The 125,779-nt window shown below is 51.4% G+C and overlaps 50 protein-coding genes and 1 non-coding gene across 51 annotated transcripts in view; 31 read left to right on the forward strand and 20 right to left on the reverse strand.

Annotated features, from left to right (window-relative positions):
- Positions 1 to 98: 98 nt before the first annotated feature.
- tim9 (protein transporter TIM9) lies at positions 99 to 797 on the forward strand. The gene is made up of 3 exons (XM_073765561.1): positions 99 to 254; positions 340 to 409; positions 505 to 797. Exons 1-3 carry the CDS (start codon positions 247 to 249, stop codon positions 697 to 699), a joined length of 273 nt encoding a protein of 90 aa, XP_073625472.1. The 5' UTR covers positions 99 to 246; the 3' UTR covers positions 700 to 797.
- A 1,090-nt stretch (positions 798 to 1,887) lies between these two features.
- BDV14DRAFT_178124 (putative MFS transporter) lies at positions 1,888 to 3,973 on the forward strand. Its single transcript, XM_073769531.1, has 3 exons — positions 1,888 to 2,303; positions 2,352 to 2,414; positions 2,462 to 3,973. The coding sequence occupies exons 1-3, from the start codon at positions 2,096 to 2,098 to the stop codon at positions 3,718 to 3,720; spliced, it is 1,530 nt and encodes a 509-aa protein (XP_073625473.1). The 5' UTR covers positions 1,888 to 2,095; the 3' UTR covers positions 3,721 to 3,973.
- An 845-nt stretch (positions 3,974 to 4,818) lies between these two features.
- On the forward strand, positions 4,819 to 8,717 carry BDV14DRAFT_202665 (F-box protein; the record flags this gene model as incomplete). Its single annotated transcript, XM_073774088.1, has 5 exons — positions 4,819 to 5,360; positions 5,426 to 6,272; positions 6,810 to 7,266; positions 7,330 to 7,594; positions 7,694 to 8,717. 5 exons carry the CDS (start codon positions 4,819 to 4,821, stop codon positions 8,715 to 8,717), a joined length of 3,135 nt encoding a protein of 1,044 aa, XP_073625474.1.
- Positions 8,718 to 9,389: 672 nt separating this feature from the next.
- On the reverse strand, positions 9,390 to 10,140 carry BDV14DRAFT_178126 (uncharacterized protein). The gene has a single exon (XM_073769532.1). It carries the CDS (start codon positions 10,016 to 10,018, stop codon positions 9,434 to 9,436), a length of 585 nt encoding a protein of 194 aa, XP_073625475.1. The 5' UTR covers positions 10,019 to 10,140; the 3' UTR covers positions 9,390 to 9,433.
- Positions 10,141 to 11,110: 970 nt separating this feature from the next.
- On the forward strand, positions 11,111 to 11,796 carry BDV14DRAFT_104958 (uncharacterized protein). The gene has a single exon (XM_073765562.1). The coding sequence runs from the start codon at positions 11,268 to 11,270 to the stop codon at positions 11,643 to 11,645; it is 378 nt and encodes a 125-aa protein (XP_073625476.1). The 5' UTR covers positions 11,111 to 11,267; the 3' UTR covers positions 11,646 to 11,796.
- Positions 11,797 to 11,807: 11 nt separating this feature from the next.
- Positions 11,808 to 13,718, forward strand: BDV14DRAFT_104973 (uncharacterized protein). The gene is made up of 2 exons (XM_073765563.1): positions 11,808 to 13,260; positions 13,321 to 13,718. Exons 1-2 carry the CDS (start codon positions 11,947 to 11,949, stop codon positions 13,609 to 13,611), a joined length of 1,605 nt encoding a protein of 534 aa, XP_073625477.1. The 5' UTR covers positions 11,808 to 11,946; the 3' UTR covers positions 13,612 to 13,718.
- Positions 13,719 to 14,687: 969 nt separating this feature from the next.
- On the reverse strand, positions 14,688 to 16,074 carry BDV14DRAFT_105003 (pectate lyase family protein). The gene is made up of 3 exons (XM_073765564.1): positions 15,793 to 16,074; positions 15,431 to 15,743; positions 14,688 to 15,383 (listed from the first exon to the last, which is right to left on the reverse strand). Exons 1-3 carry the CDS (start codon positions 15,889 to 15,891, stop codon positions 14,833 to 14,835), a joined length of 963 nt encoding a protein of 320 aa, XP_073625478.1. The 5' UTR covers positions 15,892 to 16,074; the 3' UTR covers positions 14,688 to 14,832.
- Positions 16,075 to 18,513: 2,439 nt separating this feature from the next.
- Positions 18,514 to 19,305, reverse strand: BDV14DRAFT_191480 (uncharacterized protein; the record flags this gene model as incomplete). The annotated part of the gene is made up of 2 exons (XM_073771501.1): positions 18,514 to 18,576; positions 18,640 to 19,305. 2 exons carry the CDS (start codon positions 19,303 to 19,305, stop codon positions 18,514 to 18,516), a joined length of 729 nt encoding a protein of 242 aa, XP_073625479.1.
- Positions 19,306 to 19,367: 62 nt separating this feature from the next.
- BDV14DRAFT_105058 (SGNH/GDSL hydrolase family protein) lies at positions 19,368 to 21,107 on the reverse strand. The gene is made up of 3 exons (XM_073765565.1): positions 20,712 to 21,107; positions 20,021 to 20,656; positions 19,368 to 19,928 (listed from the first exon to the last, which is right to left on the reverse strand). The coding sequence occupies exons 1-3, from the start codon at positions 20,907 to 20,909 to the stop codon at positions 19,701 to 19,703; spliced, it is 1,062 nt and encodes a 353-aa protein (XP_073625480.1). The 5' UTR covers positions 20,910 to 21,107; the 3' UTR covers positions 19,368 to 19,700.
- Positions 21,108 to 21,805: 698 nt separating this feature from the next.
- BDV14DRAFT_178157 (peroxisomal copper amine oxidase) lies at positions 21,806 to 24,314 on the forward strand. The gene is made up of 3 exons (XM_073769533.1): positions 21,806 to 22,516; positions 22,563 to 23,813; positions 23,869 to 24,314. The coding sequence occupies exons 1-3, from the start codon at positions 22,063 to 22,065 to the stop codon at positions 24,225 to 24,227; spliced, it is 2,064 nt and encodes a 687-aa protein (XP_073625481.1). The 5' UTR covers positions 21,806 to 22,062; the 3' UTR covers positions 24,228 to 24,314.
- Positions 24,315 to 25,442: 1,128 nt separating this feature from the next.
- BDV14DRAFT_202672 (zinc-dependent alcohol dehydrogenase family protein) lies at positions 25,443 to 26,634 on the forward strand (the record flags this gene model as incomplete). The annotated part of the gene is made up of 3 exons (XM_073774089.1): positions 25,443 to 25,581; positions 25,650 to 26,099; positions 26,165 to 26,634. The coding sequence occupies 3 exons, from the start codon at positions 25,443 to 25,445 to the stop codon at positions 26,632 to 26,634; spliced, it is 1,059 nt and encodes a 352-aa protein (XP_073625482.1).
- A 28-nt stretch (positions 26,635 to 26,662) lies between these two features.
- Positions 26,663 to 27,523, reverse strand: BDV14DRAFT_105119 (cupin domain-containing protein). The gene has a single exon (XM_073765566.1). It carries the CDS (start codon positions 27,257 to 27,259, stop codon positions 26,690 to 26,692), a length of 570 nt encoding a protein of 189 aa, XP_073625483.1. The 5' UTR covers positions 27,260 to 27,523; the 3' UTR covers positions 26,663 to 26,689.
- An 842-nt stretch (positions 27,524 to 28,365) lies between these two features.
- On the reverse strand, positions 28,366 to 28,841 carry BDV14DRAFT_202674 (uncharacterized protein; the record flags this gene model as incomplete). Its single annotated transcript, XM_073774090.1, has 2 exons — positions 28,366 to 28,713; positions 28,785 to 28,841. The coding sequence occupies 2 exons, from the start codon at positions 28,839 to 28,841 to the stop codon at positions 28,366 to 28,368; spliced, it is 405 nt and encodes a 134-aa protein (XP_073625484.1).
- A 1,032-nt stretch (positions 28,842 to 29,873) lies between these two features.
- Positions 29,874 to 31,650, forward strand: BDV14DRAFT_178163 (DUF92 domain-containing protein). The gene is made up of 4 exons (XM_073769534.1): positions 29,874 to 30,165; positions 30,220 to 30,446; positions 30,507 to 30,873; positions 30,924 to 31,650. Exons 1-4 carry the CDS (start codon positions 29,980 to 29,982, stop codon positions 31,242 to 31,244), a joined length of 1,101 nt encoding a protein of 366 aa, XP_073625485.1. The 5' UTR covers positions 29,874 to 29,979; the 3' UTR covers positions 31,245 to 31,650.
- A 29-nt stretch (positions 31,651 to 31,679) lies between these two features.
- BDV14DRAFT_202676 (uncharacterized protein) lies at positions 31,680 to 32,616 on the forward strand (the record flags this gene model as incomplete). Its single annotated transcript, XM_073774091.1, has 3 exons — positions 31,680 to 31,753; positions 31,814 to 31,895; positions 31,930 to 32,616. The coding sequence occupies 3 exons, from the start codon at positions 31,680 to 31,682 to the stop codon at positions 32,614 to 32,616; spliced, it is 843 nt and encodes a 280-aa protein (XP_073625486.1).
- Positions 32,617 to 32,747: 131 nt separating this feature from the next.
- Positions 32,748 to 33,793, reverse strand: BDV14DRAFT_178166 (uncharacterized protein). Its single transcript, XM_073769535.1, has 3 exons — positions 33,542 to 33,793; positions 33,358 to 33,432; positions 32,748 to 33,267 (listed from the first exon to the last, which is right to left on the reverse strand). Exons 1-3 carry the CDS (start codon positions 33,548 to 33,550, stop codon positions 33,115 to 33,117), a joined length of 237 nt encoding a protein of 78 aa, XP_073625487.1. The 5' UTR covers positions 33,551 to 33,793; the 3' UTR covers positions 32,748 to 33,114.
- A 59-nt stretch (positions 33,794 to 33,852) lies between these two features.
- On the forward strand, positions 33,853 to 36,384 carry BDV14DRAFT_178167 (uncharacterized protein). The gene has a single exon (XM_073769536.1). It carries the CDS (start codon positions 34,221 to 34,223, stop codon positions 36,318 to 36,320), a length of 2,100 nt encoding a protein of 699 aa, XP_073625488.1. The 5' UTR covers positions 33,853 to 34,220; the 3' UTR covers positions 36,321 to 36,384.
- A 288-nt stretch (positions 36,385 to 36,672) lies between these two features.
- BDV14DRAFT_202679 (MIP/aquaporin family protein) lies at positions 36,673 to 38,535 on the reverse strand (the record flags this gene model as incomplete). Its single annotated transcript, XM_073774092.1, has 2 exons — positions 36,673 to 38,451; positions 38,500 to 38,535. The coding sequence occupies 2 exons, from the start codon at positions 38,533 to 38,535 to the stop codon at positions 36,673 to 36,675; spliced, it is 1,815 nt and encodes a 604-aa protein (XP_073625489.1).
- A 1,182-nt stretch (positions 38,536 to 39,717) lies between these two features.
- Positions 39,718 to 40,669, reverse strand: BDV14DRAFT_105183 (putative antigenic thaumatin domain protein). Its single transcript, XM_073765568.1, has one exon. The coding sequence runs from the start codon at positions 40,450 to 40,452 to the stop codon at positions 39,946 to 39,948; it is 507 nt and encodes a 168-aa protein (XP_073625490.1). The 5' UTR covers positions 40,453 to 40,669; the 3' UTR covers positions 39,718 to 39,945.
- Positions 40,670 to 43,432: 2,763 nt separating this feature from the next.
- On the forward strand, positions 43,433 to 46,846 carry BDV14DRAFT_178176 (DUF323 domain protein). The gene is made up of 6 exons (XM_073769537.1): positions 43,433 to 44,280; positions 44,339 to 45,018; positions 45,069 to 45,284; positions 45,341 to 46,477; positions 46,527 to 46,608; positions 46,667 to 46,846. The coding sequence occupies exons 1-6, from the start codon at positions 43,985 to 43,987 to the stop codon at positions 46,731 to 46,733; spliced, it is 2,478 nt and encodes an 825-aa protein (XP_073625491.1). The 5' UTR covers positions 43,433 to 43,984; the 3' UTR covers positions 46,734 to 46,846.
- A 1-nt stretch (position 46,847) lies between these two features.
- On the reverse strand, positions 46,848 to 48,923 carry BDV14DRAFT_178186 (D-arabinose 1-dehydrogenase (NAD(P)(+)) ARA2). Its single transcript, XM_073769538.1, has one exon. It carries the CDS (start codon positions 48,334 to 48,336, stop codon positions 46,951 to 46,953), a length of 1,386 nt encoding a protein of 461 aa, XP_073625492.1. The 5' UTR covers positions 48,337 to 48,923; the 3' UTR covers positions 46,848 to 46,950.
- A 239-nt stretch (positions 48,924 to 49,162) lies between these two features.
- Positions 49,163 to 50,941, forward strand: BDV14DRAFT_105312 (uncharacterized protein). The gene has a single exon (XM_073765569.1). The coding sequence runs from the start codon at positions 49,346 to 49,348 to the stop codon at positions 50,840 to 50,842; it is 1,497 nt and encodes a 498-aa protein (XP_073625493.1). The 5' UTR covers positions 49,163 to 49,345; the 3' UTR covers positions 50,843 to 50,941.
- A 602-nt stretch (positions 50,942 to 51,543) lies between these two features.
- On the forward strand, positions 51,544 to 52,792 carry BDV14DRAFT_105314 (uncharacterized protein). Its single transcript, XM_073765570.1, has 3 exons — positions 51,544 to 51,806; positions 51,870 to 52,207; positions 52,257 to 52,792. The coding sequence occupies exons 1-3, from the start codon at positions 51,657 to 51,659 to the stop codon at positions 52,672 to 52,674; spliced, it is 906 nt and encodes a 301-aa protein (XP_073625494.1). The 5' UTR covers positions 51,544 to 51,656; the 3' UTR covers positions 52,675 to 52,792.
- A 343-nt stretch (positions 52,793 to 53,135) lies between these two features.
- BDV14DRAFT_105334 (uncharacterized protein) lies at positions 53,136 to 54,309 on the forward strand. The gene is made up of 2 exons (XM_073765571.1): positions 53,136 to 53,259; positions 53,311 to 54,309. The coding sequence occupies exon 2, from the start codon at positions 53,417 to 53,419 to the stop codon at positions 54,056 to 54,058; it is 642 nt and encodes a 213-aa protein (XP_073625495.1). The 5' UTR covers positions 53,136 to 53,259; positions 53,311 to 53,416; the 3' UTR covers positions 54,059 to 54,309.
- Positions 54,310 to 55,050: 741 nt separating this feature from the next.
- On the reverse strand, positions 55,051 to 55,139 carry BDV14DRAFT_t116. Its single transcript has one exon. It is a non-coding gene; the product is annotated as a tRNA-Glu (tRNA).
- A 1,585-nt stretch (positions 55,140 to 56,724) lies between these two features.
- Positions 56,725 to 60,616, forward strand: BDV14DRAFT_210530 (uncharacterized protein; the record flags this gene model as incomplete). The annotated part of the gene is made up of 7 exons (XM_073775915.1): positions 56,725 to 57,000; positions 57,073 to 57,444; positions 57,494 to 57,766; positions 57,817 to 57,979; positions 58,029 to 58,351; positions 58,402 to 58,651; positions 59,070 to 60,616. The coding sequence occupies 7 exons, from the start codon at positions 56,725 to 56,727 to the stop codon at positions 60,614 to 60,616; spliced, it is 3,204 nt and encodes a 1,067-aa protein (XP_073625496.1).
- A 477-nt stretch (positions 60,617 to 61,093) lies between these two features.
- Positions 61,094 to 61,406, reverse strand: BDV14DRAFT_202688 (NADH dehydrogenase [ubiquinone] 1 beta subcomplex subunit 3; the record flags this gene model as incomplete). Its single annotated transcript, XM_073774093.1, has 2 exons — positions 61,094 to 61,250; positions 61,309 to 61,406. 2 exons carry the CDS (start codon positions 61,404 to 61,406, stop codon positions 61,094 to 61,096), a joined length of 255 nt encoding a protein of 84 aa, XP_073625497.1.
- Positions 61,407 to 61,695: 289 nt separating this feature from the next.
- BDV14DRAFT_178194 (CCR4-NOT core DEDD family RNase subunit POP2) lies at positions 61,696 to 63,799 on the forward strand. Its single transcript, XM_073769539.1, has 2 exons — positions 61,696 to 62,293; positions 62,350 to 63,799. The coding sequence occupies exons 1-2, from the start codon at positions 61,796 to 61,798 to the stop codon at positions 63,310 to 63,312; spliced, it is 1,461 nt and encodes a 486-aa protein (XP_073625498.1). The 5' UTR covers positions 61,696 to 61,795; the 3' UTR covers positions 63,313 to 63,799.
- BDV14DRAFT_105356 (uncharacterized protein) lies at positions 63,444 to 63,799 on the forward strand. Its single transcript, XM_073765572.1, has one exon. It carries the CDS (start codon positions 63,575 to 63,577, stop codon positions 63,761 to 63,763), a length of 189 nt encoding a protein of 62 aa, XP_073625499.1. The 5' UTR covers positions 63,444 to 63,574; the 3' UTR covers positions 63,764 to 63,799.
- Positions 63,800 to 64,536: 737 nt separating this feature from the next.
- BDV14DRAFT_178196 (uncharacterized protein) lies at positions 64,537 to 65,495 on the forward strand. Its single transcript, XM_073769540.1, has one exon. The coding sequence runs from the start codon at positions 64,842 to 64,844 to the stop codon at positions 65,343 to 65,345; it is 504 nt and encodes a 167-aa protein (XP_073625500.1). The 5' UTR covers positions 64,537 to 64,841; the 3' UTR covers positions 65,346 to 65,495.
- A 2,038-nt stretch (positions 65,496 to 67,533) lies between these two features.
- Positions 67,534 to 69,930, forward strand: BDV14DRAFT_210531 (transcription factor domain-containing protein; the record flags this gene model as incomplete). The annotated part of the gene is made up of 3 exons (XM_073775916.1): positions 67,534 to 67,729; positions 67,787 to 68,905; positions 68,962 to 69,930. Exons 1-3 carry the CDS (start codon positions 67,664 to 67,666, stop codon positions 69,928 to 69,930), a joined length of 2,154 nt encoding a protein of 717 aa, XP_073625501.1. The 5' UTR covers positions 67,534 to 67,663.
- A 305-nt stretch (positions 69,931 to 70,235) lies between these two features.
- On the forward strand, positions 70,236 to 71,502 carry BDV14DRAFT_210535 (Ldh family oxidoreductase). The gene has a single exon (XM_073775917.1). It carries the CDS (start codon positions 70,345 to 70,347, stop codon positions 71,422 to 71,424), a length of 1,080 nt encoding a protein of 359 aa, XP_073625502.1. The 5' UTR covers positions 70,236 to 70,344; the 3' UTR covers positions 71,425 to 71,502.
- Positions 71,503 to 72,014: 512 nt separating this feature from the next.
- On the forward strand, positions 72,015 to 73,902 carry BDV14DRAFT_178200 (bifunctional alcohol dehydrogenase/S-(hydroxymethyl)glutathione dehydrogenase). The gene is made up of 6 exons (XM_073769542.1): positions 72,015 to 72,300; positions 72,358 to 72,372; positions 72,443 to 72,557; positions 72,608 to 72,743; positions 72,794 to 73,431; positions 73,490 to 73,902. Exons 1-6 carry the CDS (start codon positions 72,280 to 72,282, stop codon positions 73,702 to 73,704), a joined length of 1,140 nt encoding a protein of 379 aa, XP_073625503.1. The 5' UTR covers positions 72,015 to 72,279; the 3' UTR covers positions 73,705 to 73,902.
- Positions 73,903 to 75,073: 1,171 nt separating this feature from the next.
- BDV14DRAFT_105433 (inositol-3-phosphate synthase INO1) lies at positions 75,074 to 76,934 on the reverse strand. The gene is made up of 2 exons (XM_073765573.1): positions 76,060 to 76,934; positions 75,074 to 76,014 (listed from the first exon to the last, which is right to left on the reverse strand). The coding sequence occupies exons 1-2, from the start codon at positions 76,764 to 76,766 to the stop codon at positions 75,117 to 75,119; spliced, it is 1,605 nt and encodes a 534-aa protein (XP_073625504.1). The 5' UTR covers positions 76,767 to 76,934; the 3' UTR covers positions 75,074 to 75,116.
- Positions 76,935 to 80,179: 3,245 nt separating this feature from the next.
- Positions 80,180 to 83,340, forward strand: BDV14DRAFT_105484 (LIM domain-containing protein). Its single transcript, XM_073765574.1, has 3 exons — positions 80,180 to 80,692; positions 80,751 to 80,888; positions 80,943 to 83,340. Exons 1-3 carry the CDS (start codon positions 80,578 to 80,580, stop codon positions 83,075 to 83,077), a joined length of 2,388 nt encoding a protein of 795 aa, XP_073625505.1. The 5' UTR covers positions 80,180 to 80,577; the 3' UTR covers positions 83,078 to 83,340.
- A 576-nt stretch (positions 83,341 to 83,916) lies between these two features.
- Positions 83,917 to 86,305, reverse strand: BDV14DRAFT_202695 (uncharacterized protein; the record flags this gene model as incomplete). The annotated part of the gene is made up of 4 exons (XM_073774094.1): positions 83,917 to 84,381; positions 84,442 to 84,597; positions 84,644 to 85,856; positions 85,932 to 86,305. 4 exons carry the CDS (start codon positions 86,303 to 86,305, stop codon positions 83,917 to 83,919), a joined length of 2,208 nt encoding a protein of 735 aa, XP_073625506.1.
- Positions 86,306 to 86,689: 384 nt separating this feature from the next.
- BDV14DRAFT_202696 (sulfatase family protein) lies at positions 86,690 to 88,793 on the reverse strand (the record flags this gene model as incomplete). The annotated part of the gene is made up of 6 exons (XM_073774095.1): positions 86,690 to 86,747; positions 86,814 to 87,217; positions 87,277 to 87,438; positions 87,492 to 87,703; positions 87,755 to 88,604; positions 88,653 to 88,793. The coding sequence occupies 6 exons, from the start codon at positions 88,791 to 88,793 to the stop codon at positions 86,690 to 86,692; spliced, it is 1,827 nt and encodes a 608-aa protein (XP_073625507.1).
- A 2,339-nt stretch (positions 88,794 to 91,132) lies between these two features.
- Positions 91,133 to 92,608, reverse strand: BDV14DRAFT_202697 (uncharacterized protein; the record flags this gene model as incomplete). Its single annotated transcript, XM_073774096.1, has 1 exon — positions 91,133 to 92,608. The coding sequence occupies one exon, from the start codon at positions 92,606 to 92,608 to the stop codon at positions 91,133 to 91,135; it is 1,476 nt and encodes a 491-aa protein (XP_073625508.1).
- A 1,200-nt stretch (positions 92,609 to 93,808) lies between these two features.
- Positions 93,809 to 95,485, reverse strand: BDV14DRAFT_202698 (TPR domain protein; the record flags this gene model as incomplete). The annotated part of the gene is made up of 1 exon (XM_073774097.1): positions 93,809 to 95,485. The coding sequence occupies one exon, from the start codon at positions 95,483 to 95,485 to the stop codon at positions 93,809 to 93,811; it is 1,677 nt and encodes a 558-aa protein (XP_073625509.1).
- A 593-nt stretch (positions 95,486 to 96,078) lies between these two features.
- On the reverse strand, positions 96,079 to 97,803 carry BDV14DRAFT_202699 (DUF866 domain protein; the record flags this gene model as incomplete). The annotated part of the gene is made up of 7 exons (XM_073774098.1): positions 96,079 to 96,145; positions 96,230 to 96,385; positions 96,990 to 97,111; positions 97,172 to 97,300; positions 97,385 to 97,450; positions 97,510 to 97,624; positions 97,769 to 97,803. The coding sequence occupies 7 exons, from the start codon at positions 97,801 to 97,803 to the stop codon at positions 96,079 to 96,081; spliced, it is 690 nt and encodes a 229-aa protein (XP_073625510.1).
- A 237-nt stretch (positions 97,804 to 98,040) lies between these two features.
- On the reverse strand, positions 98,041 to 100,532 carry BDV14DRAFT_178211 (putative FAD monooxygenase). The gene is made up of 4 exons (XM_073769543.1): positions 100,495 to 100,532; positions 99,498 to 100,430; positions 99,145 to 99,438; positions 98,041 to 99,091 (listed from the first exon to the last, which is right to left on the reverse strand). Exons 2-4 carry the CDS (start codon positions 100,152 to 100,154, stop codon positions 98,132 to 98,134), a joined length of 1,911 nt encoding a protein of 636 aa, XP_073625511.1. The 5' UTR covers positions 100,155 to 100,430; positions 100,495 to 100,532; the 3' UTR covers positions 98,041 to 98,131.
- Positions 100,533 to 103,099: 2,567 nt separating this feature from the next.
- Positions 103,100 to 103,549, forward strand: BDV14DRAFT_202702 (uncharacterized protein; the record flags this gene model as incomplete). Its single annotated transcript, XM_073774099.1, has 1 exon — positions 103,100 to 103,549. One exon carries the CDS (start codon positions 103,100 to 103,102, stop codon positions 103,547 to 103,549), a length of 450 nt encoding a protein of 149 aa, XP_073625512.1.
- A 347-nt stretch (positions 103,550 to 103,896) lies between these two features.
- Positions 103,897 to 107,419, forward strand: BDV14DRAFT_178216 (DDHD family phospholipase). Its single transcript, XM_073769544.1, has 4 exons — positions 103,897 to 105,188; positions 105,236 to 106,514; positions 106,570 to 106,707; positions 106,756 to 107,419. The coding sequence occupies exons 1-4, from the start codon at positions 104,208 to 104,210 to the stop codon at positions 107,211 to 107,213; spliced, it is 2,856 nt and encodes a 951-aa protein (XP_073625513.1). The 5' UTR covers positions 103,897 to 104,207; the 3' UTR covers positions 107,214 to 107,419.
- Positions 107,420 to 107,741: 322 nt separating this feature from the next.
- On the forward strand, positions 107,742 to 108,660 carry BDV14DRAFT_105589 (PaaI family thioesterase). Its single transcript, XM_073765576.1, has one exon. It carries the CDS (start codon positions 107,870 to 107,872, stop codon positions 108,503 to 108,505), a length of 636 nt encoding a protein of 211 aa, XP_073625514.1. The 5' UTR covers positions 107,742 to 107,869; the 3' UTR covers positions 108,506 to 108,660.
- BDV14DRAFT_105588 (H(+)-transporting V0 sector ATPase subunit c'') lies at positions 108,661 to 109,763 on the reverse strand. The gene is made up of 5 exons (XM_073765575.1): positions 109,575 to 109,763; positions 109,489 to 109,523; positions 109,346 to 109,437; positions 108,983 to 109,291; positions 108,661 to 108,930 (listed from the first exon to the last, which is right to left on the reverse strand). Exons 1-5 carry the CDS (start codon positions 109,630 to 109,632, stop codon positions 108,816 to 108,818), a joined length of 609 nt encoding a protein of 202 aa, XP_073625515.1. The 5' UTR covers positions 109,633 to 109,763; the 3' UTR covers positions 108,661 to 108,815.
- Positions 109,764 to 109,877: 114 nt separating this feature from the next.
- On the forward strand, positions 109,878 to 111,532 carry BDV14DRAFT_178225 (Rab family GTPase YPT6). The gene is made up of 5 exons (XM_073769545.1): positions 109,878 to 110,210; positions 110,266 to 110,291; positions 110,353 to 110,441; positions 110,530 to 110,932; positions 110,986 to 111,532. Exons 1-5 carry the CDS (start codon positions 110,158 to 110,160, stop codon positions 111,042 to 111,044), a joined length of 630 nt encoding a protein of 209 aa, XP_073625516.1. The 5' UTR covers positions 109,878 to 110,157; the 3' UTR covers positions 111,045 to 111,532.
- Positions 111,533 to 111,929: 397 nt separating this feature from the next.
- Positions 111,930 to 113,437, forward strand: BDV14DRAFT_105627 (inositol phosphorylceramide synthase regulatory subunit KEI1). The gene is made up of 2 exons (XM_073765577.1): positions 111,930 to 112,111; positions 112,211 to 113,437. Exons 1-2 carry the CDS (start codon positions 112,070 to 112,072, stop codon positions 113,207 to 113,209), a joined length of 1,041 nt encoding a protein of 346 aa, XP_073625517.1. The 5' UTR covers positions 111,930 to 112,069; the 3' UTR covers positions 113,210 to 113,437.
- Positions 113,438 to 114,146: 709 nt separating this feature from the next.
- On the forward strand, positions 114,147 to 119,136 carry BDV14DRAFT_105638 (sulfite reductase (NADPH) subunit beta). The gene is made up of 2 exons (XM_073765578.1): positions 114,147 to 114,271; positions 114,376 to 119,136. Exons 1-2 carry the CDS (start codon positions 114,241 to 114,243, stop codon positions 118,929 to 118,931), a joined length of 4,587 nt encoding a protein of 1,528 aa, XP_073625518.1. The 5' UTR covers positions 114,147 to 114,240; the 3' UTR covers positions 118,932 to 119,136.
- A 752-nt stretch (positions 119,137 to 119,888) lies between these two features.
- BDV14DRAFT_105695 (uncharacterized protein) lies at positions 119,889 to 121,987 on the forward strand. The gene is made up of 5 exons (XM_073765579.1): positions 119,889 to 120,247; positions 120,304 to 120,593; positions 120,676 to 120,960; positions 121,031 to 121,129; positions 121,229 to 121,987. The coding sequence occupies exons 1-5, from the start codon at positions 120,046 to 120,048 to the stop codon at positions 121,478 to 121,480; spliced, it is 1,128 nt and encodes a 375-aa protein (XP_073625519.1). The 5' UTR covers positions 119,889 to 120,045; the 3' UTR covers positions 121,481 to 121,987.
- Positions 121,988 to 122,465: 478 nt separating this feature from the next.
- On the forward strand, positions 122,466 to 123,633 carry BDV14DRAFT_202710 (uncharacterized protein; the record flags this gene model as incomplete). Its single annotated transcript, XM_073774100.1, has 3 exons — positions 122,466 to 123,042; positions 123,099 to 123,361; positions 123,412 to 123,633. 3 exons carry the CDS (start codon positions 122,466 to 122,468, stop codon positions 123,631 to 123,633), a joined length of 1,062 nt encoding a protein of 353 aa, XP_073625520.1.
- A 234-nt stretch (positions 123,634 to 123,867) lies between these two features.
- BDV14DRAFT_178232 (DNA-directed RNA polymerase) overlaps positions 123,868 to 125,779 on the forward strand; it is a 4,785-nt gene continuing 2,873 nt past the window's right edge. Inside the window, exons 1-2 of the mRNA XM_073769546.1 lie at positions 123,868 to 124,966; positions 125,023 to 125,779. The exon at positions 125,023 to 125,779 is cut by the window's right edge and continues 2,873 nt beyond it. Coding sequence (XP_073625521.1) covers positions 124,148 to 124,966; positions 125,023 to 125,779 — 1,576 coding nt within the window. The 5' untranslated portion in view covers positions 123,868 to 124,147. The remainder of the gene's footprint in view (positions 124,967 to 125,022) is intronic.

The raw sequence follows: 125,779 nt of genomic DNA on the forward strand, positions 1-125,779 counted from the left end.
TCGACCTCGCTTAGTCATACATTAGTCAGGTAGAGTTATCTTAGCTAGGCGGCCGTACCAGCCACCCAATGGAAGATCATCCATCACTTCCCACATCATGTGTAAGTAGCTTGGTCACGTGTATTTCTGAAGAGCTTGCGGCTTGAGCTTCGGAGCTCGATCTGGATAGTGCCAGAATAATATTATCCGCAACTACTCACTCCTCTACCATTTCATCTCCCATTACTTAATCCAAATATAATCATAATGGAACCGTCAGTACTCTTCTTCATTACTATTGCCCTTTTGCGAATTGCAAACGGTATCCCTGCATCCTCGAATTGATGCTAACTTGTCCAGACTTACGGCCGCTGAGCAGCGCACGTTTGAGTCTCGCATGGAGGCCAAGCAGATGAAGGGCTTCATGACCGTACGTTGTCTATCATACCCGATCGCCATCTCTGACCCTAAACTCGCCCCAATCATCAATCCTCACCTAGATGCTAACACATGTCCTTCCACCAGATGTACTCCAAGCTCGTCCAACAGTGCTTCGACGACTGCGTCAACGACTTCACCACCAAGTCGCTCATCAACCGCGAAGAGGGCTGCGTCATGCGCTGCATCGACAAGCACCTCAAGGGATCCGCCCGCATGAACGAACGCTTCCAGGAACAGAACGCTGCCATGATGCAGAGCCAACAGTTGCCCGGACGGTAATCGCGTTTCGTCTTTTCGGTTTGGCTTGTTATATCTGCTCGGCAGTCTCCGTGTATATTAAAACTTGAATGATACTCTCGCCTTGTTACGGCTGAATATGTTTTTCTTGAGGCTAGGATGGCTTCCCCGGGGCTAGGCCAGATAATCGCTTTTGGGTGTCAAGGGCTTTGACATATTGACTGACATCCAGACAATTTCCATCGAAAGTCTATCGTTTACCGCCTGCGACGACTAACTTCCATACCGTTGTTGTCTCACCGCGGAGGGCAAGAACCGGCACTTTTTTGGTCGGTTGATGCAAGGTGGTGTCAATTCTTTGCGAGCGGTTCCACTTTATCCAATCCGAGAACCATTATACACTTGGCAATGCATGGATCCAATAGCGAAGTAATCCTGAGGCTCAGCGAGCCAAGCACTGGATTGCTGGCCGGTGGTGGAGTATCACTCAGGAGCGTCGTGTCTTCTTCCGCCATCTGAGCCGGTCGCAGAGCAATATGCTTGTGCAGCCTGGCCCAGGACGTCTCATACCCTACAAGCAGTGAGCGTGCGACTTGGAGAGTGTCACTGCTACATACAACAAAGTCACAATTCGCGCCGGGGTTCGAGATTAACACATCATCAAAGACGTCCCACGACAATGCCCGATCACAACCGATGCCCTCTTTGAGCTTAGCATCTTGTGATACATCGGTCTACTTTTGAAAAGTAAGAGCTCAGGAAGCTGATGAGACAAGAAACCCAAGCTTTCATCCAAGCGCACCTCCGTCGCCGCATATACATTCTATTCTTCACAGTAATCGGAGACAATCTATACTCGGCACTTCACGATCCCTATCTGCTCCTCGTGAAGATAACATGTTGAGCGATAGATTGACATAATGCTGCCTATCTGAGTGAACAATGACCTCTCGTGAGGGCACCAATCAGGGGACTCTGGCTATCTATGTTTAGGGCCTCCAAATCTCGCCATGGTGGCTAGGATCTCCGCTCTTCTTTCAAAGAAGATATACTACCCCCAGTATATATAGGTTCTCCAACAGCGCTATCAATCCATTCCCGATCGAGCGGCTCCCCGCATCGACCGCGGGAACCCTGGCCACGGGTCTTTCTTGACGTCGCATCAACCGTCCATGATAAGCTGCATCCGGCCAGCCAATGTAACCTCCAAGTCTTGTCGTTCTTGACTCTCCCAGGTAGAGGTGGGGTTGAAATTCTTGGTATGGCCGATAATACGATAAGCTATCTTTCGTTCCAAGATACCGTTGTAGATTATCCCTCGCTATGACGAGCAGTTATCTATCCCTTGCATCGGCCAATTCCTGGCCCTCTTTCATTCTCTATCGCTCGTCCACGATCTGTCCGACAACAATAGTACTGGCAGAGCGACATCAAGGTCATGGACACCAAGGCGTCTCCCTCGTTGACTGCAGTGGGATCACCTGCGTCTGTTGGAAGAGGCTCTCTACCAGATGAAGACCCCAACAAGTACGGCCAGTACGCTCCTGGCGTGGTTGAGAATGTCGCTCATGTGGTCGACCACAAGGCCGAGCGGGCGCTCTGCCGGCGGTTTGATCTGCGGTTGATGCCCGTGTTGGCTGTCATGTGTAGGTTGTACAAGCTTTCGGAGGAATTCCAGCTAACCACGACGATAGATCTATTCAACGCCCTGGATAAAGGAAATCTAGGTAATGCAGAGACTGATGGGATGAGTGATGGTAAGTCTATCCAGGTTCCCAAATAGCTTCAATTACTGACTGAACAGACCTCAACTTCAAGCCCGGCCAATACAACTTGCTACTCTCCATCTTCTTCGTCCCATATGTCATCTTCGCGCCGCCTATCGCCATGCTGGGCAAACGCTTCAGCCCTGCCAAGGTGCTGCCAATCTTGATGTTCAGCTTCGGTTCCTTTACGCTCATTGCATCGTCTGCACATAACTTTGGCAGCATGTTCGCTCTACGTTGGTTCCTCGGCATGTCAGAAGCTGCCTTCTTCCCGCTCGTCATCTACTACCTGACGACGTTCTACCGCCGCGCTGAGCTGGCTCGCCGGCTAGCCCTCTTCTACGCAGCCTCAAACATCGCCAACGCTTTCGCAGGTCTAATCGCCTTTGGCGTCTTCCAGATCAAAAACACACCAATGTCCCAATGGCGATACCTATTCATCATCGAAGGCAGCGCAACAGTCACATTCTCCCTTTTCGCCTTCTGGTACCTGCCTCGCAGCGCCGCAGAAGCCAAATTCCTCTCAGCCGAGGAGAAAGCACTCGCCTTTCACAGAATCCAAGTCGACTCGAGCGCCGTCGTCAACGAGAAATTCAATTTCCGCGAAGCTCTCGGTATCTTCCGGCACCCGTCAACCTACGGCTTCCTAGCGATCGAAATCTGCCTCGGTGTCCCCCTGCAAGGCGTATCCCTCTTCATGCCGCAGATTGTCCAGAGATTGGGCTACTCAACCGTCAAGACAAACCTGTACACTGTTGCGCCGAACATCACTGGCGCCGTAATGCTTCTAATCCTAGCATTCAGCTCTGACGCCGTCCGCCTCCGATCCCCCTTTATCGTGCTCGGCTTCCTATTCACATTCACGGGTTTCATGATCTACGCATCCATCAACGACATCGAGTCCCAAATCCAAGTAGCCTACTTCGCAACATTCATGATGACATGGGGAACATCCGCGCCCTCAGTCCTGCTAAGTACATGGTACAACAACAACATCGCGCACGAAGGCCGGCGCGTGCTACTAACGAGTATCGGTGTCCCACTTGCGAACCTGATGGGTCTCGTCGCGAGTAATGTCTTTCGCGAGCAGGATAAGCCCAAATATATGCCTGCGCTCATTACGGTGGGTGCGTTTGGAGCGACGGGTGCGGCTATCGCTGGGTGTTTGGGGCTGTATATGCTGTTTGATAATAGGAGGAGGGATAGGAGGGATGGGGTCAAGGTTAAGGCTACGGATGTGCCGACTGAGCGGTTGAGGGACGGGCCGAGGGCGCCTGAGTTTCGGTGGTTTTTGTGAGTTTAAATCGGTTTGGGGGGTACTACGGATGATTGCCACTGTCACAGCGTTATAGTTATAGAAACGAGGCAGGTAGAAACGAGACAGACATGAACCTTGGTTTTTGGATTCAAGGTGAAAGGGATGTTTTGCATAGCCACGGGGATAAGTTTTATATACAATGACTCTTTAGCGCTCTATATTCACAGAACAAAAAATACCTATTTACCTACCTACTTAGAATCGCTGGACAGGTACTGATCATTAAGCGCACAGTGCTGTTTGAAGATCAAAGCAATAAGTTTAAAGAACTGCGTGCAAACTTCTGGGTTTCTGAGGCGATAATATACCATGCTGGAACCACATACGGTAAAAGGCGTTGAAACAGAGCAACGGCCAACAATATGGCGTCTAGATGTCATTTTCACGGTAAAACCATGTAGTTCCAACAAGAAACCCTTTTAATTCCACGACCTAATTTTCAGCGTCAATAGTCATACACCAACGTTGATTCCAAATCTATGTAAAATAGTGTTGGAAACCTGATGATGATTCAATCAACAAAGATTCGTTGAAGTGTCATTGAACTGGCGTATGTGAGACCCCCCCCCTTCTCCATGGTATAGTATGGCGAATGACTTTCTTTATCTTCCATAGCCAGATGCTCCAGGTCCCTCTACTTGATCTTCTTCGAGGATATTCACTATGAGCAGCCTTTCACTTCTTGGCTCACGACCTTTTCATAGTTATCTTTCATAGCGGAAAGAGAAACGACCCCCGCACAAAGCAATGTAAGAGACCTTTAGATACTTCCTGAAAACGATAATGGTCAAAGACTCAGATGCGTCGCAGAAGCAGAAGCAAGGGTTTCATATTGTGCTGTCAATAGAGGCTAGAGGCCGGGGCCGATTGTAGATGCGAGAAGAATAGTCCGAAAAACGCATAAAAGGGGGCCGATGCACCTAGATGGATCTCCTTGATAAGAGTGTAATAAAAAACATATGAGCTGACCAAGTCTACCTAGAGTTTGCACGTTATAATCGCCATCTCAAGCCAGATTCCGCCTTTGTCCCATCAAAGTTCTCTCCTGTCGCTGCTAGCCGCCTTATTGTATGCAACATGGGTGGCTTCGGCGAGCTATCCTACGACATCGCGTGTCGGGTTTTCCCTTACCTCCTGCCGGCGCAGATTTTTCGCTGTGAAGGAGTCAACAGAGGCTGGCGAGGCCTTGTCCGAGAGTGGACAACGACCCACGGATACGAGATCATGGTACAATCTGATTGCAAAGCATTGGCGCCGACGAAATCCGAAGATCGCATGCCTTATAAAAGGCTGAAGAACCATGTAAAACAGACGCACTGCGTGGAGACGGGGAGACTATTGTCGGTAACGGTGATAGATGGAATCAAAGCCTGCACCCTTGGCCAGGGAGAAGTCGCTTGGTTTGCGCAAACGAAAGGGGAAACCGCCAGGTGGCCGGAGCCACCTGGCGGCCTATTCTGGCGCTTTCAGGACGAGCTTGAAGACGGATGTATACAAGCAAAAGAGCTATTCAGCCCTGAAAGCCCAAATACAGTGGGATTCACACAGCTTACTGCCAATAGAAAGCGCACCGTCCTGGTGCATCTGGAGACCGACACTTTGTCGCATCGGGTTGTTAGGTAGGTAACCAAGCTTACAGCGCAAGCGGGATTTTGGCTACTTATTGCTAATTTTGTCCATGCAGAGCCGCTGTTGTGTCGTTGCAGACTAAGTCAATAATCTTCAAGCGAGACTACGCCTTTACCCTTCCCCTAGACTATTGTGAAAGCTATGAACGGGTGAATGCTACCATCCCTTATCTCCTGGGCGACTCGCGGGTCTATGCGGGAAGCTGGGACCCCCAAAAGCAGAAATACCTGTTGGAAGCGTACGATCTCTGCACGCAACAAAGGCTGTATAGGAGTGATGTGCTAGATCCGCACTGGCTTTGGTTCAATAAGGAAGTCGTACTCTACTCGGAAGCAACCATAGGCGCCAGATTCAACAAGCTCGCTCGAACCGCAAATGGCACCGAGCTGATCCTGCAGCTCTCCGGTGCCAAACGTGGGATTCCTTACGCAGGGACTGGAATCAAGATCATAGCAGGAGACAACGGGCAATGTATCCAGATCATACCCGCCCCGGATGGAACAACAGTCGACCAAGTCTTCACTCATCCGTCATCGAAGCAGATTGTTATAGTCAACATGACTGGATCTGCCCAAATATGGGACGTGATGAGAACCTACTGGCCCTATACAATCCACCGATTCGTCCGAACCGCAGGAGGTGACTTTGCCTACTTTCCTGCTGAGGTGGTATTTGGCCCAGATAAGGGGTCAGTCGGAGAGGACTATGGGAGCGTAATTGCGATCAATCCGTTCACTATGACAGTCGTTACACTTAAATACATAAGGCAGGGCTTCTACCGGAAACACGAAGAGCTCTTCGGATGCTGCTTGATACCTACCAATGAACCAATCATTCAAAAATCAGCCAAGGAAGTCATGGGCTGCAAGTTCCAAGAGGTGGTGTGTGATACCTTGACAACGGTTCGTCAATGCTATATACCCGGAGGGCCAGAGACTGCTACTTTGCCCCGCAATGCGAGAAGCCATCATAAGGGACGCCAAGCATCTGGCTTGCCTAGCTTGGATCATATTGCTTTCTGGTGTGAAGATGAAAGTCTGTTGTGCAAAGCTCGGAGCGGCTGGTGTTTGCTACGTTACGGTTAGGCAATAGGAATACTCTTCGCAAAAGGCAATGATTTTCACAAAGTGAACTCGAAAAATCTTTATTGAAGTACCTACAATTTCAAGCCGAAGCAAGCTTCTTTGGGAAAGGTAATTGTGGCCCATCATCCAAATGCTTCTTTCCGTAGCGGCTTTGTGGCTGAAGCAGCTCAAACAGGCAGTTATTCAGCTGTTTGCTCCAGGGTTCATCCTCTTTGTACTCTACATATCGATCACACAGAATATAGTAACGCTTGAACATGAGTAGCAACAAAGCAACTGAACAGCAGCCATCCATAAGAACTCTCCTCTTCTCCCCGTTCTCTCCGATTTGTCTAACTTCTCTCATGACTGCAGTGCCGCGAACACTTCGCTATACAGCCTACCAGTATTCCCTATTGTTTACATACTGTTCGACCTGCTCAGTACACTACCCCCTCACGGCTTACCCCTCTGCTACTATCTCAACCCCTCTTTCCCACTATCCTTGCTCTGGGGTGCTTGAGACCAAGCGATATTGCGCCAGACACAATGGAAACACCCAGAGAGGACGGAATCGACAGGAACAACGCGGTGCCCAGCGGCGAGCAAATTAATCAATGCGATAGACTCCCAGACGAACTGCTTCTGAAAGCAATTGGCTATTTGCCGCTACAAGACATCATCACCTGCGAGCGAGTCAATGAGAGATGGCGACAAGCATCGAAACAATGCATGGAGGACGATATCCGGGCCTTCAAGAACGACGATCCCCTCTATGCACCAGGCGGCGTTCTCCAGACCGAGATACAACAACAGGATCAGGAAATCCACTGTGAGTTGAGGAGTTCCTAGAATCTCGGCACCTACCATTCCCACTGTGCTAACCTCTTTTCAGTCACCAGACGGCATTTGATGCGAACCGGAAACGCGCGTAACTTTCTCGAGCTCTCTTCAGCTTTACTCGCATTGTCCGGAGACTTCATTTCCTGGGTCGAAAAACCTAAAGACTCCAATGGTCCAAGCGACACGTTGCACTGGACGGGCAGGCCAAAACAAGACACGAGTGTCAGGGACCAGACGGGTTCGGTCTCAGCGGACTGCCTATGGCCAGGCGGCCCTAGACCATTATCTATCTACGATGTAATGTGCAACGACAATGGGTTGGTGGTGGCTCGTTTAAAAGGTTGTTGTTATGGAGAGATATTGCGCAGGTCTGACGGTTCTTCCCAACTCTGATTATTAGCTCTAACACAAATTAGGGACGTTGCCTACATGGCTCTCAACAATATGAAAGGGGAGAAGTTCAAGTTGCATATCCCCCATGAGATGAAATATTGGACAGGCGGTGAAATGGCCGCATGTCTCTTAGGACAATCTTCGATTTATGTCGCTCAACCGCCAGACGGGGACGGGAGGTGTTACCTAGGAGCTTACGACATTGAGTCGGGGTGTAAAATTTGGAGATCCACGAAGTTTTACAGCTGGAAACAGAATGATCGAAGTCTTTTTAATGTTTGGAGACGGGGGCCCGACAAGACCCGTCCCCGGGTTATTGAAACCGGTCATGGCAAGGAACCTAAGGACCTCATTCTCTGCCCCAAAGAGGAGCATGACCAGATCGATATCATTCAAGGGTCATCAGGACACCATCTTCAGAGTATCGAGCACCCAGGGCGAGGGATAGGCGCCGTTCTTACCCACCCGATTAGCAAGAAAGTGGCTATCGTTGAGGAATTGCGGTCGAACCAGTTCTCTCCACCACATGCAGCTATGACGACTGTTCTCGATGAGCACAGGGTATTGGCAATTCGACACTTCGACAACGAACCAGAAACCGGACTCTCACCTTACCATACCGATATACTCATCATGCCCCGGGTGCATTCCTCCTGGGGTCAAGTCTCTAGCGATAACCCCCTACCCATCGCAATCGATCCGTTCTATATGACGGCTGTCGGACCCGACCCGACCCAACCACCCAACAGCGGCGACTGGGTGGTTCAAGCATTTCAAATTGTAAAGGCACAGGATTCGAAACTTCGCACCCAGTGTGACGGCATTCTATCCGCCTATTTACCCGGAGCCAAATACACGGAGACACCACATGAGTACTTCGTCCCTGCAAACTCCTCGCCCGTGCATGCTTCCAGACCGGATCACAGGATACAGAGCCAGGTCAAGCTGGAACCGGCCCAGCTGGTTGCAATGATTGCCCAGGCAGATGGAAACGGCAAAATTGTCTTTAATGGGCCAGAGAACTCTTATCTCCTAAGTTTAATCTAGCATCTTGTTTCAGGCGCTGTTTGAGTATTCTGTCTGCGCGCTTTTGGAGGCGGATTTTCTTTGCATAGTCATGATGATAGACGATAGACCTTTTTTGGTTAGATTCTTATTTGATGGTTTTTGTTTTGTTGTTTCCTCTTTTTTTTTCATAGCAGTAGCAATGTCCTACTTAGACTGGATGGGCGTTGCGTAGATAAGACGCTCCCAGCCGTAGTTTACAAGACCATTCACGCTCAAAGAGTAACAGCAGTGACGGATGTACCTATTTCTGGACAGGATGTCGCGGCGTTGCTGCGTTCCCTCACTCCTCGTCCTCTGCTTCATAGAACTAGCAATGGTGATTTTCGCCTATATCGTAATACTTCATCTCTTGGCACTGTAGCTGAGGGATTGGGCTCTTCTAAGAGATATGCTTCTCCTCTACAACTACAAGAGAGGCTCCCCGTGCCGGTGACCACAGATAGAAATTCATATTCTTCCTTCATTTCCTCTCAGTCTCTCGCAGTACTTGCCGGAGGAGCGACCAGAAGAAACATCACTTTTACTTCTGGGTGCTAACTGCACACGCGCGAAATACGACGACCGATTCCTCTATAGAGCAACAACGCTCAACTCCATAAACACCCAATAAGAACCCAAGAACCCAAGAACACAGACACAAAAAAAAAAGAAAAAAAGAAGAAGAAGAAGAAGAAGAAGAAGAAGAAGAAGAAGAATCAGATAAACGCCCCCGCCCGATTCGTAAAATCAAGCACACTCCCCAACCCCCTCTGCTCAGCAATACACTTATCCGCAAACCTCAGCGCAACATCCATACAGTTCTCAATCTCAAAGCCCTCCTCTAGCACCCCCATTTCAACAAGCACACCAAGCGCCTCCCTCGTCCAAGAAACACAATTATGACCCTGTTCCCTATCCGGCAACGCAATATCCCCCAGTTCCTCCCTTAACACCCTAAGATTCACACCCTCATATTTCCTTGGAACCTTCCCCACAAAAACCCTAGACAGAATCTGGAACTCAATGCAGGGATCTGAGCTCTTGCGCACGCGGAACCGCCATTTATCGCGCTCGGTTTCTTGCGTGGAGGGGTTGGTGTACATCGCGTCGCTTACGTCGAAGTGCACGTGTGTGCTTGATTTCGGGGTTGAGATGCTTGAGAGCGGGTGGCAGGTGTGTTTTGGGCTGATGAGGATGCCCCAGTGGAAGGCGGAATGGCGGAGTTTTTGGCGCGCTTCGCCGAGGGAGTTTTTGCCGCGGGGGTGGAGGGTTAGGAAGATGCGGGGTTTGTTGCGGGTCATGATGTTGTTGTTTGGTGTCTTTGAAATGTGGTTTAAAAATGTAGTATTGGGTTTGGTTGGGAAGCTGAGCAGAGATCCGGTCTAAGATAGTACTGTGCTTGTGGAGGGCCAGGATATGGAACTTCATCGGACCTTAAATCTAAGGGCTCACTACTTAGTTAGGCGGGGCGCTTATTAAATGGCACATAAGCTGGATAATACGTGGTGTGCTAGCTGCTTGCCAACATACATGATTATGGAGTCGTGAGCCCTGCGATGCCTTTGCAATGCCGCGAATAGTTGGAGCTGCCGCGAGCTGCTGTCCAATTGGCGGTGGCCAGAGCTGGAAAACGTACCCGCTCGACATGTATAAATCCCACGTTCTTGCAGTCTGCGGTGAGTGAGGTATAGCTATCAAGGTAGGTGATTTGTAGAGTTGATTAGGGGCCGAGGAGACATGGCTTTGAGTCGCTGAGTGTAGAGGCCGATCTGCAATTCCTTGTCAGTTCTGGGTGAAGAGAGCTCGTTTTGAGGTGTAAGCTTGGATGCCTTCATGCTGGTATGGTTTGAATAAACTATGTACATGCTGAGTAATATCCCACGTGAGTTGTGTCTAACAGCCGTGACAAGATCCGATGATTCCAGTCAGGGTTGTTGTGACAGTTCCATGGTTGAAAGCATGCGCACTTGGCACAGGCACATGGACCAACTCTACCTCGTCGGGAAAAAGCCCAGGCACACATTCCTAGACGTATAGTCCTTCCCCCCGCAAAGATCTGGAATGGGGATGATCAAAGAGGTTAATCGCCGGGGAGTTTACTTTCAAGCGTCCGCAGTGGACTGCCATCTGAGTCTACGGGGCATTTCAACGCAGACAAGAGAGTCCCAAGCCCGGTGAGATGGACACGTGCAGGCGATGAGATCACCGATGGGCGCGATGCAGCAAGGATGCAAGATGCAGCAGGATAATCTGCCTATGATAATACACTGTCCCAGTCAAATGAATAATAATAGCAGGGAAGACGTCAGACTCTGGCGTGAATGGCTTGTTGATCAGCGCCGTTTGTGATGTCATTGCCGTTGGTGCTTAAATACAGACTCCATACCGGACGCCGACCACTCTTCAGATCTGATCAAATAACTGCTATTCTATCTTCTACCGCTGCTATCACCTAGACTCGAGACCTTGACTATAATTCCGAAGCAAAACACACTCTCGACTACCTACGCACCTACTTTCTGTACTCAACATCACGTGATATCCGCCAAAATGCCCGCCATCTATGACCGCATCGAAGAGGACCTCATCGTCCACGAACGCACCCTCTGGGCCGCCCTAACCTCCGCCAGTCCTGCTGGCGAACTCGAGCGACTGTCCCACCCAGACTGCGTCTACATGTTCCCCAAGAAAGACCTCATCCCCGTGGAAAAGCTAGAAGAGGCGTTCAGGGACCCGTTCCACAAGTTCGACGAATACGACCTGCAGGACGTTCGGCCGGTAGTGATTGACCTGATGGCGGGCACCATTACGTACCGCATTCACGCACGGCGCGACGAAAGACACTATGTGGCGACGGGGTCGTCCACTTGGGGACAGGGATCGGACGGCGAGTGGAAGTTGATTCACCACCAGGAGACGCTGCAATAGATCAGATTCGACGGGCCAATTAATCCATGGTTCTGGGCCGCCTTCTCTTTCCTGTATCGGTTATGATTGATGTGATATGAGCGTTATATGTGATGGGTCACTTTATCTTTGACAGCGGTTTACTCTTAGTTGTCTGTAGTACGGCCGCTAATCTTGACACCGAGAATGCTCCACAACTGCCGACGCTATTGTTTTTAGTTCTTTTAATCAACCCTGCGCATCAGCAATTTCTGCATGCATAATCTGATCGGATTCTGCAAATTCTTCACACTTCTTCAGCTATTCTGTATCATGGTAGACCATGCAATCTAACAAGACCAGCAAGCCCTGGACCGGCTATGTGGTGCCGGTGTCAGTGCCGGATCCCTCGCCGCGCACCCGCAAGATCCTGATTGTGGGCGCGGGTATTGCCGGCATCGCAAGCGCCCTCGCTCTCCAGCATGAGCTAAAACCCCACGAGCCCAATCTTCAGATCACCCTGTTCGAGCGTCACGATGTCCTGTCCACCTCTGGCGGTGCCATCAATCTCACCCCGGTCGCCCAACGACATCTCGACCGACTCGGCGTTCTCTCGGAGCTTGATCGTCAAGGTGCAGACGGCGGTGCAGATGTTGATGCTATCGAGCTCTTCTCCAGCCGATCTGGCCGATCTCTCGGATCGATCGATTTCATCGATGGAAATGGCGATGGGATAGAGGGGTACAAGGGGAGACGAGTGCTGAGGATTGTGCTTTCTCTGGCCATGTTGACCGTAGTCGAGCGGCAGCCCAACATCCGCATTGTATACGGGAAAAAACTTACCAAGGTGTCTGAACACAACGATCAAACCGTCCTCCACTTCGAAGACAACACCTCTGCGGCGGGTGATCTTGTTCTCGGCTGCGACGGCGTCCACTCTGCACTCCGAACGCAATATGTTGAACCTCGTCGACCGTCCGAATATACCGGCCTCGCCTTCATCCAAACAACCATAGATACACCACCACCACCGACCCCTCCAACCCCATCAACAAGAACAAGCTTCAGTCGACCCAGCAGCAGCACCAGCGCAACGGGGAGCACGCAAACATATAATTCTCATCATTCACACAAAAGTCGAAGCACAGCCCGCTCTCTCGGCTCGCACTCCTACCCATCAACACCAACCGTCTCCTCGGCCGACGATGCCCAAACGTATAGCGACTCCGGAATCCCATCACAACCACTTACACCCCGCCAGCAAACCATGCACCCGCCCCCCTTTAAGACGACCGGTCTCGCCATCTCCCGCCACGGTGACCTGCTCGGCAGCTTCTGCGACCGTAACCATGCCAACCTCTTCCTCGCTGCTATAGTACAGATCAATGAGGCCGTCCTGCCGCGGTATCGCCTTGACGCACCTAACTCAGGAACATCTGCCTCGAACCCAGAGTTCATTGACAATCGTGCCCGCCTTGCAATCCACTCTGCTCTCCAATCCGAAATCCACTTCCGCTTCTCGGGCTCCGCAGACCCCTGGGTTCGAGACATTGCTCGTCTCAAGGCGAACTGGATGCTATACCCCGTCTACCAAGTCCGTCCCGGCGGTCGATGGTGGAGAGGGAAAGTCATTCTACTCGGTGATGCAGCGCACGCGGTACGCCCTATCCTCTTTCCCCACCGTCAATCCAAAGACAACCCACTAATAAAGTTATAGATGCCTCCGCGAGACGAATCAGCCGCATACGCCCTCGACGACGCCATAATGTTCGCCCGCACACTTGCGCACCACCGCGACGACCCCCTCCCCCGCATCTTCATGAAATACGAGAACCTCCGCCGTGGACCCGTCGAAGAGGCCTTTTCCGCTGCAGGAAGGATGTGGGCTACGCATCGCGATATGGGATCCCTCGAGGGAAGATGGAAGGAGTGGACTATGCCTTGGGTTCTGTGGAAGTCTAGGGCGAGACGGAGTGAGGCTTGGCGGTTCGATGCTTATGATTCCTAACTTGGAGCAAGGTGTCTCCGGGATACTTTTAAGGACTGTGCATTGCATTGCATTTGCTTGGTTTGATCTGATCTGGTTTGACTTGATATGGGAGTTTGGTTGACTTTCTTTTTATTTTTGGTTCTGTTTCGAGCACACTCGTTTGCATAGTTGGGTTGGATTGGATTGGGACTGTAACATAGAAGGATTGCATTGGGCACATACTTATAGACAGATGGATAGATTGTTGTCATTGCATTGCAGGGCTGGTAATTTGTTTGCTGGATTTTCTACTTTATTATTGTTGTTGTCACTCGCTTTGGCTATATACGAACCAAGATATCGAATATATATATATTTGCATCTTGAACGACTTATCCCAACACGCCTGCCTACCTACCTACACAATCACTTCCTCGGCACAAGCGAATAGCACTATATGACAATGACAAATCACGCCATCCTACTAGAAATAGGTATAGCCGCATATGCTAGGTATTCGAGCGCCGTTCGAGTTCGTGACCACAACTCCCTCTCACCGTATCTGCATCTATATTTGCAATTGCAACCACTCCTACCGCCTCGCAAACCCAATAAATGAACCGCTCACCAACTCAAAGACACTATGAGTAGAGTACATACCTACTACCTACCATCTGTAGTCCTACTCCAGCTTCGCACCTCCTCACCCATCCCATCCCATCCCGGCCCAATACCAACCCTCCCGAATCCCGAATCCCGAATCTTGTTACGGAAGGAACGACCCCAACCTAAGTTCCTGCATCGCTCTTTCCCTCCATGAAGGATATCACTGCTTATAAATCAAGATATGAAAATGGAAGGTGCGATCCTTCGTACCTTCCTTCCTTTTATAGTATGCGGGTATCGGGAAGGTACGTCTAGAAGCTGGAGGAAGGTGCGACTGGGATCCGAATGTAGGGGTCACGGACTTAATTGTCGCGAGCACCGGACTTTGGTACAGGGGTTGGGTTCAGCGGAGGGGGATGAAAGGCGACGAGTCTTCTGCCCAGTATGTAAGTGTTAGAATGCGAATCAATTGCAATTCTTTCCTCGTGCGGACAGCAAGGTAATGTTAAGCTCGGGCGAGAAAAAGTAATAGTACAGGTGTTAATTGTGATGAACTAGTTCTAATTACAGATACAAGTCGTCACTCCGTACTACCCTCTAGCAAAGAGATAAGGAAGTATTTTAGACAGGAGTGTAAGGGTAGGAGTAAAGTGTTTAGAAAGTAAGAGTCTGTCCAGCAGTTCCAACAACAGCAGCCTTGACGGCGTCGGGGCCAAGGGTGGTGTACTCGTACTCGACGGAAGTAAGGGTACCCTCCTCAGCGTCAGCAGTAGCATCACCGAAGTCGTTGTCGCGCTCAACGGCGTAGCCGTCGTCAGTGGAGTAGAGGGCCTTCTTGCCGTCAACGAAGACGTTGGACTCAACAAGGAGCTGGGCACCAATGCGGGTGTTAATGCCGTCGGAGACGCTCTCGTAGTAGTTGTTGTAGATGTGGCCGGTACCGAAGCGGAAGGAGGGACCACGAGAGTTCAAATTGTACCAGTAGTTGTTGGCGTAGGTGACGTGGAGGTGGCCAGAGTCTTCGTCCTCGTTGCTGTTGGAGTGGCCGACGAGAGAGGCCTTCCAGTGGTCGTGGATGAAGGAGTTGGAGACGGTGACGTAGTCAGAGCCGCGCTTGAAGTCAAGAAGACCATCGTAGTAGTCCTTGTCGTGGTCACGGTCAGAGGAGACGTCGACGTGGTCGACCCAGATGTTGTTGGAGTATTCTATTCCAGTCAGTATATTGATGATTTGTTGCAGATGGAATGCGTACCGGCACCGATGGCATCACCGTTGTCGGCGAGAACGTTCTTGATACCAAGGTTACGGATGATGACGTTCTCAACCTCCTTCAGACGAAGACCGAAGCCGTCGAAGACAGCGCTAGAGTCAGCACCGAGGATGCTGGTGTTGCTACCAACGTCGACCTGATCGGCGGTCTCGGTGATGGGACCGCTGACAATGACGACCTTGGGCTCATCGCCAGAAACAGCCGCAGTAAACTCGGCAAAAGAGGCAACAGTGGTGGTGGTACCGCCGGCACCACCAGTGGTGCCACCGTTCAGGCTGGCGTAACCGAAAGCAGACTTTGCAAATCAGTAACAAATTCCAACATGCAAAATGATCTCAACATACGTCGTCAGCACGCTTCTGGAAGCTGCTGGCCGGAGTCGGAGCTGCAAGGGCCGGCCCGAGGCAGCTGACAACGGCGAGGAGGAACTTGAGGTTGGACATTGTGAAGTGAATGTGTGGTTGAAAGAGAGTAAAGGGTTCAAGAAGCAGAAAAAGAGAGTGTATGTGCAATGATTGACAGGCTAGCTGTTAAAGAACGAACGGTTCAACGTCCAAACGGCTCTTTATATAGTTCTCCAAGCTCTGTGATGCTCCACTTGCGCCATCGCGTGTAAAGTAATCGAAACCACCATTCCGGAACGAAATTCTCCTGGGTATGGACTAGAAAGCCAGTCATGATGCTCTCGGCGAGCTGGGACCTTGGTTGGTTCCATAATGCGTTTGAGTTAGAGGGCCGGCGGTTCGTTGACACTGGGGTAGGCGAACGCCAAGGGTCCATAAACGAAGCTCGAATCTCTTGATACGAAGTTATGAATGTCGATCTCTTAGAACAAGCGCCAAGTTCCGTAATGGTGGTGATCTAAGTGAGACCGGAGAACTTCCGTATATGATTATAGCCGGTTTCAGAATGACGTGCCAAGAACCCAAGCTGAGGGCCGAGCGGAGATTCCTCATACCTGACGAGGCTTGGCGTTTGAGACGATCCTGTATGTTGACCATCGGCATGGTCTCGCTGTTGCACAAGAAAGCTTCGCCTCGCCTCGTGCCCGTGGGTGTGATCGGCTGGTGTTCCTTGCAGGGCACACGAAGCTGATCGTCCATCAGCCCTACAGCCCTGCCCAGAAACATCATGTTGACGAGAATGGGCGTGTCTCAAGCTTAAGAGACCTCGCCTCGAAAGTGATGCTATTTTGGACACATAGTTCGGTTTCGATGTACTTCGTACTTCGTTCTCGTATCCCTCATTTATGGGGCCGTATCGGGCATTGCCTCAGTGCCTGTCTAGGTAGCGTGTGGAGCCGATGGATATTGAAGGAAAGCACAACCGCGACCGGAGCAAAGGGGCCCACGGAATAGTTACAAAAGTGTTGAAAAATGGTGCGATATTGTCTCACTAACGACTCATTCACACAGAGGATTGTGGCTCTAGGAAGTCATGCGGAGCCCACTCTTTGGACACGGGCAGTATCCCACGTTAGCCCGGCGGCGCCGGCAACCCATTGCATCACTTTCAAATTTCGAAACCAATATAGACAATGCTCCAACAGCGGATTGATCCTTGTAGGACTTTATGGCGGAATTTGATGTCATTCTTGCCGCACTTGAGAAATATCTGGCGTCATCTCTGGTGCCGTAGTGTCAAACACCAGGAGTAAGGAGTAGGGCCGCTTGGCGCTCGCCACTGGGGTAATAATCCGCCAGCTGATTTAGAGTGTCAACGGCGTAGAGGCTGACAGTGACAGGGGCACGCTACCGACGCCATTTCAGCCTGGACTCGGTTCTCCCTTTCCACTCCTTGCTGCCAAGTACCAACGTTCCCCACTGCCAACATTGAGAGCCTTGTTGGGCAAGAGAGCTCAAGTGAGCATCTTTAGCACTCACCTTCCGGAGACTACCGCCAAGGAAGCAATTAATATCGCCAGAGGATTGGTGTTTGCGACCGTCAGGCGTCAGGCGACAAAGACCCCGGAACCGACTGTAGGGCGAATCGGCCAAGAAAACGACATTGCTGCTGCCTGATACTGCTTTATTTCCGCTTGGCAGAAGAGGGAAAAGGTACCTGGCCAGCTTGTTGTGTTGAAGGTGAGGAGCTCAGCGAGGGAGTGGGTGGAGTGATAAGGTTGCGAAGGTTGAGGTGAGGAAGCCACAGCACCTGACTTTGTGATCCAGTGACATCCTTCTCTCTCCATTCCGCTCGCCATCGTCTGCCAGTCATCTGCCAGTCGTCAACTCATACACTTCATCTATCACGATATCAAAGCATTGGCCTCCGCTAATACAACAGTATCGAGCTCACTGACGCTGAAGGCATTGTGACGCCAACAGGAGCCCCTCTCTCCAAGCACACGGCGACTCGTTCTACCGCAGAAACGTCGATAGTGAAATGCAGAGTACAAGTGGACGGAGAGCATAAGTTTTGGAAGAACTAGATTGGTGAGAAAATGAAAAGCTTCTGGTATTAAGCTTTGACATAGACTAAGGCAGCTTCTTTTGAACGCAAGCATCCTCGATTGTCTGGCAAATGCTGCAGACATCAAATCAACCGCATTTCCAATGAGTGAACACGACTTCGGTCGATAATACCCTTTGCTCGCGAGGCTCGCTACTCCATCATCGTTGAGAGCTCGTCTTTGGCTTCTTGCTGCAGAAGCTGACCGGACCAGGTGATGGTTGGGTGAGTAGACATCAACGAAACGCAAAGGGAGAGCGATATCACCCCACCCATATCTTGTACTGTTCTCAGACGGGTGCTCAAAGATGATTGATTAATTCAGAAGTCGGTAACGACTCGCATCGTACCGCCTTTGAGGAAGAATCCGAGATCATGTTCAAGGTCGCGACAATACCCGCCTTTTGCTCGAACCAAGCTGCAGATGCTTCCTTTGACCGTCCGTTGTCATAGTCCCTGTACGCCCCGAAGCGAAGTGTGTCGTCGGTCCTTGTGTTATACCCGGTGCCCTGACCATGAATATCCTGTGTCCCAAAGAAGTGGCTGATACAGTAGCCTGCCGGAGTTTAAACCCCGACCAACATTTCGAAGCGTTGCAAACTCAGCAACCCTGGTCACCGGCCTGCAAGTCCAATAGCAGTTACTTGTTGACTGATAATAACAACTGCAACAGCGACCTATAAGAACGCTCCACATCAGAGTCAAATCCTTTGACCATGTCACTCGAAAAACCAACTTACAAGAGCCAAGTCAACACCCCGTGCAACTCTGACCTTCCACATTGGTCTGAATTTGTATGGTGGCTTCTGGCCTTGTGCCAAAACGCCGGGATCAGTAACCCGCTCAATGAACGCCACTCTCTGATCCCCAACAACAGCCACTTGCACCAGGTTATCCACATCCATCGCATATATCTCCATGACAGTATCAGCCTCGAGACTATAAGACCGTGGCCTCGAATGCGGAAGCGACATCTTATGCTTGTGTCCTTTTTCAACTGAAGGTCTCGCCGTCATCGGTACGCAAGCATTGGGGAACTGCAGAACTGCCCTAGGTGCTTGGACCGCCACACGACACTTCGCGGAGAGCAAGGGTTCGTTGTCCGTTCTGGCCCCGAGTCGCTTCAGTTCGACGGTGGACGAATCGTACCATCGATTCCGCAGCTCAAACAGCGCAAACCCCGAAGCATCGCGGAAGACGCGGCGCTGTGCGAGACTCCATGGATGGCCATGGACCGTGAATAGCGTGGTCCCGTTCTCGTGGGCGATGGTGTAGTCCAGCGGGTGCCATGGCTCGGGCCTATTGCGGACGGTGATGATCGTTTCTGGCTCGACGGTAGCGACGGTCTCAGGTCGGATCGCTAAGGGCCATTGAGGTCTCGCCGGGGGTGGTGATGTGAACGCCATACATGATCTGCTGGGTTTGGCATCAGAACTGGAACAATGAAATTGAGGGAAAGGTAAAAGAGTTTTAACTACTCCTTTCTTCGACAATACTCATAGTATTAGGGTTTCATCGGAGCATACGGAGTTTCACTTGAAATTGGAGCTTCCATGCCAGGCAGCCGTCAATTCTGCCTTGCAGTCGCCGAGGTTGGGATGGAAATTTTGTTGATTGGATCGGCTGGCTGCTTCGCCCCCAAACCGTTCGGCGGAACGCTACCCTGAAACTAATAAGGCTGTTCGAATATCCAAGAGTGGATTCAATATTGACTATTAGTTACGTACTGCATCTTGCGAGCATGATACCATTTCTCCATCTCCTATTCTATGGTTGCGTGCGATATTGGCCCTGGTACCCATTACCAGTATGTTGCCCAACGGCTATTGTTTCCCGTGACCAGATTGACAAACTCCCGACCGATTATCTCGTCGGTACGCTCGGAAGGATGCAGCTCATCAAACCACAGGTAGGAATGCTCATTGGGAAGGCTCTCACAGTCTCCAGAGTCATCGCAATGTCTCACGTACCCAGTGACATTGGCCGGCGCGTTCAGGTACTCGTCAGGATGGTGGTAAACGTCGGAAATCTAGATACAGCGTCAGCAAAGACATGAAACCGACTAGGATTGACAGAAGGTGGGGTAGATAGAAGGGGGAAGAAGCCGAAAAGAAGCCATACCAAGCCATACGTGTCCATGATCGCCAGCTGCGCCCCGGGGTATCGACGCGCTATCACTGTCTCGTATGCTGTCTTATAATGGAAGACATCATTAATCGTGACCACGGACTCCCACATCCGATAGCTAATTTCGGTAATATTGGCCCCTTTATCGGGATATCCACTGGTGGAAGCCAGTCCGCCGTTCTCAGGAGTCGCGTATTGAGGAGCAAGTTGCAGGGGCGCCAAGTTCATAATCACGAAGTACCGACCCCCATTGGCGTAGATGCCGTCAAGGGCCTGGAACACACATTCGATATAGTCCGGAATTGTTTTCCCTCCGACCTGCGAGTCGGTGAGGAAGGCATTATTGCCGATATCATTTGTGCCAATCCAGATGGCATAGACCGTCTCGTCCTGTTTGATGTCCATGAACTTCTTCCCACTCTTTGGGTCGATGTACTTGCTATCCGCAATGTATGCCGGGATCTCATATTCCAGAACAGATGGCCACGGCTCGCCTACAGGTCCGTATATGCGCGGTGTGATATGATTCGAACACACAGCCCCAGAGACCGCGTAATTGAACTTGGTCAGGTTCGCAAGTTCTGCTGCAAAATGTCCCCAGTTATACCCTCCAGAAGCCGACTCATTGTTCTAATCGTGGGTTAGAGCCTGACCAGCTGGTGGGTTGTTCAATTGCGAAACTTACGGCTGGCTGTTCCCATGCTACCGGAGGTAAAGTTCCATTATGGTCAGCCCAGTACTGGAATCGCGAATCGTCGGTGTACGAGTTCCCAAACAAAACAGTCGCTTTCCATTCGTCCGGACCCCAATGGTACGGCCGCTGCGCAAGTGCTGTGCCCAGTGAAAGAAGCAGGGCCGTCGGTATACTAGGGACGGCGCGCATTGTGCCAAAATTGAATTCTTCAATTTCTCAAACGCGGAAAATGACGCGCTGCAGGCGAAGGGCCCTAATTTATTTGCCTTTTCCCCCGCTTTTCCGGGTGTTCGTCGAACTTCTCGGTCACACATCCCGTGCGGTAACTCGCAACTTCGCAAGGGAGCTGCGCCGAAAATGGAAGGGCTGAACGCATATCCTTGATTGCTGATACGCTGGAGCTTCGCAAAGTTGGGGAACATTGGTGCAGATCTTGGTTCAGATCGCTGGAATATTGATGCTAGTGCGCTGATCCGATTCCCTATTGGTCGACTCGAAGTTGGTCTTCGCAAGGTGAGAGGTCTTGCGGAGAATCTTAATCCGCCCAGTGAGGAGAACATTGATGATTCGGTGAGTCTTATGATATATGATGCAAGTGCACAAGTTACAATTTCAACTTGCGAGGGATATTGAGTTTGATCCTCCTTTGTCTCTCCGCATTCCGCTAGGAACCAAGCTTTCTGTTCCTGCTTCTAGATCCTGCCGCACCCATTGCTCATCGCTGGCGAGGACAAGCTTCGTCGTTAGCTGTCAAATCCATCAACAAATGTTGACCGTACTCCTGTGCTGCAAGCTGGTTCAAGGCTCGAAATAGACCGTTAGCCTTTCAGGAAGCTGAGGGCTTTCCGGAACTGCTAGACTGTCCCTAACGATATGAACAAGTTCCGAGGTGTGCATGAAGATTACCAACTCATCAAAAACCTGAGACGAGTGCCGCAGATCATTCCTTGTGATCGCAAGGAGAAGCATTCCAATCAGTGCATCTCGTAAGTGTAGATGAAGCTGGCCGGGTTGAACTGCTGCTTGAGGCATGCGACCACGAGAAGGCACACTAGTCCCAAAGAAGGTAAGGAATCCGGGCGACACTTGAGTATCTTATCGGGCTCGCTTCTTATCGCTCTCTACGCTCTGGTCTGTCGCGAAAGGATGCTCAGTTGCTTCCTTTATAACCCATCTTCTTTCCATCATTGAGAATCCTTACTTTTTCCATCATCATCTACATCTCTTCTTCTTGGTGGTGCCCTAGAATTGGCGTCTCGACTTAATCTTGTCGACTGCTGTCCCACCACTCCTCTCTTATACCTCTCCACCCCCGCATTCTATACACAGATAACACAGCAAGATGGTTCTCGAAAGACTACAGCAACTGACCCATCAGGTCACTGCTTCAGCACCCCCTCCTCATCCTCTGGACCCTCTTACAACAACCGAGATTGACACTGCCGTCTCCGTCATCCGCGAAGAACATGGCAAGGTCAACTTCAACGCAGTTACGCTCTACGAGCCCCGCAAGGAAGAGATGATGGCCTGGCTCGCAAACCCCGACAAAATTCCTCGCCCGACTCGTGCTGCCGATGTCGTTGTCATTGCTCCGGGTGGCAAGATCTACGATGGAGTTGTTGACCTCAACGCAAAGAAGATCCTCGAGTGGAAGCACACTCCTGGCGTCCAGCCTCTGATTACGATGGAGGATCTGCAAGATGTCGAATTTGTTGTTCGCAAGGACCCTAAGGTCATTGAACAGTGCGGGATCTTGGGTATTCCCCCGGAGGATATGGACAAGGTTTACTGTGATCGTAAGTTATCCGCATCTCTATTCAAAAGCACATCTAACAGCCCTAGCTTGGACAATTGGATACGATGAGCGTTTCGGCACGGATGTGCGTCTGCAGCAAGCTCTCATGTACTACCGCCCTCACGTTGACGATTCGCAATACACATACCCTCTCGACTTCTGTCCCATCTATAATGCAGAGACAAAGTCAATCATTCACATTGACATCCCGCCTGTGCGACGACCTCTCAGCAAAGCCGCGCCCAACAACTACCACGTCGAGTCGGTTGAGAAGGAGGGCGGGTACAGAACTGACATCAAGCCAATTCACATCACCCAGCCAGAGGGCGTCTCCTTCGCGGTCAAGGGCCGCACTATCGAATGGCAAAACTGGAGCATTCATGTTGGCTTCAACTACCGCGAGGGTATCGTCCTCAACAACATCACATACAACGACAAGGGCAATGTCCGAGATGTCTTCTACCGTATGTCTCTCGCTGAGATGGTCGTTCCCTACGGAAACCCTGAGCACCCCCACCAGCGCAAGCATGCTTTTGACCTGGGTGAGTACGGTGGTGGCTACATGACCAACAGTCTGTCCCTCGGCTGCGATTGCAAGGGTGCGATTCACTACATGGACGCAGCTTTCGTCAACCGCGCCGGTGCCAGCACGATCGTGAAGAATGCCATCTGCATCCACGAAGAAGACGCCGGTATCCTCTACAAGCACACTGATTTCCGCGACGAATCCATGATCGTCACCCGTGGCCGCAAGCTCGTCATCTCTCACATCTTCACGGCCGCCAACTACGAGTACTGCGTCTACTGGATCTTCCACCAAGACGGCACCGTCCAGCTGGACATCAAGCTGACTGGTATCCTGAACACTTACTCCTTGAACCCTGGCGAGGAGACCAACGGCTGGGGAACAGAAGTCTACCCCGGCGTCAACGCCCACAACCACCAGCACCTCTTCTGTCTCCGTGTCGACGCCAACGTCGATGGACCCGCCAACACCGTCTTCCAGGTCGATGCTGTCCGTGGATCCGGAGAAGTTGGATCCGCCGAGAACAAGTACGGCAACGCCTTCTACGCAAAGAAGACCAAGTTCAACACTCCCCGTGAGGCGATGTCCGACTACGACGGCTCGACCAGCCGAACCTGGGAAATCCAAAACACCAACAAGCTCAACCCCTACAGTAAGAAGCCCGTCTCGTACAAACTCGTCAGCCGCGAGGTTCCTCCTCTCCTCCCCAAGGAAGGCAGTCTCGTCTGGAAGAGAGCTGGTTTCGCCCGCCACGCCGTGCACGTCACGAAGTGTAAGTCACACCCCCAATCTCCTTAGCCACTCCGAATCAAGCTAACATCCCGCAGACTCCGATGACCAAATTCACCCAGCAGGCCGCCACGTCCCCCAAACCTCCGGCGAACCATCCCAAGGTCTCCCCGCCTGGATCGAAGCCGCCGGACCGCAAGCATCCATCGACAACACCGACGTTGTCCTGTGGCACACTTTCGGCCTCACACACTTCCCCAGCCCCGAGGACTTCCCCATTATGCCCGCTGAGCCGATGACTGTGCTGCTGAGACCACGAAACTTCTTCACCCGCAACCCAGTGCTCGATGTACCGCCTAGCTTTGCGCGCACGCCAAGCCAGGTTGCTGCGGGTAAGGGTGCTTGCGGGTGCTCTGGGAAGAAGTCTTCGCCTGATGGGTCGAGTGTTTATGTTTGATGGGGGCACGTGAAATGGGAGGCTGAGTAATGAGTCATGTCTGCATGGATTGCAATTCTATTCATATTCTCTACTTGTATATAGGCGTTGTTAAATTGGATACTCTTTCTCTTCTCTTCATAATGATCCTGCTTTTATTGTTCTTTCTTTGTCGTCGTTGAGCGTTGTAGACATCTACCACCACCCGGACGTACCCTAGCTGCGCCGCAACCTTCCGGCTTCCGCCGCGGGCAACGATCGTTCCTTCCGAATAAGGGAGAATCAGTCACCACAGTCGTGCCTTCCTTGAGATTTCACAGCCTACACAGCTTTGGGAAAGTGCGATCTTGGGTTGGATCGCTCCTTCCGCATAAGTATCTAGCACTACAATGCACCTTCCGCACGTCTAGTCAATTTCTTGAGCAGGGATAGATCAACGCAAGGAATCGAAGTATACCAACAACCTTATCAGCAATACGGTTCTGACACTCCATCTCCGCCTCCATCTCCAACGGTCCAACCTGAATCATGCTCGGCCGCTGTGGGGCGGACCACCTCTCGAGAGATCAGGTCGGCTGAGGTCGTTATTTTGGTCCGTTGTGCCAAAGTGGAGCATTTAGCGTCTTGGCAATCACGTGACCCTCAACTCAGGTTGTAATATTTTACAACCCAACTGAGAAGTTTCAAGCACTTACCAACCACTAATCTCTATAAGACAGCTGCCCTGTTGAAAATTACATGTCTAATTAAAACTAAACCACTTCTAAAGTGACTATATAAGTAGTTAGTAGTTCTTAGTTGCTTGTTATTACATTATAATCGCTGCTAGCTTGTTTTAAAATGGTATTATTAGACTTGCCAGTGGCGAAGGGAGTATTACCACCATACGTTCGGAATGTGGTATAAAAAATATATGGACTCAATACAATACCGGACGTAATAGCTCGCTTGGGTGGTTCCTGCTTAATAAGTGGTCTTGGCATCACGTGTTAGGGGTGTACCTCGCGTGGGTTGTTCGCGGAGCTCGTGTGGGCTATGTCCACCCAGCTCTCGGCTCAGCGTCGGCAGTTACGATTATTAATGGTTTCGGAGACTTAAGAAGTTAAGTTTAAGCTGTTAAAGGTGAGGTCATTCCCGTTGATAAGATCTGCATTAGCTCTCAATTAACCTTCTTCACCCCTCGCAGTACTCCGTACCTTACTAAGATTCTGCCCAAGGAACAAGGAAACAAGCACAATGTCTATCCAACAATGGACTACCTCGCTCGAAGGCATCGACAGCCTGAAACTCACTGAGGCGCCTAAGCCCACGGCCGGCGAGGGCGAAGTCCTCGTTGAGATTCGTGCTGTGTCGTTGAATTATCGTGATTTTGAAGGTAGGTACCTTTCTCATGATATGTGGACAAATTATATGGGACAGATTAGATACTTACAACCAATGAAGTGTCATCCGGCGAATACAACCACCACAAATCCGTCTCCAATGAAAAAACCTCCCTGGTCCCCTGCAGCGACATGTGCGGTGTCGTAACAGAGGTCGGATCCGGCGTCTCCAAGTGGAAAAAGGGCGACCGCGTCCTCTCCACTTTCCTGCCTGACCACCAGACGGGACAGGTCGTCGAGAGCATGATGGCCTCGGGCATGGGATTGCCGCAGCAGGGTGTACTTGCGCAGTACCGCTCCTTCAAGGAGCATGCGCTCGTCAAGGCACCTAGCTACATGAGCGATGAGGAAGCCAGCACATTGCCCATCGCGGCCGTTACTGCTTGGATGGCGATTAACGGGTTCAGGCCCTTGGGGAACCCAGGTGGTGAGGGCGAGTGGATTCTCCTGCAAGGAACGGGTGGTGTCGCTGTCGCGGGCTTGCAGATTGGAAACGCTATTGGCGCGAAGGGTAAATGATCCCCCCCTCCCCCTCTTAACCATCCCAACTTGAAACAGGTACTAATGAGGATCTAGTCATCATCACTTCCTCCTCCGACTCCAAACTCGACCAAGCCAAATCCCTCGGCGCAACACACACAATCAACTACCGCAGCACACCAAACTGGGAAGAGCAAGTCATGGAACTCACAAACAACCACGGCGCAGACATAATCCTCGAAACGGGCGGCGCGCAAACGCTCAAGAAGTCCTTTGACTGCGTTGCCTGGGGCGGACTCATCGATTGCATCGGGTATCTCTCTGGTAAAGTTGATGCCGCGGACGATAGGACGAACGTTAACCTCCTTGCGCTGCGCCGCAATGTCACGCTCAAGGGTCTGATCAATGGGCCGAGGGATCGATTCGAGGAGATGATTGAGTTCTATGAGAAGCATGGGATTAAGCCTGTTGTTAACAAGACGTTTGAGTTTAAGGATGCGCCGGAGGCGTTCAAGTTTTTGGCAAGTGGGAGCCATTTTGGGAAGGTTGTTATCAAGGTTGTCTAAGCCTTATACCTATATAACCATTTAACTATATCAATAGAGAAACAGCAGACATCAATCATTTCGAGGGCTTAATATCATCCGAAACAGTCTCACTCAAATCCTCACCTAGCGTCTTCCCACCGACAGTAACCTCCTTACACTCCTGCAAAACAAAGACCATCCTTGCCCACTCCGTCTCATTCTTATTAAACCAAGCGTGCATAGTCCCGCGCTGCACAGCGATATCCCCGCGCTTAAGAACCCTCTTCTCACCACTATCAAGCGCCATCTCAATCTCGCCCTCCAGCACAATCCCATAATCGAGGCTCTGGGTGCGATGCATAACTGGCCTGCCGCGCGGCGCAAAGTCCACTATGCGGCAGACTGTTCCGCCGGGGTTAACGAGGCCCAGTTGGCCGTTTGAGATGAGGTTTTCGTGTGTGGATAGGTCGGTGTCGCTGTTCAGGTCTGGCGGGAAGGACGAGGTCGTGTATGCGACTGTGAATGCCATACTGGCGTTTTCGAAGGAGGACCAATGTGCTGGGTCTTCTTTTTGGACGATGGCTTTGCCGGAGGAGTTGTGGCCTGTTATGAGGCGGGTTACGGGGCGGAGGGGGGAGAGTTGGCCGGGGTTCTGGTCGGACATTGTGAGTTTGATTTGGAGTTTGATGCAGGATACTGGCTGTCGTTGAACGGAGAGTTGAATTAATATACGTTTATCGGGCACAAAGCTTGAGTTTTAGAAAGATAGGCCGATGGATTTTAGAAAATAAGAGAGCAGGACTCCGGAGGATCTTATAACGACGTAAGATCGATATGCGGAGAACTGCCCCTCACCACATAAGCAGTTCAAACAAGGTATAATATTACCAGGCTCGGGATCAGCAAGACCACCTCAGCTGGCTCGAAGCCTGCAGAATGCTGCATGCAGCACAGCGCAAAGCCCGTGATACATGCATCTCATTCGAAGGGGGCCGGAGTAGGAAATACTCCGATCAAGTATTGTTGAATGTAGATCGCCGCCACGGTCCTTTAACAAGATGTCTCGGTAAGCGAGGATACATGCCGATTTGTGGGTGTCCCTTGTGTCAATCCTTGAGTTGAATAATACCGTTCTACTGGGTTTCGAGCTTAGCTGCCTATGTTGTATGGACCCAAGTACATGCTAGCTCGGAGTCTTACGGGTTTTGGTGGAGAAAGACGGTATAGGAGAGCTCAGCTTCTCGGCGTTGGGGTAAACTCCGAGAATTATGAAACCATGGAATATTTTAAGGATAGCTTCGATTCTGAGGATGAAGTGTTTAATAAATGACAGAGTATCCGGAAAGTGCGGCGTAGTGTTGTATACTTAGAAGGAACAACCCGACCCATTGTACCTTCTCAAAGCTATGTATAGCTTCTGCATTTCTGAGGAAGGAGCGATCGTGGTGGCTGGTTCATCCTTATTTGGAAGTAACAACCGTTGAGCAGCAGCAGTTAGGGCTTGGTGCTTCCAACATCCAACAACCTGGTGAAAGAAAAGGAACTTACAAAGCTCGTAATCGTTCATTTTATCATACCTGTGGCTGTTGGACCCAACCCATTATACCTACAATAGTGCCCTTACTTAGATTCTGTGTAGAGAAGTAAATATTAACGCAATATCAATACTTCACTACCTAATTGATACTCCTAGAAAAAAAAATGCATCACCAGAACAACATCAAAACTGCCCCCCCCCCCCCCCTGGGCCCCTCTTACACTGGACATCATTCAGCACTTATCAACAGTCTGAACAACAACATTCCACTGATCATCATGGAAAACCACACCTCCCGCAACATGCCTCCCCCTATACTTAGTAGCACAATCATTAAAAATCACAGCAACACTATCACGGATATTCTGAAGGCGCATAGTCTTAGGCTGGTCGTCCTCATTGCAGAACCTCACCTGCGTCTTGTCCTGGCAGTACTGAGTGACGCAGGAATTCGCCTTGGCGCGGACGGCGAAGGGCTTGGAGTCGGGTGCGCTGGTGATCTGGTCGTCGAGCTCGGAGATGGCTTTTTGCACGTTTGATTCGGTGGGGTGGCTGGCTTTGCCCCAGCAGCTGACTTCGTGCTATTTGGTGTGAGGGTTAGTGTGGGCTAGACAGGGTTGGCTATGAGGGTAGGAAACTTGGAAGTACGTACTGCTGTGACCATGGTGGCTAGGGGGGCCATGAAGGCAATAAGTGTGGAAAGACGCATTTTGGATGTTGTGGTGAAGAGGTTGTGCTGGGTATGGTGGTTTGGTAGTTGGAGGAATGCTCGAAGAGTCGAGATTGGAGGCTGGAGGCTGGAGAAAGATTCAGGTGATGGATTGCGAGACTGGGGATTAAGTAGGGGATAAAGGGATCTATTTATACTCGTTCGTGCTTTGCCTTCCCCAGCTCTATGATATATTTAGAGTATAGACTTGAGTCAAGTGATGTGCTGTACATGAACTTGAAGACATTCAAATGCTAGAACTATCCAATTATTCTCCTGAGACGGTACTATACTATGTATTAGGCCTGGTGGATTACTTGCAGGTAGTTGTAGGATGCAACTGTGAGCTACTACTCTATATCACAATACAGCAATGACACTGGAGGCAGATAAATTGATAATCCATTATTCATGAATCATGTACACAAACATGCCCAAGCATCACTATCAAACCCGAAACATACTTCGTCTATGAATTCATACTAAGGGTGCATTCATAACAGACGCGAATCAGTCATGAATAATCTAGGTGCTTCAGGTATGTAGCATATTCCCGAGTCTCAGGGCTTATTTACGGCCGTAGAGCCGTCAGTCTGGCAATTGGGCTCATATCTGCCCTAGAGTAGTTCCGATGAACTTTATAGATGATATTACTGCAAATGAACTAAATGCGGCGGTTTAGGCACCTACTACGTAGGTGCTGAGAGGGGAGATGGTCACGACACAGCAAGCAAATTGCTCTCTGAGTACGGTTGGCCTTGTGGTGATAGAGAAGCTAGTTCTCCAAGATTCAGCACAGGTGCTGTGGTTGAGCATCGCCCTCGTGCTGGACAGCAAGAACAGAGTAGAGGCGAAACTGTTGTAGGAAGCAAATAGTTTTGCACCAAAACACACAAAAAAGTTTTCAAGGTCTTGACGGATTGTATCCGAAGGTACACAATTTTACATTGTTGACCATCAGCTTAGTCATGGAGGTAGGTAACCGGGGATAACTTCCACAGCTTCAGCTTTCAGCTCGGAGGTCAGGCCCCACCTGTCACACCTCAGCTTTGTGCTCTTAAAATCTCACCGGCCTCCTTCCGACATGGACTTTCTCCTTTCCTTCATCCTCACCCTCTGATCACTACAATTCTCAACCATGCATCCCTTCCTCGCCGTCCCCATCATCGCGGCCCTCCTCCACCGCGCGTGGTCCCGCAAGTCCCTCACTCCAGTCGGCCTCGTCGCCGCAGCCGCAACAGCTGTCGCCCACGCATTGAATCCGTGGTCGCTGCCCTTATTCCTGCTCCTCGTCTTCTATGTTGGCGGCACCAAGGCTACAAAGGTTTTTCTCCTGCTTCCTTTCCCTACAGGTGGCGCTAACCACGAATCTCCACAGGTGAAGCATGACATCAAAGCCCAGCTTACTCTCTCTGCCACTGGCTCCCACGGCGGCGAGGGCGCCCGTACACACGTTCAGGTCCTTGCCAACTCGATCGTCGCCTCTGTCCTCAGTCTCGCCCACGCCTGGGTTATAGCGAAAAATGATAAGGAGGATGGTCCGACAGCGGAATGTTTCTCCAACGGACGTCATGCGGCGGATTTGCTTGTCGTTGGAATTATCGCGTATGCCCGGCCATAGCCTTCCTATTCTTAGGCAACTCGCTAACGCTGCTTATCCTTTAGCAACTACGCCGCCGTCGCCGCTGATACCTTCTCCTCCGAACTCGGCATCCTCTCGAAATCGAAGCCCCGCCTTATCATCTCCCCCACCCTCCGCGTCGTCCCACCAGGCACGAATGGCGGCGTAACTAGTACCGGTCTCTTGGCTGGTTCTTTTGGTGCATTCACTATCGGTCTCACATCTGCAGTTCTCCTACCTTTCTGTACCTCCTTCTTGAGCACGACCAAAGACCGGGCGATTCTCATTGTCGTGACGACGCTGTGGGGCACACTGGGAAGTATTCTGGATAGCGTGTTAGGCGGATTGCTGCAGGCCAGTGTCGTGGATAAGCGGAGTGGTAAGATTGTTGAGGGTACAGGAGGGCAGAAGGTACGCTATTCTCTGCTTTTTATGGGATATCTGCTAACAGCGCCCCCTAGGTTCTGCTCCACCCATCCTCAACGAGCCCAGGAGGTGCGAATAGTGTCACCAAGCCCTCTGCAAGTAGCACTGGGGCTCAGCTTCAAAACACTGAGGTGGTCGCGAACGCTGCCGCTCTCAAGGGAAGCCGGGCAACTGGAACGTCGGCAGGAAAGGAGGCTGGCGATGAGGCACACCATGAGAGCCGCTGCGTAGAAAGTGGGCGGGATATTCTAGATAACAACGCCGTGAACGTCTTGATGGCGCTTATTATGAGCGTGGGCGCCATGGGGCTAGCAAGCTACGCCTGGGACTTGTCCATTTTGGAAGCTTTTGCTTAGTCGCAGACTGACATTATGCCATTTATCTGGAATCTACACTCACCTTCGGGATTTAATGCAAGCTCCCATTCACTCTCGTACATAGTATCCGTTCTCGTCAATGTAATCCCGACCTCGAGCGGAAAAGACTTGCCATTATGGTGTCTTTGTCTGCAGCCAGCGTCTGTTTGAAACCGGTGCCGATGAAAGACGACTTATGATAAAGAACCTGGACATCCCCCTTCTGTTATGATTTACGGATAATGCACAATAACAAGCCTTGATCTACCCTCAAACAATTATTTGAAGCGCTACAAAGCGAAGCGAGACATAACCCCTTTGTTCCACCGAATCCATAACAAACAGCGCGGCATACATAAGGACATCACTACATCACTAGGGGACTAAAATCACCCTCTATCTGGACTTTGCTAGAAACTGAATACTTACTTCATTATGAAGTTTTGGGAAGAAAAGCCTATTGTTGGCGCACAACTTGCGTCCCATGTGGCCTTGGCCCTCGAAGAAGCGTAAGGCAAACATACCAATATCTGGTCTTACACATTCAAGTTTTAACTGACTGCATCCAGTGGGATTGCCTATGTCCTCTGGGGCTTCCAGGCTATCAGCTTCGCCGGCGAAATTCTAGGACACCGCTTAAGTCAGCCAACCGTGCATCCATTCCAACCGCTTATCAAGTCTACAGGAAGTCGAGTTCGTTGTCCCCGATGCCCTAATCCCAAGGGCAGTCGCAATATTCGTTCACATTGGATTCACCCTCTGCGAAGATCAAATTGTATCGAATTGCACGCAGACCGCTTCCAACACTCCCAGGAGATGGGCTGGCTACTCGCCCAAAACAGACACCACACAGTTGCAGAGGTCCACTTCCACCAGTGTCCCTACTTCGTCTCTCTCATCCGCCAATCGTCGGTCCTATGGTGACTGGAACTCAAGCCCGACGCACCTTCTCCCGACGACCCACGCCTGCCACCGCGCATGCAAGAATGCGGCCCCTGCGGCCCCTGGCTCAAACCCGCCTCCGCGCCATCAAGCCATCAAGATTCTCAAATTGGATACTCTCACAGAAGCCTTTCTCATCTTGCTCGCGCGCGACTGGCATCACTCAGATTACCGCAGAGACCAGTGGATCGACTACAAAGACTCCTTGCTCGAGACGCCGGAGTGGCCGGCTGACGACCCCAGGTATAAACGGACTCTTACTCGGCCCGGATTCCAGCTCGCCTGGGACTATTTGAATGGTCGCAGACCCAAGTCCTATAATGCCTACCTGGCTTTGCTTCGGCTGCGTGAGCGATTGATAGGCACCAAGGTCGATATCACTATTTATGTCGGCGGGAAGGAGTTCTTGAAAAGCGTAGACGGTGCGTGAAGACTTTCGGTTCCTTTGGCGTCTGGTATTTGTTTTGAGGACTTCTGCATGGTTGGGCGTTTGGTTTGACTGGCTGGGCTGAGCTTCTCCTAAGTTTTGTTCTTCTTTGCATTCTTCTATCTGGCAGTCAATGGGTCAACCTGTAAACCGACCGATCAGGCTGGGTCTCTCGGTTAAGGTAAGTTGGTTTGTCACCATTGCACGGCATAATATCTATATTCAACATGAAGTAAATAGCAAATTGATATCTGTGACTACAGTATGCGTAATCTCTTCTGCGAAGCAAATAAAAACGTACATCAAACAATGATTCAAGTTAAAATGCACCCCTACCCATCCATCCATCCCAACCCAAAAGCCCCTTTCACTCCTGTCGCTCACTCCCACCACCTCAAACACCCCCAGCCAGCCAGCCAAACCCCACGAGCGCAAGGCAAGGAGCGTAACTTTGACCAGTCCCAAAAACGCGGTCAGGTCATCACTCCACATCGCATCACCTCATTTCTTCGGCGTCTCTACAAACCCAGGGAAGCAATCCTGCAGCGTCTTGCTATGCTTGTTCCCCGCGTGCTCCGTGAGCGCCGGCCCGCGCGTCGTTTTCAGGAATGTAGCGCGGCATATGACGCATTGGATGTCCTTGGCTGCTTCGTTCTGCAGTGAATTGTTAGTGGTGGGTTCTGTTTTGGTGGGCCGTCTGGGCTAGATGCCAGGAAGTAGAAGAGAAGGAAGGAAAACACATACGGCTTTGAGCTGCGACTTGCCAGCACCCTTGGCGTCCTTTGCATTGCGCTCGCGCTTGGAGGCAGCTTTTGCGCCCTGTTGTTGTGGTTGTCATGTTAGTGAGGGGGTGGTTGCAAATTGCTGCTTATCGATTGCCGATCTGATCAGGAGAGGGGGGAGATAAGGAAGATTGGCGGATGCTTACGTTGCCCATTATGATTTGTGATTTGCGGAAAGGGGGAATAGACTGGAGTTGCGTGGATAAAGTGAGGACCTTGAGTCTTGTGAGATCTGACTGAATGCGGGGAGTGCGAGGAGTGAGCGAGGCTGAGGAGTGAGGAACTGGAATTTTTTTTCGACTTCTTATCTTGAGGCAAATGATTTGCCCCTCGCGGAAGACTAGGCCGGTTTCTGTCTAGTTGATCCTGGAGTCTTTTCGGCTGGTCCCGAGCGGTGGAGCGGTTGGTTGTGCCTGAGGACTCTGTTTATCTGTACTCACTACTAGGCCTTTATCATTCAAAGGGGACGAATGGGGCAGATCAGCTGATCTGGCTTCTCTGTCGAGACTCTGGTTCTTGTCTTTGGACTTCTCCCTCTCTGGCAATCGGTTCTACAACTCTTCTTCCCAACACGAATGACTGGGGTCTTCCAGCACAAAGAACCATCTTTGACCAACATGAAGAAAACACACAAGGCTCATTCTCATCCTCCGACAAGAAAACAATGCCCGTCATACAAAGGCCTCAATGCGACATGGGGTACTTTCACCCTTTATGCTCGTCTTGATAAATACATTCCTTTTCCTCGCTCTAGGTACGTTTCCCAGAGATTCCAAACCTGAATTATTGAAAGGGATCACAGGCTAATCATATTCAACCGACAAAATGAATTCAGTGAGCCCGTCGCCTGAGCCTTTTGAACCCACTGGCAACAGCAACAGCAATGCGAACACGAACACGAACACGAACACACAATATGCCTGGACAGGAACCAGTCCATCAACAGAAGAAGCAATAACACCGCGCGCCTTGCAATTCCCCGATCGTGATCGTCAGAGAATAACTCCGTCTCCTGCATCCTCAGACACAACTTCCGACTCACATTCGAAACCGAACCACTCCGGTACATTAACGCCCTCAATTGGCAATTCCAGGCCAAAGTATGACTTTTCTCTCCCGGTCCTCCCGGAGCACAACCTGGAGCTGGACGCCAATTTCCTGGCGATCAAAGCAGAGCTAAAGGCTGGCCCGAGCACGAAGGATCTCCGGGATGGATTCGACCGGCATATGCAGGTTGGGAAGATGATTCTTCTGCTGGCAGATGCGGAGAATTTGCTGAGGGAGGGTGATCCGGACAAAGGTGAAGAGAAGGTACAAGCTGGATTGGAGATAGCATTGGCAATGAGTGATGAGGCCTTCATTGAGCGATGTCAAGTCCTCATGGAATGGGTGAGGAATATCAGGGATAAAGAGTGGGAGGATGTCCATGATGAGAATGTTTCTCGAGATGGGGGAGGCAAGATGCTACTCTTAGAAAATAGGAGTGAGGGCGGCTATGCAGGAAATAATAGTCCGCAGACTGTGGACGATGCCGAGAATTGGCAGCATGAACCGCCCACAAAAGAGGCTCCGAGCCGCGAGCCCAGCCCTACTCCCCGAGGAACTAGTACCAGCCCCGGTGCTAGAGGCGGAGAACTCCTTGGGGATTTTCTGGAGGATGATCTCCAGGAAGCGCAGTGGCAGTTCGCTGAGAACGAGCAGAGTGACGCTGGTACGGAAGACGCCGCCTCGGAGGTACAGGACGATGAATTTTATGAGGACGATAGGGCAATCCTTCGGGACTTTGACCCTCGCAATCGTCCGCAGACACCTATCCCACCACGCTCGCCAACTCCAAGTGACGATGAGGACGGCGAATCAACTCCGACTCAGTCCAGATCTATGGTCAGTTCCCAACAGTCCCGGAGACAGTCGATCCAACAGTACAACTCCTGGCAACCCTACAATGACCCCGGGGACGACGAGAGCCCTAGTTTACCCAGGCGCTCCCATACCCATTCACCTGCAACATCGCAACTTATCTACCAGTACATATCTGAGTCTAACTCCGACTCTGGCAACGAGGAAGAAGATCACATGGACGCAGACCAAGTTCTGACATCAGATCCCTGGACAGATTTCAGCTCCGACGAAGACGAACCCCTGGAGCAAAAGATCGTCCGCAAACGCAAGATGCCCTCAATCGCCGATACCACACTCTCGTATACATACCTGCACAAGCACAAGCGCAGCATCAACTCCAACCGCAGAGGCAGGGCTCAGCCTCGACGACCCATCTACCCCTGCTGCACCAATCCCAACGCCAGCACAAGAACAAGCTCAACCTCAAGCACAAGCCTAACAACCCACCCCCCAAAATCCTGGCACACCCCTTCCCACGCCCTCGACACACACCACTCAACCTCCCAAACCCCCTCCCCAACCCTCTTCTACAACCCGCACAATCCAACCCTCCTCCTCCGCTCCTCCCCCTCAGGCAGCACCTCAGACAGCACCACAAACTCCCTATCCTGGCTAGAAAACTACAACGCCTCCCCCATCCGCCCCAGCACCTCAAAGTTCACCTTTCGCAAGCGCCTCCCCATAACGCAGATGGCCCCCCGCGTGCGAAGCACGCGGCTTTTCCCTGAGCAAGATTGGGAGTTTATTCCGCTTAGAGCAGACTGGGAGGAATTTGTCAGGGAGGGGAGGGAGAAAGTTTCCATGGCGTTTTTGGCGTGGGAGAGGGAGCGGTTGATGGATTTGGTTAGGGAGAAGAGGAGACGGTGGCGCTTTTCTTGGGTTGGGTTTGCGAGGGGGGGTGGGAATGGAGGTGGGAATGGAGGTGGAAATGGGAATGGGAATGGGATGTTGATTTGGGGGATTGGCGTGGCGATTTTGTTTGTCTTGGTGTTTTTGTTTTTGGTGTTTCATTTGAGGAGTTGAGATGGGTTTTACTGAGGGTGAGTGGTTTGGCCGTATATATTTAATTTGGATTTTAAACAGGTTATACAGAATAGACTATATATAGAGTGTATTTCATTTGTTCTTGAGTCTTAAATACATTGACTTTCATAATAGAAGAGTTCAGTGCTGTCACCTTTGACTCCCTGCGCCCTTATGGTACATACATGCATCATTGATAATCGTAAATTTGCTAACATAGACTGAACAAGCACATCCGTCCATTTCTATGATCTCATCCCCACGGTAGACACTGGGGATGTACCCCAGACAAACCACAAATGTGCCATGATAAACAACCGACCACCTCAGGGCTGTCAAAAGATCAAAGGACTCAAACAGCCCCCTTCTCCTCCCCCGTCCCAAACCCAAGTCTCCTCCTCCACTTCATCTTCTTCCTCCTCATCGCGCGCTCCGTCCTTTCCCACGGATAATTAACCGGGCTCTCACCACCCGTGAAAATCATAAAGTCGTATAAGAAAGCACCGATGAACGCCCCACAAAGACTTCCCGCCCAAGGCCCATAAAACCAGTACGGGTTCGTGAATAGGTTCCCTCCATAGCCCAAAGCTAACATAGCCAGGCGCGGGCCGAAGTCCCGAGACGGGTTAAGTGCGGCGCCTGTTTGGTAGGAGAATGTTATGGAGAGCGTGTAGACCATCAATCCGACGACTAGGGCGTTCATTCCTGCGCCTGGTGGTGCGTTTTGGTCATCGCCTAGGGCGAGGACAGTCACGACGAGGACGACTGTGCCGAGGAATTCGTTGAAGAAGGCTGTTGCCGGTGTGATCCAGGGGTTGCGCTGGGATGTGATGAAGCTGTTTAGGATGTTTGTTGTTGTGCTTGTTGCTGTGCCCAGGTACTCCGAGATAGACTGGTAATAAAGTCCGTACACAGCGAGGGCAGCAACGAATGCGCCGATGAATTGGGCGGCGAAGTACTCTGGCATTTTCTTCCTGGGAAAGCCGCGGTAGAACCAGAGCATTATTGTTATGGTGGGATTGAGGTGTGCGCCTGATACACCACCAGATATGTAGATTGCCATCATGGCGGCCAGGCCCCAGGCCCAAGCTGTTGTGTTGGGGTTTGTTGTGCCGCCGAGGGTGACTGTGAGATCGGCGGATAGACCGACGGTTAATTGAATGAAGACGGCGAGGGACTCGGCGAGGGCTTCGCGGTGGTGCGTGCGGATGACGGACCAGACGGTGTGGTTGTTGTGGATTTCATCTTCGACAAGGTCTTGGACGAGCGGGTGCAGGTCTTCGGGGTAGGCGGCTTCGTCGAAGTGTTCGAGTTCGTCTTCGTGCTCGGTGTCGTGGTGTTCCTCGGGGATGTTGTGGAGTGGTTCGTCGGCCACGTCGTGGGTGTAGTCTGGTGGCTCTTCACCGGTCTCGCTGTCCGGAGGACTTCCACCCTCTTGCACGGCGGATAAGCGACCTGAAGGGAGAGGCTCTAAAAAAGAGGGCCGGCGCATGCGGCTTGACGACTGGCGGGATAGTCTCGTTGAGCCGGTTTCACCAGTTAAGAGCTTGTTCACGAAATTATTCTCTCGCTGAGCTCGGGCATCATCGACCTCTGCTGCCATCTTTCGCGGGTCCTGCTTCTCGATCCTCCCGGCTTCGATCTCATTTGGATCAACGTCCGCTCCCACCTTGGCTGAGTTCTCAGCAGGCAATGGCGGCCGTTCATTCATACGGTTCTGTAGAATCTCCTCCTTCGTCGGGACCATGCCCGGCCGAACAACGCGAGGCAGAGGCTTCGCCAAACCCCACACAGGCTTTGTGTTTGTCGGCTGCTCATACTCCGGGTTCAAGTCTCCATAGCCCGGTTGCACGAATGGCTCATGGGCTGTGCGGAGCTGAGTCGTCTCGTCTGGCCCGGCCATCGTGAAGTTGCCATTGGTGCGGCTTCTCAGCGTCGTGCGCGAGGAGAGACTGGGTATTCGGTGGCTACGGCTTTGTCGCGACCGTGAGGCTGCTGTGCTGCGACGACGGAGGCCAGGCGCCGAGTCTTGGTCTGGGGCCACGCCGGATGGCCGTCTACCGCCGCCATCAGGGCGACGTTGAGGTGATGGGACATTTAGATGCTCATCTCGGACTCTTTCTGGCCCAGTCTAGGTCGGTCAGTCTTCGAACCGAGGTCTTATCATTCCATCACTTACAGCAGCTCTAGGTCGATTAGGCGGATTATCAGCCATGACAATGACTCAGTGTGCTGTCAACTGGATTAAGCTTGACTGTCAACAGGTACAAAACCTTGAACAAGCGAGCCATGGACAGGATCAGGGGAAGGGTAAATATTGACAGCCAAGATCCCAACGGCCAACGGAGCTCCGGCATAACGTGCTTGCGGTGTAGCCAAAAGCATGGTTATTGACGTCGTGATTGCAAAGTTACGCAACTGACTCCATATTATTGCCTCGGTGGGTGTACGCAGTAAGTGGATCTCGGATGGAACTGGAGATGTTGGCTGTGTATGCATTTCCACTTGGGGTACTTCGGCAGTTCATCGCTATGACATAATGCAGGAGATATGTCAAGTTATGCATGAGATCGGATATAACATGTTCATTGAGCATTTCAGATCTTGAGAGCTCTACACTCGACAGTCGGTTAGTACAAATGCATTGAGATAGCGCGTCAGCAAGACCAACCTAGCAAGATAGCCGAGAACAAGCTTGATCGATCTCCAGCCTCCCGCGCATCATTCCCGTCCGAGGTTAATCTCAGAGCTTAGCTTGCGACAGTTCAACTCCAGCGTGGAGCCAGATCGCTCTTCACGACGTTAGCCGACGTACGTCATCAAAACGTCGAGGACCCGAGTCCGAGTTCTGTTTGCTGTGCTGACATTCTCAGTAATCAAAGCGCTTTGTTCAAGTCTCATTGTTGGACTCGGGGCCGTTGGCGTTTCGCCTCTGTTTCAGTGTGCTGACTGCCTAGAACAGTGTCCAGGACCGCTTGGCCGCGTGGCCGTACCCATGGTTCGTTTCACCTTTTCTCCCACGCACCCATTGATGGATAACGACGGTTTCATGGCTGCCTTCTCTGAAAATTGGACATGCAGACTGCGTATCTCCAACCTTGGGAACAAGAACAGATGGTCCGAGAGATCCGATGCGGGCCTCGGGGATGTGGAAAGTGGATTTGGTTGAGGTCACTGACCAGAGGTTCTTTTTTCCGGTTGACTAATCACCCCCAAGTCAATTGAATTGTGCAAAGTTTCTGTCGCATAAGCATAAGCATTTAAGTTACATCGTACTTGCTGATCAAATCTACAATGTTTTAGAAGATGGAAGTGCAGTTTCAAATACATTTTTCTTGTATTGTATTTTCAGTCTATCCGAACCCTTGGTATCTCCCTGGTATCTTCCCTATATGCGCCGAAATTTGTTCCCCATCGTATATATAACAGCGCTTTGCCAGAGCGCTTGCCGTCGTGAGTCGTAAGACCGCCTGCCTGGGCGGGGTCCTGCCTTTTGTTGGGGGTATCGTTGGATTCGAGAAACGTCAGGATATAAACGAGTGACATGACGTTTCAGGAATGTTCTTTGTTGTCGTAGTCTTTGTCTTGTTTTATCTTGTCCTCTGCGGGACGGAGATTGCTGCGCTTAACCAAGGGTAAGAGTGTAAGCAGCACCAGTGGAGCAGGCGCGGGTGTTGTGGTCATCAGGGTACTGGTAGGACTCGGAGCAGTTGGCGTCGCCAGGCGCGCAGGTGACGGTGTCGCAGGAGCTGTCGTCAATGGTGACAGTGAAGCCGGCGGTGACGAGTGCAGAGTCCTTGGCCAGGTTGATGCTGGACATGTCCCAGAAGAGCATGTCGCCGACCATGGTGTACTCGTACTGCAGGACATCGGAGACGTCCTCGGAGCAGCCGAGCTTGATGGAGATGCCGCCGCCGTTGGGGTTGGTTTGCCAGGTCTCCTGGTAAGCCTTGCCGGCGGGGAGGCTGACCATGGGAGCGGAGGTACCAGAGACGGACCAGACGTTGATGTCCTGGTCCATATTGTTGATGATGGTGACACCGCCGTTGATACCGCGGGCGACGGGCGCAGGTGTGGGCAGAGCCGCAACGGTGGCCAGGGCGGCAGCGAAGCTGATGATCTTTCTGAACATTTTGGAAAGAGTGGTTGTTGTTGGTGGTGATAGAGGTAGAGTTGACTTTTGAAGTGTCTTTGAAGGATTGACTGGTCTGATCTACAGACGAAAGAGTGTGACGGGCCGAAAGGACTGTGGGAGGTTCTACCTCGATGTAATGAAGGAATGAATGCCTTGTGGTGCAAGAAGAAGAAAAAAAGAGATGCAAAGCGAGGAATGACCGGTTATTTATCCTTGCCTCCGCGGGTGGGGGGTTCCATGATGGTCTCGCATATTCCTCGGTGAAAACGACGGCTGAAGGATTTTCGAGAACGCTGCTGACGCCCGGTGGATCAAAGAGTGAGGCATCAGATTCATTGATGCTCTGGATCTCGGCGATGGGTCTGAGAACTTGGTGTGCGCCACGTTCTTAGTGCCGATACTCAGGCACAGAATCATCTTGCTCTCGGCCAATGAGCGACTGTAATTCTGTGCAAGTAACTTTGGTACCTGATTCTTCGACCAATCATAAAAGAATAAAAAGCAACAATTGGGTCCACGTCGTTTCTGCCCTGAAACCGTTGGCTGGCAGTCAAAGAAACCTAAATGCGCGCGCTAAAAGAAATCTCGCAAGGCAGGAGCCCACAATCCCAGTTGGCGCCCGGTCTAGAAGGCTGGGCGAAGTCCAGAAGATGTGTCATTATTTCGTGCGCAATCGCTGTTCGACGTATGTTCTTGCCGCCGCATAAGATGGCTCTCGCGGCTGTCAAAAGTTGGATTGATAGTCGACCGGTCGACCGGAGTTACACAGCGACATCGGTCTCAAATGGAAATTTCTCCCGCTGGGTGGCAGCATGTTGAACAGAAACTTCGAGGATTCGACAAGTCGCGGTGTGTTTGCCAATTTTCAGTAGTGGGTCTTCTTTCCAACGGGCGAGACCGAGTGAGAGTTCGCGGCCGCCCACCCGAACGCCTGGCTCGAACAATCACACCCGACGTGTCCCTGACAGCACGCATGAAACGTGGAAATCTCTTCTCCCATGCGTACGTCATTGGCATACCAAAGTACGAAGTTTTTGTAGACGGCGCTGATGAATGTAATTCGTCTGGTTGAGATTCCCGGCTTGGTCGTACGCTTTGTCTACCAGCGGTTGAAAGGCACCGCCACTCTATATCCATTTTACCAAGAGGATATTTCTCCACGCATTGCAACGCTGGAATTATGGTAAACGGCAATTCGGTAGTGGGCACAGTTCGTGATGCCGGGAGAGCCGGGAGATGGGGCAGATGGGTAGCATCGCGAGACGAGTCAGGCTGAGTAGAGATCTGGACCCTGGTGGGTGCGTCGTGGATAGCTATAATTCGCGGCTGCCTCGTAAAGAAGACCCAAGAGAGTGAAGAGATTTCATCGTATTATTCATGCTAAGCAGAGGATCCAGGAACGGCTCTTGGTCTGGATTCAATTGGCGGGCTCATGAGCTAGCCGGGGGGTGTTCGGAAGTACCTGCAGGAAGGAGAGATTGGATTGGTGTTGAGGTGCGGTGGTGATGAAGTGACAATCACTGTCACATGCCACTCACCGATGCGCTGGCGCTGTCTTATATGCCTGAGGTGTCGGTGCCTTGTTGTTTGTCCGCACAACCCGAAGACCGCCATTGGACTCCGACTAACTTCAACAGAAAATCGAGTAAAATTGCCTTACATGGATAGAGGGCGAGTATGGGTTGCCTGGTTCTATCGGTGCTGACACTGCCAGCTCATGCTTGCCTCTCAACCCATCCTTGCCAAAAAAGGATTCCCCGAAGATTAGGCCAAGGTATATACCTCTGAATAGCCCCAATCCAGACTCACAGTCTTCGCCATCAGGCGAGGCATTGAAAGCGGTCCAGGAGTCAGCAAACATTACTGGACTCGCATATCGCAATGAGACGGCCCAGTTCTGCCTTACGCAGGGATGGACACGATACCTGTGCAGGAGTTGCCCTCCCCCCACCCCCGCCAGGTACCAGTACGTTCAGCCTCGATGAGGTGAGACAAAAGGGCTGTGTAACTGCTTCTCATTGGGGTAAGCAGGTTACCCTACACTTGGTATATCGTCTAGGGATGGGCAGCATGGGTGAAACTCGGATATCAATCATTCAGCCAGAGCCACCTGTTCCTCCTATTATCCTATGGTTTACTTCAGGTGCTACACCGACATATCCTCCGCAAGGCCATTCCATGCCCGTTGAGGGTCCAATGATACTTCCAGTCCTTCAACTGTTGTTGGTTGGCTGAAGGTAGTTCCGATGAGCGTTGTGACTTATACATGTGCATGTACTACGGACAAAGTCGGGGAACGTTCCCCGATCCCGGCAATTGAGCACTTCGAATGCTTATGGCGGGAAAGAAGCAATTGTGAGGTAGCACAGAGTGCGTCATTGTAGAAGGGGAACTACTTTCCTTTCAGGAGCGTATATCCTGACCGTCACCGCATGTTGCTTACCTGCCCATTGGCTTCCGTACACAGCGGTTGAATTCAGCATATTTCCAGTTTCTTTTCCGAGCTCTCAATTCAGGTTCCAATAGCGGTCATTGCTGAATATGAATTCGATTAAATTAGCAGCGACGGTGTCAAAGAGTGCCAAAGGGTATGATGATGGGTGCCGTATGCTGGACGGAAAACATCTATCCGTGGGTTAGGTCAATGGGCCATGCTCAAAGAAAGACCGTGTAGACCAAAGTTTATATGAGGAGCGTGGTATCTCGAGTGTAACGTTGGAGATGAAAGATGAAAGCTTGCGCTTCAAAGAAAGGACCGCTGAGGATGTTGTTGTGGGAGTCAACCTTCCCCTCCATTGTGAGAAATTATGCCTGAGGCAGAGAGTAAAACTGCAAACATGCCAAACAAAGCAAACACATAAATGCAAAGTGGACAAACATGGTGATGAGTGGACTACGTCATTTGTCAGGGCAAGCTCAGCTGTTCCCCTCATGACTGACCAAGACCGAGCATCGCTGGCTGTCTGACTGGCCATGACTTCTGCATCTGGAAAGTCGTGAGGTCTGTGCGGGGCCCTGGGCTGCTGCTTCACTTTTGACTTGCAGACTCTCGGATTCCTCGCGTTTCCATTGCTCAATTCTATTGCTCACCTCCGCCGCTCTCCGCCGTGTCCTGATGTCACTCATCGCAGACCTGTCCAATCCAGTCTTCGATCTACCAGTGTGGCCTGTTTGCACCCTGATCGAGCCCGGGATGTTCAGGAATAAACTTCCACGGCATTGGATGGGGATGGCTACGAGCAGGGAAGCTATTTCCAACCTGCCGCGAATGCCGTTCCTGCTTCTCGCTCATTCCTCACGATCATCGCCTGATTCGCTTCAGGCCTATCATCTTCCCGATCTCATCTGTTCTTAATATACTTTGCATACCATCTAAGCACTCCTCATTTACCCCTCTCTGCCTTCCCATGAGGCTACCTTGCTTTCGCTACCTATAAGATCCAACTATTGCTACTTTGCTAGCTTGTACAATAGCTTCTTTGTTTGTTTATTCTTACTTTTGACGGCCGACTACTCCGCGCACAGCAATATGAGTCCAATCGCAGTATCGCCCAAAAGCGTCGACATAGCAGATGTCCGCGAAAATGACATGCAATACTCCCTAGTTAACGAGATTCAAAAAGGTCTCAACCCCTCCGATGGGAGGAGACGGTCACTACCTACCATGTTACTATACGACGCCGAGGGATTGAAGCTGTTCGAGAAGATCACATACCTAGAGGAATACTACCCGACAAATGCCGAGATCGAGGTGCTGGAAACGCACTCTCGACGGTTGGCTGAAAAGATTCCAAGCAACGCACAGCTTCTGGAGCTCGGTAGTGGGTGCGTATCCCTCTTTGCAGTCTCAGCCACGTTCTTCTGTCTAACAAGGCTGGTATAGAAACCTCCGCAAGATTGAAATCCTACTCCGCGAGTTCGAGCGCATCGGCAAGCCTGTAGACTATTACGCCCTTGATCTTTCCTTGTCCGAGCTCGAGCGCACCTTCTCCCACGTTGCTCTCGACAAATACAGCAGTGTCGGTTTCCACGGTCTTCACGGGACGTACGACGATGCTGTTACCTGGCTCCGAGACCCAAAGAATAGAGAGCGACCGACAGTTGTGCTGTCAATGGGCTCATCGATTGGAAACTTCAAGCCTTCAGAGGCAGCGGAATTTCTCGGCCAGTTTGCTAGGCTTCTCAAACCAGACGACCTGATGGTCATTGGCCTTGACGCTTGTCAGGATCCGCGTCGAATTTACAATGCCTACAATGATTCCCAGGGTATTACCCGAAAGTTCTATGAGAATGGCCTCGATGTTGCAAACCAGGCTCTCGGACGTGAGGTTTTCCAGGCTGACGAATGGGAGGTTGTCACGGAGTACGACGCTGTTGATGGCGGACACCGAGCATTCTATGTCCCGAAGCAGGACATGAAAATCGAAAATGTACACTTGAAGAAAGGGGAGAAAATCATCTTTGAAGAAGCGTTTAAGTATAGCCCGCAAGCACGCGAGAGGTTATGGCATGACGCCGGTCTCATAGAAGCGGCCGAGTTTGGCCGTAACGTTGACGACTATCGTATGTTTCCAAACGTATCATCGACCTCTGGATATTGACTCACGGACTAGACCTTCATGTGTTACAATCGGCAGACTTAGATCTTCCAACAACGCCCTCCCAGTATGCCGCGCACCCAATTCCTAGCCTCGAAGACTTCCGATCACAGTGGACTGCATGGGACATCGTTACGAAAGCAATGATTCCTCAGGAAGGCCTGCTATCGAAGCCAATCAAGCTTCGAAACTCGTTGATTTTCTACCTTGGACATATCCCAACATTCGCTGGTAAGTCATCGTCAATGATACTGTTTCTAAAATGGCAGTTGCTGACCATTTGATAGATATCCACTTGACTCGTGCCTTAGGTGGCAAACCCACAGAACCAAAGTCGTATCAGTTGATTTTCGAGCGTGGTATTGATCCAGATGTTGACGACCCCGAGAAGTGTCATTCGCACAGCGAGGTGCCAGACGAATGGCCATCTCGCTCCGATATCTTAGATTATCAAGATCGAGTAAGGAACCGGATTCGTTCCATTTTGGAGCGGCCTGATTTGCAACAGAACCGGACCCTGGGCGAGGCCCTCTGGATCGCATTCGAACACGAAGCGATGCACCTAGAGACTTTCCTCTACATGCTCATCCAAAGCGAGAAGGTTATAGGGCCGCTAGGTGGCCATGTGCCAGATTTCGAGCAGATGTTCCTTGGGGCTAGGAGAAACAAGACAGCAAATGAATGGTTTGCTATACCCGCACAGACTCTCTCAGTTGGACTCGACTGCCCAGAAGACTCGATGCCCAAGGATTCGTTTGGGTGGGATAATGAGATTCCTGCGCGCACCGTAAACGTCCAAGCGTTTGAGGCGCAAGGGAGGCCCATCACCAACGGCGAATACGCCTCATACCTCCATCAGTATCAGCTACCCAGTCCCCCAGCTTCGTGGGTTGAAAACACTCAGGATTCCGTCTCTAACGGTCACTCTTCGTCCGAGGAATATCTCGAAAGGTTCGCAGTCCGAACAGTGTATGGCCCTGTGCCACTCAAGTTCGCCCAGGACTGGCCAGTCATTGCCTCGTACGAAGAGCTCGAACGGTATGCTTCTTGGAAGAACTGCCGGTTGCCGACCTTCGAAGAGGCAAAGAGTATATATGCCCATTCAGCCGGATTAAAGGAATCCGTGGCAGATGGTGTGTCAAACGGCGCTACCAACGGCACCAAGCACCCTTTGAAAAACGGCTACCACAAGCCCACAACGCAGCCCGTACAGGCTCTAAGTAAATCCTCGGTCTCAACGCCAGTCTTCATTGACCTCGAAAACCTCAACGTCGGATTCAAGCACTGGCACCCAACGCCGGTTATCCAGAATGGCGACAAGCTCGCTGGACATGCTGATTTTGGCGGCGTCTGGGAATGGACTTCTTCGAGCTTGAAGGAGCACGACGGGTTCAAGGCAATGGATATTTACCCGGGGTATACATGTGAGTTTTCAACCCATCTTTCTCTGAAACGTTATCCTGACTATGGCAGCCGACTTCTTCGACGGAAAGCACAACGTCATCCTCGGTGGTTCCTGGGCGACCCACCCTCGTGTCGCGGGCAGGACAACCTTGTGGGTTCTCTTCACTCAACTCGAATGCTCTCAAGTCCAGGAACTGACAGATACATAGTGTAAACTGGTACCAGCGAAACTACCCATACCCATGGGCTGGAGCGCGTCTTGTCCGGGATCTTTAGAGAAACCTCGTTTCAGAAGACCCCATTTCAACTAGCCAATCTAACTAGATAGTGACTAGACACATATGAAGCATGAGCGATGAAAAATGAGAAATCCTACTGAACTCAGCCAATTTGCTTTCTTTCATATAGTGTAGTTATTTTATAATTATATACTCTAACATCTAAACCATCGCACCGCATCACAATCATAATGCTGAATAACTCAACAAACAAATCAAGCCAAAGGCGGACCATTATCCACGGGTATCTTAAACTCCTGGGCCTCCAACGGCGGCGTCGGCATCGCCTCGGTCTCCATAACATTCACTTTCACATTACCTGCCCCCTTCAACTTCAGCATCACACTGGCATCAACGTCCTCCTTCACCAAGGCAATATGCTCAGCCGGTAATGTATTAACGAACCCCTCCCCCGGACTCGGCCACGTATAATCGACCCATTCGGGTGTGAGTATATTCTGGATTTCGCGCGCGAGATGCAGTATCTTTGCGCGGCGGTCGCGAGACCAGACGCAGTCGGTTATTATGCCATCTGAGGGGGAGGGGATGGCTGGCTTGTTCTGGGTTTCGAAGTACTCGTCGTCTTGGTTCTCCAGCCCGTCGACGATACTGTGCCATACGCGAAGTGTCTCGGTCAATTCATCGACGTTAGAGACGCCCATTACGCTCACTCCCAACCGCTCGCCTGTCCCCATGCTTGCGACGGAGAGGAAAGAAGGGTCTGAATCCGGGCTGCGGGCAAGAGGCGGACCAAGGGCGCCGCCCTTCGCACCGTCTCGTAGCCATGATTCCAATGCGAATCGGATGGCAATGACCTCGATCTTCTCGCCCTGTGTATCAGCCCACTCAGCGGCATTGTGGATAGCACTGCGGAGCGCATCAGGCGCAGGATGGAAGTCGCCCATGCTACCGATGGGAACGCCCTTGCGGCGAAGGAGACCCATTCCCAGTGGTGAGGCGTTAGGTATAACGTCTACCCCCGCAGCAACAAGACGCGGGAGACCCTGCGTGAGGAGGCGTGTGTTCTGGAGCGTGAAGTTCGCGTAGGACATCACAGCGTCGAGGGGCTCTCCCGTTTCGCGAAGAATCAACTCGGCAAGGTCGCAGAGGACATGGACAGGGTATCCCGAGATTCCAACATATCTAATTGTTCCCTCCTCATCTCTTATCCGCCGCAGTTCGCGGACTGCATTGAGGACTTCTGCGGGCGAGACGAATTCGACGTCGTGGCAGTATACGACGTCCAGGTACTCCGTATGCAAACGGCGAAGACTGCGAGCTATGCTTTTCCGCACCCATTTAGGCGAGTAATCGAATGAGGACCCGGCGATGCGGCCGACTTTCGTGAGGAGGTGGTATGTGTTTCGCGGGAAATTTTGTTGGACGAAGTCTGTGGCGAGGGCGCGGCCGAGAAGGTCCTCTGCGGGTCCGTAGTAAGGGGATGTATCGAAGGCGCGGATTCCGCTTGCAAATGCGCGGTGCACGAGTTCTGTTGTCGGGAGGGCGTAGGGGTCTTCGTTGTACTGCGAGTTGAAGGTCGCTGTGCCCATGACCAGTGGGGGGAGGGAGGCCGATAACGGAGGAAGGGTGTCGCGAGTCATTGTGAGGATGTAACCACAGAGTAGGTATTAGAAATGTAGAAAGATAGGACAGCGGTGCTCAGCACTCGCTTTCAACCTTGACAGGATGTCGGTAGGAACGAAAAGAGCGGCGAAAAGAGAGAGGGAGGGCGGGTTGATAAGGGGAAGCCGCGGGGCAAGAAACAATCTTTGATTTCCAACCGCATCCCCACCAGATTGATGGCGCCATGGCCGGACCCGATTAGCCTTGTGCTGGACAAGAAGTGCTGGGCGAATGGCATTGGAAATCGGAGCAGTGTGGACGCGCGATTATAGTAAGGAGTTCGGAAGGGTGGAGGGCTATCATATGAATGTAGGGATTGACAGTGGCGATCCTGTTATCGATCTTGACAATAGAAATCTTCTCCGCACTCTCAGTAAAGATTACAGAAGAACAGAAGCTGTACGTTGTAATAGGCTTTCTGTCAATGTCATTGAACATAGTACTGAAAAGAATCCTTCGAATATTTTTGTGCAGAATCGGATAAGATCGCTTATCTCCGATGCGCCTATCGCTGGCCGACGGTTGTCGCATATCGGACTTTCCTATCACAGACCCTGCTGTCTCCCTTGTCTCTTATTCGAGATCGCGATCGATCTGACTCTGCTTCTCTTTATCTATGCTTAATTCAATACGTCAACCCCAGCTGTTCCGATCGATCTCGGCCACGGTCCATAGCCATATGGCTTATCTACTTCCCCGCCGAGTTCGTGGCTAGGTGCTACCGCAGGACTTCTTTGTCCGCCACGGAGCTTTGACCCCGGAATTGAGTTCATCTCGAAGCGTCCAATTTGCAGTGCTGAATATGACGTGCAGGAAGATATCCTCGTGACTCCAGAGTTCTTGTAATCATGCAGGCTGACGTGGTTGCATTCCGGAGGGGTTCGCAGGCTCGTGTTGCCAGCTCACTGTCCCTAGAGGCTCCAGCCTTCAGCACTCTATCTGCAAGATCCCTTGCTCGAGCATGGGTTGAACCCATACAACAACAATATGTCCACCTTGGAGATGCGACAATTGAACTCTCTTTCGAAGCAACATATTTACCAACCTATGCGACAACTGGCTCGAGCTCGGGTACTTGGTCAGCTCTTTCAGGTCGCCATCTCCGTTGCCCTTTTACCATTGGATAACACGATCCTCGTCACAGTTTTGGCTTGGTGTTATCTCTCCTCGTTCGTTTCCTTGAACACAACCCGACGACGCGAGGTAATACGAGATGTCCAATTTCGACCAAAGACCATCCTTGTTACCGGGGTTAACACCCCATACGGTCTTCGTGTCGCACGAATTTGGTACAACGAAGGGCACAGGGTTGTGGGCGCAGACATTACAGAGTCTAGATTCGCATCGGGCGAGAGCAAGTCCATGGCTTTGGTAGCCTACTACCGTATACCTAAACCTCAGTACGTTTCAAGATTGCTGGATATCGTGCTCAGGGAGAAAGTGGATATATGGATTCCCTGCTCCCAAGATGCTTCTGTCGCCGATGACTCCACAGCCAAGCAAGCGATTGAAAGCAGAACGAGCTGCAAATGCATTACCTTGGACCCCCAGTTGTCATCTCAATGGAGCCAATCGGATTCCTTCCTTCAGTATCTTACTGACCAGGGTCTCCCGGCGGTCGAGAATCACCAGGTGCTGTCGCGAGACTCAATACACAAGATCCTGCATCGATCACCTACCAAGACCTACCACATCCGCCAAAGCGCCCCTGCAGTTGACCTGAACAAAACCATCGTCTTGCCAAAGAGAACCCTCAGCCTGACCTACCTGGAAGTCAGCGAGATCCAGATCTCCAAGGACAGTCCATGGCTCATGCAGCAGCATGCACGCTTGGGCGAATTCACTGCAGATTTGATTGTCATTCGTGGCCATGTCGTTGCTATCATGATCCGTCCGGCTAATCGAGAATCAGTTTGGGGCTCTTCGCCTTTGAATAACGGGCTTGCGGCGACCATTCACCGAGTCATCGAGAAATTTGCGTCCAAAGGTGGTTCGCGGATTAATGGGCATTTCTCTGTCCGATTGATGGTAGACGAAGAACGCATTTCCAACTCTGTCCGCTATGAGGTACGCATTGCAGATTGCACGCAAGGCGCAGCAACTGTCACACATCTCCTGCAGAAAATATCTTCCAGGTCTCTTGTCAATGGGTACCTGGCGATCATCTCGAAAGAGGACGTACCAAAGACATCGGTAGATGTCTTAAGCTTTAGAGTCGATTTTAGTTCAAGGCTCACTCAACTGCCGAGCCTATATCTAAATGTCAATGGATTCGCTGAACGGGTAATTTCGCCTACGCTTCGTTCTGTTGTACAAAACATCGACAAGAAATTAGACGAAGCAGACAATATCTTGTTGTTTTGGGCAAATTGGCGATTTGCTTTCATGGATCCCTTGCCATGGTGGTGGCATGCTCATGTTTACTCGCCATTGACCCAGCTTGACCAGGTGCTGGATTCAATCAAACAAGCTTGCGCATCGTGAGCGCAGGCGCCAGCGTAAAGAAGTTGACCTATCCTGTCATCAGGTAGCAACTTTATCGGTCTGATGTGGATTTAGTAGAAGGTTCTGGCGTGGCTGAGATTTGCCGATCCAGAATCCAGAGTCGGGATTAAAGCGGCGTTCCTGAAATAGCAGCACCACTCAACCCTCTGCGCTTGGCCGTTTCAGCAGCGACTCAGATGCTTCACGTGTCACACAAGACTAAAAGCTGGAATGCTTTCAAAAGGGATATGAACAAAGAGTGTGTTCATGACAGTAAAGCATTGTTTAGTAGCGGTAAAGTCGAAGGTGTAGAGCATAACGTGGGAGATGATGTAAGGCTGCTATTTCTGGAATTATGTACATTAGGTTCCAGCATTTGGCATTTGTGCAAACGCTCGTCCATGGCCCATGCGCCACGCTCGTGCCGCAGCAACATTCTCCAGCTGGACTTCACCACTCTGATTTTAAGAAGGAAGACTACCTTCGTCTCTATTCTACATTCAAGCATCACTTCATACATTTTAGACCGATTCATCCGTGAGGTATTGCTTGTACGTGTTTCGTGGAACAAGCGCCAACCGGTCTAGTGTCCGCGCGGCGTCGTCGGGTTGCCCCGTTCCACCAGCTGTCAGAGCTGCCGTAAACATTGCTCACAGCCTCACACTGCATTCTCACTTTTTTCTACCTCACTCTCGCGCGCTTGCGATTTGAAACCTCTCAGAACATTGCTTCTATCGATAAACAATCTCTCTGCCATTATAGTTTGTTTTCCATACGACTTCCTTGACCTACAAACCCCGAGTCGACCGTCACCATGAGACGGCCTTCCTTCAACCCCGGCCGGACGAAGAACCTCGTCCATGGCGTCCAAGGCTTCTTGATCTTCCTTGGATGGGCTCTCACAATCGCCATTTTCACAAAAGGGGGTGGTATTGATGGGCGATCAGCCTACTACTTCGCCTTGGTAAGTTTCCGACTCGAGAGTGCGACCTACGGATGACGGCAATTCTAACAATATTGATCACAGTGCTGGTTCTCGATCCCCGGTCTTATCTATCTCGTTGCTGTACCGATGTGGCCTCGCGCTCGACGATTCGGAAATGTCTATGCTTTTGCGACCGTCGACTGTCTCTACACTCTTCTGTGGCTTGTCGCTTGGGCATGCATGGCTAGCTATGTGGCCCAGGGCAAGAGCGAAGGCAAGGATACAAGCGATAGCGACAACACAGATACCAGCACCACAACCAATAGCAACAGGAAAAGAGCCGACGATGACAGCAAGAGCGGTTGCGATAACTGGAAGTACGGCAGCGCCAGTAAATGCCATGTTAGCACCGCTTCGTGCATTATCGGAGTAGCCATCTTGTTTGTGCTCCCAACTCTGCTATGATAATACCTTGCTAACGCTCTCTAGTGCTCTCTTCCTTTTCACTGCTTATATGTCATTCCGCAACGTTATGCACTTCCGCCGCACCGGTACCCTGCCCGACGCTGTCTCCGACCCCACCTTCGCTGCGCAGAGCAAGGCTGCGTTCTCTTCAAACCCCGCTCAAGACTTTGAGGAGGAGGATGATTTCCGCTCCGGACGTGGCGGCATGGGCTCATCCATGCGGGATCGCGACGAGGACTACGCTCTCCTCCACCAAAGCGAAGTCGATGACCTTGGCGGCCGCTCCGCGATGCACGGCGCCTACGACCCCACCAACCCAAGCTCGTCGGTCTTACACGACTACAATGCCAGCGAGTACAGCACCAGCTACGGTGGTGCCCACGGTCAGCACTACAACGCGCCGTCCGACTACGACTCGAACATTAGCGGCTACAACCGCTAAGCATCACCCATTCCTCGATCATCACTTCCTGTTTATCCTCATCCTCTGATATGACCATGGAGCGGAGTTGGGCGCTTTCAGCTGATTGCTGTGCTTGTTTATTGCGGTGACATTCGACATTCGACATTCTTGTTGGTACATGAAGCTTCATTGTGTTGTGCGTGTTTTCTGGCGATGTTTTTGCGGCGGTTGGTTCGTCTCAATTTGCCTGGCTGTTTTCTGACGATTGGACGATCTCAAATTGATCTCTTGTTTTCGACCTTATGTATAGATAAATACCTATATCTGATTTCGTAGCAATTTACTTGTCTGGCACAACTCCATTCTCCACTACCACATGATTCCCACATGATTCCAGGCACGAGCGTGATCCGTAGGGCGGCTAATGCCGGCAGTATCTTCGCCGCCTTCAATTGAACCGGAGTTTGGCCTCACCGCCCCATCTGGACAGCTTGCGGTGTCAATGAAGGACATCCACTAGCGTTCATAATACAATTCACGTTTCTGGTAGTGAAGTCCTCTCAAGCAGAAATAAAACCATATACAGAGCTCTAATATACGGCCTAGGATTCTCCCATCCGATTTGTGAGTTTAACGTCTACCCAACTGTTGTACCTCCGCACTGACACCATTTAGATCATCAGCTTGAATCTATATCTACACCTATACCAGACCACACCAGAACAACCTCTCAAAAGTCCAAACAACGCAGCGTCCCAACGCCGCAAACCTCACATCCAAAATGGCCAGCCCAATCGACATCTTCACCCAACATCCCCTATCCCTCGACCCATCGTCAAAAGCCATCTCCCTCTCCAACACATCCCACATAACGCCCTCCCAAAAATCAACCCTCGAATCCGAACTCGCGGAACTAAACACCCTCCACCGAACCCTCCTAACCCTCGACCCACCCACAATCCCTCCTCCCCCGCTCCCACTGAACCCCAAGCGCTCCGCCCAAATAACCAAGCTCCGCGACAGCGCAAACACGGCCTACCGCAAGAACAACCACGCGGAGGCGATAAGACTGTACACATTCGCGCTCGATATGGCTGTTTCTCGGCCCGGGTGGGAACCTGTTGCGGTGGCTAGGGAGGAAATGGCGACGCTCTATGGCAATCGGGCACAGGCTTATATGGCGCAGCGGGAGTGGGCTGAGGGGTTGGTTGATGCTAGGGCTGCTGTTGAGGGAAAGCCCGTGGGGAATGCAAAGGGGTGGTGGCGCGGTGGGAAGTGCTTGGCTGAGATGGGGAGGTGGGAGGAGGCGAAGACTTTCTTGGGGAGGGGGATTGAGCTTGAGGGGAGAAATAGTGAGGGTGGGAAGGAGTTGCTTGCGTTGTTGGAGGAGGTTGAGGCTGGGTTGAAGAGGAGCGCTGAGTAGGGTGCTCGTTCTAGGTGTTCTTACTCCTTGGAACTCGTCTTCTAGCGAGGTCTTTGGGGAAGACTGGCAGCGGTGTGGTACGTCGCTGTTGAAAGGAATGATTGACTCATGGATTATGCTTGCCTTCTTTACTGTTTGTTTCTTAATGTCTATGCGGTGGCTGTTATAGAGCTACATTTTTATGAACTTTCACGGCGTTAGGGCTTCAACTTGATTTTGATTGTTCAATGATACATTCACCAAACTCAGGCCTTTCTTCTGCTAGTTTCTGGCCTGGGTTAGATAACAGTCAACGTCAGGTAATCCCGTCTCCGCATAAGTTCAATAAAACTAGACGGGGGGCGCCCTATACCATCAATTCGCGGGCATAAAGGCACGATTATGAGAGCAGTAACACACTTACTGCTTTGATATGAGGTGTTGTCCCAAATCATGGAACGCCTGAGATCCATATTAAAGCTAGCTCTCCTCCCACCTATCCCTTCGACCGGATGAAATCATGATCAGAGATAAGGCCAGTGAGCCATTTGGGATGAATTACGTGATTCAGTACCCGTTCTCGTGAAAGGCTAATTGAACCTTGGCAGTTGTTTTCGAATCCTCCTGTTCCCAGACCCGAAGGACCTAGGGCAACGTCGCTGCGACCAGTTATCCGCAATTCAGAGCACAATATGATCAGCCCCGGCGGAGTACGATATTCAGACGCGCGCACATTATGTAAAGCCGTACACAGATGCACATGATCTCAGGAAAGGCACGGATATCAACTAAAGGTCATGTCGCTCCGACTTCTACGATCTACTTCCCACACGCTCAGTAGGTACTGATAAGTACATGTCACCCTTCAATCTACGGGCATGGGGATGGAAAGGAGAAAACAAGAAAAGAAAAGAAAAAGCCAGGCCCGCGCAAGCCCACACACAAAACGAAAAAATATCCTTTAGCAGCCTCGTCTGAGCAGTTGAGCGCGCAAAAAACAAAAAAAGAAAGGCTTCCGATGCGGGGAATCGAACCCCGAGCTGTCGTGCGCTAGTAATTGCTTACTGAGAGACGACGATGTTAACCATTACACCACATCGGATGGTTGTTGCAAAGGTCTGCTTTCTATTGCGCTATGATCGGCGTAAACGTGCAGATTTTTTGCTGCGGAGTTGAGATGGACCCGGTATTCTGGGTCGGAAGGCTATGTGGAACATAACGTGGTGCCGATTGGTTGGACTTTATCAAGCGGCTGCTGATTGGGTGGTTACTGTGGAAGGTCGGAAGTCTGTTCTGTTTTGGGTCGCGGCGCTTAAGCCTATTTTGTCGGTGCTTTCCTTCCTTGATTTACTTCGTGTCGAGGATGGGTGGTGCTGGGGTTACTTTGTGGTTATTGTGAGACGTGTGATGTTTATGGAATGAGTTCTGCTTATGTTTTGTACGTTAGTGATTGTTTGTATTGCTTCATCTGAGCTGAGCGCGTTGAGGGTATCTTGGCGCCCATTACGCTCTCTGCCGGGATAAAATATATATATATATACAGACATCGCGCATTTCCCCACCTCTTCACGGGATTTGTCACGACGGTATGTCGAGAACGGATTCGAGAAACTGATGCAGACGAGCCCATTATTCAGACTAGCCATCGACGTCAGGCTCAAGATAGTCCAATATGGAATCCCACCGTGGGCGGATTTACGCTTACTCTGTACGTAGGCACTCTGCGTGACCCTATTCCCACTCAATTAGAAGATTAGGTAGATGTCTCTATCGTCTTAGTGATCATCGTCCTATTATATCTGCTGCATATACCTTCTGGTAGCCAGTGCCCATACGAGAGCCCACGCGACATGTAAAGTAAATGTTGCTTTGCAGCCGCTGCTTTGCGGTGCTGCTGGGATCAACCAAGGCTGCAAGGTCGACACCCGGGGTAATCCACGCATGGGTGCCTCGGCAGAACCACAAACACCTTGCACAGCATTTCCCGCCATTTTTCGTACCGCGGTTTTGCAGCGCCTCTACGTTGAACCCTCGCCAAGTCTAGTGCCATGGTCGGAACCACAGAGTAGATGACTCTTCGACGATCCGAGAAGATCTGCCATTGTGTCGATCGAGGTTGAGTAAAGGACTCCGACAAAGTCTATATTCACCACGATCTATACCCCATGTTTTCAATGCGAAAGCAAATCCGCTACTTAATGCGGGAGTGCGGATCTGGTGGCTGGGCAAAGGACCCTGGTCTAGGGTTAGATGGGAAATGCCGGCTCTCAGCAGTCGGCAGTAAGGCTTGACGCGGGGTTGCAGGTACCATCAAGTTATCAATAGATCTACAGGAGGATGGGTGATTCAAGTCAACCCCTCAGATCGTGTTATCACTACATAGAAGTAGTCAAATACACTGAATGAAACTGCCTCGGACATGTGCCGATGGAAACTGGACAGACGGAAGCCAGAAATTCGGCATTCCCAGAAGGGATTAGCATGCGGGAGCTTTCCCCGCACACCCCGGCTATACGTAAGTCGCGCTCTCTCCTTAAGGTACAAGAAGTCGCTTGCCGAGTCGAGTCCTCGAGGTTTTACCACCTATATACCTATTGTTGAACTCTGTCCTCTCCCCTTTGTGTCTCTACTGAAACACCCTCTCCACTCAGCATCCATCCTCAAGCTCACGCGAACTCACCTCCACCATGGTCTTCCTCCCTGCACGCGAGGCGGGCACGATGCCTCCAATCCCGGACAACATTCCGATCAGCCAGTTCATGCTCTCAGAAGGCAATGGTCGCCATCCCTTATCAAAGTCAAGAGACCCCTTTACATGCGGTCTCACGGGAAAGACATACTCGACGCTCGAAGTAAAGGACAGAGTGGAGTACCTGTCGCGGGCGGTCGCAAAGATCCTAGGCTGGGAGCCGAACAGGGGGTCAGAATGGGACAAGACGCTGGTAATCTTCAGCTTGAACACGGTACGTCATATACAAACTTTTTGATCCCTGATTCTGGACCCATAATACTAATTGCTTTTCCCTATCCCACAGATCGACACGATATCATTGGCCTGGGCGACGCATGAGCTCGGGGGCATCGTGTCTCCTGCCAATGCGGCTTACTCGGCGCCAGAACTTAAGCACCAATTGCTTGACTCGAAGGCGAAGGCTCTTTTCACATGTGTTCCGCTTCTACCTACGGCGTTGGAAGCGGCGTCCGCTGCTGGATTGCCGAAGGAGCGCATTTACATTATTGATGCCCTGCCTGGCGGCGAGAAGGCACCGGGTCAGTACAAGACTCTTTCGCAGCTGGTTGAGACGGGGAAGTCATTGCCAAAACTGGAAAAGGTCAATTGGCGAGCTGGAGAGGCTGCGCGTCGCACGGCTTTCCTCTGCTACTCTAGCGGGACGTCTGGGTTGCCTGTAAGTGAACCCAGCAAACGATCATGGACTGAGCTGACATGGAGTGCAGAAAGGAGTAATGATCTCACATCGCAATGTTATCTCCAACGCCCTACAAGTGACAGCCTTCGAGAAGTCATGGCGCGATTCACAAAAAACTCCCGACGGCAGCTACTATACCGATGTTCTACTTGGTCTTCTTCCTCAGAGTCACATCTATGGCCTGGTCGTTATGTGCCACTGTGGACCCTTCAGAGGTGACCAGGTAATTGTGCTTCCGAAGTTTGAGCTAGGCACGTATATGGCGGCTGTTCAGAACTTCAAGATCGCGACTTTGTTTGTGGTGAGTGCTGTATTGATCCTCCGGTCAGACCATGGTCTGATTCCTGTTAGGTACCTCCGATCATCATCAACATGCTTCGAAGCCCAGAAGTATGCGCCCAATATGACTTTAGCTCTGCAAGAGCGCTCGTCACCGGAGCGGCACCCCTCGGAAAAGAAACCGCTGTTGATTTCCAAAAGGCTTACCCTGATATCGCGATTCGACAGGCATATGGTAAGCAGCATGTTGTCAGCGCATTATTATGAAACTAACGTCCTTCTAGGACTCACTGAGACCGCAACCGTTGTTACCTTTACACCCGCCGATGATGTTGTATTCGGCTCTTCCGGCTGGATCGTCCCCGGCGTTGAGGCTCGCCTTGTGACTCCGGAAGGAGAAGAGGTCACTAGCTATGACACACCGGCCGAACTATGGATCAGGAGCCCAAGCGTTGTTCTCGGCTACCTCAACAACGAAAAGGCGACGAAAGAAACTTTCAGCGACGGATGGATGCACACCGGTGACGAAGCCGTGATCCGCAAGAGCCCCAAGGGCTTTGAACATGTATACATTGTTGATCGAATCAAGGAATTGATCAAGGTCAAGGTATGTATCTAGGCCAGGTTTGGATCATTCATAAGCTGACTCGTCAACAGGGCCACCAAGTTGCACCAGCCGAGCTCGAAGCTCATCTCCTCACCCACCCCGCAGTCGCTGATTGTGCCGTCATCGCTATCCCCGATGATGCCGCCGGTGAAATTCCCAAGGCAATTGTTGCCAAATCGGCGGAGGCTGGCTCAAACGACGAGGTAACAGTGAAGGATATCATCAAATACGTGCAGGAACACAAGGCACGACACAAATGGCTAAAAGGTGGCGTGCGATTCATCGACGCGATCCCTAAGAGTCCCAGCGGGAAGATCTTGCGACGACTCCTCCGAGACCAGGAAGCTGCTATGCGCAGACAAGCTGGACCCAAGCTATAGAGTTAGATTTGGCGTGCATTTTATTTATTCTATCGTATATATACCTTTTTTATATTATGCAGTCTAGACATAGAAATCTACTGCAGATGCTCATCTGAAAACAACTATAGGTGCTGTTTGCAGTGTTTGACTCTGTCGCCCCGCCGCGGGGAAGAAATGATTTCTAAGCCTCCAAAATTTCTAGAATATTTACTTCATACTTATGACGAGAGCTTGACTTTGTTCCTGGACAGATTCAAAGCTTTCAAGCCTCTAAACCTTTTATACCCATTTATTATTCCTCTGTCAAACCAAAATCACAATGTCCGCCTCCAACAACCCCCACCAAAACGAACAAGACGACGCCTTCATTGACGCCGACGAAGCCGAAGAAATCTTCCACAGAGATGAAGACCAACCCATGGATTCCGACGACGGCGAAGATGCAGACGGTGACCAAGAAATGAACTACGAGGAGCAAGAAATTGAGCTCCAGAACGACTCCGCCGCGCACTTCGACTCCCACACAGACTCCATCTTCTGCATTGCGCAGCACCCGATTCATAACTCGATTGTCATTACCGGATCCGGAGACGACAGCGCATACATCTACGATTCCACGCCGAATTCTGTGAAGCCGCTTCTCCCCGCTAGTTACGAGAATAACCCGCAGCCTAGACAGGAGCGCGAATCCCTGCAGCCACTGCTCCGATTGACCGGGCACACTGATAGTGTTAATGCGGTGGCGTTTACGGAGCCGCGGGGCGAGTATGTGCTTACTGCAGGCCTTGACGGGAAACTGCGTGCTTGGAGGGATACGACGGCCAACCAGAACGGTACGGCGTGGGCGTTTGTAGCGGAGGTGCAGGAGGTCGAGGAGGTGAACTGGGTTGCTGTTTGCCCTGCTGGCAATGGCGATGAGGAGAAGGGTAATGTCGTTGCGATTGGTGGTAATGATGGTAGTGCTTGGGTGTTCCAGATTAATCACAATGATGCGTCGCAGCCAATCTCGATTCTGCAGAGCTTCTTCCAGCATACGGGGCCTTGCACGGCTGGTGCTTGGACGCCTGATGGGAACTTGTTGGCTACTGTTTCTGAGGATGGGAGCTTCTATGTCATGGATGTCTTTGGGGCTGCGGCTGCAGCGGGTGTTTCGTACTCTGGTGGTACGAGTGCCGTTGTTGGTTTGACGGCCGAGGACCAGCGGTTCGAAGTCGAGGGCGGTCTATACTCCGTCGCGATCGCACCAGGCGGTGGATTCGCGGCCGTCGGTGGTGCAGAGGGACACATCAAGGTCGTTGGTCTCCCCCGTCTTGGTTCAAGCGGTGCCGCAGGCCCCGGCTCTGGCGCCGGCGCTTCATCAAAGGCGAAGGGCCGCTCTGCAGCGCAAACATCAGCCGCTACAGCAGGTACACTTCTCGCCTCATTGCAGGCCCAGTCCGACAGCGTCGAAACCCTCTCCTTCTCTGCTCCCCCTCTCACCCTCCTAGCCGCCGGCTCAGTCGACGGCTCAATCGCCCTCTTCGACACAGCGCACCGCTTCGCTGTCCGTCGGCACATCAGGGAAGCGCACGAGGGCGCCGTCGTGAAGGTCGAGTTCCTGCAGAGCCGCTCGGCGACCGCACCGGCTGTTCGTCCGTCTCCTCTTGCTGCTGGTACAACGGGGCACCGCTCGTTCCTGCTGACGTCTGTCGGTATTGATGGTGTTGTGAGGAGGTGGGATGCGCGTGGTGGTACGACGGCTGCGGGTAATGGTTTGCTGACTGAGTGGAAGGGGCACTTGGGACTCACGGAGAGTGAGGATGGTGAGCAGGCGGGTGGTATTATGGGTTTTGTTCAAGGGTTTGATGGGAAGAGGGTTGTTACGGCGGGTGATGATGGGATTTCGTTGGTTTTTGAAGAATAATGGATTCGACTTGTGTATTTGTGCTTGATGATTTATATAGATTAGGTAAATGATGATGATTCTCAAAAGCAACTAATACCGATACTAATAGCAATACTTGATGATTAGCAGTGTCCAACTCTCTCTACGACTGTTGCATTTTAGTTCGAACAGCAAATAACTTTATGCCAGAGCGAATCAATAGTTTTGATACAAAACAAATACTATGTACATGACAAATCAGACCCAGGCGCCGTTTGAGCTAGCTAGGGTCATGCTTGGTAAACCGAGGTGTCTAACTGGTCAGCCAGACAGCCAGACACCCGTCACCCTTCTACCCTTCTATCATAATAGTGCAGAACCACCGTATTCAGCGTCCCTGTAGCCGCAAATGCCTTCAAAGCGAGTCCGGGTGTCTTCCGCACAAACCCGGGGTATCCTTGCTCCCGCCTCGATGAGCTTCAACATTCATTTCAATCCGGTCGAGTCGGCAAGCGCTTAGTGGTGGCTGTCGCCGTGGTGGTGGTCGTCCTTCAGGAACATAGCCTCGTAAACGCAGTATCCGGCGAAGGCAACGCTAGCAATTCCGAGGCCAGGGAAGAGGCCCTTGAAGCGGTTCCATCGGCTGAAGGGGCCGGTGTATCTCCATGCCTCGCTAAGAGCACAGGACCGTTAGCTATGTAATGACAAACATATAAGACTTGAGAACATACTAGCGAGCCCAGGGGTCCCTCCTGGCGTATACCGACTTGGGCGACGCGGCGGCCTTGAACTCGGCGACGCTGAAGCCGGTGGGGTTGGGGGCAGGCATTGTGGTGGTGTAAGGAATTGCGGTGTTGCGGAGGTACAAGTCGGGTGTAAGGAGCGACGGCAGGAAGCGAGTCAATGAATCCCACAAAAGTCCAGACCCAATGAAAGCGAATAACAGCGTATCGACAATCGAGATCCAAGCGGTGGTTTCGACGTCGTCAGGTCGAAGCTGGAGAAAGTTAGGTCTTGGCGCGCTAGTCCCAAATAGTCCTTCCGCCTTCCAGATCCGTCCAGCGGAGCCGGCATTATCCTGGCAGAGTGAATGGCCGGTGTTCTGGTTCAATGAACCCGTCACTTCGAATCCCACGACCACGAGTCCTCAAATGAATGAGCTGCCCCTGCCTCGAATTCGTTAAGCAACAGTCCTAGAAACCTACCCAGCTTACCAACATGCCACCGCCCGTAGGTAGATACGGGCCCACAGGCCTGACAGGCCCATACTCACACCTCGCACAACAACAAGCCCACCTCCAGCAACAGCAGCAACAGCAACAACCGCACCACCCACACGCGCAATCAAGCAACACAGCGCTTCCGCCACCATCACTAGGTGTGCACGCTGGCTTTGCGACAGGAAACCCGAATACGAATATCAGTCCCTTCACATTACCCGGTGCCGGAGTCGGAAATGGGATGTCCGTGGCGGGATTTGGAGGTGCGGCGGATGGTGGTGGTACGGGGCTAGCGAGCCATGCGGCGCAGATGGGATTTGCGAGGGGTGCGCAGATGCAGCAGCAACAGTTACATCAGGCGCACGATGGGCGGTTTACGCTTGAGGGGAAGGGTGCCGGCGTTAAGACGAGGATTCGGGATGTCTGGAAGCATAATCTTGCGCAGGAGATGGCGGTGTTGAGGTCGCTTGTTGAGAAGTATCCATACATCTCTATGGTATGCTTGAATCTTTCAGTAGTTATGGTGGTGGTTGTGTTAACATTGGATTGCAGGACACAGAGTTCCCCGGTATCGTCGCTCGTCCGATCGGAGCCTTCACGAATAAAGCGGACTACCACTATCAGACATTACGATGTAACGTCGATTTGTTGAAGATGATTCAGCTCGGTATAACACTCTTTTCCGCCAAGGGCGAGGTTCCTCCCCCGGATGCTACCGATGCGAATGGACAACCGCTTGGAAATGGTGTGGTACCTGCGCCTTGCACATGGCAGTTCAACTTCCGTTTCTCGCTGGAGGAGGACATGTACGCCCAGGAGTCGACGGCTATGTTGGCAAAGGCCGGTATTGACTTTGCCACGCACGAGAAGAACGGTATCGACCCGCTTGAATTCGGAGCCCTGCTCATTAGTTCTGGGCTGGTACTCCTGGATGACGTTCATTGGGTCTCATTCCACTCTGGATACGACTTTGGCTACTTGATGAAGATCATGCTCTGCAAGCAACTTCCAGAAAATGAGGAGGAATTCCACAAACTTCTCAACATCTTCTTCCCATCGCTATACGACATCAAATACCTCATGAAACACGCAGGGCGCAACCAAGCCGTTAACGACTCACCTTTGACAACCCAGGCTGCGCAGATCCTCAACAACATTGGCCAAAAATCAGGCCTTCAGGACATTGCAGACGAGCTCGGAGTGAAGCGCGTCGGCATCGCACATCAAGCAGGCTCCGACTCTCTTGTAACAGGCGAGATCTACTGGAAGATGCGCCAAGCAATCTTTGGTGGCAAGATCGACCAGTCAAAGTACTCCGGCCAAATATGGGGCTTGAACGGCCAGATGCCAGCCATGACATACCATATGAACCCGCATCAAACACCGAACCTGAACGGCGCAACGATATACTCCGCTGCTGGTACGCCGAGCACACCGAATAATGCTGGCATTCAAACCCCGCAACATCACACTCCTGGCGTGCTGACACCAGCTGCCTCATTTCCTATCCACTAATGTATAGGCCTTTGGCTCTCTTCAAGAACTGTCATCCTCGTTCCTCTCTACCACTGTACTCTCTACGCTATATCCTCCTTTATCTTCCCCCCCCTTACTCTTCTTCTACCCACTAGCTCACTATTAGCAACGGATACGACTTGACGGATGTACATAGCATGCGACCCGCCAGCTCGTGTCCAGGTTCTTGGTGTCTTGCTCGTCACCTTAGTTCAGTTCAGTTGGTTTGGAGGCCTGGGGTGTTTCAGTTCATGATGTCTTGATGGGCGGGTGTATGGTGTCTTTCTTTCTTCCCTGTTGTTTTGTTCCCGGCTGGACTTTATGCTCTTCGTTTTCGTTGGGCGTTGCGGAATATATTTTTTTACCTCCTTTTTTCGTTATTATACATTGTTTCTTCCCGTTGCGTTGGGGTTGGTCTTTTTCTATAGATTATTGTAGTTTCAGTAGGTAGGTAGGTAGTGGAATTTGGTTGGTCCTTCCTTTTTGCAATGACCAGATAAATTGCTTCCTCGTGGTCTCAGTAGTAAGATGCCTACGAAGCCACATATTCGTGCTGATTTCTTGTAATTTTCCCCCCTCTGTTACCCTTCTTGGAGCCTTCAAGAAGTGTGAAGACGTCCTATGGAAAGTGAGTTTATGATTTCTAGCTAGATAGGAAGCATGTGATGTATGAAAGGACTTGAGTGAGTGAATGTTGTGTCCGATGCCGTCATTTAAGACTGTCCCGTGATCCTTTGCAGTTGAGTCTCTTGCGTTCCTGCTCTTGTTGTCTCTCCCTCTTCTTCTTATCCTCTACCCCTTTTTCCCAATCTCTTTCCCGTCTTCTGTTCCTCATTCCCACTTCAACACGACCAATTGAGTCCCGGCTTCCTTCTCTCACCAAAGCTCTTCTTCCCATAGAGCCTGGAACTCGATTCAATATCGTTCTTCTTCGTTCGATTTACCTCGGGTCTCCTAAATCAGTCACCTCAGTTCTATTTCAACATTCCACGACCATCAACCATGAGGCCCATTATGGAGGCTCTCCCAACAGAATTAATCCATCAGGTATGTCTCTTCGTGAGTTTTGTCAAACTCGCATTCAACTCTTCCTCAATTTTCGGCCTTTCTGTTCTGCTCGCTGACTGAGGCTATTATGACCAGGTCCGACAAGTCGCAAATTACATTCAATTGCTGCAGCTGTTTTCTACGAAAAGCTCTCAGTCCAGTGGAATGGCAACTACTCCTGGACTCTTGCGGAGGCCGTCTCGGGACTCAGCAAATCTGGTCTCGGATGCCACTACCTGAAGTACGCAAGGCAGCTCGACATTCTCTTTTACGGACCAAATGTCGCTCGTTCAACCCGCAGAAAGCTGCCTTTGACATCTAAAAGTGTGGCTCTGGGGTTTGAAAATCGTGCGTCGGACGCTGCAGATTCCGTATTCCTGGATACCTACCTGGAAGAGCCATCAATTCCAGGCCTTGAACTTCCCATTAACGGTGTGCAGGGTGTTCAGTGTGATGACTGGGCACCGCTATCCGATCTATTGATGCATTTACGTCACATCACTGATCTTAATTACCACATGGAAGTGCCTTTTCCGAGCTGTCTATTCGAGGTAGTCAAAAGACCTTCACCCTCATGTCGACTCGAGCTTTGGAGCCACCATCCCAAGCTTCCTATTTCAAATGAAGAGTTAATGGAGCCAGGGGGTTCATATCCAATCACTAGCCTTGGGCTTCCTGCCTCACCTAACCTTGAGGCGCTGACAGTGGCCTACGGACTGAAGCGAGGAACAGATACAATCCAGAGAATACCTAGGTGTCCGGAATATTTCGAGACACTTGCAAAATCCCCAAGTCTGCAGCATCTCCGGGCTCATTTCCTGATTGCAGATATCGAGAGCTTGCCTTCTAAAGAAGACCTGATACAACTCCCTTCTGCGGACCATTCCGCATCAGGTTCGTCGCTTCAATCACTGGATTTCTGGACAGAAAACGAAGCACATTTTGAATATGCTTTGACTGTACTATCGAACGCTTTCGACCTTTAAAGTCTCCTTGCTTTAAATATACGTCTTCCAAGGAATGCGTATGATCAGCATCTGATAGAGGAACTCGCAGCAAAATTGCACCACATAGAAAAGCTCTCGGTCAAGTGGATAGCAGAGACATATGAGGAAGCCATGGAAGATCTAGAGACCCCTGAAGATGAAGAAGAAATAGCATCGGCATTCAAAGAATTCCGACCTTTGTCATACCTTCAGATTCAAGGCATCAGGACATCCGATGCTTTCCTTCTCACCTTAACTTTCCACGGAAAGACCCTCCAAGGCCTCTCGGTCCTGCCACATAGAGCCTTCTTTGACGACGAGATGCTGGCAGACAAAGGGTATAAACATCCTACGCTGGAATATGGCGAAATCTGCGAGATGGCCGAGTTATGTCCAAATCTCGAAGAGCTGCGTCTCCAACTTGTCCGTAACGAGGGAAGCTCCTCTGAATGTAAAATGTATAAAGCATTTGGCCGCTTCCCCTGTCTCCGAACGCTTTTTCTTGACTTGTACTATGGTACTATAACGATTGACCCGGGCCAGTTGTTTCAAACATCCACCAAAATGAGGAAACTGTCGAGCCAGAAGTGTTTGCAAACGCCGCAACTGACGCGACGTTCGTCATAGCGATATGGAATCTCATCTCCTCGCACCAGCAATCTGGGAAGCTGAGGAGCTTGGGTTGCACGCCATTTGGTCATTGGTTTTTCTCGCTTGATATATATGGCATATGTCTTCTTCAAGATTGCACCTTCTATGCTCGTGAGGGGGCAGGGTTTCTCGCCCACCCAATCTCTACAAGTTCTCGAAATTGGCATGTCAGAACGAGAACTGATGATGATCGACGTCAACCCGAAAAAAATGGACTGTAGTTGCGGCGAATGTCCAGTGGGTGTTTACTGGCTTGAGCAAGAGGTCATAGACGCCTTGCATGATCTTTGGCCCGAGGGGGACTGGAGAGAGTGTTGGCATAGTTTTCCGCTGGAAGTGGGCAGCACCGTCGGGTCCCGGAATGTAAGCGAGGAACTGTGGCTGCCCTTGTCGGTATTATGAGATGCCGAAGGGCAATTGAAGATGTACCTGGTAGACTATTGTCCGAGCTCTACGCCACATGGGCGGAGATCAGTCCCTCTGGCCTATGTTAACCGCATGCAACAGTATTTTAGATCGTCTGCAATATGTTCTACGAGCTTAGTCTTTATAATTCGAAACCAAACCTGAACATCCAGAATCAACAACAGCCATACTTTCAAGTAGACACCTAATAATCTTGGGTTGCCTCGGTAGTGGACGGACGGAACCAACCCGAGATGGATCGGAAGCGAACCGTCTCGATGCTATACTTACTCCGTCTGTGCACATCTATATCAATAGCACAAGGACAAATATTCTTTTGTACCAGAGTCATCGCATTTAGATCCCCAAAGCCATCAAGCTGAACCTCAACCCCTCCAGCCTGACATACAACAACAACCCCCTCCCAACACCCACCATGACCCTCATCCACATCGGTCAGTCCACCCCCCTACCCACCTTCAAACCATCCTTCAATCTAACACGGCCATAAACAACAGTCCTCTTCAAATTCCAACTCGGCATAAGCGCCGAGCAAAAATCAACATTCATCCGCGAACTCAAAACCCTCAAGAACCTCCCCTGCGTCAAAAACGGCCGCCTCATCGTTGGCAGTCCCAGCGTTACAGACCCCATCGAGCGCAGCAAGGGATTCCAGATTGCGCTTGTGAGTTATCATGAGGATTTGAATGCGTTGGCGAAGTATCAGGCTAGTGAGGAGCACCATCGGTGAGTGAGCCCATATACCTACTATGGAGATGACTTGTTGGTGTTTGGGAAGGCTAATTTGTTGGTTGTGTGCAGTGTGACGAGCACATACTTTATTCCGTTTAGGGAGGATCTGGTACGCTTTGATTTTGAGGTTGATGGGGAGGATGAGTATATGTGTGCTTTTCCTGTGAAGCCTCTTTAGGGGGGTAGATATATACAAAACAATACAATGCTCGATTGCGACTATGATCTGGGTAGTAGTATCTGGGAGAGGCGAGTGCGGGTGCCGGCTCTCGGCTAAGTTCCGTACCTACCGTAGATACCAACGGAACCTCCGCTGCCTTTTCCCTCCAGCCACATTCTGGGCACAATCAATCAGATCATCGCAATTGGATGAGGAAGAGCTCTATTTCTGTTTTTGAAGTTTGATTAATATATTTTCGTTTCAACAGCTGTATTCGCAGCCCTATTATTCCGTTCGGGTCACCGTGTTCCAGAGGAGGAAGATCAAGGCGTCTAATTGCATAGGAGGAATGGACACACCACGGCGGTCCCGGAATAGAGCCGCTTGCAAACGCTGCCAGCGACGGAAGATACGCGTACGTCTAATTCTTTTAATCTACTCTCTGGACAAAAGCTAATCATGTGTATCACAGTGTGACGGCCATGTTCCCTCTTGCGGCTCCTGCCGGAAGGCAGGTGTTGAGTGTGTCAATGATGGGATGCAAGAAGTTCACCGTTCATATATTGTCAGCAGAGAGAATAGGATAAGATGGTTGGAATCGATTATTCGCGATAGATGCTCTGATATTGACCTCGACCATGGCTCGAGAGAACCGCCAGAAAACGAGGACACTACGATGCTCGATGAGGCTTCGGGCAACCAGGTACAAGGTGACCCCCCGCCGCCATTGGACCATGACCAAGGAAGAGACTATGTCACAGAAAGAGCAGCCCAGACCGAGAGCCCAAGGATTGTAATCTCTCAGGAGCATAACCAACCGGTGCCGCAGCATGAAGAGCCACAACAAGCGCACGAGATCGGACTGCTATCGCTTTCTCCAGGGGGTGATCCGCGCTATATCGGCCCTTCCAGTGGCTTCTTCTTTGCGAAACGCATTCTGAATAATGCTGGGTGCCGTATGCCTAGGGCATCGGCCACGGTCACGACCACATCGGAATCGGCGCGGCTATCATTTGAGCTTCTGAACACCCCGGCGGCTTTACCGACGCAAAAGCAAAGTGCAGTTGATCTTTCGGCCAAGTACTTCAAAACCGTTCATATATTGTACCCCTTCCTACATGAACAAATGCACTCGGACGCCATTGATCGGGTCTATGCTTCCCAGGAGAAGAACCCGCTAGAGACGTTCCAGGTTTATATGGTTCTGGCAATTGCGTCCCTGAACCTTTCGCGCCAATGCAAGGTGCACCTTCCCGTAGAGGGTTATTATTCATCTGCGATGAAACACGTGGATTACGTTTGCAACCATGGCTCGGTGGTATCTCTGCAATGTTTACTGCTTCTCATGGTGTATGCCCTGTACAATCCATCTTGCAATGTCAACATATGGAACCTGAACTATCAGTGTCTTGCCAGCGTTGTTGACCTGGGCCTTCAGCGTGATGTCCGATCTACCCCATCGCTTCGTGTTTCTGTGTTTGATCAGGAGATGAGAGCGCGTATATTCTGGGTGGTGTATGCGCTCGACCGAACAGTATGCACCATGATGGGTCGTCCTATCGGGATCCGCGACGAGGCATTCGACATTGGGGTGAATTGTTCCATAACTATGAAAAGTATCTCGTAAGCTAACCCGCTGTAATACAGTTTCCTCAAATAATATCGGATCGTGACCTGATCAATGTTGACCAAGGCCGCCAAACCTCTGAAAGCTCCCACATCTCATTTTCCATTCACCTCTTCAGACTGGCTCGACTGAATTCAGAGATCAAATACATAATGCACAGCGTCAACCGCGAAGCACCTGCCTACGCCTTGCCGGCCGTCAGGAACATTTTGACCTGGCAACAAGACATGATGGCGTCACTGGACAACTGGCTTCGAACAATCCCGCAGCAGTCGAGCGTCACCGGCAAGGATATAATATCACTATGCAAAGCCAAGTACCACGAAACAATGATTCTGCTATTGCGACCGAGTCCAGGGATTCCAAACCCCACGGATGAGATTCTTGACGAATGCTTCAATCACGCTTTATCGCTCATCCAGGAGTATAGTGAGCTATATGGGTCAGGTAACCTTCTTTACAGTCGATTGATCGTGCATTCAATCTTTCTCGGCACGCTCGTCATGTTGAATTGTATCTGGAAACTACCTTTAACAGCCGCGCGGATACCGGTGGACGACCTGATCTCGAAGTTGAATGCCTCTCAAAACATCCTGAGCAGCATCGGAGAGCACTGGTTGGAGGCTACTCGTGCGCGCGACTGCATCCGGGAGCTGTCAAGCGCAACGGTGCAACGGCTGTTGAAAATGCCAGCTTCTGGCTCCGCACAGACGCTTCAAATAACCGCACCGATTCGACAAAGCTACGAACAACGACGAGAACATGATCGAACCCAGCAATATTATGTCGACAATGCAGAGCCCGCTGTAGAAGGGCAAAATGTCTCCATGGAGGGCTGGCCATCTGGCGAACAAGCAGGATTTGAGCCCAATGCCTCTGAATTCTCAAACCTGTTCGATGACTTTCTGCAAGGGGACTTCCCTGGATGGAGCGGCATGTCTGACATCGATGGTCTTATGTGGGAGATATTCAACAGCGCTCCGCCGTGATGTTAGTCCCAATGAGTGGCACCTCACGCCAATCTCACGACCATGACGGAGTGCCCCGAGTCTAAGACTGTTCTCAATCATAAACACCGAAAAGGACCATTGGCAATTCTTCTGATTGACTCAAAAATAAAGGCTTTTGGCACCTACGACAGTGTTCCCACAACCTACAGAGTACTAGTGGATGGCGAACTATGTCGGGTCAAAGCCGATGGATAACCCCGCCAATCGGCTGTAACCCGCCTCCGCTGCGGACCATCCGCGCCAGCACTTCGGGTCTCGAACCATGCCGACTTAAAAAGCATCATCTATCCTCAAATCAAAGAAGTATACCAGACTAAGAGTTAAAACATTGGCAATTTTTTTTAAAACATCAAATACATCAAGCTCGATATCGATCAAGGATCGACGCTCATAATGACCGAACCAACTACAACACAGAAGATCCACCACATCAAACCTTCAGACCTAGAGAGCTTCGTCCAAACATTACTCGTCGCCAACAGTGTTCCTACAGACCATGCCAGTATAATAGCAAGCTGCCTTGTGCAAGCAGATCTCCGCGGCGTCGATACCCATGGCTCAAACCGCATACCCTCATACATGCAACGCATTCGCCAAAAAGTGCTCGACCCCTCAGCAACCCCCACCCTAACCCAGATAACACCCATCGCAGCCTCCATCGACGGTAAAAACACATTCGGTTTCGTTTCAGCCCACAAGGGCATGCAGCGCGCGATTGAAATGGCCTCGGAGTTTGGCCTCGGTCTTGTTTCAATCAAGCACTCGAACCACTTCGGCATGTCCGCGTGGATCGTGCAGCAGGCTATCGACGCCGGCATGATGTCCCTGGTCTTCACGAACTCCTCACCCGCGCTGCCAGCCTGGGGCGGAAAGTCTAAGCTTGTTGGTGTCTCACCAATTGCGTGCGGCGCGCCAGCGGGGAAGGAACGGCCGTTCATTCTTGACATGGCTCCCTCCGTCGCGGCCCGCGGCAAGATCTACAAGGCGCTCCGCCGCGGCGAGAAAATCCCTACGGACTGGGCGCTTGACGCCGACGGGAATATTACCGATGACCCGGCCCGGGCATTGGAGGGCGTGATGCTCCCCATGGGTGGGCCGAAGGGGTCCGCCCTCGCGATCATGATGGACGTCTTCTCCGGTGTCTTCTCCGGCTCAGCATTTGCCGGCCATGTTACAGGTCCTTATGACCCCTCCAAGCCAGCTGATGTAGGACACTTCCTCCTCGCTATCAAGCCCGATCTATTCGTGAGCTTGGATGACTTCAAAGAGCGCATGGATTATCTTTATCAGAGGGTTGTGGGCAGCGACAAGATGGGTGGTGTAGAGCGGGTATACTACCCGGGTGAGATTGAGCAGATCAATAGGGAGAAGAGATTGGAAGAGGGAATTCCATTTACGGATGCCGAGATTGAGAAACTCAATAAAGAGGCGGAGCTGGTTAGGGTTGCGAAGTTGGAGGTTGCTTCTTTTTAAGGAAGTAGATATCTACATTGTGGTAGACCTACTCTTAATGTATGTACTTTATCAATCAAAAACAGCATGAAATCGACACATTGAATATTCAATATTCCAGTCGATTTCCACATGCACAACCAGAGCTGATAGATCTCCAAGAATGGGCCTCAGACATCGGCAGGCTCACCGGTCACATGACCGGACATCGGGGCTCGTGCCGAGTCCGCAGTGAGGCTTGGCGGGCTCGGGACAGCCGGAAATTTTCGCTGTTTTTGGAGGAGCAGAGCGCATCGCAGCTCCCAGGCTGGAATATGGATCTGGGTCTATCGGATCTACTAGCTAATGTTGTTTGTAAGGGCCACTCGATATGATAATCTAGCTTTAGCTTTCGAGCAGTACTGGCTACGCGGCTAGCAAACATGGCATGGCATTGCGCCTACCACGAGCTAGATACTCCGTAGACGGGACAATCTCCAACGGAAGACCTGGCGTCATTCCGTCCTGTAGTCAATGGTATGACTCAATTGCATGCGGAGAATGAGGGGATCCAGGTTGATAATAAGGTGGCAGCCTCACTCCTTGTTGCTATGGAAGAATACATGGATGCGTGGTGATAGTGCCCCTCACCAGTTACCCCACCACACCCCTCTCCCCTCACCACTCTTGACTCTTGCTGCTTCTCTTCTGCTTCTCTGATCTTCCACTTCTTCCGCCCACCGGCCCAGTCTCTTTGGAGCAATTTATTCCCGCTTCTTCCCCGGCTGCTGATTACATCGTCGTCGGCCTTTTCTATCGTCTCTTCCCGCTTCATCTTCTTCCTCCTTCCTCTTCTCTTCTTTCTGTATTCTCAACTTCACTCTTCACACTGTCGTCATGGCTAGCACTGTAGGACAGGTGAGCTCGCTTCCTTATTAACACCTAATCCGTACTTTCCCATGCTAATTGTTCTAGACCATCACTTGCAAGGTAAGCTTCCGGCCAGCGCGCAAACAAACAATGGGAATCGCGAGATCGGGTACCAACTGAAGCTCCGTAGGCCGCCGTTGCCTGGGCCGCTGGAGAGCCCCTCTCCGTTGAAGACATCGAGGTCGCTCCCCCCAAGGCCCACGAGGTCCGTATCCAGGTTCACCACACTGGTGTTTGCCACACAGGTCAGTTCTCTAGAACGGTTCGCGGGAGCTGCAATTTCTGACAGCGACAGATGCCTACACACTCTCCGGAAAGGACCCCGAAGGTGCTTTCCCCATTGTCCTTGGTCACGAGGGTGCCGGTATCGTCGAGTCCGTTGGTGAGGGCGTCACTTCCGTGAAGCCCGGCGACTATGTCGTCGCTCTTTAGTATGTTCCTTCGGGTTGAGTTGGAAGAAAGACATTCTTACAGATTATAGCACCCCTGAGTGCCGCGAGTGCAAGTTCTGCAAGTCCGGCAAGACCAACCTCTGCGGCAAGATCCGCGCAACCCAAGGCAAGGGTGTCATGCCCGACGGCACCTCCCGCTTCAAGGCCCGCGGCAAGGACCTCCTCCACTTCATGGGCACCTCCACCTTCTCGCAGTACACCGTCGTCGCCGACATCTCCGTCGTCGCCGTTACCCCCAAGATCCCCACCGACCGATCCTGCCTTCTCGGCTGCGGTATCACAACAGGTTACGGTGCCGCCGTCGTCACCGCCAAGGTTGAGGAGGGCTCTAACCTCGCCGTCTTCGGTGCTGGCTGCGTCGGTCTCTCCGTTATGCAGGGAGCCGTCAAGAATAAGGCTGGCATGATCATTGCTGTTGATGTCAACGACGCGAAGGAGGAGTGGGCCCGCAAGTTCGGCGCCACTCACTTCGTTAACCCCACTAAGCTCAACGGCCAGACCATCCAGGAGAAGCTGATTGAGATGACTGATGGTGGTTGCGACTACACATTCGACTGCACGGGTAACGTTGGCGTCATGCGCGCTGCCCTCGAGGCCTGCCACAAGGGTTGGGGTGAGAGTATCGTTATCGGTGTTGCTGCTGCTGGCCAGGAGATCTCCACTCGACGTAAGTCACTTTTTCAACTTCATTACCCTCAATCAATAACTGACTGGATTTTTTCCAGCATTCCAACTCGTCACCGGCCGCGTATGGAAGGGTTGCGCCTTCGGCGGTATCAAGGGCCGCACTCAGCTCCCCGGTCTCGTAGACGACTACCTGGACGGCAAGCTCAAGGTCGACGAGTTCATCACCCACCGCGAGCCCCTCTCCAAGATCAACACTGCCTTCGAGCAGATGAAGCTTGGTGACTGCATTCGCTGCGTTGTTGACCTTTCATAGGAAGGAGTCTATATGGAAAATGATGCGTGTATGTAGTTGAATGAGATATGAAACGAAAAGTTAATAAGTAAATATTACCCATTCTGTATCAATCATCAGGAGTGTTTGATAAGGAAATCAGAATAAGATGTACGAAGAATCCACCAGATGAAGACCAGGATTTCGAAGATGTATATACCCCCTCAATGCACCCTCAAGGTCCTCATCTAGCACACCGACACGAGTACAGTATATACCTAGTACGGAGTACGTACGCATGAACAAACGCCACCACCAACACTGCCAGACTACAATACAAGTTCATATAGCGCAATGGTACAGAGTACGTTTAGAGAATGCCGCCAGCCAACTTCGCAGCCCATCTCAAAACTACCTTAGCAAAATACAATCATACCGCAAACCAAACGGACTTGCACCTACCTTTATCACTATATATCTGCCCCACCCCACCCCCTCTTCTTAGCCTCTCTTCCCTCTCCGCTCCTCTACCTACCTTAGTCTCCCCCTCTGACATCAACATTCATACCTATATCCCACCTACTATGGCGCTATACCACTGGAAGGAAGCACATGGGCAGCCACTGAGAATTCTTTACCGCGAGCGCATCGTACCCCGAACGGCGTCATAATCCTTGCTCGTAAGCAACGTACTCTGTACGCTCCTACGTAATACATCCTCACTTCTCCGCACGTAGGGATACCTAAGTACCAATTACCAAGTAGGTAGACAACCGTGCTCCCTACTCCGCATGTGTACTAAGCCCTATTCAGCTCCATCCCAGCAACGTCTATCTATCTAGCAGACACTGCAGCTACGCTATACTTACAGTCATACGTCCTCTTCCCCGCACGGATGGGATTGGCAGCCAAGAGCCACGTAGAGACACGCGTGGAAGGCTAGTCAATACCTACCTACCCTATCCATTTTAAATGCCACCAGTCACCACCGCATAGGTACTCGGAGAAAACCATGGATACAACTCCTCATTACGACTATAGAATTTACTTACTCCTCCGAATCGGCGAACCCCCATCTTTGTTTGCATGAGGGGGGAGTCACTTCGGCGCTAGACTACATCGGGACCCCGCCCGGTACCCGCGGGCCGCGATCGGACGTCTTGCCGATGGAGAAGATAAGAAATTTAGATTGTGAGGGCGGAGCGGGAATGTCGTGAGGGGAAGTTTAGGACTAATATTGGTTAGGTTATTAGGACCAGGGTATACTGTCAGCGCGTTACAGATGGACAGGATGGTTGGCTACGTTGTACAAGCCTAGGTGTGGGAGCATCTCCTGACAGAGTCAATTGGGTGTGTTCATTGCTTTAAGGAGTGGCTATAGTTGGCTAGCAGAAATAGACAATTTGGGTCGGTTATCCCTCATGAGTTATTCTCGATGAATATAAACTCGACAACTAGAACAGCTTGTGTTCAAGAGTCATGTCGGACTCGGGCTGCAGTCCAACACAGGCACGGAAGATGTTGGTCAGAGCGCTGCGCTGCTTAGCCAGCGAGTTGACAACAGGAGTGCCGGGAGGTGTCAAGGGCGCCTTGAGCATGTAGCTGAGAACACTAAGGACGCTGTGGAATCCCTTGTAATCGGCGGCATCATCGGCCTTCCAGCTGATACGGGTCATCATCTCAGCGAGAACAACCAAGTCGATGATCAGAGGAGAGGCGAGCAGCGAGTCCTCGCAGATGTTGAACAAGCTGATTGTCTGGTGGCCACCCATGAAGATCTCGGCGTAGTACTCATCCAGAGCACGCTTGTTGTCTCCGACACCGGGCATGTACTTGATAACAACACAGTGGTCAGGGTGCTCGTCCTTTTCGTACAGAATGTGGTTGGCAGCGACCATGTCGTCAACGACATTAGACTTGGAGATCTCCTTGGAGCGGAACTGCTTCTGAGAGCTCAAGTTCTTGCCATCGTTGTTGCCGAGGTGGTTGTAACTGGCAATGGAGGTGAGCTTGATACCAGCGTTGATCAAGAAGTCAACAAGAGCAGACTTCATCTTGGTCTGGCCAGACTTGAAGTCGTCACCGCCAATGAAGGCATCATGCTTCTCAGCCAACTGAATCGCACCAGGGACAAAGGTGTTCTGAGGAGACCCGTTGATGAAGGGAGTGTTGTCCAGGATACAGGCAACAGCGAAGACGGTGGAGGGAGAGACCTCGAGGTGACCAGACTTGATGGAGTTGATCAGGTTGTCAGCAGTGTCATTGACGCCAGGCAGAATGTCGGCGTAACGCTCAGTGTTGGCAGTCCACATGACAATCACCTTGTCGAGGCCATTCTCAGCCTTGAAGTTGCTGCTCCAGTTAGCGACGTTTCAATGATCAAGGAATATAACTCACCGAATATCGGTTTGAATCTTCTCAACGTGAGCCCAAGAAGCCTTGCTGCCCTCAAGGACGTTGTCGGCACGGTCCTCCTGGTTGGCGGCGATAAAGTCAGGGTAGTAGACACTAGGCAAGGGCTTCAGTTCGGCCATCTCCTTGCGGACGAGCTGCTTCAAGGTAGGTTCGAGAACCTGAGCACGGTCCATAGAGTCAGCAAGGTTCATGCTGCTGATGTCCCAACCACCAATGACGAGGTCATTAGGGTGCACCATGGGTAGCATGTCATTGAAGGGAATATTGATCTCCTCGGCGGTCTTGGAGTCGGTTCCGAGCTTGATAGTGGAGCTCATGACAAGAGAACCATAGTAGTTGGCAGCACGAGGACCTTCCTTGGTCTCCCAAGTAAGGTTACGGCGGTTGGCAATGATACCAGCAGTCACGGTGGAGCCGTTGTTTCCACCCCAGCCGACCATCATCAGACCAACCTTGCCAACCTTACGGTCAACCTTGAACTGATAGTTGGCCGCCTTGGGAGTGGCGACGAGCTTACCATCCGCAGAGCGGGTGATATCAGTGGTATGATAAGCATAGGTACTCTTGATCTCAGCGTCAGTGTACTCGACGTTGGGCGAGTTGACAGTAAACAGAGGGGCGCGAGCAGCATGGGCGGACCCGTTCACGGCGCCATTGGCAGCAACATCCGAGTTAGCGTGGGGAGCCATTGCGTTCAGAATCTCGGTAGCAATTCAGGAACAGTTATTGACGAAGCTGGCGGAATTGAGGATGTTCGATGAACGCAGAAGTTCTTTAGTGGGTGTATAAACTGTTGGCTGGTGCTCCGCCACGGTTGGATGAGCGCCGGCCGTTGAACGGGTGGTGCCGCCTAGAAAAAATGCGTTAGCAATTGCTTTACATGTGTTACGGAGGGCAAATGAAGTTGTATAGAGAGTTTCCAGGCTCAATGGCACCGGGAAGTTGAAGAACAACGGGAACAACACAATGGGATACTCACGAGTTAAGAAGTGTGGAGAAAATCTTGACGGTGTTAAGCGATCACGCCTCGGAGAAGAGTGTGATCAGAAGACCTTAGAGAGAAGCGTTGGTACGAGCTTGAGACCGAGGTCAATGGAATGTTTTGGGGTGGAGGGAGGGAAGAGAGAGGGAAGAGGGAAGGAGGGGGATTCACTTTATAGCGGGACACTCGACTCCGGGTCACGTTTATCTTATCCGTCCGCGCCCGCGAAAACACACCATCGTTCCTGCCAATACACGATGACCCATCCGCAGCCAATCAATGGGATGCGGGCATTTGGTTCTCGACCCTTGACTGGCGGGGCATCCAGACACGAGACTTACCAGGGACTTGCGGTGAGGAAACACTGATAGTTGTCAATCACCTCCAGAACTCATCAAGCACATTTCAAATGCACATCCATTAATAACTACTGGTTCATTGCTGATATATTCTCCATATGCTTTGTTGTCCCAGGCTAACAGACTGCAAGAGATCTCTAGAGATCCTCGATTTGTCTCTCCTACTTGAGACCTAGCGGGCGTAGAGCCATTGCAGCAGACTTTCCTTCACCGGTATTAACCGATAACATGGCACCATAACTTTCCTCCAAAACACCTTGCCAGCTGTTTCGAGCCGTGCTCTATGCTCCGCATTTCTGGGGAGCTTTCTCAGCTGATTTCCATCCAGTTCTAGGAGATAGTGTTACACACTACTTGCACCGACTGAGAACCATCATCGTCCATCATTCCCTGCCTGGCTCAGAGCTCTGCAGTGCCGAATTCCAAGCCGGTTCGCGCGAAGCAGAAATTCGACGTTAAGCTGGTGCCTGGAGACACTCTGGAGAATCGTTAGCATATCGCCAATCGTCCAATCATGAGTGTTCTCCCCAGTCTGGAGCAGACCCGCATTCCCACCTCCAGACGCTGACAGGACTCCGCCGGCCAGAGCACAACCAAGGTGTCGGAATTCAACAAAAACATGCAACCAGATAACGGTCTTGGGCGCCAGCATAAGACATGATGGAATGGATGCTTATAGTCCATACTCTTAAGGGCGGACTTGTCGAAATTTTGGTCAGCGCCTCACTGTCAGCCCTCCCGATGACGGGCATCATGCCGCTGGCGAAAACTTGGGGCCCCTTGTTGTGCGGAAAGCTCGGATGGGGTTCCATGGTTCAACTTTCCCGACAGCAACCTCCTGAAAGCTCCGGTCCGCCGCTCACGGCAATCATACACTGAAACGTAAGGCATTCCACATCACGTTTCCCGTCTCATAGAAAACTAGTCATTGCTGGAACTCGAGAATTTATGAGATGGCGGCCTCCTTGCTTATAAGAAGATCGTCTCTTTATGTTTTCGAGCCCAGAGCCAGTGCGTTCGCTAAAAAATCCAAGGATGGTGGAGTTGGCGCTCCTTGGTCTCTTCCTGCTGCTTGTGCCAAGGAGGTCTACTCGCGCTATACCCTTCAGGGTTGTATTCAAGTGAGAATTGACATGTAAGTAGGATCGTCTTTGCATGAACACCAAGAATAGGTTCGCAAACAGCTCAGTTTTCGTTCGATTGACCAAAACTCTCCTGCGAACTCCGAGGGCAGGAGTCAGGGGAATCGGAGACATGTCACGCATATAACTTGTTATCCTCGTCCAAATTTAGACATCACTTCCGCCACAGACCTTCGCGGATCGATCGACTGCAGTGGGCTGATCGACCAATCTCGAAACTTTGGCCATAGAGGGTCCAATGAGACTTCAGAGAACATAAGACCTCGCTGGCTTTGCTGCCTCACTGAGTCACCGTCTTCTCCCGAAACTCCTGAAAATCGAGGCCAGACAAATCGATACTCACAGATCTGCATGACGCTCACCTTTCGCCGCAATTGTGGCTAGTGCCATTGAAAAACAGCTCTCGTCAGTCGTCACTCGTGTATTCTCGGGACCTGACGCCTCTTGCATCATGATAGCAAACAGTCATGATGCTCCAGAGAGACCTGAACAAATTGGCTTGACCCTTCTGCGATGGCAGGGTGTCTACGATGGGACGATCAAATGCTAGAAGTCAGGGTAGGGGAACTAAATTTGCCAACCTTGGGGCCTAGAGTAAGGTTCTTAAGCTACTTTGAACACCAAGTGGTTCATTGGGTTCCCTTGACGGCCGATACCTCAGCTTGATGATCGCCCGACATGGAAGGAGTCGAGAAACCCGTCTGAAAGAGCCGGGCGCAGTTGCGTGCGTCGGAGTCCTGTGAGATCATCATGGAGTCTTTCCTTCATGTTGTCTGACGCCGATTCAGACCCTTGACCTGCATGAGTAAGTGCGAGTAACAGTTGAACGGAGTAAGCAGAGCTCCTGAACAAGCAAGAGCACCTCCGTTCCAAAACTGCCAAACCCACGTAAATCTTCAACTTCAAACATCGTCTCGTATATACAGTCTATACGCCCAATATTATCTCCATGAAACAATCCAGATGCGAATTCCCACGGAGAAACCGAAGTATAGATACTCCATCAGACGGAGGGTTCTTCCCAGGCAGGAAAAAGCACTAACAGGGCGGAAGGGGCTCGTGCAGCGCGCCTACGCCCAGCCCAGTCGGAATTCGGAAACGATATGCATGATGCGAGGCGAGAAATCAGATGCAGCAACAAAGTGCTGATGGAGTGACAGAGGGCCCAAGATGAGCAAAGCGCGGATGCGGTGGCTGTGGTTTGACGCTGAGTGGTTGAGCGGTCGGCCCCTGAGCGATCTGCAGAGGGATAGACGGCTCACTGAGTCGTTGGCTCGTTGCTCAGGGGCTAGTCGCCTGACTAGCCTCTTTTGGAGGATCGCGACTTGACTCCATCCGGATCTCTGCACATAAATGGTTCGCTAGTGGGGGTGGAACTGGAAAAGGGGTAAGAGGACGACGACGACGATGGTCTGGAAAGTGAACATCAGTTAGCATTTTGTATAGGATAGAGAATGCGAAGAATGCAGAGGATAGTACTGTACGAGGCATAGTGTCAACTGGAAAGACCCTGGTGCAATTGGGACGGTTGTAGAGATTGTGATGGGTAGCTGACGTGCCGGGAACGCGTGTTGCTCTCGGATGGTTCCTGCTCCTTCCTCGTCGTTGCTGCTTTGCGTCTTGAACCGCGCCCGCACGAGGCCTGTCGTTGGCTGAGGCCCACTCCCGCTATAATTATGGCGATTATCGATTTCTTGTTCTGTCTATCGCCCACTGCAATTGGCCACTCATTCAGAATATTAATTAATATTGTTGCTAGATCCCAAGGTAGCCTTTCTCGCTCTGGTAACCTGTCCCCGTTCACCTTCAATCAACACCAACACACCTCCATCCACTTTCAATCTCAACCATCTTTAATAATCCCGATCTCGACTGTTGGCTAGGACTGAAGGATCTGAAAACTTTACGATTTATTGTCTTGACGACTGGCACGACCGATGGTTGGATTCCCGAATCGGATGATTTTCTAACAACGGGGGAGTGAAAGGACAACTTTGAAGACGTCGCGTCTGTCAAGATGGCTGGAGGAACAGACTCTATGGGCGAGCTGCCCATGGTGAAATGCTCAGACTGTGGAAGTAATGTCGACATCCTTGCGATGGGCGACCACGTCTGCGCGAAACCAGCAAATGGTACTTCTGGATCCCATCGCCAAAAAGGAGTCAGTGCTCTTGCTAACTCCCCGCGCAGATACATCGCGAACACCGTCTCCTCCCCCACCTGCACCTCCACCCAAATCGGGTCTACGGAGACCAACGCTGGGGGCGGACGATGCGTGGTCAGCTAAGAGGGCAGAGCCGCCGTCAAATATTGATCCTTTCAAAGCGAGTATGTCTCCCGTCACACAACGTACTTTATTTACCTTTCAATAACCGATTACAGACCGACCATTCCTGCAACCAAATGATGGCAGTGATTCCCTTGTCCCGTCACCGCTGTCGACGTCCCCTTCGCGGTCACCGTTGCGAACATCTCCCTTACCGCAGCCTACATCAGCGAGCAGTGGCGAGGGTATACCGAGCTTTCCTTTACCGCGATCGATGTCTGGACGACGTGTGAACGGCATGACATTGAAGAATGATGCGATTTCTGCGCCTCTTGCGCCTTCGCCTGGATATGCTGACGCAATAAACCAAGATATGGACCGTCCACCTCATAGCGCAAACATACCACTTAACTCAAACGCACCACCGCCCCCGTTGCCAAAGGATGATGTACCGCACGGGCACCAGCACAGCGCTTCTATTGTCAGCCAAAGCAGTTACAGGACATCAATCGCGAGTACCCGATACGACAATCGGTATTCGAAGCGCTCAACCGCCTTCTCCCACCGGTCGTTTGGAAGCGTGGCAGTAGCTGGATACCGATATGAAGAAGATATTCCTCCAATTCCGCAATCGCCACCGAACCCCTTCCATCAACCAGTTTCAAATCCCTTCCACGAGTCAATCTTTTCAGATTCGTCTGTGTCGGATATCCCATCGAAGCGTCAAACAAAGAATGAGATTCACGATGGGTTTGACTTTGGAGGTTCGCAGCTCAAAGGAGACGACAAATCGACTGCCAGCCCGCTTCGCCTATCAGCCAACGCCAACTCGGACCGTCTCAGCAGTAACCGGGGGTCTTCTCGGGCATCCGCAGAGCTATTCTTCAACAGCCCGGCGCAGAGCACATACGGCCCGCCGATCGATTTACCGGACGAGTCAGACTTGCCCTCCGTTTCCCCAGTAGGATCCGGCAAGGTTGAATACAAGGCTTTCAAGCCCTCAGGCACGGACTACCTTCAGCCTAACCCTTCAGAGCAGAATGAGCGCGGGGAGCTGCAGAGGAAAAAGTCAGATGCTAGTAGCGAGAGTGCAATCTCAGTGTCCAATTTCGCTCGTGCTCTTGGTCTTGTTAACATTGATGATAATGTGGAATACTCTACGGCCTCTTCTTCGGAATCATCGCCTTCAGAAACAAGAAGCGGGACCTCATTATCTAGCATACATTCCGATTTCAGCATGGGCAGGGGAAAGCCGTCAGATCTTCCTAAACTTGGTCCCGTCGCCGAAGACCCTCGCAAAGAGAACCAGCAATCAAATTTTCTCGACGATTCGCACCACTCTGAAAGCCCTACTGCTCTCGAACCTCCGCGCATGCCCGAATCTCTCTTCAGCCCCGACTCCCCCACCGACCCAACTCTAGGCAAAGGCGGCCTATCTCTTATCCCCGAATACCCCAATGGCTCTGATGACTCGCAGTTGTCAGAACCGGAGCAAAAGCCAAGGCCATTAGCACGATCGGCGACAGAACCACCAGCCCGACCACCACAAGGTAAACCTAAAGGCCAGTGCCGGGGCTGCGGCGAAATGATCTACGGCAAATCCATCTCGTCCGCCGACGGTCGCTTAACAGGCCGCTACCACCGCGACTGCTTCACCTGCTTTACTTGCCGCCTCCCCTTCGAAACGAATGACTTCTATGTCTTCCAGGACCGCCCCTACTGCGCGCAGCACTACCATGAACGCAACGGCTCCGTCTGCGCAGGGTGCCACAACGGTATTGAAGGCGAGTATCTGGCGACCAACGAACGCCCCGGCCCCGGCCCGGCGAACGTCCAGAAATTCCACATCGAATGTCTCCGCTGCCGAACCTGCAATATCGATCTGCAGGGCGAGTATTTCGAGTGGAACGGTCTCGTATACTGTGAGCGCGATGCCCGTCGCGCTGCAGCCTCTGTCTCTCCGCACCGCTTACGCCGACCTACTATGCCCTCTTCACCTCTCGCTCCACCAGGCATGCCCATGCCCCCTCCAGGTCGCGGACGACCCCCACCACCCGGTTATCGCGGCCGTGGTGGCCGTGGACCCCGCCAACCTCCTGGCTCCTATGATAGCTATGGTCCTGGCCCCGGACCTGGTCGAGGATACCCCGGCCGACCACCGCCCTCGCCCAACAACCTAGGCCCACCACCATCAGCCGGTGGACCCCGCCGCTTCCCCGAGCGACGAACAACCAAATTGATGATGATATGATCGTTCCGTCTTTCTTTCTGTTCTTGTCCGACTTCATATCCAGGCGCTTTATCACTGATACACCGGGAGGCTTCCTTGTACATTTTTTCCTCTTTGCGCATATGCATGCATGTACCACCACTTACAGCACAGCACGTCTTTCGTTTACCTCGTTCATCACCTATCACCAATCCGCGTTATTATTGCGGCTCATGAGTCGTCCATGCCTCCGATGACTCATGTACACTACACCAGAACCCTGATTTCTGCGTCAAAATTCTTGTATCACCCGCTTTTTGGTTTCTTTCTGGTGTGGCTGGTTTGATTACTTGTCTGCCTTACTTACGCTTCTTATATATATATACCCCTTTACTTTCTTGTTCATATTTGCCTATACATATTTGACTTCCTACCTGCCTCGATTTGGTGGCAGTGGATTATATTCTCATCTTTCGCTACATATATTCATTCTATTACCACTTCTCATCTTCGCGCTTCTTCCTTTGGTGTTTGGATTGTTCGTTGTATATTGTTGCATCTTCCGCTGCTACGCATAATGTCTGGTCACTACCTTAGCTGGGGCGTTGTAAGTGGAGGTTTGGGGCTGAGGCTGGGATGGTGTACTTGTACGTCTGAAACAAATCAAATCATGCCGAAGTATATAGGTCTCTAGAGGCTCGTCCGTGTAGTCTTTTGTCGGTATTCCACCTCCGTGCAAGTGATACTGAGGGAGAACCGTTACCAAGATCGTAACATCTAGAAACATTTCTATCTAGAGCTAAGTGCTATTCTGTTCTTCAAGGATAGGGGTCTTGGGGATCATGTATAGAAACGGCCTTTCCTTTATGCTTTCTGATCAGTTAGAACTCCGGCTCCCTTACCCACTTTTCCTTCCCGTCTTCGTTCTCCTTATACCATTTATCGAGATCATAAGGCCGCCGAGTGATAATGCCGGCGACGTCAGCACGTATAAACCATTTGATCTGGGTCTCGTCGTCGATAGGCTCGATGTAGACATCCCTGTGCCGATCATTTGCCTTAGACTTGAGTTTCAGTATACCCTCGCCTTCAAATTTATTTATTTTCATTGAGTACTTGAGTTTGACATGGATGGGCGTCGAAGTGTCCGTATCGATGGCTTGCTGAGCCGTATTGAGATTGAGGCAATTGAGCACAACAGTGTAGCCCTGAAGCTTTTCGACGAATGGGAGATATCGCAGTTCAGGGAGACATATCACGATAAGGTCGCGCGATATAACATCGTCAACGACCCCGTCTAACTCGCGACAAAGGTGCTCAAGCACTTTGTCGGCATTCAGATTCGACTGCATCGCATTTTGGGTTAACTGGCAATGGCTTGCGTCTGTTTGGTAAAGGCCTCTTACCTGAATGTCAAGGAAGACCCGGAATCCAGCCATATAGCCGTGCGCAGCCAAAATGAGATCTTGCAGTCGCATAAGACCATGGTTGTCCTGCAAGTCTTCCTTGTCATAGGTTTTACATGCGTCAGACCAGTTCAAGCATTCAGGGATTTTTGTACCCTACTAAAGTCAGGATTGAGCTTCAAACCACGAGGGATGGACATACAGATTGTACAACAGGGTAGTTGTCCTCAGTAAGCCGGACTTCGACATTCACAGCAGTGCAAACCTGAGACCAGTTTTCATCTGCTCTTGAAGTAGTTCCCAGTCTTTCTATCACGCCGTGGAACGGTAACCCGCCATCGATCTGCAGAGAGTCCTGGTCATTCTTCGTTGTTGATTTGGCCCCCTGGACCGGATCACCCCCAGCGTCCTGCCCCCCTGCTGAACCGATGCCGTATCCTGCACCACCCCGGGGTAATCTGTCTGTTCTCATGTGATTGTCCTTGCCTGGGTGATCATTTGTCTCCCACGATATACTTGTTCTCGAAGATTTGCTCTTCCTGGATGAACCGCTCTTCTGCGAAACATCCTCATCATCAGACTCGTCGATAGACTGACTCGGCTCCCTCTTCGGGCTCGCCTCGCCAGTCGGGTGGATGGTGTCCTGGGCTGCAGGCTTGGAATTGTCTTCCACCACTGAATGTCGAAGTCCTTGTCCGTCTCGGGCTTGCTGCTCTGGCTCAGCCAGCTCTTCTTTCTGCCTGATGCGCTCTCGTTCACGCACACGTCTTTGCAGCCAATCAATCTCTTCTGCCGACCTTAGAAGGTTTGAACGAATGCTCCCTGATGTGCGAATTCCTGCAGCATTCGGATGAGCCGGAGTACGAGGCTGTGAGTCATGTCGCCCAGAATCAAACCCAACTCCAGGCGTCACATTATTGCCAGCCCCCTCGGTGAGTGGCAGCGGTGGTTGCGAATTGGATGAAGATAAAGCGCGTGCCGATGGGTCAACAGCCGATAGAGGAACAACGTTGGACTGTATCTGGCTCAGGTGATCATGAGTGGGTGTACCTTGGGGCGGGTACAGAAGTGGCTCCCGACTTATTGTTGCATGGAAAGGAGGGTCAGGCGGGGTTTCCTGCTTAGCATCTCCAGACAGTCCACTACCCTCGTCACTTTTTGCTGCCTTTAAGGTACGATATGGGTTATGGCCACTGACTCTGGGCTTTTGGCTTGGACATTGTTCGTGACCCCTACTGCCTTGGTCGCCGTCTTCCTCGCCGGCGTGCTCTTCCTGGACTTCAAGACCAGGCTCTTGGGCATCGCGGTTCCCTTTCTTCTTCTTGCCGAGAAGACCACCCCTATCTCTCAAGAAATGTGAGCCAGGAAACTGAGGATCAGTTTGATCACCGTTTGACCTTCTCCCTCCCTCACCTCTACACCCGAGTCACTAGTCAGTAAACTTTCCCATCAAGATCGCAACGTGCAAGAGGACGGGGACGAGAACAAACCCTCCATTCTGACCCCCATTCCCACCTCTCTTATCACCTCTACTCCCCGAAGGCCCAGGGCCAGAGTCAGGGACAGGCCCGCCTCCTTTGTCATTTCCCCCTCCACCATTATCATTTCCTTTCTTCGAAGACTGCCCTTTTTTCTTCTTTTTCTTCTCTTCCTCCTTCAGTTTCTTCTGTAAAGACTTTCGTCGACGTCGCTCTTTCGCCGTCTCATTTGCAGGGTCCTTGGCGAGGGCCCCATGAGGGGGATTTGGAGGAACAGTGGTGGTTGGAGACTTAGAAGAAGGGGTTTGTCGACTGAACATGTTCCTAATCCCGCGCCCAACTTTTTTAAACCCTTTGCTTATACGCCGGAAGCCGCGCGGCGCCATGGCAGTATAGATTCGGATTCCTTGTGGGCGACGGTACGGACCGCGAGGGGGGGCGAGGGCGAAAGGAGCCTGACTTCGGTTCTCCCTATCGATAAGATGCGCGTCGCGGTTGCTCTGGAGGGACGAATTAAGGTGTTGTAGGTGAATAACTTCCAATGAAATACAAGTCGATGCAGTAAACGAGTGTGGGGTGATAATAGTCGATAATATGTGAGCTACAAAAATACGAAATGATGGAGAGTTAAGATATCGAAGAACATTATCAAATTCGAATTAGGAAGGAGCCCTCATGAGCCCTTATTACTGTAGTGTAGCATGACATGACACATAAACAGGAAGGCACGCTTGCCCTAATTCCGACACCGGCTGGGTATCTCCGTCTTTCTACATGCCAACGAAGAGTACGTACATTGTCGCAGCGAAGGCCATGAATATCGTCGTACTAATTAAAGCCACAGTTAGATCCCAGAACAGAAAATCATGAAAGAAAACTGGTCAGGCAACTTACACATCAAACCCCCCCAAAACAGGCAACGACGCATCCTCATCATCATCATCCTCACCACCAACACCACCACCAATATCGCGACTCGTCTTGCTATACGTGTTAAACTTCTGCGGCCCCTCAGAGGCAATAATGTACCCCTTCTGACACTCAGTGTAACCCACGCGCGGCTGATTCGCGTAAAACGTGTCATACCTCTCATCGAGCGCGTCAACAAGGTTCTTCACGTCGCCGTTGGGATGGAGTTGGCCCCACGGGTCGCGGCATTGGTCTTCTGTGCATGATTTTAGAACCATGACTAGACCGTTTGCGCGCTGCATGATTTGGCGGAGACCGCGGCCGGCGATCTTGTAGTTTTGGTGTTTGCCGACGTTGGCGGCCATGTTTATTGTTTGGTGAGGGTCGTCCTGGATTATAGTCCTGAGTACTTGTATCATATAGAAGGTCGAAGTCTTGAGAAACGTACCTTCAAGTTGTAGAATTCGCGCTCACCCGAGCACCAGCGGGACCAGTAGAGGCTGTAGTCATCTGATATGAGACGGAGAGCTTTGTAAGTGTTCTGCTTTCCGATGTGGTTTTGAACGTCCGTCTGATTACTGATATAGCCGTAGATACCCTCAGGAACAGCCTACGAATTGTTTGTTAGTGTGTATTTAGATTAGGAAAAATGGGGAGACATACAAGGCCCCAGTACTCAATAGCCGCATGCTCAGTCTTGTTCTTAGCACTCGAACCAGGGTGGAGAATCGACTTTCCGTCCAATCCATCTCGCGTTGTTCCTGCGATATCGAGGAATGTCGGGGCAAGGTCGGTGTGGCTGCTAACAATGTCGACGGAAGAGTTCTCGGCAATACCAGGTCCGCGGATAATAAGTGGAACGTTTGTATCGGTATCTGATTCAGATTAGTATAGCCGTCTACAGTTGAGAAACATGACTATTTTACCGTATCCGCAGTTCTTCCCAGGACGCATGGCATGCTGTCCAAGGTGATATCCGTTGTCCGTAGAGAAGAAGATATAAGTGTTGTCCAGAACACCGGCCTCGTCTAGTCTGGTAACTAGAGCGTCGATCATCTCATCTACAGCCCGCAGAGCGCGCAGTCTCTTGCGCTGGAATTCGTCAATGTAGTCAACTTCCTCCTGACTCAGCTCTTCCAGGTCCTTGGTCCAACCGACAGCACCTTCAATGACGGTGTTGAAGCTCTTGTCACGGGGGATCTTGTAGTCCTTGAAGAGATCCGCGTGACGAGGAGTATACTCTGGGTCCCCGAACCAATGGGTGCCATCGGCCGTGGCCGAGCCGTTGGAGTGAGGCGCGTTGGGTGCAACAGTCAACATCCAAGGTGTGTCGGGGTCTTTCAAAGTATCGTTCAAGAAGCCCATTGCCTTGCGGAGCAGCAGGTCAGTACTGTACTCGCCAGTGTAGTCGACAGGTTTTGCGCCGTTGCGAGTCATCCTGGCGTTGTAGTAGCGGTAGGTGTAGGGGTCGAGCAGGAACTCGGACTGGTTGAAGCCCTTGACGTACGGCTTGTTGTAATTCTCGGGCGAATGACTGTTCCAGAGCTTTCCGGTGTACATGGTGTTGTATCCAGCCTCCTGCATCCAGATGGGAAGGTAGTTGTCGTTCCATCCGGCTGAAACAACCTTTGGATACCCACCATATGGTGGGCTGACATCAGTGACATTTGTGTTGTGAGGCATACGTCCCGTCCATATATTGGCGCGAGATGGACAACAGACGGCTGTTGAGCAGAAGTGTCTGTCATATGTGGTTCCTTTCTGAACTAGGAGTTCCTATACAGAATCAATTAGTATGCTGCATCAAGATGGGAGGGGAGGAACATCACGTGCCTGCAGCTTGGGCATTGTATCAAGACCACCCATGTACTTTCCCTGATCATCAGTAAGAATAAAAAGGATGTTTGACTTGGAAGCGGCAGTCGTCAGACTCCCGAGAATCAGCAGAGGCAGTAGGAGCTGCATGGTTGCGAGTCAAATCCAATAGAGAATCGAAACTGCTCAGACAAACGAACAATCCCGACCAGGACAGGATCCCCAAGATATAAGTAACCTGTCCCCTCAATTCGACCGTACGATCACAATCACAGTCACAATCAACAGCTACGTACGTATGTCAGTCCAAAGCTGCAGATCTGTTGGTGCGAGCGCCCCAGACAATTGCACCATGGACGATCTGCGACCCCCGAAATATTAAAACGGGGGACGGGCTGATCGGCAACGGAGACAAAGCTTGGCTTGTGAATGATCCAATCGTGAAGGGCAGGGAGTGGGCTAATCGATGGCGAAATATTGACGATCAATGAACAATACCTTCACGGAGCTCATGCTGCAATGGGTGATACGAGTGATGCAGGGCGGTTAGAACCCTGAAGGCCAAGACTGTGATAAGTACTATAGTGTTGATTGGATAATCTGATATGAAGACTCTTCATAATAGTAGAGTACTATAAGACAGGATCTAGAGCAATCTCATATTTATGTTCATACAAAGTAAACGCAACGGAAAGAAGGAGCAACTTAGGGCACGGCCGCGACTCCACGTGCAATCAACAATCAACACCCAGGCATCACGTAACCTGTCGCTAAGTTGATAGGACAGCAGAGCTTAGATCAGCCTCTTCTGCCGTGCCATGGCGAAGAGCTACTTTATTTCAGCCACGTTCACATCAAGGCATCCGACCGGCCGATATTCTAGGCTCTGCAGGGTAAATGCGCGTTGACGTCAGCTAATGTCGATCCGCGAGGTAGCCGAGTACATTGTCGGTCAGACGGGCATTCGCAGTACGAAGTCGGTAAATGTCGATATTGCTTTCATGCAGGTGCTGAGGAGAGGGGGCTTTGGTGTTTTGGTGAAAAAATCTCCTATCGGCTTGGTGTATGCCGGTACCCCTTCCGTAGCGGTTTCACGTAGAGCTCCTGCAGCGTTATGCCGAAGTCGGAGAAGCGCATTTACTTTATGAAGATACAGCTTTTTGAGACATTGAGGATTCAACTCCCAGTCTCCAAACTCGTGCATATGAGCATCTGTGATACTTGAGCTCCATGGTTTTCTTCTACCGTGAACTCAATCCTGAGCCTCAGAATAGGATATAGTAGCCAACAACAGCCACTATAAGGTACTTCACTTGCATGAAAAACACAGGAAGACGGCATGCCACCGGGATTGTTATGCTGTATTTCGGTATTCACTTCTATACTTGTGAAGCGAGTTGCTATCCATTCAACGAGCCGCTTACCCATTTAGGATACACCTGAGGCCTGCCCTGCATAAGGTACCCCTATACGACTAATAATGGAAATCATCTACCCTGGCTCGTGCATAGGTAGGTATTTTCTCAACAAGGTATACAGATATGGACCCCTCGACACTTTGCTACGTACAGTACCCAAATCATATTTACTACGTAGATCGTAGGAAATGATACTTCTCTAGGAAAATCCAAAAAATTCAAGACGGACTCAGGTACCGAGTCCTAGCGCTGCGTCATGGACCATGACTTGTGAACTGAATATCTTCATCTTCATTGTACCTGAATGTTTCCAACCAGGTCTTACTCCACAATAACTCCAGTAGCTAGTTCGATTCAACCCCTGGCCCTACAGACCATGAGTACAGGGATATCCTAAAAATCCTAAGTTAGTTCAAGACTGGAGCTTGCTAAGGCCATTCACCAGCTTCCTCAGAATAAAGTGTGCATCAAAGAAGTCATGACTAGACCACCAAGAATAGATCCATAAGTAATCGTCCTCATCCCACGGTTGATCTGCCGTACATTGTGCGCAGACTCCCTAACCAATCTTGAAATGAAGGAAACCACCAATTACATTCATATTCACAACCGTATCAGAATTCCCTCCGGGGGAGACTACAGAGCATATTCAGGAATTTCCGTTTTGATCCCTTCCGAGGTAGGTATGTCACTTAGGTCATTCGTAGATTCGATTTCACAGAGAGCTCGTGTAGAAACACTATATTAGTGACCATGCTGGAGAAAGCCGGAAGGACATCAGGGACAGGCTATTTAGGTTTAAGATCCTAGTACATGGAGTATGGAGAAGCGTAGGAGAGCAGATTGAAAAAGTTCCAATTCAAATGGTAAAAGTATTCATGCTGTGGCTTGAGTCGAAGCCGGGGTAGTAGGTAAGTCTATAATCCATAATCGTTCCATCATCGAGCGCGAGTAAAGGAGCAGCAAAATCGACGCCAGAATACCAAGAGGATGTCATCAAGACCCCATGTAAGGAGAAAACAATTCATCATGCCCGAATCATGCAGAACAAAGTCAAAACGCAAAATGCTATTAAAGCATAGTCATAGCACAAGCCCGATCCCGCAGATGAAATTGCACACTTGCCTTCTCACAAGCGTCTCTGAGCGGCTCTACAAGCTCATAATTTCTCGGTCTGATGACCCGTCCTCCTTCTCCGTTACTACCGTTCCCATCACCAGAAATAGGCTCATCTTCTTCATCGTCATGGAAGACACCCTCGATATCCAGACTCTGCAACGCCCCAAACTTCTTCTTTCCCTTCTCCCTTGCGTCGAGGACAGACTGAATCTGTCTCAGGAGGATAGGGAGCGTATTCTCCTTGCAACTCTCAATAAACAGAGTTTCAATAGATGTCGGGAGGACCTCGGATAGCGGGACAGACGGCTCAAATTCGAGCTGCCATTGCATATCAAGCAGATTCGGCAAACGGATTCTTAGATCTTTGAGCGCCTTGAAGTCTGCCAACGAGTCAAAGGGTTGATCGTAGCTTTCGTTGAGACCCTGGATCGTGAAGGGGAGATGCTCGCCGAGGTTGTCGAGATGGATTGTTTGGAGAGTGGACTTTTGCGTTGAGAGGGTGTTGAAGAATGCAGAGGGTTGAAAGCCAGAGGAGAGGAGGTGTGCGTCGGAGTGTTGGTATTTGAATGTTGTTAGGGATGGACAAGAGCTGAGAAGTTGGGAGAGACCGGTATAGCCGTTGCTTGTTGTGAGGTTGATTTCTGTCAGTGAGGGCGATTGGATCTCTGGTTCTTGTTGTCGCGGGCCTTGAACTTCTGGTGTTTCGCGAGTTAGTTCGTCGACGGCCCTCTCGTTCTCATCCGCGTCGCGTCGCTCATCAGCCGGGGGACAGTACTCGACCAACGAGTCAACAGAGAGCTTTTGCAGTTTCGGCATCGACAAGAATGGCATGACCTGCGCCGTTGAGAAAGTGCCCTTGACATCATCCTCCCCAACTGCCTGTTGCAGTGAAACCTCCCTCAATCGATGGAACGCCAGACGCCTCGAACTCGGCTTTTGTTGTTGTGTCGTCGTCGCGCGGTCAAATAATCGATCCAGATACCCCTTCGATTCCAGCGAATTCGGGTAAACCAGGTTGAGTTTGCTGACGTTGTGCACTGTTGAAAGAAGAAGCGCCGTCCATGCTTCGTCGACGCCAGCTACTAGGTTTCTCTCCCATTGAATGTGCTCTTCTGCTGTCGCGCTATGTGTTTTTGCGCATTGCGAGAATAGCGCGACGTCGTCTGCGCTTAGGATGTTGTTATTTTTCTCATTTTGCCAGGTGGTGAAGTCGAGTGACCTCACGACGCCACTGAGGCTCGGTCGCAGTAGAATCGCCTTGAGGAACGACTGGACTTGCGAGCGACTGCTCAACCTTGCTGAGCGATACAGCGACCGTGGAAATAGTTTGTTGAAGCGTCGATTAACGAGGATGGCATTGTATCGATCCTCGAGAATTTCCAGGTAATCCCCAACAAGGAGGAGGATGTCATCATTGAGGTTCTCCATACCGGAGGTCATTCAATTCAAATTGTGGTCAAAACAAAGACACAATCGCAAGGTGGATATGTCTGTCGTTAAGTATACCCACAACTCCTTGTCAAACACTCAAATGTCAACGTAAAGTCCCATCCGGAGTAGACAACCATTCTCGCAGAAACGATTTTTGCTGAACTTCAAAGCTGAACCAATGAAGCTCAAACAATCTCGGCTTCCAGAAAGGCAATCGAAGACTTATGGATCCTACTTATCCATCCACGGTTCCATCTCGGGTGCACTGCACGGCTCAGGAAGGACAGGCGAAGCCATCAAGCCAACGATGTAAGCTGTCGGAGCCCTGCGGGGACTTTTGCCGCCACAACGACGTCGTAGAGACGTAGACTCTCTCGTATTCGTGCAGATGGCATACATAGAGCGACGGTCCTGCATCGCATGCATGAAGACCCGTAATTCAGCGTTGAAGTTCTGACAATTGTAACTCCGCATACAACCCCTAATTAAATCAAGTGGCATAAGTGCAGCCACAAAGTCCACGCAATTCGCATGCGGAAGGCAACGCGAGACGGACTGATGGAATGGCGGGCGCTGATTCGATCGTCGAGTTTAAGATCTCAGTCGTTGTCGCGAATTTGGGTCGAGTGGGTATGAACAATTCGCCATCCGCCATCGATGGTTGTGGATCTGCCGCAGAAGAATTCTCATTTTCTGCTCTTTAGCCGTTCAGGGACAGATGTCCTTCGGAGGTTCGCCGACGGTGAAGGGGTGCCGAGAATATCCCGGTAGGTAATTTCTATTGTTTGTACTGTAGGTTTTGGCTTGTACGGAGGAGTCTACTCCAGGGTCCCAATGACGTGTGTATGCAGTTGGAGTTCACGATGTCTAGGGTACGGTGTAGCGTAGTAGACTAGCAGTAGTAAATGCAGCATGGAGATCGCTAGCCGCCGCTTGCGCCCGACCGGAGGATGAAATCGCTTCAGGCGTTTTACTCCGCATGTCGGTTTCCACATCGGATGATACCGCAGGTGTACACTGGTAGTTATCGTGAGATCACCGTTGAGCTGATCACGGCCGCCGGCTGCATGCCACACCTTGGCATCGATGGAAATGTTCTGCACATGCAGTAGTGAGTCGGAAAATGTACTCCGAAGGACCATGTGATAATGCTTGCCTACTCCTACGGAGTATACTGCATCGAGTTTCGCCCTAGATCTATGCAGTGGTAGTCTCCCTCCGACAAAAACAGCTCGACCGAATACTAATATCCGCCGTCGCAGCCGCAAACTTCAATTGCTGCTGTATAATCCGCGCCTCTGCTGTCCTCCCCAACCTCACCAAGCACTCATGGTACCCATGCAGCGACCAGACGTTATTCGGGTGTTGTAGCGCCCTAGGCAGGGTACCGTCCATACCTAAATCCGCCGCGTAGACAGCTGCTGCTTCCTCAATCTTCCCCTGCTCTAGCAATAGAGCGCCATATGCATGGCGCGTTGGCTGCATCCAGCCCCAGGGTTCGTCGTAGGGAAGTGTATCGTCTAGCTTTATTGATTCTTCGAGGTGCTCAAATGCAGAGGTGAAATTACCGCGTCGATACTCGAGTTCGCCGTCGAGCATTGCGGATGCGATTGTCAGGATGTCGGTGCAGGTGTTGTTGAAGAGCATTCTGCTCGTGGGGACTTTCTTGCGGCGGTCTTGGAAGATCTCGCGTTCTGTTGCTGCGTCTTCGACTTTCCCTGTTGCTGCGAATGCAACGCCCCGTCCGTAATAGATCATTGCTGCCGTGACGCAGTATAGGTCTTCATCAGCGGGAAGCTTCAGAGCAAGTATCTCCTCCCACCGCCCGAACCGAATCAACACGTGGATCTTCATAGCCAAAAACCCCTCTAACCAATCCGCCATAGGCGGCGATTGAATCCTTAGCAACTCGTCCGGAATCTGTTCTTCTAGCTCCTTCGCTGTCTCAAGCGCAACCATCGACTGACCCGCAAACATCGCTGCATAGATGCGGAAGTGGTAATTGTGAGCTCGGTACAGTGTGTAGAAGTTGACTGGTCCTGCCCTAGCAACAAACCGCTTATCCGACTCGATGGCTTGCGAATTCGATGATGTTGCGGCACGGTATTCGCCGCAGAGAATGTCTAGATGTGTAGGCATGTGGTTCAGATGACCTGCGTCAGGGACAAGGCCGCGCAGATGGTCCGCCACCACGAGGGCCTTCTCAGGTGCACCAGACATCTCCATGAGATGAATGTATAGATGTAAGAGACCGGGATGCTGAAGACCGCCCGGTAATTGTAGAGCTCGATCAAGCACATCCTTGATCTCAAGCGTCCGCGCGTTCGGCGACGGCTTGCCGGTTTTCAAGTCCCATAGTTCCCATGGCGTCAGGTTCATCAGTGAGTCTGCGTACAGCGCCGCGACGTCAAGGTCATCCGGGAACCGCTCGTAAACGCCCTGCATCGCATTCGCGTACCCCTGGTTCCACGTTGAACAGTCTGCATCTGGGCTCTCCTGGGGATACCGGTACTGCACAGCATCAATGATCGCGGCTTCGACGAACCCCAGATCCTGTGCGTGCTTCTTCGCATCCGCCGCAGCCTGATGTGTTCTCTGGACCGTCGCCGCAAGCTCAACCTCATCGAAGAACTGCCACGGCTTGTTATAGTTTGGACCTAGCGTATATGCGAGGCCCCAGTAGGCCATTGCGCAGTTGGGGTCATGATCAGCGGCATTCTGGAAGCACGTTGCTGCTTCTTCGTGGTTGAATGCGTATGTCCAGATCAGGCCGCGGTTGAACCATGATTGGGCGGCGGGGTTTGTGGTGCCTATTTTGCGGCTGTAGGTGCCGAGGTTGAAATATTCAACTTTTGACGAGGGTTTGGATGTCATTGTTTTGTCTTTTGGATATGTCGTTTGGTTAGAGAATGGGGCATGGTCCGATGTACTGAGTTGTTGATGGGAAGACGAGGGTGGGGCATCGGATGGCATCACCTTCTAGGCCGATGCACTCCAACAGAGCACAAGGTACGACTCTTCATACGTGCATAGAACTGGAGAAACATATGAAGTTTTCACCGCATATATTACTCTACGGCTAGATTTTCATACATGAACATTATCGCACAAATCAATGCCACTCAACACCGCATGGCGCGCCAGTTTAAGTCATTCACGCCTGTATGAAGCAGCGACGGCGAACCTCAATCACCCTCGACCATACGATCAATCGGCCTAATGCGCCTCAACTTTTCAGCCTGCCCGATCGGAAGAGACTGGCTAATTCCAAGTATTCCTGAATGCCATTATAGAATAAAACGTACGCCGCGAAGATATCAATGACATAGCCGAGTATCAGTATGCTTGTTCGAGGGGTAGTCCGATCGCATCGCCGCTGTCCATATCATATTACCAGGCGAACAGAACGAGAATTTGGTATATGAACGCTCTCCGCAACCGAATCCGTATCCGTTGTACCGAGTAATTTATCGTAATCCGAGGTCCGTCATCTCGACGTTCTCTGCTGATCCCATCCAGAGGATGTTGTTACACCTGTAAAGACCGATATTAGCCAACTCTCTTAAGATCCTGCCTGGCAAAACGGTGGTTCAAGCAGCCGTTGATGAGTAGACGCACCGAATGAGCACCAGACCCAGAGTCCCCGTCGGCTTTCCATCCATGAACTCCTCTGTATCCCGCAGCAGCACGTTCATGTATGAATCAATGCTTTCCAGTTGTCCCTTGTACTCTGTTTGACCCCATTTCAGGCGAACGATGACTTCGGTTCCGACCCTGCGCGCATGTTAGATGTGGACTTTCGAGATTGGGTGGTGGGATTTCGGGAATGTTCGCGGGCGTACCTAGCCTGGAGGAAAGGGCGGGGGTTGACGGGTTGAAGCTATAGCGACAATTTCAGTGTACATTCAAGTCGAATTTTGCAATAGGAAGTGAAGTAGATTGGGGACTAACACTCATGGCGGAAAGGTTCTGAGCGGTTTGCGGAGGTGAGAATGAAGGCTTGATCGAGAGAGGATGGAGCCAGTCCGTTCCAAAGAGTAAGTCGCAGCAAGAGTATCCACTTCAGAGATTGCTGCTCTGCTGGAAGAGGTATGTCACGATATTTGAAGCGAAACTCTGGTCAATTGCTAGAGGTCCTTCAGCGCCGGGAAAATGTGCTGGAGCTCGACGCGGTTCTTGCTGGCCCAATATGGTTTAGCGTGACACCACCGCCTTTGCTGTCGGCACTTACTTCATGCCTTATTTCTCAGGCTAACATATTGATGATGAGCTTTAAAGCTTCAATTGGATAGTTCATTATTTAGACAAGTCCGAATGCTACACTTCCCCAGTCACGCTCGCAATCATGCGGACGGTTTAAGCTCTTCCTAGCTCCCACGTAATCTCCTTAACAGCGACCTCGTCCCCAGCCTTCTCATCATAGTCATACCACTCTCCCTCACTCAAATCAATGCCCGTGAAAGGCGTGTTGGATTCTAATCCCTTCGCCTCCCATTCGCCCTGTGCATCGTTAGAATCCTTTCCTAAGACATACTAGGTAAAGAGTCAGGGAAAACAAACATCAGGCTTGAACTCCGTAAACTCCAACCCGCGACACTCAAGATCAATCACCTTCCCGCCCTTACGCTTGTCGTCTGCTCCAGCAGCATAAGCAATGGGTGCATTAAGAATAGACGCGGAATGGGTTCTCTGTGCGGATTGTTTCAATTAGTTCAGTCTGTCTTCAAGGTCCCCAGAACTCAGATACGTGGGTTCGACGATGTAGCTACGTACCCCGCAAAGCTTGCACTTCCAGACAAAATTTGCTTCTCCGCGGCTTCCGGGGATTTCGTGCGTTTCCTGTGTATTTGTTAGTCTCGATTTTGATAGTACAGAGAGTTAGGAAGTGGGTGACTCACGAAGCGGTTGAAGCTCACCCAGTTCGGGTGCGTTTCGCGGCACGAGGTACACTGCACCTTGAAGGTGTAGTAGTAGGGGTTTTCCTCTGTGTCTTGGGGGCGGAGGTCGGTGACGCTGGATAAGAGTTAGGTGGTGCTGGTTTCGATAGATATGTGATGATGAGGGGAGGAATGTGAGAATGTCATGGTGCGGGGAAGTTGCTCGCTGCGAGAATTGACAGAAAGAGCTATCCTCTGGAGCAGAGCAGGAATGACTTACCCAGTGAGCTCTGCGGTTAAGACTAGAGAAAGCATCTTGAATGGCTGCGTAGGATTTTCTAGACCTGCGGTGGTGGTGCGAGCTCAAGTGTTTGCGGCGGCAGTCTGGAGCGGGGCAAGTTGAAGCTTTTCGGACCGATGGGGAGAGGCCCGCAGTGTAGGTAGACGACACAACACGGTACCTATGCAATATACACTAGATTACTAGTTTATATGCGCTGTTTACGTGGACAATGTGAATTTGGAAATTCTAAATTCTGAATATGTACAGAAACGCCAAATATGCTAATGATCAAGCATAAAACAAAATCGTGTCAAACAAATATATACATGATCAAAGGGTATTGTAACAGCCTTCAAGAGATTACAGACGGCTCTGCTGGTCCTGTCCCAGAGGCTTCGTCGTGAACGTCCCGAAGTATGCATTGAGAGCATCAACAGTGCCGCTGCCCTCAGCCAGCTGCACAGTACAGGCAACGTGGCTGTCAGGGCGAGTAACAACGACACCACCCTTCTCAGGGTCGAATCCGAGCTTCTCGTGAGCGGCGTACTTGGCATCGGGAACCCTCACATCAGGAATGTCATCCGAGTAGATGTGGTGGCGGTAGTCACGAAGAATCTGGGGCACGACCTCCATGTCCACTTCGTTCTTCTTCTCGGCGTAGACCAAGCAGATAGTGAAGAGCTTAGAGTGAGGCAGGTGACGTTCGAAGAAGGAGACCTCGCCAATGTCAGGTCGACGGTATTCAGAAAGGAACGAGCGCTCCTTCTCGAGGTTGGCAGCGAAGTCGGCGATAGCCTTCTTGCTCTTTCCTTGTCTACCAGCGAAGACGAAGATGCGGAACGCGCCGTTGGCGGGAACTTCCTGCTCGAGGTGCACGAAGTTGGAATCGGCCAGGCGAGTGACGGTAGACGGCGTGAAAGACTTTCCGACGATCAGGTTGACACCAGGGACGTTGAACAGTGGAGACTGGGCGGGGTGGGTAGAGTCCCAGTTGAAGATGTTGGGCTGGTATGCGACACCATATCCGCTGGTGAATTCGCACGAATCCTTGAATGTCTTGACGAAGGGATCTTCTTCAGCACTCCGGCTGCTTTCAGCGCTGGCAGCGGAGCCGACTTCACCCGCGTTGGGGCGGCGCTTAGAGAACAGAGCAGCGTATCGGTTGTCGAAGTCGAGCAGTGTCTCGGCAATGTTCTTTCGCTCGGTTTCGTAGGTGCTCAGAATCTCGCGTTTGGCTAGTCCAGACTCAACAGCGTGAATCTTCCAGGCCATGTTGAGAGCATCGTGGAAGGCAGTGTTCATACCCTGGCCAGCCTTGGGCTATAAGGAATTAGCATGGAGAATATATGAGCTTGGTGTGTGGGTAAACTTACGCTGTGCGTGTGGCAGGCATCGCCTCCCATGAAGACGCGCTCGTCCAGTGTGTACTTCTCCGAGATACCCTGTCCAATGGGGTAAACAGAGTACCACTCAACGCGATCCCATTCCAGGTAGTATGGCTGAAGAATCTTCTTCGCGACGTTTTGGACTTCCTCGGCGGTAGCGGTCTTGCGGGGGTTGAAGTCGGGGTCGGTCGAGGACGCGATCTGGACGTAGAGACGGACCATGTTGTCTTCACGGGGAATGACCATGATAGATCCGGCATCAGAGTGAATAGTGCACTTGGTCTACATCATGCGCAATTAGCTATGGACAGACAGGAGATCCAAGGAAATGTTGGGCATACCTGAATATCGGGGAAGTCGGTTCGGACGACACCGTCCATGACACCCCAAACATAAGAGATGGGGTCCTTGTGGCGAATCTGAATACCAAGCTGCTCGCGAACAAAACTGCGAGCGCCCTCACCACTGAAGAGGTACTTCGCGCGAACGGTCTCAATGACATTGGTGTCCAAGCACTTCAGTTGAACCTGAACAGGGTAGTTTTCATCGCGCCCATCGTTTTCGAATCCAGTGATCGTCCAGGGTCTCTCGACACTTGTGCCGGCCTTCTTGATTTCGTCTAGGAAGACGGTCTCAATTTTACCCTGGTGGACAAGGGTGGTGAACGGATAGCGTGTGTCGATGAAGCGAGGGCAGCTGGGCCAGTTTCCAGTCCGTTGGATACCATTCCCATCAGCGCGCGGGTCCCAGAACGAGACGTCGTAGACCTTTGCCGGGGCGTAGGCCATGATCTGGCGCTTCAGCCCCAGGTTGCGGAGGATCTCGGTGGATCGCGGCTGAATACCATCGGCGCGACCAGTCGCGGTAGGCACAGGTCGGTTGTCGATGTGCTTCACTTTGTAGCCCCAGCGAGACATGCAAAGAGAGAGTAGAATGCCGACGGGGCCAGCGCCCACGATGACAATGTCATACTTCTTGGGGTAACTGTCGGATGTCATTATGGGGGAGACAGTAGCCGAGTTTCAAATCCAAATCAAGAACAATCGCCAAGAGCCAGACAAAAAGAGGTATCTACCTTTTGACACCAGCGGCTTTTGCGGATTCAGAAGATGGAGAGTGAGAAATAATCATCTTGTCAATGGGTCCAAGAGGTCATATATAAGAATTGGACATGACTGGGGAAAGCACGCCAGCTGCGATGGCAAGGCGTGACGGAGAACCACAACGGCAGTCATTTCGGCTGGATCGTGGAGACAAAGAAGGGACGAGAAAGTCTAGTAGGCTGAGCCAAAGAAGCGCACTGGGTTCAGGCCACTGCGAACTGGGGGGAAAGCTTACTGGAATCTGCGGGGAGGCAAGGCCAATGCCGGTGCATTTTCCGGGCGTGAGAAATGGGGACGCTATGGGCCTGAACTGGGGACGGCTAGCACTTCGGCATGTGGAGAGAAAGCACGTGACTTAACGGTCGGCAGCACTCACGGGATTTCCTGCCCATCAGCATCCCTCTCATTGGCTGACTGCTACAAACACCAACACTATACCGAGGATTTAACTGGTCTGCCAGTGCAACCAGCTTCAGCTAGTATTACGGGTCAAAAACCCTTCTGGCTTCACGTCTGACTGGCTCTAGGATACTTCATCCGCTAGACAGTTCCTTGCACAACTGCTTACGGACCATCTAGAGCATCATGCTCTGTGCCTTACCCTCCGAGATGACGGTCCTCTGATTACTCTGAGAGCACGGAGGCCATGCTCCTGTAGCCTTCAACCGCGTTGCACTGGCGCCCCTGGCCCGGCTGCCTCATTCTTCAATGACTCTCCGTCTTATCAACCTTGCGCTGGCCAGCATGTACCTACACCAGAACTTGGAAATCCCGTCCTCTACACCACTGCACAGCCTCACCCAAAACCTTATCTCCCGTACTTGACATCCCGCCAAGCTTTCTACCTTCCAGCAAGGTTAGGTACCGCTCCCCATCTCCGTCCCTGGTCGTAGCTACGGTGGACCCGCATGCCGTATATCCGATAGTCTCGGGCCCAGGATAAACCTGCTAATGTCCATTCCGCGGGCACTAGATCACGGCTTCTCCACGTCCTCCTACAAAGCTGCCCTGCTACATCAATACCGGGGAGCTCTCCGTGCCCCCGAGATAGGGTACAGGTCTTAACCAGAGTTTTGGAAGGGTAGTATATTCGGCCAGTGACGTCGTGGAAGGACTATACGTGCTCTGGAGAATCAACTTAGCGGCAGATCATGGCTGAGGAGTCGGTTTGTAGTTTACTCTGTCTATGATGAAAGGAGATTTGTACGGCATGCCGAGTTTGTGCCTCGTCGTCTTACGCTGTACCTGTGCGTATGCGGCCAGAGACTCGGCGATTAGGTCTCCCTCGGCCGAGTGTTACTACCATGCCGGGCTTCTACCTACCCTTTCTCAATAAACAACCTCGAACCCAAAACAATATCCCAGAACAATACCATTCCTATTGACGCGTCCCATTATCAATAGAACTCATTGTTCAATTCACTCAATTGTCCCCAGACGCGTCTCACTCTCATTGCAAGAATAGAAAACCCCCTCCCTCCCACCAAGCATCCTGACTCCCACTCGCTGCCTGTTATTCACCTCATCAATAACCCCACAACCCTGCAGCGAACAATAGGCTCTTTGCTCAATGGGCTATTGTCACTGACAATAGATCTCTGAAGGGCTTTGTCACCAGGCCATTGTTCTGAATAGGTGCTCTGAGCAGTCACAATAAACAATGCTGTTTTGGGTGTCGATGGAATACGTGACAGTAAGGTTGATCGAGAATGAATAGGAGGGATTGAGTGTAGATGATATAGAAGAGAACTCGTAGAGGGCTTCATCCTTTGTATACCGTACCTGATGATATTGTGAAGTTGAGCTTTACGTTGCTTTGCATCTACCGTTCTCGGATATCAGAATCATGATCAAAAGCAATTGCATTTTTCGATCAGAACGAGACAAGACGAGGTACCATATCTCAGTAGCCATACGCCGACTTCACGCCAACATGACGTCTGAGACTTGCAAAGTCCCTATCATGCTTGACCTCGAGTAAGTGTATTCTGCAGTCCCAACCCGTACGGACATTGCAAGGCTAATGAGGAAGCAGAGGCCTGACATACGAGGACATCGCCAAGCTGAACCCCTTCTACGAGGAGTACAGGACTTTCTGGGACGACCCTCGCGATATGTCGGCGTCAGACAACTCGCTCTGCATCGATGGGCTTTCAGACTCTTCTTCGCTCCCGTCAATGGCGTCCAACTTCGAGTTCCCTTCATCTTCGCCTTCGTTCCCTTCTCCCTCCATGGAAGTTGCTATGTCTCCTTCCTTCCGTGCTGGGCCTTCAATTCCTCGAAGCTTGAATGTCACATTCCACAGCGGGGGTCAGTATAGACCTACCTTCGACAAGCAGCATGGCCTTGAGTCGAGCCCAGTTGCTATCTTTGACGATGAGGAGTGCTTTCGCCGGCCGCTATCTCCTGTGCGTGAGTGCATTGAGGATCACGACTCCGGGATTGCCATTGACCCTGTCAATCGAGCACTTGGGTACGTGAGGCCTTCGCGCAAGCAGCTTTTCGGAGCGAATGGCTGGCTTGGCTCGTCTGCTATTCCGGAAGCGCCACTGCCCAAGGAGCCGAAGTACAAAAGCTTGATCGGTCTTGGAAAGAAGCTCAAGCAGCAGGTGGAAGGCATTGTAAGTTTCTCGTCACGGTCCGAGCAGATGGAGTGCTAACAAGACCAGGCTGTCGAGGCTGTCGACATGGTTAAAGCATACCCACTTCCATTCTATGGCCCCCGCCAGGCGAAGGTTCTGCCGACGCCAAAGATTGCCATCTCCCTAGACCCCACCGCGTAAGCCAAGCTCTACTTGGAGATGGAAGTGATGATATGCGTCTGTGCCAACCGCTTTTTCATGGAAGAGTACGCCGGCGGTCGCATCTCGAAAGAATCCATTCGAAAGGTCAACAACTTTTGGGGCTCGAAGAATCGACCGGAGGTGGTGGAGTTCCAGTACGACCAAGCGGCCCAACGCCAACTTATCCTACCCGACATTCGAATACTGCACTTAAACGGAGGGAGCTCAATTAATTCGGTGACGCTTCATTCAAACATTCATAACTGGAAGGCAGTCGTCAAGGAGATGAGCGTTCGGACATTCTGCGCTCCGGACAGCGCTATCCGCAAGCACATGCATGACATTCAGAAATTGCTGGACATGTTGGTTGCCCCGATCGCCGCGTTCCTCGCTTTTGAAGAGTTGCAGATGCGGACCTTGTTTTTGATGAAGGAGCAGCGGGCTAGGAATTATCTTGCTGAGGGTGGACGTAGTATGTCGCCGAGGGTAAGCTATTCAACGCATTGAGCCCCCATTCATTTCTTTCTTCAGCCATAATTATTTGTACATCCTAGCGTTGTATTATTAGCGGGTCATTTAATATCTAATTCTCCACAGTCTTCGGGCCTTTCATTCTGTTACTATTTGCCAGCAGCAAGCGCGGTTGGATCTCATCTAATTATTCTCCGATAGCCTCAAATATAATTATCTTCGCTTATCGTTCACCTCTAATCAGGAGGCCCTAGACACGTTTCGATAGCAGTTTGTTGGGGCGTAGAAGTAAACAAGCGGTGTCGAGGCTTGTGGTGGAAGAGAGACCCTTGATTTGTTTGGTTTGGCTGGGCGACGTCATCGGCTCACGAGCTGATCGACGGGACCAGGTACAGCCTGCCTCAACAACTTCCCACTTCCAGATCTTTTTTCCTCCCGACTTCACGAGCAAGGATTTCACAGACTCGAGTCTATGAAGCTTTCCTCATATCGGAATATTCTAGCCTCATGAATACGACTCTTCATGTCACCGCTTGTTAACCACTCAGCTAGTCCTCATCAGGACTGAAGGCTGCAGCCAAACCACCGAGCTCTACTCGCTAACCACGATGAGTGTCTTACGCGACTGACCGCTTCAGCTATCTCGCCGTAGCTTCTTCTTTACCTCTGTACAGAAAGTTTCTCAAATCCCACCATGGCCGGCCCACGACATACCTACGGACCGACGTGTCTGCTCGCCGACGACGACCCGAATCCTTCTACCTGGCACGCATCGGTTCAGCCTCCTCCTCCTCGACCTCAGTTCTTCTACGTTTCCTCTTTGCCGATAGACGATCCCTTGAGCTCCCTCCCACCCCCGGCTAGTGGTCAGGCCGTCGACGAGCGAGTACCCCCGCAACCGTTCTCCGTGAGAGACAACCTCGCATTGGAAGAGGCTTGGTTATCGATACAGCGTGAACATAAACTTAGAAAGGCTGGCAAGGCGAAGGCTCGCGAGGCGGAGACCACAAACACAACTGCTGGGATAGATGTGCCAAGTAGGCGGCCTGTAACAACGGAAACCCGAGCGGGTAGCCGTGGGCGAACAGAGCTGAGTGGTGCTCAAGCCAATCGACGCGCTGGCACTCTGCCTAGTTCGTATATTCAAACGCTACCGCAAAGACCGACATCCAGGAATGAAGAGTCAAGCAGGACAGATAATTTAGGATCGAAAGACAGCAGCCTAGGCGAGGGCATTTCAATAGTCGAACCTCCCCATCGCAAGAGAGAAATATCTCCGCCTATCAATGCGAAAAGCGTGAGACGGAAGCTCAGCGGCTCGCGGAATGAGGACCTGAATGTCGACGAAGGGAGTCCGAGTTCGCACGGTCAATACTCTCGCGACGCTAGCATTAGTGGTTCACCTTTCGCGAGGGCACCTCTTACCCAACCGTCCAGCCCTTTATCGCGATCTATCGACTCGGATCGGGCCCAAGAGCTACATCATGAACACCAAACAGCTTCCTCGAGCTACACCGCATCGAAGCCTTCTGGGCTCCGAACAAGCACTTATCAAGAAGAATACCAGGAGGAGTCGGTTGAAAATACCGATGTCGATGCGGAAGATGACGAGGACTGCGCCAAAATCCCGGTAGGGGTCTCTAGACTCCACCTGGTGGAGATTCCCAATCTAAAGGTACATTTACTTCCGATCTTGAATCTATAAATACTCATATTTCGTAGATGAAACCGATCTATTGGAGTCCTCTCCACGATGTGTCTAGTGTTCTTCGTGCGACATGGTTCTACAATAACACGATGCTACCGGTAGAGACGGATCTAGCAAATAAACTAGAAGAGGGTTACGCGTACCTCAAACCATGGACCGAGACATGGCAGGACGAGCTCAACAGCTGTGTGGAGAATGGAGCGGACGCTGAGATGAAGATCGTGCATCGGTTATGGCCCAAAGAGGATGAAGTGCCCTTGAGCGCTGTTTTCAATGCTCGAGAAGCCGATGACCAAGAATCCGAAGCAAAATACATAGATCATTGGGCTTCTGGTGGTTCAGCTGTGCATCGTGCTGCTGTCAAGCCTTATATGACCTCGAGCGTTATATATGCCGACGGAAAGAATGCACAGATTCTTCGTCCCAGTTTACTACCGTCGGTGTCGCGCGGAAGGAGACCACTCAGTGCTATACGGAAAGGTCGCCAAATAGGCGTACCGGTGATCCGTGGCTTTAGTCGGCGTGCTTGGGAGCAGCTCCATCCATCGAAACCTAGCCCTGTCGACGTGAGGAACTACATTCGTGGCTCTCATGACAAGACGATGAGACCGGGTAGAAGCGGCGAGATCTGCTACGCCTGTGCTATGGAGGAATCTCGCCCAACACCCACGGACTTGGTATTCGTCATCCACGGTATCGGGCAAAAGCTCTCGGAGCGAATGGAGAGCTTTCACTTTACGCATGCCATCAACGCCTTCCGACGACAAGTAAATGTAGAGCTGAACAGCGAAGAAGTATGGCCGCATGTCCGAGATGGCCATGGCGGCATCATGGTGCTCCCCATCAACTGGCGGTCTACTCTATCTTTGGAAGACGCTCATCTCGAGTCCCAAGTCACGGACGACCCGGCCACGAACCACTTCACACTAAAGGACATCACACCAGAAACAATACCGGCTGTTCGATCTTTGATCAGTGATGTTATCCTCGACATTCCATACTATCTGTCGCACCACAAGCCAAAAATGATTCAAGCTGTCGTCAAGGAGGCCAACCGAGTTTTCCGTCTTTGGTGCAAGAATAACCCCGGGTTTCAGCAGAATGGCCGCGTTCACTTGGTTGCCCATTCGCTTGGAAGCGCGATGGCAGTTGATATTCTCAGTCATCAGCCGACGAAAATTCCGGACTTTGACTTTCCGAACCTCAGCATTCGACCAGATATATTTGAGTTTGACACGAAGAATCTTTTTATCTGCGGTAGCCCGGTGGGCTTGTTCTTGTTCATCAACAAAGGTACGATATACATCATAGAAATCTGTGGGAAATATTTGAAACTGACATGGACCAGCAAACCTATCTCCGCGGAAAGGACGCGACAAGCCAGGCTCTGAAGGCGATGACCGACTCCATGGTGTAGCAGGCGAGGCTGATGAGTTCGGCTGCTTGGCCGTGGACAATCTCTACAACATTATGCATACTACAGATCGTGAGTTATGTAACAGCCTCAACCCTCCAACTTAACTAACCAACCCAGCAATTGCCTACCGCGTCAACGCCGCAGTCGACAGCGACCTAGCCAACACCCTCAAACCCGCCGCAATCCCCTCCTCCTCCGCAACATTCTGGCGCACCTTCGGCTCCCCCTTTCGCTGGGGTACATCCGCCGTGTCAGCTCCCGAGCGCCCTTCCCTCGTCGCAAAACTTCCCTCGAACGTCGAAATGGAAACGCACGATTTCACGCGTGAAGAGATTGCCGAGAAACGCATGCTCCTTCTCAATGATAACGGGCAGGTCGACTACTTTCTCTCGGGTGGCGGCGGCGCCCTGAACATTCAGTACTTGAATATGCTTAGTGCGCATAGTAGTTACTGGACGTTGTCCGATTTTGTGCGCTTCTTGGTTATTGAGATTGCGAGGAAGCAGAGTCGGGATGGGGTGTTGCCGGCGCTGAGGGCGGAGAAGAAGAAGGGGTGGAAGTATCATAAGGGGTGATATTTAGAGATGGACGCGAAACTTGGTCACAGTGAAGGACATGGATAAATCTCGTTGCGATGATGAGATGATAGATACCCTGTTGGATATACAATAGTTGATGGCCATCTATCAGGTTTTGCTTGGAATATACTGCGGAATACACAATGATTCATACCTAGCGAATACAGAAGATCACCATCATGGTCAAATAATGAATACTATGCTTCTTATCTGAATTGTTTGTGCTTTCCAACGAGACATACGTATTCGATATTGGCCTTCGTCGTCGTCTTTGTAGGTTCAGGGACAGAGATGCCTCGGCTACGGCTTGCCGTCGGTAGAGATGGCGGCGATGAGGGGAATCAACAACCCAGTCTTCCTTCTCCGCATGTTCATACTCAAAGATCCGGTCTAAGACTGATCTTCTTAGAATCATTGAGATCTAAACCTACATTTTCGAGACTATATCTCCCCCATATACTTATATACTGTCCATTTCGCTGCGATCCCTTTAGCCGATAAGCAACATATATAGATCTATAACCCCTGGAACTCAACCACTCCGCCGATTATAACTACACAGCGCATCCCTTCTTCGTCGCCACGCCAGGGAATTTGTGATTTATTGAACACATCCTTAACTACTAACTACCTGGATATAAAACAATCAAACAATGCCACCGCCAACACTACCACAACACCAAATACCAGGAATCTTCCTCTCAACCCCGCTGACGAAATACCTCCTCTCACAAGAAGACGCCGACAAGGACAAGAACAAGCAACCCCCATACAAAATCCACACTACAGCAGCAACATCATCCAAGATCCCGAACCCCTTCTTCAACATCACCGCGCGCAGCCCACCTATACCCCCCTCACCAATTAACCCAAATCCCACCTCACAGCCAGCACCACCAGCAATTCTCCTAACCCTCTTCCTCTCCCGCCCCCTCCCAAAACCATCAGCGCACCTCCTCCTCCACGTCGGCACCGGAGTAACAGGGCAAAACGCCATCGCGCACGGCGGATTCCTCGCAACGTGTTTAGACGAAGTGTGCGGGAACCTCATCTCCGCGGAGGGCGTCGACGGCGGACTGGGGATGTTCACTGTGCAATTGGATGTCAAGTATCAGGCTCCTGTGTTCATTGATGAGGGGGCAGGGTCGGTTATTGTTGCTTCTGCTGAGGTGGAGAGGGTTGAGGGGAGGAAGGTCTTTGTGGAAGCTTGTGTGAGGGATAAGGATGGGGTGATTTGTACGCGTGGGGAGGCGGTGTTTGTTAAGAAGAAGGGACAGGCGGCGTTATAGAGCTGGGATAGAGTATGTTCGGAAAGTTCATTGATCTATGATAGATGATAACGTCCATTATTCCGGCGCCTGTACTGTACATCTGGCCGTCCGGCCTCATTGCGTAAACCAAGACATGATGACCTATCCATGAAACTCGCGCAGCAAGAACTTAAGACTCAACAGTCGAATCAGACCCATACGCCTCAATGCGCTATATAAAGAGGACAAATGAAGCCAAGAAATGAGATCGGGAGAAGTCGTTTAGATGGGATGGAAGTGGTGTTCCTTGTCGATACAAGGGTTTTGCTTGAGAAAAGTTCTGTCCGCCTCACGAGGCAGCTACACCAAAGTCAAGGGCCTTTCCTTGGACCAGGAGACCGACGATAAGACCGAAGAGACCGAGGACGGAACTGAAGATTTCGACGACGAGAATCTTGACGAACCTATATGTTGTTAGTGATTTGCAACCGTAGAAGACCTATGGTAGGGACTCACAAGCTTGGGTCCGCGGCATCAGCAAGAGCTGCACCACTGCCGTTGATACCAACAGAGATACCGCAAATCAGGTTGCAGGCACCGACAGTGATTCCTCCCCAGAAGAGCGCATAGCCGGTATAGTAACTGCTTGCCGAGGAGATTTCATCGATAGTTGCGAGGTTGAGCTTGGAGGAGAAGACAATGGCCATGATAACACCGTAGATAGCGACGACTTCGCAGAAAATAATGGAGATCAAGTTCTTGGTTCGGATTCTGGGAGCCTTGACACCTCCACCGACAATGGATGAGCCCGTAAGGAAGATACCCCTGAAGCAGTGGGTTAGTGACCGAGCTCAGGATACCATCCCATTGTAGACATACCAAGCAGCACCGACGACTGATAGACCAATGCACATGGCGATACCGATGTTTGCCCAGACATACGGAGACACGGATTCGAGGAATTGGCCAACCTAGGCCGGTTAGCGGAGGGTCGGAGGTCAAGGAACGGAAATCGGTCATACATTGAAAGCTTCACCTTCACCATGGAAGAGCATATCTAATCGATAATATTAGCGCAGGCATCTTCGATCGTCTGGCGGCCACTTACACCCTCCGATGATCAGGAATGCCACGGTTGCGAAACCGGCAGGATAGTAGAGACCCATGATGACCGCCGACCTGGTAGACAACCGTAAGACAAGGAAGATACCAAATCAAGCTACAAGGTCGTAAGGAGCGTGATAACGAGTTGAACGGCGGTGGTGGACTGGATGCCGGAGCTCAGGACTCTGACGCGGGCTGAGCAGGAAAGCAACAACTCGTACGTAGGTGGAGGCCGGGCCGCCTTTATTCCGCGGGGCGGAAGCAGTTGGCTGGAAGACTAAGCAGCGCAGCACAGCGACCGGCCGCAGGGACACGGACCATCCATGGCTCGCTATCATACTGGAGCAACCTGCGTGCCCGTTCCCCAGACCGTCTCATACTAAAGCTCCCTTCTCTCTGCAATTGTTCTCTCGACACCTTGCCAGCCGCTGGTTCTGTCGCAGCCTGTCTCAGGCTTCTTTGTATACTTTCTCCACCCCTCTTCTTACTCGTTTCGCTTTCTATGACCTTACGTCGCTTTTAATCTTTCCATCTCCTATTTCTCCCCTCCACCGCCCGATCTCCCCTGATCCTACACCTCAGTCGCCATGGCTTCCACATCTGCTGTTGGGTCGTATTCGAACCCGTTGAAGAAGTTCAAGTACGTTGATTGCGGCAACTTAGATCTGCGGACTGTGATACTGATTTGACTCTAGGCTCGTCTTCCTCGGCGAACAAAGCGGTATGCACCGTCCCGGCCACTTTGTCCACCAGGCGCATGGATCTCTAATTGTTATATACAGTGGGGAAGACATCATTGATTACTAGGTTTATGTACGACTCGTTCGACAACACATACCAGGCGACAATCGGAATTGACTTCCTGTCAAAGGTGAGTCTGGCCCCACCATGCCCTCAGGACAGATAGGACCTGAACATCGGACCACTTTCCTTCGGAGATACTAAAGCTTGCCGACTAGACGATGTACCTCGAAGACCGGACCGTGCGACTTCAACTCTGGGATACCGCCGGCCAAGAGCGTTTCCGATCTCTAATTCCTTCCTACATTCGCGACTCCAGTGTTGCAGTTGTTGTTTACGATATCTCAAATGCCAAATCCTTCCAGAACACCCGGAAATGGATTGACGATGTGCGCGGCGAGCGTGGGAACGATGTGATTATTGTGTTGGTGGGCAACAAGACCGATTTGAGCGATAAACGTGAGGTCACAACGGCGCAGGGTGAAGAGGAGGCAAAGAAGAACGGCTTGATGTTTATTGAGACTAGTGCAAAGGTTGGCCACAACGTCAAGCAGCTGTTCAGGCGGATAGCCCAAGCTCTACCTGGCATGGACGGAGAGGCCAACAGGGGAGAGAGCCAAAGTGCGTACCGCCAACCACCATTGATATTTGAATGACTTGCTAACTGATTACAGTGATTGATGTCAATATCCAACCCAAAGAGACGACGACTAACGAAGGATGCGCCTGCTAAGCTTGCTGGTGCACCACCCCCATATTCCACCCATACTGAGCCTGCCTGGATCTCAACAACGATGATGCTTGAGGTTGTTAATAATATCTGCCATTCTTAAGATGTACATTTTCCTTATGGTCAGTTGACTAGCGAGCCTAGATCAATGCTGTTTATGAATGGTCGCTTTTTCTCTTGTTCTCCATTCGAGGCTTCTTGGAGGGCGTTGTGCTTGTATTCAGCATCTTCCTTTGGCTTGTTATTAGTAGCTTGGCTGCTTTAGTCCTGGACTTTCGTACCAATCCGGTTAAGACGTCAATATACCTTGTGCAACCCAAGTTTTGCAGAGCATTGATACCTACAGGGTAGAAGCAGGCAGCATAATATTTGGACAGTTGGACCCTGCACCTTTAGTCTGGTAATAGCTCTACGTGACTGATCTAAATCGGTCTGCAGTTTAATGGCTGCCTACCATGGTTCTCATAGCTCTTATGCAGCTCAGCTCGACCGCATCTCATAGTGAGAATTCGATTTATATATCCCGAAGCACTCTTTCTCAGTACGATGAGCAATGACGACAGTCTTCACGGGTACAGCCTTGACTGGCCCTCACGTTGTCTGAAAATCAGGTGGCTTGGTGAGGCGACCCACTATGGTGAGGCAGTGCTTCAGGTAGAGCTTCTTGAGGAAACGAATACGAGTAGGAATGTTCCAATTTGCCTGGAACAGCACGCTACCCAACAAATAAAGGGGTTCGCATATTAAGGACGATTGTCTTCCAAGCGGAAACAAACAGCAAGGCTCAGACGCTTCTACTTTGTTGAAGTGTGACGAAATAAAGGGAAACGATCGCCCGGGACGGAGACGTCGGAAGGCCGCCCCTGGGTAGCGCTGGCGATTGGGCTGACTACGACCTCAGCCTATTTTTCTTCCCCCAGCTCCCAACCTTTCACTGTTCTGCTGCGCGCCCTCGCCAACTTCGCTCTCCTTTCACTTCAACCTTCCAGAAACCCGATCTTTCGGTATCCCTCGCGGCGATATCCAAGATGGGGTTGCTTCCTCGTTTTCTCCGCATTCCGCGGCCTCAAGTAAGTTCATGGTCTTCATCCCTCTTCGGTCCGTCAGCGGATTCACGATCGGATCGCTAACGGATAATTACCCCGGCGACGGGGGTTTCGCAATAACAGACTTTTCTCTACGTTATGAGTCTGCAGACAGGCGCTTCGCTGATCACTCTATCACTATTACTCAACAAAATTAGCGGTCTCTATGGCCTGCTTGCCCTTCTGACCGGATATCACCTCTCGCCGGTCCAGTTGTCTATGTACCTTTACTCCATCATCGCGCTCGTTCTCACAGTTCTACTCTTCCCTCATATCCGAAAGCAATCCCCGCTACAATGTCTCGCGCTCGCTTGGTTGTACGTCTGCGACAGCGCTATCAACGCCGCCTACACAGCGGCATTCGGTGTGACGTGGTTCTTGGTTATCGGTCAACATACGGACGCGGATGATAGCGGAAAGGCATCAGGCCCTGGAAGCGACACAATCGGCCAGACTGCGGGTTTCACCGGTTCAGAATACGACACAGCCAAGATCAGAGGCACGCGAAACACGGATCAACTCGGCAGTGCCGTTACTCAGCCCGAAAGCTTCCAAAGCATTCTGCTTGTTTGCGTGCTATGGAGTATTCGCATTTACTTCGTCTTCGTGATGCTTGCCTTTGCTCGCCACGCTCTCCGACTTTACGTTGCCATGCCCCGCCACACTCGTCTCCCCACCCACAGCCGCAACACATCTGCCGCTAGCATGGCAAGTATCGCCAGTGTTGCTGACATCGACCGCGAACCATTTTCTCCTTACAGCCCCGACGGACAAGGATGGAAGGGAAAACTCGGTCGCCTTATGATCAGCGTTGGCAAGAACTACTGGCTTGGCGAGGAGGACGATGGAAATGGCACCTGGGTCAACATGAGCCACCGATTCCACTCTGGTCCTCCGCGCAGTGAACTTCCTGGTCCTCTGGAGCGGGAGCGTCGACGACGATCTGGAACCGGACCGCCCAAACCCTCCCAGGCCGCCGTTCAAGCGGCCGCTCTGCAGCAGCCATCACACGAGCGAAACCCGAGCAGTCCGGGCTTGACCGTCAAGATTCAGGATTGGGATGCACCTCGGTCACCTCGGTAATCTTATCTTCAGTATCCGTCTATCTTTGGAAACGGATTATCTTTTGGCTAGAATACATGCCGACGACATGCCACGCCGCTTGTCCGTCGCAGTTTAGCATCTATTGCTTCCTATACAGTATACTTGGTCTGCGATTTTGGTTTATATGCCGTGATGATATACATACTCTGGTTATGACTTGGCGGATGGAATGCGTGACCGGGGATGGCCGACAGCTCTATACTATCCGTCCACGGTTATAGCTCCTGGGAAGGGGATGGCGTTGGGGTTTGGGTTAATAGGACATTGGCTAGAGACACGAGATCACCTCGCTCTCTACCGCAAACCTCATTCAATAGCCTGGAACCTTGGGTTTCGAACTTCGGGCCCTGGCGTCAAGGACATGTACATTGGTATGATTGATATGGGTTTGATTTTCCCTTGTATGGCGTTGGAAAGGATTTATACTTGTACCACATGGCTCGCATTATGCTTGCCAATGAAATATCCTGTATCTTATCAGATTGCTGCATTACATCAACCATATGCTTTGTGCGGAATAAATCTCCAGATCGATTCCAACAGGGCTGCATGACCACCATCGAACCAAATTCTCGGGGGGAAAGCCGCAGTAGCGTTGAGTTCTGGGCTGGCGTGCTTTACGGCCGAGTCACGGGAACCCCGCACTTTGCCAAATCGGGTATGTTTGTCTCCTTGACGACAGGCTGTTTGCATCGATGTCGTGATCGAAGACCAATCAGTGATTCGCTGATCAAATCCCGATGGCGGAGAAAGGCTCAAAAAAGTCCCTTTGGATCTGCCCGCAGTTGGAGTTGGCGAGACTGGAGGAGAATTCACTGCTAACTTTAAAAAATATCATATTATTCTACCTTCTCTCTTCTCTTCTCCTTCTCCTCATCCACTCCCTCCTTCTTCATTGACCTGCTTCTCTGCGCGGAATCACCGTATGCGGTGATATCCAACCCCTCTATCCCTCCCCTCCTATATCCCACTGTCTGTGCCCACCCGCAGTGCGGCCGGCAATCGCCAACATGGCTCCCGTTTTGACTGCTGGAGAGGCCGGTATGACCCCTTTTCTGCGCTTTGTTATTCTACAGTCGTGGATGATTTTATGAGATTGCCCTTGTGGTTATGTCTGTCGAGTTCAATTGACTGATTCGGTACAGTGGCGAGAATCGCCTACCTAGCTAGTGAGGTCGTCCTCTCCGTCCAGCCCTCCCTCCAGGGCGACTCGTGGTTCTCCAAGACCTTGAAGGGTCTGCAGACCACCGGCACCCGCAGCGTCATCCCTGAGGGTGTCCCAGAGGTCGTCCCCGTCCGATACAACGAGGACCCTCTCCTTTCCGCTTTCCACCCCCTCCAGTCCGGCAAACTCGTCTCTGCCGTGACGAGCTCCTCTACTCTGCTCACATCCATACCTCACCTCTATCGCCTGGCGAACTCCCCCGTCGTTATCCACGTCGCTCTCGAGCCCTACCCTTTCCCCGACTACTCCGCCATCAGCTCCATCCGGCAATGCGGCTTCACATTCGTGCACTCTGAGACACTCCAGGAGGCTCAGGATATCGCTTTGACGGCGCATGCTCTTGCTCGCAAGTCTGGCAAGGGTGTTATCCACTTCTTCGACCCCGCCAACTCGGCCAACGACGACGCCATCGAGCAGGAGGACCTACAGACCTTCAAGTCACTTTTGGACCTTAGCGGAAGCGCCGTCTCTCACTCTGAGGGAACTGGCGTTAACACTCTCTACACCGAGACAGGACGCATTGCCACAGTATCAGAGGAGACAGTGGAAAGCCCCTCCGCCCCTGTTGAGGGAACCGCTACCCCTACTCAGTCCGCTCAGACACCCTCCAGCCGCAGCGTTGCCAACTCATCCGTCGGATCTTCAGAACGTGACAGCAGCGTCGACAGCCGCGCACCTAGCTCAGCGGCCACCACAGTCGATGGATCTGTCCGACCCGTCAGTGCTGCCGATATCTTCGGCTGGGCCAGCCAGATCTGGAAGGTCTTGTCCGAGAGCACCGGCCGCAACTACCGTGCCATTGAATACACCGGTCCCGCTGATGCTAAGCAAGCTATCTTCGTTTTCGGCTCCACCGGCGTGTTCGTTGATGTCCTCGGCAAGGAGGACGTTGGTGCTGAGCTCGCCAACATCGGTTTAATTACCGCGCGCCTCTACCGTCCCTGGGTTGGCTCCGAGATCTCCAACTCCATCCCCCGCTCGATCGAGAAGATCGCTGTTTTGGAGCAGGTCCGCAAGACCACGAGATGGGGTCCTTCTTTCATGGATCTCCTTTCCAGCCTTACGCCCGCTTCTGCCGGCGGACGCAGCCCTCAGATCGTTGGCTACAGACTTGGCTACGTTGAGCCCTCAACTGCCTCCCAGGCTCTTCGCGGAATCGTCCAGAACTTGAGCTCTGACTCTCCGATACAGAACCTTGAGATCGGCACTTCCAAGGCCCCTGCCCTCGAGACCGCTGTTGAGCAGCCTCACATCGAGAACGCCTACCTGAAGATCTTGAACCAGCTCTTTGGTGAGCGATTGTACCTTGCCAACCAGCTTAGCGCCAACGACGCCGGCATCTCCTCTACCATCAAGGCCAGCCCCGAGTACGGATTCGGTTCCTTGATTGCTCGCAAGGAGCACCGCCAGCGCTTCATCAAGGAAGTTGAGGCAGCATCCAAGACCACTGGCTTCGCTACGGATGTCGTTAAGAAGTGGCTCGCCGACTGGGCTCTCAGTGCCACCGACGCCAGCAAGGCCAACAAGCTTGCTCCTGATGTCATTGCGCGTCTCGCCAACGATGGATCCTCCCTTTCCAAGCAGCTTCTGCAGACCAAGAAGCTCTTCTACCAGGAGTCTCAGTGGCTGATCGGTTCCGACGCCTGGGCTTACGATCTTGGTAACTCTGGTGTTCACCACGTTCTCGCCTCTGGTGCCGATGTTAACATGCTTGTCATTGACTCCCAGCCCTACTCTGAGCGCACCGCGGCCGACCCTACTCGTCGCAAGAAGGACATTGGATTGTACGCCATGAACTTTGGCAACGCCTACGTCGCCTCCGTTGCTGTCTACGGCTCTTACACTCAGGTTCTCCAGGCTATGGCCGAGGCCGAGCAGTTCAAGGGTCCCTCCGTCGTCGTTGCTTACCTCCCCTACAATCAAGAGAACGACTCCGCTCTTACCGTTCTCCAGGAGACCAAGAAGGCTGTCGACCTTGGCTACTGGCCTCTGTACCGCTGGAACCCCGACAACGAGGAGAAGGGTGAGGCCAAGTTTGCTCTGGACTCGGACCGCATTAAGCGCGAGCTCGAGGAGTTCCTGCGTCGTGATAACCAGCTTTCTCAGCTCATGAACCGCCAGCCCAAGCACTCTGCAGTTCTCTCCGAGTCTTACGGTACTGAGGTCCGCTCGCTCCAGAAGCGCAAGGCCAAGGATTCTTACGAGAAGCTGCTCGAGGGTCTCTTCGGCGCTCCTTTGACCGTTCTCTTCGCCTCTGACGGTGGTAACGCTGCTACCCTCGCCAAGCGTCTGGCCAACCGTGGCCGTGCTCGTGGTCTCAAGACCATGGTCATGGCTATGGAGGACTACCCTCTCGAGGACCTGTCCACCGAGGAGAACGTTGTTTTCATCACTAGCACTGCTGGACAGGGAGAGTTCCCCCAGAACGGTCGCACCCTGTGGGAATTCGTCAAGAACGCTGGTGACCTTGACCTGTCCACCATCAACTACTCCGTTTTCGCTCTCGGTGACAGCCATTACTGGCCCCGCAAGGAAGACAAGATCTACTACAACAAGCCCGGAAAGGACCTCGATGCCCGCATTGCTTTTCTTGGTGGACGTAAGCTGGCGGATATTGGTCTCGGTGATGACCAGGATCCCGATGCTTTCCAGACCGGTTACTCCGAGTGGGAGCCCCGCCTCTGGCAAGCTCTTGGTGTTGACAAGGTTGAGGGTCTCCCTGAGGAGCCCGCTCCCTTGACCAACGAAGACATCAAGATCCAGTCCAACTTCCTCCGCGGTACTATTGCCGAGGGTCTGCTTGACGAGAGCACCGGTGCTATCTCTGCCAGCGACCAGCAGCTGACCAAGTTCCACGGTACATACATGCAGGACGACCGTGATGTGCGTGATGAGCGCAAGGCCCAGGGTCTTGAGCCCGCCTACAGCTTCATGATTCGTTGCCGTCTGCCTGGTGGTGTTGCTACGCCTCAGCAGTGGCTCCAGATGGACGCCATCAGTAGCTCCCACGGTAACGAGACCATGAAGCTCACCACCCGTCAGACCTTCCAGTTCCACGGTGTCATCAAGCGCAACCTCCGCGGTGCCATGCGTGCCATCAACAAGTCTCTGATGACCACCATCGCTGCTTGCGGTGATGTCAACCGTAACGTCATGTGCAGTTCGCTTCCTGAGATCTCCTACTACCACCGTGAGGTCCACGCCATCTCCCAGAAGATCAGCGACCACCTTCTCCCCTCTACCACTGCCTACCACGAGATCTGGCTGAAGGATGAGGACGACAAGAAGGTCCAGGTTGCCGGTGATGCTGTCGTCGACCACGAGCCTTTGTACGGACCTACCTACCTTCCCAGAAAGTTCAAGATCACCATCGCCATTCCTCCCCACAACGATACTGACGTCTACGCTCACGATATCGGCCTGATCGCCATCAAGGGCGCCGACGGCCACCTGGAAGGTTTCAACATCCTCGCCGGTGGTGGTATGGGTGCTACACACAACAACAAGAAGACCTACCCCCAGACCGGTCGCATGTTCGGATACGTCCCTGCCGACCAAGCCCACATCGTCTGCGAGAAGATCATGCTTGTCCAGCGCGACCACGGTGACCGCAAGAACCGCAAGCACGCCCGTCTAAAGTACACCATCGACGACATGGGCGTTGAGGCTTACAAGGAGAAGGTCGAGGCCCTCCTCCCCAGCGGCCTCCGCTTCGCCGAGCCTCGCCCCTTCAAGTTCGCCTCCAACGTCGACACCTTCGGCTGGCTGAAGGACGAGAAGGGCCTGAACCACTTCACCTTCTTCATCGAGAACGGCCGTATCGAAGACACCGCCGAGTTCCGCATGCGCACTGGTCTCCGCGAGATTGCTGCCCTTGACAAGGGTGAGTTTCGTCTCACGGGTAACCAGCACTTGATCCTCTCGAACGTCGAAGACAAGGACCTTCCCGAGATCAAGGAGCTCATGGCCAAGTACAAGCTCGACAACACCTCGTTCAGCGGTTTGCGCCTGTCCTCGTCTGCTTGTGTTGCCTTCCCCACTTGCGGTCTCGCCATGGCCGAATCAGAGCGATACCTCCCCGTCCTGATCTCCAAGCTCGAGTCCACCCTCGAGGAGGCAGGTCTCGCCCGCGACAGTATCGTCATGCGTATGACCGGTTGTCCCAACGGTTGCGCTCGTCCCTGGCTTGCTGAAGTCGCCTTCGTCGGTAAGGCATATGGCGCTTACAACATGTACCTCGGTGGTGGATACCACGGACAGCGTCTGAACAAGCTCTACCGCTCCTCTATCAAGGAGGATGAGATTCTCGATATTATGAAGCCCCTGCTTAAGCGTTACGCGCTTGAGCGCAACACGGATGGCGAGGAGCCCGAGCGCTTCGGTGACTGGCTGATCCGTGCTGGTGTTATCAAGGCCACGACTGATGGAACGAACTTCCATGAGGGCGTTGCTGAGGAGGATGAGGATGAGGAGTAGATGATGATGTGATAGTGATGGAAGGATCTTTACTGCACATAGACAAAACTTTTGTTACGTTACGTATATTTGCATGTTTTTTTACGAGTGTCATGTTCTGTTATGTTGTCTTGCTCGTTTAGATTATGGAATTCCCTGTTTTGTTCTTATATCTTGTTCTGATAAGATCTGACTTGCTTGGATATACCATTGTTATCAAAAATTTCTTTATCTTGAATACGATTCAGGTTGCCTTCAATCATTAATGACCGCTGAAAGCCTTGCATTCGGATGTGACTCTGTACAGCTTCCAAGACCTGTCTAACACTTAGGTTCCATTCTGGCTACTAATACCTACTGCTGCTGCTGCTTGTTGGAAGCTGAAAAGGGAAGATCACACCTACGATATGCTAGGTCATCCAACTTCGATATGACCACATCGAAGCCCTCGCACTTGCCAAGGGGCGGGAAGCACAATCACCATTGGCTCGATACGTCCAGGAACGACGCCATCTCCAGTCTCGCAAGCACCAAGCCCCGCGACGTGTATCTGCCAGGATCAACGGTCGGGGGGCTGATATCCAGTTCCTTGATTTGATCCCTGCATTCTCTATCGGTTGTACTTTGCCAGCTGAGGGGCCATGGTAGTCGGGCTGAGCAACTGGGATCGTCGACTGACTAGTATGTTTTGGTGGCGTCCAGCCTGCTGTGGCTCAGCCTCGTGTCGCAGCCTTGTCGCAGGGGAACTTCGACTATATAGGTTGAACTATATAGAAGCCCACTCTATGCTTTCAAACTCTATTATCCTGCTGCATTTCTAGGTCGAGGTCGGGAGAATGGTACTTGACAGTAAAGAGCCCTGTGAGGTGGTGCTGGACGTTCATCTCAACGATTCCTCTGAAAGTCATGCTTTGCTGCTTGAGGGATATGGTGCGTATGTTACATTGATTGAGGGTTCGCTGGTACTGACCTGTGTGCACAGCGAATGGACAGTGGAGGGAGAGAACGAGCGCTCCATCTCAAGCTCTCGATGTAAGTGGTCACGGTCATTCATTTTGATGCTTCGTTACTGGAGTTTGTCGCGAGACTTTCTAATTGTCTAAGGCTGCTGATGGCTGCTTGACCTCTGTCGTGTATGTCTCCCATGGGACACTTTCCTTCCAGATGCTTACATGCCGGCAGATTCTTGGACGAGGTGAAGATACTATCATTCGCTTTCCAAGCACAGAAGGTCACTCCTACCCGAAAACGATTCCTTGGCTTGATGGAGCGGGATCTTGTTGGCTCTTATTATAGCAATATAAGCACCACGGACGGACTGGAACCCACGCTGCATAGTGAGTTGTCTTGACTGGTACGGAATATCATGATTAACTAACGCGGTAACTGCTAGCTTCCTGGACGATATACAGGACGAAGTCCGTGGCATCATTCTTTGATTGTTCATGGTCGCAATATGGGTGTTTCGTGGAATGGGATATCACCACTGGCCGCCAGAAGGTCTTGTTCGTTGGTGTCGCCCAGCATGCCGCTTCATTGCTCAGAGAAAATATCTGCGGTATATCACTTTGTACTCGCCAAACTGTTCCTTTTATCTGGCATTGTTTGCTAGCAGAGAGATCTGCAGATATATACGACACTTCGTTCTGGGGTCTAACCTACTTGGTTGCTGGCTTTGAAAAGGTGTTTTACCTTATATGCTCATGCAGTATTCTAAGGCTGTCTGGTTCCCGAGTATGCTAACGGGGTTTCTCTATACAACTAGGAACACTTCGATCGTATCCATACTGGTCCTCCTCTACAAAATATGCACGACACCGCCCGGCATCTGTTCCATATCAGCGGGATCGTCGAAGTAGCTGAGCATACAATACGGAACTTAATTAAGGAGACTGATAGATGGATAGCTTATTCTCTGGATGCGGCTTTACCACATTCTCTGCCGTGGACTCAAGTCAAACAAGATCTCCGCCTTATTGAGAGTGATCTCTTCGGTTGCAAGTTGCGACTAGACAAACTCACTGAGCACCATCGAAATAATATCAATCTTGTATGTCATAACTGTCCCTTTGACTTTACAAGTATTGTACTTAGCTACTCAGGACTAACGCATCATCAAGGCCCTGAACATAGCCGGACGAGCCGTCCAATCAGATGGCGCAACGATGAAGACCATCGCTGTTCTCAGTCTGATTTATCTTCCCGGGACATTTATCTCAGTAAGTCCAATCATGCCTTCGAATCTCAACCTCTTCTATTCGCTTTTATCCTCGGCAACACGTCCTAGATCTCAGAGCTAAGTCATAATTTTCATTCAGGGAATATTCGGGACAAACTTCTTCCTTCTCTCAAGGGAGGAATCCGGACTGACCTGGACAGTCTCTGACAATTTCTGGCTTTATTGGGTAGTCACTATCCCCATTACGCTTCTTATTATCCTCTGGGCTTTTGAGTATCGGCTTTCAGACATGGTCTCTGTGCCAGAGTGTCTAAGGGGATGTGTGCCTTGGAAGATGCTAAATCGAAGACGTAATCTTAATCGATGGGGAGATACGGAGATGCCTTTGTGACTTAATTCAAGATTGAGACTGAGACACCTACAGCGCCTTGCGTTCTGGGGCGAAACAGTTAAGGTTAGCACGATGATTGTGGCTCAGAGAATCTTGGTGTTCAGGTTGATAGATATGTTATTGTCAGGTAGTGTTTTGGGACTTGATACCCTGTCTTTTCATTTAGTCTTTGTCTTTCTGGTTCTACCTCACCTAGCAACGGTGGTGCCTTCCTATTTCTCGCTGATATAACTCTGCATCGCTGCTTCCTCACCTAATAGGTAACATATTCACCTACCAAGGAAGGCGCGACCCTAGGTAGACGTGCGGTTGCTCCTTCCTTCGATAACGTTGTACGTCCATCGTACGTTCCTTAAGAACAGCGTTGCTAGTAGGGGGTTGTAATTTTCATACTGTTTTGAGTTGAAATAGTGTACCTGTCTCCATTAGGAGATAGTACTAACCTACAGGGCGCATTAAATTTTGTACGCGTATGTTAGGGCTGATATGTATACTGAGCAGCTAACGAACAAAAACACTACACAAATACACCCCGTTCCCCGCATGAAGATAGGTCTGAGATCAAAGACAATTGGAATATGGGTCCTCAATATCAAGGACGTAAACTACTAGATACTTAGAATTCCATCTATGAAATTCATCGACAAATGCAGGTCGAAATACGTTGCCTATGCATGGTAGGTACAGCTAATGCATAGATAATCCACTAAGCGCCAGTTATGCAGAGCTTATGCAAAAGGCGGAAAGGAAAATCTGGGGCGAACTGCAAAAAGCGGCGTGAAGCTCAAATCCTTTCTGCCGCATATTTTCGATGATTTAGGCTAGGTCGGGAAAAAAAGATAGAGCGGAGCGGAGGATTGCTCAACATCCAATTGCGCACTCAGTCACATCCTGAAATGTCCTGCTTATAATCTCTCTACCTCGCCAATCGAGAAAGAAATCCTGAAATCTACCCGCGAGCCACGCGCTCCATTACAACGGCAAAATGTCACCAACACCACAACCACAACCAACATCCCAACCACGCGCCTCACAAACCCCCACCCCCTCCTCTTCCTCCACTGACAAAGACACCGACCCCGTAATCGCCTCCTACGACATCTACCTCACAAACTCCGACATCTCGCGGTACGTCCTCCAATACCTCGACAGACCAACAGGGCACGCCTACGACGATGCAAACGGGCAAAAACCCACCTCGCTGCGCCTAAAGCCCAAGACCGGCCTTGTGGAAGTCGACGTCCCCATCAACACGCGTGTGAACTATGATATTGGGAAGGGTGTTAAGTATGGCGAGGCGCTGAGGAAGAGTCGGTCTGCGAGGGAGGGAGGGGCGTATGGGATGGCGGGGGGGTTTAGTGTTGCGAAGGAGGGTGGTGGTGGGAATGCGCAGGGTGGAGGGAAGGGCATGGTTAAGTCCGAGAATGGTTTTAAGGGGGAGGATGGTATGGGTATGGCGCCGGGGGATCAGACGCCGCTATTGAAGGTGCAGACTTTGGGGGGGCGGATTAAGAATCCGGAGGATGGGGATCCGGTTTATATGTTGGCTGCTTTTCGGGGGGGTATGTTTCTTGTTCTATCCCCGAGGGAAATGATGCTAATATGATTTTGGTTACAGATAAGCTACACCTTTCTCCGGTTACGGCGGTTGTTCAGTTACACCCTCAGCTGCATCATCTTGATGCGATGGATGAGATGCCAAAGGCGAGGGCTGGAAAAAGGAAGGAAGGCGAAGAGGATCGACCAGAGGCGGAGGCTAGAGCTGTGGATGTTAAGGTCAAGGGCGCCGAGGACAGAGAAGTCGTGGTTCCTGGGAATCTTGACCTCTTGAAGAAGATGCAGGATGAGCAATGGAAGGCGTATAATTGGGTCGATGCCGAGGTAAGAATCATTTTAATTAGGAACTGGCATAGGAATGCTAACCCTCGCAGAACGAGGAATCGTGGCAAATATACGACAACTACATGATGCATCAGGATGTGGAGGAGCTCCCACAGCTTCAGTCTGCCATCAATGGCGAGGACTACCTAGACAAGATGAGCGCGCCGCGGATCGACCCGGCACGGCCGGAGATGACTGGATGGGCGATGAAGCTGAACCGGCTCAAGCAAAAGGGTCGCGAATCGTCGGGGAGCAGCACAGAGGAAGGCTAGCGGAGCTGTTAGACAGAAGAAATCAATCGAATATCATATTTGCCTCCCAATTGGAAGAACACTCCATGACTCGTAGAAACGTCTCGATCGCGATAAGTGGATTGAATCCACAGGGCGAAGTGACCCACCAATGGAAGGCAACTAGAACGCGCTTATCACGTGACAGATCACCCTTTTCGGGGCAGAGTAAATTTCACTCCATCGATTCCTTCTTGTCCATTCTTTTGCTTCATCCCTGCGACCTTTCCGCCTCTCCCTCTCTTATCCTTACCCTCCTTTGTCGTGATCTTTCTGGCGCGCGAGTGGAGGAAGACACAGGACGCTTTGTCAGTCTGGATTGACAATCTCCTGCTGTGAGGGTGTTGAGCGTTCACTGCCAATTTTTGTTCCTGCATTTTGTTGCATCTTTTTTTCTTCGATTCTCTAGTCTGATTTAATGCTTTACACCTTTTCATCGTCTATATCCTCTATTGTATAATACTTGTCTTTTGTCTCGTTTACTAGCGCGCCCATCATGTTGTCACAACTTATCCGTCAGCGCAATGCAGCGTCGCAGCTTCGCATCCTCAAAGAACGCTCCCTTCTGCAATCATCGGCCAAATTGCGCCACCATTCACACACGAGTCGGATTGCCTCATTACAACAATCCACGGACAATGCTTCATCAGAGGCTCGCCGACGACGTCCCTCTTTCCAGTCGAGTCGCAATCTTGCCACCGCGGTCGACCCCATCTTCGGCCAACAGTCACCCTACTTCGAAAACCAGTCCTTTCCCTCAGAACCGCCGCACGACAACCAATGGAGCTCATTAATACCTCCTATGGACGACTTCAACACCTCGTCCCTGGTTATCGTCGACGAAGCCAAGCACACCCAGGCGAAAGCCAGAGTTTTCCGGAAAATCCGTGGAATTGGCGGTGATGAGGAAGAGATGATGGCGAACCTCGAACTGTCGCTCAAGGTCTGCCAGTTTGATCGTGCCTCGAACCTGATCAATCGACTCAAGGAATATCACCCCGTCGGTTCGCAGGATTACCTCGACCTTCACAACAAGCTTTTGAAATCCATGGTCTCGCACGCCATTCGCACTCGCAACAGCCCCTTGGTGAACCAGATTCAGCGATGGTTTGAAGTCGACATGCCGTACGGTGGCGTTGCTCCGGATGGCACCACTTACGCCTTAATGATTCAGATGGCCCTGCGCATGTTCAACTTTTCCAAGCGTGACCGCGCTGTTCGTCGTTACTGGGAATACGCAAAGGAGGCCAACATGGAGGAAGACGTATTGGCGCTTCCCGTTCTCTCTGAGCAGGAACTTGGAGAACTGTCTGAGGTTTGTTCCCATTTTTTTTCTTGTAATTTTGGGCTGGACTAATTTGGCGTTCCTAGATTTGCTCCGCAGACCTTCAACGAGTTGCTATCGACAGCATGGAACCCAGAGTCCCGAAGGAGGACACAGGTCCCGAGGTTCTACCCGTCGAACAGAAGGGTCTCGGACTTTCGTCGTTGAAAGAATCGATTAATCTTTTCGACAGTGCCCCCCTTCCTCTGAGAACCGATGAAATGGACGTTGAGAGCAAGGAGAAGTATGAACAGCGTCGACAACAGCAACTGGAACAGGATGTCATGACTGCGTATCTCAATCGCTGGCGAGTCGAGCATGAGGCTAGAATCAAAGCTAAGCCGGAAGCTCAACTTCAAGGAGGCTTTCTCGGTTCCGTTATTCATGAGTGGCAGCAAGCTCTTGTCCAGAGAATTCACAAGGAACTGGATCTTATTGCCGATGCCGAAAACAGCCAGATCGTGTCCAACGAACAAAAAGAACGATGCGACTACGGCGTTTACTTGCATGCTGTGGAGCCAAACACTCTGGCGACTCTGACTATCCTTAGTGCCTTGGGCTCGCTTGTCCGCAATGGAATCCAAAAGGGCTTGAAGCTTGCTCCGCTGGTGGTTGGGATTGGCAATGACGTGTTCGACGAAGTCCTTGCCCAGAAATGTCTCCAGAAAGAGCAGGAGGTAGCGGCGAAGTCGAAGCGCGTAACCGCGCTGAAGAAAATTCTCGCTAGTCGAAAAGACCAGAAAACAGACCGTACAAAGTGGAGGTACCTTCGAAGCACGATTGAAGCGGAAGATCCTAAAATGG

Source organism: Aspergillus stella-maris (genome assembly GCF_047715825.1).
Source record: "Aspergillus stella-maris strain CBS 113639 unplaced genomic scaffold BDV14scaffold_50, whole genome shotgun sequence".
NCBI lineage: Eukaryota > Fungi > Ascomycota > Eurotiomycetes > Eurotiales > Aspergillaceae > Aspergillus > Aspergillus stella-maris.

Coding starts and splice junctions, on each gene's coding strand:
- BDV14DRAFT_210535 (XM_073775917.1), top strand. CDS start 70,345: ATGACCGAACCAACTACAACACAGAAGATCCACCACATCAAACCTTCA.
- BDV14DRAFT_178163 (XM_073769534.1), top strand. CDS start 29,980: ATGCATCCCTTCCTCGCCGTCCCCATCATCGCGGCCCTCCTCCACCGC. Junction 30,447..30,506: donor CTTGTCGTTGGAATTATCGC/GTATGCCCGGCC, acceptor CTTATCCTTTAG/CAACTACGCCGCCGTCGCCG. Junction 30,874..30,923: donor AGGGTACAGGAGGGCAGAAG/GTACGCTATTCT, acceptor AGCGCCCCCTAG/GTTCTGCTCCACCCATCCTC.
- BDV14DRAFT_104973 (XM_073765563.1), top strand. CDS start 11,947: ATGCAATCTAACAAGACCAGCAAGCCCTGGACCGGCTATGTGGTGCCG. Junction 13,261..13,320: donor TCGGTGATGCAGCGCACGCG/GTACGCCCTATC, acceptor ATAAAGTTATAG/ATGCCTCCGCGAGACGAATC.
- BDV14DRAFT_178216 (XM_073769544.1), top strand. CDS start 104,208: ATGGCCGGCCCACGACATACCTACGGACCGACGTGTCTGCTCGCCGAC. Junction 105,189..105,235: donor TGGAGATTCCCAATCTAAAG/GTACATTTACTT, acceptor CATATTTCGTAG/ATGAAACCGATCTATTGGAG. Junction 106,515..106,569: donor GTTCTTGTTCATCAACAAAG/GTACGATATACA, acceptor GACATGGACCAG/CAAACCTATCTCCGCGGAAA.
- BDV14DRAFT_178211 (XM_073769543.1), bottom strand. CDS start 100,154: ATGACATCCGACAGTTACCCCAAGAAGTATGACATTGTCATCGTGGGC. Junction 99,439..99,497: donor CCGACTTCCCCGATATTCAG/GTATGCCCAACA, acceptor CGCATGATGTAG/ACCAAGTGCACTATTCACTC. Junction 99,092..99,144: donor ATGCCTGCCACACGCACAGC/GTAAGTTTACCC, acceptor AATTCCTTATAG/CCCAAGGCTGGCCAGGGTAT.
- BDV14DRAFT_178166 (XM_073769535.1), bottom strand. Junction 33,268..33,357: donor GCAAGTCGCAGCTCAAAGCC/GTATGTGTTTTC, acceptor AATTCACTGCAG/AACGAAGCAGCCAAGGACAT.
- BDV14DRAFT_105314 (XM_073765570.1), top strand. CDS start 51,657: ATGAGACGGCCTTCCTTCAACCCCGGCCGGACGAAGAACCTCGTCCAT. Junction 51,807..51,869: donor CAGCCTACTACTTCGCCTTG/GTAAGTTTCCGA, acceptor TATTGATCACAG/TGCTGGTTCTCGATCCCCGG. Junction 52,208..52,256: donor ATTATCGGAGTAGCCATCTT/GTTTGTGCTCCC, acceptor AACGCTCTCTAG/TGCTCTCTTCCTTTTCACTG.
- BDV14DRAFT_105638 (XM_073765578.1), top strand. CDS start 114,241: ATGGCTCCCGTTTTGACTGCTGGAGAGGCCG. Junction 114,272..114,375: donor TTTGACTGCTGGAGAGGCCG/GTATGACCCCTT, acceptor GATTCGGTACAG/TGGCGAGAATCGCCTACCTA.
- BDV14DRAFT_178157 (XM_073769533.1), top strand. CDS start 22,063: ATGGTTCTCGAAAGACTACAGCAACTGACCCATCAGGTCACTGCTTCA. Junction 22,517..22,562: donor GGACAAGGTTTACTGTGATC/GTAAGTTATCCG, acceptor TAACAGCCCTAG/CTTGGACAATTGGATACGAT. Junction 23,814..23,868: donor CGCCGTGCACGTCACGAAGT/GTAAGTCACACC, acceptor AACATCCCGCAG/ACTCCGATGACCAAATTCAC.
- BDV14DRAFT_105003 (XM_073765564.1), bottom strand. CDS start 15,891: ATGTCCAACCTCAAGTTCCTCCTCGCCGTTGTCAGCTGCCTCGGGCCG. Junction 15,744..15,792: donor TCCAGAAGCGTGCTGACGAC/GTATGTTGAGAT, acceptor TGATTTGCAAAG/TCTGCTTTCGGTTACGCCAG. Junction 15,384..15,430: donor CGGTGATGCCATCGGTGCCG/GTACGCATTCCA, acceptor TGACTGGAATAG/AATACTCCAACAACATCTGG.
- BDV14DRAFT_105183 (XM_073765568.1), bottom strand. CDS start 40,452: ATGTTCAGAAAGATCATCAGCTTCGCTGCCGCCCTGGCCACCGTTGCG.
- BDV14DRAFT_105588 (XM_073765575.1), bottom strand. CDS start 109,632: ATGGGTCTCTACTATCCTGCCGGTTTCGCAACCGTGGCATTCCTGATC. Junction 109,524..109,574: donor ATTCCTGATCATCGGAGGGT/GTAAGTGGCCGC, acceptor ATTATCGATTAG/ATATGCTCTTCCATGGTGAA. Junction 108,931..108,982: donor GATGCCGCGGACCCAAGCTT/GTGAGTCCCTAC, acceptor AACAACATATAG/GTTCGTCAAGATTCTCGTCG.
- BDV14DRAFT_178186 (XM_073769538.1), bottom strand. CDS start 48,336: ATGACTCGCGACACCCTTCCTCCGTTATCGGCCTCCCTCCCCCCACTG.
- BDV14DRAFT_105356 (XM_073765572.1), top strand. CDS start 63,575: ATGGGCGGGTGTATGGTGTCTTTCTTTCTTCCCTGTTGTTTTGTTCCC.
- BDV14DRAFT_178176 (XM_073769537.1), top strand. CDS start 43,985: ATGAGTCCAATCGCAGTATCGCCCAAAAGCGTCGACATAGCAGATGTC. Junction 45,285..45,340: donor ACATATCCCAACATTCGCTG/GTAAGTCATCGT, acceptor ACCATTTGATAG/ATATCCACTTGACTCGTGCC. Junction 46,609..46,666: donor GTCGCGGGCAGGACAACCTT/GTGGGTTCTCTT, acceptor ACAGATACATAG/TGTAAACTGGTACCAGCGAA.
- BDV14DRAFT_178126 (XM_073769532.1), bottom strand. CDS start 10,018: ATGACCCGCAACAAACCCCGCATCTTCCTAACCCTCCACCCCCGCGGC.
- BDV14DRAFT_178200 (XM_073769542.1), top strand. CDS start 72,280: ATGGCTAGCACTGTAGGACAG. Junction 72,558..72,607: donor CACTGGTGTTTGCCACACAG/GTCAGTTCTCTA, acceptor TGACAGCGACAG/ATGCCTACACACTCTCCGGA. Junction 72,744..72,793: donor GACTATGTCGTCGCTCTTTA/GTATGTTCCTTC, acceptor TACAGATTATAG/CACCCCTGAGTGCCGCGAGT.
- BDV14DRAFT_105119 (XM_073765566.1), bottom strand. CDS start 27,259: ATGTCCGACCAGAACCCCGGCCAACTCTCCCCCCTCCGCCCCGTAACC.
- BDV14DRAFT_105058 (XM_073765565.1), bottom strand. CDS start 20,909: ATGCGCGCCGTCCCTAGTATACCGACGGCCCTGCTTCTTTCACTGGGC. Junction 20,657..20,711: donor TAGCATGGGAACAGCCAGCC/GTAAGTTTCGCA, acceptor ACCCACGATTAG/AACAATGAGTCGGCTTCTGG. Junction 19,929..20,020: donor TCATGGACACGTATGGCTTG/GTATGGCTTCTT, acceptor CGCTGTATCTAG/ATTTCCGACGTTTACCACCA.
- BDV14DRAFT_178225 (XM_073769545.1), top strand. CDS start 110,158: ATGGCTTCCACATCTGCTGTTGGGTCGTATTCGAACCCGTTGAAGAAG. Junction 110,442..110,529: donor GAATTGACTTCCTGTCAAAG/GTGAGTCTGGCC, acceptor CTTGCCGACTAG/ACGATGTACCTCGAAGACCG. Junction 110,933..110,985: donor CAACAGGGGAGAGAGCCAAA/GTGCGTACCGCC, acceptor AACTGATTACAG/TGATTGATGTCAATATCCAA.
- BDV14DRAFT_105627 (XM_073765577.1), top strand. CDS start 112,070: ATGGGGTTGCTTCCTCGTTTTCTCCGCATTCCGCGGCCTCAA. Junction 112,112..112,210: donor TCCGCATTCCGCGGCCTCAA/GTAAGTTCATGG, acceptor TCGCAATAACAG/ACTTTTCTCTACGTTATGAG.
- BDV14DRAFT_178194 (XM_073769539.1), top strand. CDS start 61,796: ATGCCACCGCCCGTAGGTAGATACGGGCCCACAGGCCTGACAGGCCCA. Junction 62,294..62,349: donor AGTATCCATACATCTCTATG/GTATGCTTGAAT, acceptor ATTGGATTGCAG/GACACAGAGTTCCCCGGTAT.
- BDV14DRAFT_104958 (XM_073765562.1), top strand. CDS start 11,268: ATGCCCGCCATCTATGACCGCATCGAAGAGGACCTCATCGTCCACGAA.
- BDV14DRAFT_105433 (XM_073765573.1), bottom strand. CDS start 76,766: ATGGCTCCCCACGCTAACTCGGATGTTGCTGCCAATGGCGCCGTGAAC. Junction 76,015..76,059: donor AAGATTCAAACCGATATTCG/GTGAGTTATATT, acceptor TAACTGGAGCAG/CAACTTCAAGGCTGAGAATG.
- BDV14DRAFT_105695 (XM_073765579.1), top strand. CDS start 120,046: ATGTCTCCCATGGGACACTTTCCTTCCAGATGCTTACATGCCGGCAGA. Junction 120,248..120,303: donor ACTGGAACCCACGCTGCATA/GTGAGTTGTCTT, acceptor GGTAACTGCTAG/CTTCCTGGACGATATACAGG. Junction 120,594..120,675: donor TGGTTGCTGGCTTTGAAAAG/GTGTTTTACCTT, acceptor CTATACAACTAG/GAACACTTCGATCGTATCCA.
- BDV14DRAFT_105484 (XM_073765574.1), top strand. CDS start 80,578: ATGGCTGGAGGAACAGACTCTATGGGCGAGCTGCCCATGGTGAAATGC. Junction 80,693..80,750: donor CTGCGCGAAACCAGCAAATG/GTACTTCTGGAT, acceptor CTCCCCGCGCAG/ATACATCGCGAACACCGTCT. Junction 80,889..80,942: donor TATTGATCCTTTCAAAGCGA/GTATGTCTCCCG, acceptor AACCGATTACAG/ACCGACCATTCCTGCAACCA.
- tim9 (XM_073765561.1), top strand. Junction 410..504: donor AGATGAAGGGCTTCATGACC/GTACGTTGTCTA, acceptor TCCTTCCACCAG/ATGTACTCCAAGCTCGTCCA.
- BDV14DRAFT_178196 (XM_073769540.1), top strand. CDS start 64,842: ATGCATTTACGTCACATCACTGATCTTAATTACCACATGGAAGTGCCT.
- BDV14DRAFT_105312 (XM_073765569.1), top strand. CDS start 49,346: ATGTCCACCTTGGAGATGCGACAATTGAACTCTCTTTCGAAGCAACAT.
- BDV14DRAFT_105334 (XM_073765571.1), top strand. CDS start 53,417: ATGGCCAGCCCAATCGACATCTTCACCCAACATCCCCTATCCCTCGAC.
- BDV14DRAFT_178167 (XM_073769536.1), top strand. CDS start 34,221: ATGAATTCAGTGAGCCCGTCGCCTGAGCCTTTTGAACCCACTGGCAAC.
- BDV14DRAFT_178124 (XM_073769531.1), top strand. CDS start 2,096: ATGGACACCAAGGCGTCTCCCTCGTTGACTGCAGTGGGATCACCTGCG. Junction 2,304..2,351: donor GCCCGTGTTGGCTGTCATGT/GTAGGTTGTACA, acceptor CCACGACGATAG/ATCTATTCAACGCCCTGGAT. Junction 2,415..2,461: donor GACTGATGGGATGAGTGATG/GTAAGTCTATCC, acceptor CTGACTGAACAG/ACCTCAACTTCAAGCCCGGC.
- BDV14DRAFT_105589 (XM_073765576.1), top strand. CDS start 107,870: ATGCCACCGCCAACACTACCACAACACCAAATACCAGGAATCTTCCTC.